The 140966-nt window shown below is 52.4% G+C and overlaps 15 protein-coding genes across 15 annotated transcripts; 7 read left to right on the forward strand and 8 right to left on the reverse strand.

The window, feature by feature from the left end:
• Positions 1-31685: 31685 nt before the first annotated feature.
• On the reverse strand, positions 31686-32644 carry MIND_01246900 (Carbohydrate esterase family 5 protein; the record flags this gene model as incomplete). The annotated part of the gene is made up of 3 exons (XM_037368955.1): positions 31686-32373; positions 32419-32503; positions 32557-32644. 3 exons carry the CDS (start codon positions 32642-32644, stop codon positions 31686-31688), a joined length of 861 nt encoding a protein of 286 aa, XP_037214923.1.
• A 19304-nt stretch (positions 32645-51948) lies between these two features.
• On the forward strand, positions 51949-52852 carry MIND_01247000 (uncharacterized protein; the record flags this gene model as incomplete). The annotated part of the gene is made up of 3 exons (XM_037368956.1): positions 51949-52070; positions 52120-52769; positions 52818-52852. The coding sequence occupies 3 exons, from the start codon at positions 51949-51951 to the stop codon at positions 52850-52852; spliced, it is 807 nt and encodes a 268-aa protein (XP_037214924.1).
• A 311-nt stretch (positions 52853-53163) lies between these two features.
• MIND_01247100 (uncharacterized protein) lies at positions 53164-55149 on the reverse strand (the record flags this gene model as incomplete). The annotated part of the gene is made up of 8 exons (XM_037368957.1): positions 54889-55149; positions 54564-54842; positions 54493-54519; positions 54302-54439; positions 54127-54246; positions 53882-54079; positions 53500-53829; positions 53164-53445 (listed from the first exon to the last, which is right to left on the reverse strand). The coding sequence occupies exons 1-8, from the start codon at positions 55036-55038 to the stop codon at positions 53164-53166; spliced, it is 1524 nt and encodes a 507-aa protein (XP_037214925.1). The 5' UTR covers positions 55039-55149.
• A 5151-nt stretch (positions 55150-60300) lies between these two features.
• On the forward strand, positions 60301-61645 carry MIND_01247200 (Clavaminate synthase-like protein; the record flags this gene model as incomplete). Its single annotated transcript, XM_037368958.1, has 7 exons — positions 60301-60539; positions 60599-60866; positions 60907-61028; positions 61076-61214; positions 61261-61318; positions 61361-61467; positions 61517-61645. The coding sequence occupies 7 exons, from the start codon at positions 60301-60303 to the stop codon at positions 61643-61645; spliced, it is 1062 nt and encodes a 353-aa protein (XP_037214926.1).
• Positions 61646-69026: 7381 nt separating this feature from the next.
• MIND_01247300 (Thymine dioxygenase) lies at positions 69027-70290 on the forward strand (the record flags this gene model as incomplete). Its single annotated transcript, XM_037368959.1, has 7 exons — positions 69027-69194; positions 69244-69510; positions 69553-69684; positions 69806-69859; positions 69906-69963; positions 70006-70112; positions 70162-70290. The coding sequence occupies 7 exons, from the start codon at positions 69027-69029 to the stop codon at positions 70288-70290; spliced, it is 915 nt and encodes a 304-aa protein (XP_037214927.1).
• A 4677-nt stretch (positions 70291-74967) lies between these two features.
• On the forward strand, positions 74968-78924 carry MIND_01247400 (Clavaminate synthase-like protein; the record flags this gene model as incomplete). The annotated part of the gene is made up of 19 exons (XM_037368960.1): positions 74968-74993; positions 75039-75207; positions 75267-75306; positions 75353-75682; positions 75731-76020; positions 76072-76105; positions 76154-76174; positions 76228-76329; positions 76561-76690; positions 76733-76749; positions 76793-76908; positions 76964-77167; positions 77220-77828; positions 77878-78144; positions 78185-78306; positions 78354-78492; positions 78539-78596; positions 78640-78746; positions 78796-78924. 19 exons carry the CDS (start codon positions 74968-74970, stop codon positions 78922-78924), a joined length of 2910 nt encoding a protein of 969 aa, XP_037214928.1.
• Positions 78925-79339: 415 nt separating this feature from the next.
• MIND_01247500 (uncharacterized protein) lies at positions 79340-79825 on the reverse strand (the record flags this gene model as incomplete). The annotated part of the gene is made up of 1 exon (XM_037368961.1): positions 79340-79825. The coding sequence occupies one exon, from the start codon at positions 79823-79825 to the stop codon at positions 79340-79342; it is 486 nt and encodes a 161-aa protein (XP_037214929.1).
• Positions 79826-83782: 3957 nt separating this feature from the next.
• On the forward strand, positions 83783-87349 carry MIND_01247600 (Clavaminate synthase-like protein; the record flags this gene model as incomplete). Its single annotated transcript, XM_037368962.1, has 16 exons — positions 83783-83807; positions 83854-84183; positions 84232-84521; positions 84573-84606; positions 84655-84675; positions 84729-84830; positions 85062-85191; positions 85234-85250; positions 85294-85409; positions 85722-86330; positions 86380-86646; positions 86687-86808; positions 86903-86993; positions 87040-87097; positions 87140-87246; positions 87296-87349. The coding sequence occupies 16 exons, from the start codon at positions 83783-83785 to the stop codon at positions 87347-87349; spliced, it is 2373 nt and encodes a 790-aa protein (XP_037214930.1).
• Positions 87350-89170: 1821 nt separating this feature from the next.
• Positions 89171-90522, reverse strand: MIND_01247700 (uncharacterized protein; the record flags this gene model as incomplete). Its single annotated transcript, XM_037368963.1, has 8 exons — positions 89171-89331; positions 89383-89753; positions 89800-89934; positions 89981-90045; positions 90093-90158; positions 90202-90305; positions 90351-90436; positions 90482-90522. 8 exons carry the CDS (start codon positions 90520-90522, stop codon positions 89171-89173), a joined length of 1029 nt encoding a protein of 342 aa, XP_037214931.1.
• Positions 90523-91344: 822 nt separating this feature from the next.
• MIND_01247800 (uncharacterized protein) lies at positions 91345-94076 on the reverse strand (the record flags this gene model as incomplete). Its single annotated transcript, XM_037368964.1, has 5 exons — positions 91345-91434; positions 91776-92580; positions 92644-92667; positions 92725-93842; positions 93900-94076. The coding sequence occupies 5 exons, from the start codon at positions 94074-94076 to the stop codon at positions 91345-91347; spliced, it is 2214 nt and encodes a 737-aa protein (XP_037214932.1).
• A 1937-nt stretch (positions 94077-96013) lies between these two features.
• MIND_01247900 (uncharacterized protein) lies at positions 96014-96882 on the forward strand (the record flags this gene model as incomplete). Its single annotated transcript, XM_037368965.1, has 4 exons — positions 96014-96080; positions 96133-96285; positions 96345-96502; positions 96551-96882. The coding sequence occupies exons 1-4, from the start codon at positions 96058-96060 to the stop codon at positions 96880-96882; spliced, it is 666 nt and encodes a 221-aa protein (XP_037214933.1). The 5' UTR covers positions 96014-96057.
• A 331-nt stretch (positions 96883-97213) lies between these two features.
• MIND_01248000 (uncharacterized protein) lies at positions 97214-98895 on the reverse strand (the record flags this gene model as incomplete). The annotated part of the gene is made up of 2 exons (XM_037368966.1): positions 97214-98566; positions 98626-98895. The coding sequence occupies 2 exons, from the start codon at positions 98893-98895 to the stop codon at positions 97214-97216; spliced, it is 1623 nt and encodes a 540-aa protein (XP_037214934.1).
• Positions 98896-99700: 805 nt separating this feature from the next.
• On the reverse strand, positions 99701-100621 carry MIND_01248100 (uncharacterized protein; the record flags this gene model as incomplete). Its single annotated transcript, XM_037368967.1, has 3 exons — positions 99701-99735; positions 99789-100450; positions 100500-100621. The coding sequence occupies 3 exons, from the start codon at positions 100619-100621 to the stop codon at positions 99701-99703; spliced, it is 819 nt and encodes a 272-aa protein (XP_037214935.1).
• Positions 100622-100996: 375 nt separating this feature from the next.
• On the forward strand, positions 100997-101557 carry MIND_01248200 (uncharacterized protein; the record flags this gene model as incomplete). The annotated part of the gene is made up of 2 exons (XM_037368968.1): positions 100997-101221; positions 101279-101557. The coding sequence occupies 2 exons, from the start codon at positions 100997-100999 to the stop codon at positions 101555-101557; spliced, it is 504 nt and encodes a 167-aa protein (XP_037214936.1).
• A 35917-nt stretch (positions 101558-137474) lies between these two features.
• Positions 137475-139542, reverse strand: MIND_01248300 (SH3-domain-containing protein; the record flags this gene model as incomplete). The annotated part of the gene is made up of 5 exons (XM_037368969.1): positions 137475-137653; positions 137713-138547; positions 138599-139124; positions 139185-139259; positions 139307-139542. The coding sequence occupies 5 exons, from the start codon at positions 139540-139542 to the stop codon at positions 137475-137477; spliced, it is 1851 nt and encodes a 616-aa protein (XP_037214937.1).
• Positions 139543-140966: the final 1424 nt, after the last annotated feature.

A 140966-nucleotide genomic window follows, 5' to 3' on the forward strand; every position in this document is an offset into this window, starting at 1 on the left:
CGGCATCACCACGCTCAATCTCGTGAACAGCTACGCCGAAGACTATAGACAGCCGCCACACGCAGCTATCAACGCCGCCGCGGGGAGGTGCCACACCCTGCGCCTTCTGATGCCCCTCCGTATCGATGCGAAACCAGGCGGCATCGTAGACGTCCTCGAGACCGTCGCGGCGGCGCATCCCGGCCTCCGCCGCCTGTGGTTCTTCGTCATCGACATAGAGGTCGACGCCTCCACCAGACCGCTGTCTGTACTCGTCCGCGATCACATGGTGCGCGTGCCACCCGCGCTCGAGTTCCTCCGCGTGGGCGTCAACGCCGCGGATAGCGGCGCGCAGCTTCTGGATGAGCTCAAGTTGCCCGAAACCTGCCGCAGAATCGTCCGCATGCTGGCGGGAACGCAGGACACGGCTCGCTCGCTGCACTGACCAGCGCGCCTGCGGCCCGGGCAGGGGCTGCACCACACGACGTCCGCCTCCCGCTAAGAGCCTGAGACGCGCCGGTCCCCTCCCGCAAACGGCTCGGCGACAAGCCGGGCCCGGGCTGCCACCAAACCAACGCCGAATCCTGCCGAATCTGTCTACCATCGCTAACTACTACTTCTTGCCGAGACCCCCCGAAGAACTCTCATCGCCAAGACCGCCCTCGCAGCCGTTCGAATCGCGCTTGTGAAGCACAGCGCAACGCTGCGATGATCAACGAGACACGCACCAAGCATCCGGCTAAGGACAAGACATGAGAGAAAGACCTGAAAGTGACGGTTAGCACACGGCTAGAGAGAGACGGCAGGGGAGAGAGAAGCGCTAGCGCAGAATGGTATGATTACTAGTACCTTCGCCTTGCTCTGACAACAAGTCAGCGCCGCGCAGCTCGTCACGAGCAGAACACGCACCTTTACCATTTGCCGACCTGGCAGCGTGTCAACAACGATGACAAGGTATGGCTGCGCGAATGCAATCCGAGTCCCTGACTCTTGCTCTACGACTGGGATTGAATTCAAAGTCAGCAAGGCAATCAAGCGGAGACATACGGAACGACGCTTTGCGTGACCGAGGAGTGGATAGACGTTGGTGGGGCTGCAAGACGGTGAGCCTTGTAATGGACCATAGCAAAAACATAACAAAAGAAACAGCCTCGCCGTTCAACGGAAGTTCGCGAGCGTTCGAAGGCGGACGACAGGTCGGAGCATACCTCCAGCATAAACAATGACGGGGACCAACGAAGGAGGGGAAGGCGACGCTAAGCAGACGAGCGCCGTCGAATCACAGCCGGTGAGCAACAACAAGTAAATGCAGCGGCGCAGACTCACAATTGGCAACGGCGGACACATCTAGAAAGAATGGTAAGCACATCATGTCGTCAATGTCCGAGGCTAACCACGCACCTCCAGCGTTGCCGAACAACGGTAAGCAAACGAGCAAAGACAACGAAGGTGATGACTCACCTTTGGTTAACAAGCACCATGTTCTCGAACAGAGCGGGCGGAGGCGGGCAACGGAGGAGCGGAAGGCGATGCTGAGCGGAGGACGACGGACTCTGTTGGGAACGACAGCCGGTGAGCAACAATACATCCAGCAGCGCAGGCTAACCATTGGCATCGGCGGACAGGTCTACCAAGAACAGTAAGCACGCGCCGTCGTCAATGTCTGACCACGCACCTCCCTTCAGCCTCGATGTCGACGACACCACTCTGGTCCTCTAGCAACATGGTAAGCAGACGACTAAAAACAACGATGGTGACGACTCACCATCGGCAACAACCTGCAGCCTCTTGAAAAGAGCGGGCGGAGGCAGGCAGTGGCCTCCACTACCGTGCGAGCACGGAGACATCTGCTTCTCGGCCGCAGCGGGCAGCGACAGCGAGGGCAGCATGTCGGAGTCAGGAAGAAGGAGCGTGGGACAACATTAGGCGCTCGGGTGCGAAGAGCCGAGCACGTGCCAAAAGTCAACCACCACGCAAAACCCTTCTCCCCGCTGCTCCCCCGCTGGCCAATCCCGATCCCGCTGCGCTGAGCGACAAGAGTAAAAACAACGATGGTGACGACTCACCATCGGCAACAACCTGCAGCCTCTTGAAAAGAGCGGGCGGAGGCAGGCAGTGGCCTCCACTACCGTGCGAGCACGGAGACATCTGCTTCTCGGCCGCAGCGGGCAGCGACAGCGAGGGCAGCATGTCGGAGTCAGGAAGAAGCAGCGTGGGACAACATTAGGCGCTCGGGTGCGAAGAGCCGAGCACGTGCCAAAAGTCAACCACCACCGCTTTCCCCGCTGCTTCCCCGCTCGCAAATCGCGATACTGCCATGCGCCGAGCGACAAATGCTGCTGGAAAACGGTCAGCAACGTGGCCCAGGGATGCTGGACTCGTACCCTCCACCGCCAAAAAACACTGACAATGCATGAGGGCGGCCAGGGCGGTTAGCGTACCTCGACAACGGTCTCGAACAGAGCCGGCAGAGGCGGGCAGAGACACCGACGACCGCCCGCCGGGGACGGAGACACTCGACGCTGGCCCACAGCGGGAAGCGGGAGCAAGAGAAGTATGTGGGAGTCAGGAAGAGGGAGCGTGGGAGGACATCCGGCGCTCGGGTGCGAAGATCCGAGCACGTGCCAAAAGTCAACCACCACGCAAAACCCTTCTCCCCGCTGCTCCCCCGCTGGCCAATCCCGATCCCGCTGCGCTGAGCGACAAACGACACTGGAACGAGGTCAGTAATGTGGCCCGAGGTACTAGTAGGCAAGACAAGTACCTCTGCTGCCAAAACCACTGAAAATCCAGGGGAGTGCGGCCGGGCGGTGAGCGTGGAGATCGAGAAGGGCAACGGGACTGGCGAACGATGAGACGCAGGACACTATGAAGAGGTAAGTGAGCAACAAGGCAAAGGGAACGATGACTTCGGGGACAAGGGCAATGACGCGCGCCAAGTCAACGAATCGAGGCACCGGGGCGAAAGTGGATGGGGGGAGGGAAAGAGAGACGGGCGCGAGGTTGACAGGCCATGCGGGTTCTTATAGGCGTGGAGCTCGCTTAAGGTTGGTTGACATACCGCCCGAGCTGGACCGCCGCTGACATGTCGGAGCTTCTTCAAAATGGAGCGATGTCGGTTTCCAAGGGGCAACCGGAGCTATTTAAGTATCAAACTCAAACTACCTCTGAGGGGTAAAATGGCTAACAACGCTTTAACAGAAGAGTGCAAACTGATGAAAGAGCCTGCAGGGAATTGAAATTTGTGCGGGGTAAAGTGCATGAGACCGAAATAGCTGGCGCAACTACTTACGAGAGGCTCCAGGTGTCATGCGGATGCAGTGCGGGGAGTCCCTTCACAACGTGGCCTTTACAAAGCGGAAATCAATCTGGACACCAGAAATGATTTGAGAAGATCGGACGACTCCGGGCCCGTAGAGCCAATCAGAGCGGCCTGCAGGGTAGAATTGGGCTATTAATATGTTTCTTGTCATTCATCGGGCTTGATGTCGATTACATCTTCCTTGGGCACAAGAAACAGCATAGACTACCTTCGGTTGAATTCAACAGAATCGCATACAGCGATAAGCCTCGGGACATCCGGGCGCGGTTGAGCATAGGCTCCGGAATCGCCCGTCTCAATTGACCGTATCGACGCGTGTGGAAGTGAAAGAATCCGAGTTGTGCCGGAGGAATTGCCCAATCAGGCATTCAGTGTTATTGGTGATGGCGCCAAAAAAAGTGTGAGTCCCCAGCAGCTACTCAGGACAAGACATATTTCACCAGGGAGGCGCGAGAAACGCGTCATTCTGGCGTCTGTTTTGGCGGAAATTGGGCACAAAAAGAAATTTCAAAGGGATGAAAGAAGAAAAAGACTGAACGGCACGCTGTCGAAAACGACAGGGGGGGGAGCGCAGCTGTACCAAGATTGCACAGAAGTTGTCTGCCCTCGGGGATTCATCAGGGTAAGCCCGGGCGGCCTGTCACCGGCGTCTTGATCTTCTTCGTGCGCTGCTTCTCTTCCGTGATCACGAAGCGGAGACCCTGATCCCGAAATGAAACCCTGAATGCTTCGCCGTTCGGCGTTCGTTCTTCCCCGATGGTTACAAAGTTTATGGGCAACTTGGACATATTCCAAAAATAGTCTGCCGGCAATAGCGCAACATGGTTACCCCGAGCGAAAACTGCGCTCAACTCCAACACTGTCCTAACACCTTCCCTCCCTTGTCTCTGCACCTTGCTCGGACTTCATGAGCACCAAACCCTTCTCCCGACGCATCGCATGATGCGCCATCCCGATGACGTGCGGCGGCTGCCATCAGTATGATGTATCGTAATCACTTTCCGCACCAGTACCACCCCGGGCAGCCGATTCATTCGCTCGAGAATGACCTTAGCGGCGTGGCGCCGTTCCTCGGCCGCTCCTTCACTGAGCGGCCGCTGACTGACGCTGACCGATGCTAACGGCCACCCTGGCAACAATCACCCTCGGGCCATCATTTCTCCGAAGGCTTCTTCACCGCCTTGACGGCATCTTCGTTCGCCGCGCCGAGAATTCCCCGACCCTTGATGTGATACCGTGAAGGGATCAAATCATAAACAAGGTCACTTCTCTCCTTGTCTTCGCTCCACCACCATCCCCCCATGCTGCTCGTCGCATCCGCCGTCCGCCAAGGTATGCCGCACCCTGACTGTCGTTCTTCTCGTTACTCACTGCCTGCTCCAGCTCAATCTTGACCGCGGGCTCTTCACTTGAAGTTGCCTGGGCACGCAAGCCTCGAGACGAATCTGTCGCTGCACAGTCGTGTCGCATGCGTCGTCTTCTAAGGTATGACACGCCTCCCATCGTTCATCTCGTTACTCATTACCAGCTCCAGCTCAATACCGACCACAGGCTCTTGTTACTCGGGCGCGCTCGCAACCCTGCCGCCGCTGCTCAGGGCACTCGTGTCAACACTCGGCATAGCATCACATTTCACTACCGTCGACCGACTTTCGACCAGACTATGTTTTTCAAGTCGGGGCCGCCGTCGAACCCTCTCCCTTGCTGCTATCAATGGAGGTTGCCATCGCGGCGTGTATCGAGTTGCGCCTCACATTTGAAGGTATGTCATGTCATATTGCTGTCGTGTCGTCGTGCTAATTTTGCACAGACATGTGGCGGCGCCGCAGCTCTGCATATCCAAGGCATCCGCCTAATGGCTAGCGGCGAACCTCTGCTTGTCTGTCAAATCTCTAAGGGTACGTTGCCGCTTCGCATTTGTTCCTGTATTCACTTTAACTCAGCTTTTATCTCGTTGTTATCCATCGGAAAAGGGGGAATCTCTGCTCGGACAATGGACCTGTGCTGGTAAGTCGTCGCTTCTCGTTGATGCCATGACATTGATGTGCGGTATAGACCTGTCCCCTCTCCGGCAACACTACCCCGGAACCTCCGCTCCGATGCCCGAACATCTATCGGTAAGTAGTCGCTATTGCCGCAGTATGATCTGGTGTTGATGCCAGCTTTAGAATTGTGACGCCCTTGCTTGACAAGTCAGAGGGGGAACCTCTGCTCGTCCATCAAATGTCTACCGGTACGTTGTCGTCGTTCATATCTTGTCCGATATTCATCTCAAACTTAGCTTCAATCTCGCTGTTATTGACCCTCAACACGGGGAACCTCTGCTCCTACGACGGACATCTGCTGGTAAGTCGTTGCCTCCTTGTTGATGTATCATATTAATGTGCGGCATAGATATGTTCTGTCTCCGGCAACACCATCCCGGAACCTCTGCTCCGGTGATCACGTGATCGGTAAGTAGTTGCCGTTGTCGCCGTATGATAATGTGGTGTTGATGTGTGCTTTAGATCCATGGTCGTTGGATGCCGGCCGCAACCCCGCACCGTCGTCAGAGGGGGAACCTCTGCTCGTAGCATTGTGTGCCTTGCATTGATGTTTGAACTCAGATGCGGGGTTGTTGCAGGCTACCTTTGTTTGCTCGAAAGGGTGGACCTCTGCTCGGATATGCTATGTGGACTTGTATGTGGCTGCCATTGGTATATGCTTGAGTACTGACCTAATCCTCAGTGTTGCCGCCGTCGTTGATCCGCGTTGCCTGAGGGGGAACCTCTGATCCGGTGCGCAGTTGTTGAGGGTAAGCTGCCGCCTTTATGGGGATGTTGTTTGATGCTGATGTTATCCTCAGATCTCTATTTGACTTCGAACAGAGGGGGAACCTCTGCTGGCCGAACCGGCCGTTGTGATCGGCAATGGGCGGCATGTGGCAATGTGATGTGATCATCAAATTTTGATGGTATTTTTGGGTGCGTTTTGGCGCCATTTATTCTGTATTCAAGGCTCAAATTTTCGCAGGTCTGGGCCGCCGGAGGCATGTGAAACGGCCTGACTATCAACTCTGCGTTGACAGCTGTTGCTGTCTCTCCCCTTCCGCCGTTGCTGTCAAACCCCCCAGATTTCACCGCTACCTTCCTCTTCGGGCCTGCCGATGGCCGGATCAATGATATCATCACATTTTGATGGTATTTCTGCGGTACGTTTTGGCACTCACTTTTCCCCATTCAGAGCTCAGATTTTTACAGGTCCGGGCCGCCGGAGGCCAGTGTCACCGCCTGGCTGTCAACGACCTCGGCACAGTGGTTCCACCACTGTTGCCAGCGCCAAATCAGGTGTTGCTCGTCGCCCCGCCTTCTCCTTCGCCCTCGCCACCATCCCATGCCCGCTCCGCCGCTTTCGAAGCATTGTCCGCTTGGCCCCGCGCCCCTTATCCTCCCCCCTGCAATCACATGCCGAGCCGTCTTCAAGTTCTGATTGAGGCTCCGCAATGGCCGCACTTACTGCCCGCGTCGATCCTGTGTGTTCGGCCCGTTACCCACATCAACTTTCCCACGCTATTGTCCAACTCGGCCACCAGGCTGCCCTGCTCCGTTGTCCGCGCTCCTCACACCGTGACCCCATGCCGAGCTGTTGTCCGATTTTGGCTCCGTCAGGGCCTACTCCCCGCCTGCCGGGCTCGCTGCATCTCTCTCACCCCGACTCCGATGTCTTGGCGATTCTTGCTCTCCGGGCGCGCCGCCTTTTGATCCTCGGCGGCCCTTCTGATTTTCCTCGCTTACCCTCTGCTCGGCATTGCGGCCTCATTTTGACGCCATTCACGCTCCCCGCGCTGATTTTGATGGTATTTCCGAGGTGCATTTTACCGCCTCTTTACGCGATTCCAGACTCATTTTTGTGCCGGTCCGGGCCGCCAGAGGCCAACGTACGGCCCTGCCTAGCAACGCTTCCGGGACAGTGTTGCCCACTGTTGCGCTGTGTTGGGAGGGAGATGCTGGAGACATGGTGATGGCTGGCTGGACTTGCTGCTGGGGACGTGTTTTGGGCCGCGGCGCGCGTGTTAGAGGGCGACGGACACGTTTTGCGTGCTGGCTGGACTTGTGCAAACAGACGCGTCGCGACGCATGTTAATTAGCGTGTCTGGAAGTACTTAGTGAAATACACGTCTTTATGCCTCCCCGGAAAGCCCGAGATAGCCCGACCTTATGCCCGAGAAGCCCACGAGACACGTCCAAAACAGTGCCCAAAGTCCAAAATTTCGCCCCAGCAAGATTATCCCGTGACTTTTGAGAGGTCCGTGCGCTGAAAAAAAAGGTATATTAGAGGGGGCTCTCGCTCGCGCGACTTGGCGAGCGAGCGCGACTTAGCGTTGGAGCGAGGCGTGCAAGGGGGGGTATCGTTTGACATGGGAAATATATTTGACCGCGTGCCATATGAGATAAACAGCTGCCGTGATCCCCCTTGCCTCTTGCACCATCGACACTCTTCGGTCACGGTCCCCGACTGCCATGCATCCGCCGGACGCCATGGCCGTCGAACTCTGGCAACACAGCATCTCTTTCCTCGACCGCGCGGACCTGCGCAGTCTTGCCCTCGTATGCCATGCGTTCCGCAACCTCACCCTTCCCGCCTTGTTCCGCGATCTGCTGGCCATCCTTCGTTGGGATCCCGCTGATCTCGAGTGCGATCCCCCGCTTGTAGCTTCCGCCTTTCTTGATCGCGTCATCCACATAACGGAGCACCCCACTCTTGCGCCGTTAGTGCGTACATTTGTCTTAGAACGGCCGCCTTCTCCCCCTTGAACAGGTCTCGTTCACGGCAAACTCAGTGGCTCTTCTGGACATGTGGTCCTCTGATTCGACGCTGCGCCTCATCGACCCTGCAACGATCGAGCAGCTTAGCCTCCGGGCACCATTTACGCTCGCGCCGCTGTTGCGCGGCTTATGTCAAAGCCCGATGCCGGTATTGCGCTACCTGTACCTCGAGCTGTCGAGCGAGATGTACATGGAACTAGTCGTCGATGTGCTTGCGCAATGCATATCTCTCACCGAGCTCGCGCTGTACTGCCCCGAACGCCGTGACCTCCACCCATTGGCCCCGTTGGAGCCTGCCGGAGCTGAGATGACACGATTGATCCAACTCCTTCGGCTCCCCCCGACGGCCCTCCCGAGCCTGCACACCCTCACCACGCCCCCTGGCCTCGTCCCGCTTTTCCTTGACGGCAGGCCCGGCATCACCACACTCAATCTCGTGAACAGCTACGCCGAAGACTATAGACAGCCACCACACGAAGCTATCAACGCGGCCGCGGGGAGGTGCCACACCCTGCGCCTTCTGATGCCCCTCCGTATCGATGCGAAACCAGGCGGCATCGTAGACGTCCTCGAGACCGTCGCGGCGGCGCATCCCGGCCTCCGCCGCCTGTGGTTCTTCGTCATCGACATAGAGGTCGACGCCTCCACCAGACCGCTGTCTGTACTCGTCCGCGATCACATGGTGCGCGTGCCACCCGCGCTCGAGTTCCTCCGCGTGGGCGTCAACGCCGCGGATAGCGGCGCGCAGCTTCTGGATGAGCTCAAGTTGCCCGAAACCTGCCGCAGAATCGTCCGCATGCTGGCGGGAACGCAGGACACGGCTCGCTCGCTGCACTGACCAGCGCGCCTGCGGCCCGGGCAGGTTAAGAGCCTGAGACGCGCCGGTCCCCTCCCGCAAACGGCTCGGCGACAAGCCGGGCCCGGGGCTGCCACCAAACCAACGCCAAGTCCTGCCGAATCTGTCTACCATCGCTAACTACTACTTCTTGCCGAGACCCCCCGAAGAACTCTCATCGCCAAGACCGCCCTCGCAGCCGTTCGAATCGCGCTTGTGAAGCACAGCGCAACGCTGCGATGATCAACGAGACACGCACCAAGCATCCGGCTAAGGACAAGACATGAGAGAAAGACCTGAAAGTGACGGTTAGCACACGGCTAGAGAGAGAGACGGCAGGGGAGAGAGAAGCGCTAGCGCAGAATGGTATGATTACTAGTACCTTCGCAACAAGTCAGCGCCGCGCAGCTCGTCACGAGCAGAACACGCACCTTTACCATTTGCCGACCTGGCAGCGTGTCAACAACGATGACAAGGTATGGCTGCGCGAATGCAATCCGAGTCCCTGACTCTTGCTCTAGGACTGGGATTGAATTCAAAGTCAGCAAGGCAATCAAGCGGAGACATACGGAACGACGCTTTGCGTGAGCGAGGAGTGGATAGACGTTGGTGGGGCTGCAAGACGGTAAGCCTTGTAATGGACCATAGCAAAAACATAACAAAAGAAACAGCCTCGCCGTTCAACGGAAGTTCGCGAGCGTTCGAAGGCGGACGACAGGTCGGAGCATACCTCCAGCATAAACAATGACGGGGACCAACGAAGGAGGGGAAGGCGACGCTAAGCAGACGAGCGCCGTCGAATCACAGCCGGTGAGCAACAACAAGTAAATGCAGCGGCGCAGACTCACAATTGGCAACGGCGGACACATCTAGAAAGAATGGTAAGCACATCATGTCGTCAATGTCCGAGGCTAACCACGCACCTCCAGCGTTGCCGAACAACGGTAAGCAAACGAGCAAAGACAACGAAGGTGATGACTCACCTTTGGTTAACAAGCACCATGTTCTCGAACAGAGCGGGCGGAGGCGGGCAACGGAGGAGCGGAAGGCGATGCTGAGCGGAGGACGACGGACTCTGTTGGGAACGACAGCCGGTGAGCAACAATACATCCAGCAGCGCAGACTAACCATTGGCATCGGCGGACAGGTCTACCAAGAACAGTAAGCACGCGCCGTCGTCAATGTCTGACCACGCACCTTCAGCCTCGATGTCGACGACACCACTCTGGTCCTCTAGCAACATGGTAAGCAGACGAGTAAAAACAACGATGGTGACGACTCACCATCGGCAACAACCTGCAGCCTCTTGAAAAGAGCGGGCGGAGGCAGGCAGTGGCCTCCACTACCGTGCGAGCACGGAGACATCTGCTTCTCGGCCGCAGCGGGCAGCGACAGCGAGGGCAGCATGTCGGAGTCAGGAAGAAGGAGCGTGGGACAACATTAGGCGCTCGGGTGCGAAGAGCCGAGCACGTGCCAAAAGTCAACCACCACCGCTTTCCCCGCTGCTTCCCCGCTCGCAAATCGCGATACTGCCATGCGCCGAGCGACAAATGCTGCTGGAAAACGGTCAGCAACGTGGCCCAGGGATGCTGGACTCGTACCCTCCACCGCCAAAAAACACTGACAATGCATGAGGGCGGCCAGGGCGGTTAGCGTACCTCGACAACGGTCTCGAACAGAGCCGGCAGAGGCGGGCAGAGACACCGACGACCGCCCGCCGGGGACGGAGACACTCGACGCTGGGCCACAGCGGGAAGCGGGAGCAAGAGAAGCATGTGGGAGTCAGGAAGAGGGAGCGTGGGAGGACATCCGGCGCTCGGGTGCGAAGATCCGAGCACGTGCCAAAAGTCAACCACCACGCAAAACCCTTCTCCCCGCTGCTCCCCCGCTGGCCAATCCCGATCCCGCTGCGCTGAGCGACAAACGACACTGGAACGAGGTCAGTAACGTGGCCCGAGGTAGGCAAGACAAGTACCTCTGCTGCCAAAACCACTGAAAATCCAGGGGAGTGCGGCCGGGCGGTGAGCGTGGAGATCGAGAAGGGCAACGGGACTGGCGAACGATGAGACGCAGGACACTATGAAGAGGTAAGTGAGCAACAAGGCAAAGGGAACGATGACTTCGGGGACAAGGGCAAAGTCAACGAATTGAGGCACCGGGGCGAAAGTGGATTAGGGCTCCAACCTTTTTGTTTCCGTTTGTGGGTTGAGACAAATCAAACAGAAATGGTTCAACAAACGTTTTAAAATGTTTTAAATAGTTTTAATACAGTTTAAAAATCATCAATATATTTTTGTCTTCCTTATATGTAGAAAATGACAGAAATATGATATAATTATTATATTATTATGGCTGAAGGATGATAAATTACTCTACGATAGTATTTCTGTGGTCTAGAGACATGAAATTCCTTATGGTAGACAATCATCAGTACTAATTCAGACATGCTGACTAATGCCATTGATATCTCTATTCCAGAGATGTTCCCATGTTCAGGTGAATCATTACTGAAACTAAGAATAGTTACTTGAATTCAGAGAGCAGAGAAATTTCTGATGACTAAGTCATTAACTTGGGTGATAGTATGAATGTCTAATGTATGGATTCCATACAACTACCAAATAAGACAATTCAAGAGCCTGAGGGAACACAGGATATCTATACATATACATTGGATATTTTCTAATCATATTATTATGATTATTATTGTTATTGAGTAACCTTTTAAACCTTTTGTTTTCTTTTATTTACCATTTGCTCAACCCCACAAATAAAACGGAAATAAAAAGGGTTAAAACCGTTTATAAAGTTTGTCAAACAGAAAGTGTTGGAGCCTTAAAGTGGATGGGGGGAGGGAAAGAGAGACGGGCGCGAGGTTGACAGGCCATGCGGGTTCTTATAGGCGTGGAGCTCGCTTAAGGTTGGTTGACATACCGCCCGAGCTGGACCGCCGCTGACATGTCGGAGCTTCTTCAAAATGGAGCGATGTCGGTTCCAAGGGGCAACCGGAGCTATTTAAGTATCCAACTCAAACTACCTCTGAGGGGTAAAATGGCTAACAACGCTTTAACAGAAGAGTGCAAACTGATGAAAGAGCCTGCAGGGAATTGAAATTTGTGCGGGGTAAAGTGCATGAGACCGAAATAGCTGGCGCAACTACTTACGAGAGGCTCCAGGTGTCATGCGGATGCAGTGCGGGGAGTCCCTTCACAACGTGGCCTTTACAAAGCGGAAATCAATCTGGACACCAGAAATGATTTGAGAAGATCGGACGACTCCGGGCCCGTAGAGCCAATCAGAGCGGCCTGCAGGGTAGAATTGGGCTATTAATATGTTTCTTGTCATTCATCGGGCTTGATGTCGATTACATCTTCCTTGGGCACAAGAAACAGCATAGACTACCTTCGGTTGAATTCAACAGAATCGCATACAGCGATAAGCCTCGGGACATCCGGGCGCGGTTGAGCATAGGCTCCGGTTTCGCCCGTCTCAATTGACCGTATCGACGCGTGTGGAAGTGAAAGAATCCGAAGTTGTGCCGGAGGAATTGCCCAATCAGGCATCCAGTGTTATTGGTGATGGCGCCAAAAAAGTGTGAGTCCCCAGCAGCTACTCAGGACAAGACATATTTTAACAGTGAGGCGGGAGAAACGCGTCCTTCTGGTGTCTGTTTTGGCGGAAATTGGGCACAAAAAGAAATTTCAAAGGGATGAAAGAAGAAAAAGACTGAACCGCACGCTGTCGAAAACGACAGGGAGGGAGCGCAGCTGTACCCAGATCGCACAGAAGTTGTCTGCCCACGGGGATTCATCAGGGTAAGCCCGGGCGGCCTGTCACCGGCGTCTTGATCTTCTTCGTGCGCTGCTTCTCTTCCGTGACGGAGACCCTGATCCCGAAATGAAACCCTGAATGCTTCGCCGTTCGGCGTTCGTTCTTCCCCGATGGTTACAAAGTTTATGGGCAACTTGGACATATTCCAAAAATAGTCTGCCGGCAATAGCGCAACATGGTTACCCCGAGCGAAAACTGCGCTCAACTCCAACACTGTCCTAACACCTTCCCTCCCTTGTCTCTGCACCTTGCTCGGACTTCATGAGCACCAAACCCTTCTCCCGACGCATCGCATGATGCGCCATCCCGATGACGTGCGGCGGCTGCCATCAGTATGATGTATCGTAATCACTTTCCGCGCCGGTACCACCCCGGGCAGCCGATTCATTCGCTCGAGAATGACCTTAGCCGCGTGGCGCCGTTCCTCGGCCGCTCCTTCACTGAGCGGCCGCTGACTGACGCTGACCGATGCTAACGGCCACCCTGGCAACAATCACCCTCGGGCCATCATTTCTCCGAAGGCTTCTTCACCGCCTTGACGGCATCTTCGTTCGCCGCGCCGAGAATTCCCCGACCCTTGATGGCTGGCTATCACTGGTCTTCAACGGTGATCGTAACTTGTCGAGCGGTCTGGCGGCCGACAAAAGACGGTCTGCGCTCTGCGAGAGCGCAACATGGACGCTGGCAGGTGGCGTTCTTGGTCCTTGGGACGGGAAATCAGACATGGGGCAGCACGATGCACCTGCAGTTCACGCCTCTGGCGGTCGCAAGGACGCGAGTGTTTGCTGCCAAAGGCCAGAGAGCCGACCGATCCGAGGGGGGAGGCCGTGCGCAAAGCGCCTGTCTCTGTCCACCTCGAAAATTTTGCTCGCTGCCAGAAGTGCACGTTTCAGCCGGTCAGGTATTGCTGTGTGCCTGATACGCGTGGCTTGGAGCCTGTGGAATGTTGCCCCTGCGGTACTACAGTAGGGCGACACCATGTATGTACTAGCCGTGGAGGCGCTAAATGCATGTGACTCTGGCCAATGTGAAGCATCGTTGTCATCGTTGCCCACTTGTGGACTCTTGAACCTATGAGCTCGGTAAAACGGGGACCGACTTCGCAAAGGCGCAGTCCTCTCTCCCGCAGGCAGCCAAGTTTCAGAGTGGCCTGACGACGTGGTGGGGGCTATAAAGGCGGTGATGGAGTAGACGGGTGCAGCACCTGTATCTCTTTGCCGTCCCAATGGAGCCTGTGGATGAGGTTCTAGACTACTCAGGAGGCGAGGAAGAGGTACTTCACATACCCTCCAGAGCCAAACTGACTGGTGGTAGACGGCCAATGTCTTGTCATCTCACACTCCCCATCCAGAGGCAGCTACCCAGGGTATTGGAGGGCCGGCACCCGATCAGCTACTTCCCCCGATTTCCACCTCTCGTTCCCTCGTGCGTCAGACTGACGCGACATGGGACAAGACTCCGGTGGAGGCAGAGGGCGACAATGCAGACACCCCCGTCCCCCTCGAAGGCCGCGCAAGCAGGCGGCGCCAAAGGCCTTATCCGCAACCCAGTCCTCCTCGTCCTTCTCTTCGACCTCTGTTGCACCAACAACCAAGGAGAAGTTTGCGCTGGCAGGCCTTGAACAGCACAAGACGGGGGACCCTGTCCCTGAAACGCGCCGCAAACTCCTCTGCAACGAGGAACGTCTGATTTCTCGGATGCTGGAGATGGAGTTGATGCTGTCAGAGAGCGAGAAGCGCGTAGGCCAGGCAGAGAATATGGTGCAGGCTAACTACGACAAGCTGCTACGGCGCCTTGCAGAGGTTCAGACGGCAAGTCAACAGGGCAGCTCCGCCACAATGGCTACCGAACTGGCTGGAGTCAAGGCCACAGTGGGTGCAGTCAACTCACAGATGTCAACGATGCGCGAGCATGTTCGCAAACTTACGCTGACTGTCAACGAGCAAATAGAGGCACCTTCAGAACTTGCAAGACTCTCCAAGGAGGTCCGCATCCTGCAGGCGGAGCGTATGACCGCGCAGCTGCTCGACGAGATGGGTGTGTGAACCGTCGCATCCCCGGACGCTCGCCCTGACATAATGTTAGCCCCCCTGCCAGATATCCGGGCGTCTTCTGCTGCCCGTAACTCACGGGCCGACGACGGAGGCGCTGCTGGGATGGATAGTTCTCCAGAATTGGAAGACACTCAGTTGGCTAATCGTGCGTAAACAGCGAAATTGGAGCTGCTCCTTATACACCTTCAGCCTTCCTGCTACCTGCTTTGCCAGACCAGGCCCCGCAGCAGGCACACGGTCCCCCGGACAAGGCCCAAACTTCGAACCCATTCGCATCTGCGGTTCCGTCCTCGATGCCGAGAGCAGGTGAAAAACGGCGGCGGGAACCTTCCCCCTCCAAAAAAGGCCAGTCAGACGGAGATGGTTTCAACACAGTGTCGGATGTCTATCTGTTCGATCTTCCGAAGCTGTCACCGACCCAGGGCGCGACCTATTATGCCAACCTTGCTCTGGATGAATGTGGGTTGGAGCGCAGGCTGCTCTTCAACGCTGTTCATATGCGCAACCTGCCGGGGGTGGTCATCAGTATGCGCTTTGAAGGGGAGGCAGCAGCGCGCAGGTTCTACAACATCATGACAAGTGATGCAAAACCCCCGCGCATGGTGCATCTGCATGTCGCGACTCCAAAGAGCTTCTCAAAGCGTCGCGTTACAGGGAAGGCTCTGCATGCATCGGGGTAGTACTTCCTGTTCCCGGTCTTGTCTACAAGCTCATGATAGCTACAAAAGATGTAGTATTATGTCGTGGAATATTCATGGGCTGAAGCTTCGTGAACCGACAGTAGTTAGGATGATCAAAGCGCATGATATTGTCTTCTTCCAAGAGACCTTTCTGCGAATTGGAGAGGAGGAATCACTGCCTATACCTGAAGGTTATGATATGGTTGCTATGTCTCGTCGGGACTTGCCAGGAATGCGTTTGGCCTGGGGAGGCGTCCTTGCTGTGATTCGGAGAGGTATCCCTTTTCAGGTCCTTGGAGCTCTGTGCGGCCCCGATCTTGTGGTTCTGGATATGGCGGACTTCTTTTTCATAGGTGCCTACATCCCGCCCGCTTCATCGCGATGGCAAGAGTGGACAGATGTGGACCCGGAGGAACGCTTTCGTGAGGCACTGACATACTGTTCGGCTTTCGCAGATAAACCGGTTCTGGCAGTAGGGGACTTTAATGCGCGGATTGGTAACACAGTTCCACACAATTCTCCTCTGGGGCGCTTCTCCTCGGACAACAAACCTCCCGATGCTCGGGGTAGAAGAGTCAACAGATGGTGTGGGGAGCTTTCCCTGGTTATTCTGAATGGGACCGTCAAAGAGACTAGTACACCGGGGGCCTTCACATCTTTCCAGGCGCTTGGATGCACGGTGATTGACTACGTGATATGCTCCCAATCGCTGTTGGAAAGAATTGACGATGGGTCCCTCCGCATAACGCGGAACCCAGATCTGTCGGATCACGCCTCACTGGAACTCGTGGTAGAGACGCACCCCTTCACGCCCGTGCAGCGTTCGCCTCCTCCCCCGCCTATCATATTCGCAGAGGCAACTGCTCTCGACTTGCTGGCTGAAGCTGTGTACTCTTCGCATATCAATGACGAAGAGGCCAGTCATCGTCTGTATGGGGAGGTGTATGACCACGACCCCCGCCCGATTTCGGTGTACATTGCATGTGCCTCTCGGGGCGGCACTACACCAGCCCGTAAGGTTGCGGGCGCGGCTTTCTGGGGTGATGGGTGCTCTAGGAATGCTGCAGGGCCTGTGGAGGGCAGGCAGACAGACATTCGAGCTCTGCACTGTGCACTACTGCGAGTGGTTGCCTATGGCCCCCGCAACCGACCGCTAATTGTGTACACCACGTCTCAGAGGCTGATACGATGTTATTGCTACAAGGCACCGAGGGAGGCGCTTACAGAATGGCAGGACACAAACTCGGATGTGGTCCAGTCGGTGGCAGAGTGGGTGAAGATGCGTTCGGCGTCGGTAGAGATGCGCTGGTTAGCGGAACCTACTGCGGTGGGCATGCTGAGGTCCGCAGCGGCACACGCGAGGACAGCTCTGACCACTGTACCTTCATGCGCCGGAAACGCTTGATGTCTCAGCGGCACCTAGCTGGCCTGACTTGGGAAAGCTTGCAGTTGAAGCGCGTCAAGTGGCGGTGGATACACCGAAGCTCTTTACTGCGCTGTCCGAGGAGTCGGATCGTAGTGAATCAAATCAGACAGCTCTCACCAGTGGAAATATCTGGGACTGCGACGAGATCCAGCAAGCGTCCCCGGGGGAGCGCGAGTTGATGCTCAAGAACCTCCTGCGCTTGCGTGGGTGCTCGAGCGTTCGGGACTTCTGGGACCTTGTGCGTTCCTGGACTGATCCGCGCCCTAAGAGGCCCTTGGTGACACCAGCTGCACTGCATCAGTCATTCGCGGCACGCTTGAACCAGCCTGTAGTGCTGCCGCCTCACTTTGACGAAGATGCACATGCGACAAAATTGTTGTTCTCCAAAACTATCCCCGCGCGAACAACGGATTTGACGCCGGGTTCGCCCTTCTCCCGGCCCGTATCAGTGGCGGATATCAAGTATGCGAAGGGCCAGTTGCGAAAGCGGAGCCCCCGAAGTGCAACGGGGGTTGACGGCATCTCTTACAGAGACCTGCGAGGCATGCAGGATGAGATGCTTGCTGAGCTGTTCAACAAGTGTCTGGAAGACTGTGACGCACCACAGGCCTGGCTCGTTACACTGCTAGTTGGCATCCTGAAGCAAGGGAAGTCGCCCGTAGACCCTGAGAGCTACCGGGTGGTCAGCCTTCAGAGCTGCCCCCTAAAGACTTTGACGCTGATTTTTGCGCAACGCCTGACGGAATGGTGTGAGGCCGCCGGGGTGCTGCCAGACTCACAGAATGGCTTCCGCCGCGGCCGCCGAACGGAGGACAACGCATTTATCTTCCGGACAGCAGTGGAACAGGCCCGAGCCGATGGAACGGCAGTATATGCTTTCTTCGGGGATATGAAGAACGCCTTCCCGTACACAGACATGGATCGGCTGTGGGTTGACCTCTATGATGCGGGTGTTGGCGGGCCATGGTTCGACTTTATGCGGATGTTGTACTCCCGTATGGAGTACGCAACAAAAGGTGCCGGAAACGCCCTCTTTAGCTCACTGGTGGGCCTGATGACCGGAGACTCGGCTTCGCCGCCACTGTGGAACTTGTTCTTCGCAGATTTCCTTCTGCCTCCACGCGACACGGACCCTATGATGCAGGGACGGGTGGTAAACAAGGCCGAGCTGGCAGACGACAATGCTACCTGGTCATTTGCCGCCGCTGCTGAGCTACAGGAGAATATGGATGTGTGGTTCGACTGGGCTGGCAGCAAGCGCGCCTTCGCGAGCGCGGACAAGTCGAAATGCATGATTCTCGGTCCTCTCCCGCGCGAACTGCCTCGATTCCACCTCGGCGACCAACCAGTCGAGATTGTCCGCCAGTTCAAATTCCAGGGAACATGGCTGGACTCAACACAGCGTAATATATTCGCCGAAAACTACACAAGATATGCCTCCAAAGCGCGAAAGGCGGGCAATATGCTCTTTGCGCTTAAGCACCATATCGGGTCAATGCCGGTAAAAATAGGGCTACAACTCTACATGGCGCGCGTAGACCCATACTTGACAAGGGCCGCGGATATCTCAGTCGATGTGGATGATCTAGTGACCGAGCTCGAGGATGTCCAAAAAGAGTTCCTGCGCCGCCTGCTAGGTGTAGGCCCACGGTGCATGACAGCAGCGCTATACACGGAAACGGGAGTCTTACCGATTCGTACTCGCAGGTTACTTCTGGCTTTGGGAAGGGCTGAGTATCTCGCAGAGATGGATGATGACCGTACAGCTAAGTTGGCCCTCCGCGAGAGTCTCGACCTGTGGATGCACCGTAGGCCTTCGTGGGCCGGCGATCTGGCCAATGCCCTCTACGCTCTCCCTCGCCCGATACAGATTGATCCGGCGGACCTGCTGGATGCAGCCCGTATTGCGGAGATCAAGAAGGAGGTAATCCGAGTCGGGGATGAACACCTACAGTCACAAATCGACAACTACGTCAAATGCTTCCTGCTGCGGGACCGGCTGGAGCTGGCGGACTCAGGAGTATTGAAACCAGTGACGCGCCGCTGCCGCCACTACCTGACTCGGGTCACGGTGCCAGCTCACCGGAAAGCACTCACCCGCCTGCTGCTCACAAATCACTGCCTCAGTGTCGAAGTTCTGCGCTATAGGACGAGAACCAGGGAGCCTGTCCCTCGTGACCGCCGTCTGTGCAGGTTCTGTGTGTCTGGAGTCGAGGATGAGGCACATGTCCTGCTGGAATGCGTGGATGACGAGAGGTTGCGCTTGATGCGGGAGGTCTTTTTGCGAGAGGTTTATGCGTTGGATTGCACGCTGGAGCCGTCGAGGCGGCGTCTCGATGACGTGCCGTTCTTTGCGGCGTACTGTTGGCATCACGCGCAGGGATTGAGCGCTTCGCAATGTATGTCCACGACGTGCTGCAGAGGGTAGACATGGCCCCAAGATATATACACAATGAGTGGTAGGTTACTCCATGTTGTCTAATCTTTCAAGTGCCCGGATACATATCGCGACATTGCGAGGCGGAGATCCTCACTAGGTATCCGTACACAACAATGGTTGCATGTATTTCGCTCGTAGCATACTGGTGGGGGCGCTGGTGTGTAGGTACGAGACCGCACTCTCCTCAGAGGGGTTTGTGGGAATATATTCTTCTTCTTCTTCTTGATGTGATACCGTGAAGGGATCAAATCATAAACAAGGTCACGCACTTCTCTCCTTGTCTTCGCTCCACCACCATCCCCCCATGCTGCTCGTCGCATCCGCCGTCCGCCAAGGTATGCCGCACCCTGACTGTCGTTCTTCTCGTTACTCACTGCCTGCTCCAGCTCAATCTTGACCGCGGGCTCTTCACTTGAAGTTGCCTGGGCACGCAAGCCTCGAGACGAATCTGTCGCTGCACAGTCGTGTCGCATGTGTCGTCTTCTAAGGTATGACACGCCTCCCATCGTTCATCTCGTTACTCATTACCAGCTCCAGCTCAATACCGACCACAGGCTCTTGTTACTCGGGCGCGCTCGCAACCCTGCCGCCGCTGCTCAGGGCACTCGTGTCAACACTCGGCATAGCATCACATTTCACTACCGTCGACCGACTTTCGACCAGACTATGTTTTTCAAGTCGGGGCCGCCGTCGAACCCTCTCCCTTGCTGCTATCAATGGAGGTTGCCATCGCGGCGTGTATCGAGTTGCGCCTCACATTTGAAGGTATGTCATGTCATATTGCTGTCGTGTTGTCGTGCTAATTTTGCACAGACATGTGGCGGCGCCGCAGCTCTGCATATCCAAGGCATCCGCCTAATGGCTAGCGGCGAACCTCTGCTTGTCTGTCAAATCTCTAAGGGTACGTTGCCGCGCTTCGCATTTGTTCCTGTATTCACTTTAACTCAGCTTTTATCTCGTTGTTATCCATCGGAAAAGGGGGAATCTCTGCTCGGACAATGGACCTGTGCTGGTAAGTCGGGAACTAGTCGTCGATGTGCTTGCGCAATGCATATCTCTCACCGAGCTCGCGCTGTACTGCCCCGAACGCCGTGACCTCCACCCATTGGCCCCGTTGGAGCCTGCCGGAGCTGAGATGACACGATTGATCCAACTCCTTCGGCTCCCCCCGACGGCCCTCCCGAGCCTGCACACCCTCACCACGCCCCCCGGCCTCGTCCCGCTTTTCCTTGACGGCAGGCCCGGCATCACCACGCTCAATCTCGTGAACAGCTACACCGAAGACTATAGACAGCCGCCACACGCAGCTATCAACGCCGCCGCGGGGAGGTGCCACGCCCTGCGCCTTCTGATGCCCCTCCGTATCGACGCGAATCCAGACGGCATCGTAGACGTCCTCGAGACCGTCGCGGCGGCGCATCCCGGCCTCCGCCGCCTGTGGTTCTTCGTCATCGACATAGAGGTCAACGCCTCCACCAGACCGCTGTCTGTACTCGTCCGCGATCACATGGTGCGTGTGCCACCCGCGCTCGAGTTCCTCCGCGTGGGCGTCAACGCCGCGGATAGCGGCGCGCAGCTTCTGGATGAGCTCAAGTTGCCCGAAACCTGCCGCGAAATCGTCCATATGCTGGCGGGGACGCAGGACACGGGCATGCTCAGGGAGGTGGTGTTTGCCGGGGGACTCCAAGGACGAGTGGCGCGTAGTATTCACAAAGCGGCGTGATGGTGTCTGGGTGAATGTAGTTGATTAACCACATAATTACAAAAATTTGTGTTGGTGTCTGTTTTTGACATTTTTGTTTAGATGAAATATATCATTTCTTTCAGAAGGAAATGTTAGTGCTGTTCACAACTATATTACTTATGCTAGATTATATTCAGAGTATGACTGATTAAATATGATTAAGTAAATGGTAAATCAATGAAAACAAATAGCACAAATGGTTATTCCCTAATAACAATAGCAGACAAGTTGATAACTAACTATGTTATTACTAGGTACATGTCTGGCTACCAAATACATACTAGTATAGGATATACATTTAATATGAATATTGATAGTTGTTGTATTTGTAGGCTTTCTCTTGCCTGGAATCCATTATACGATCTGGCATCAAATAAGTCAAAGGCAATGAATTTTGACCTACATGCCCATCTAGAACAGTATTACAAGGGAGAAAATGACATATTTCACTTAAATAAACCTTATAGTCAATTCTTGTAGTTCCAAGTGTCCCAATCAGCAAGATTTTCAAAATTTCCGCAGGTCATGCAAAATTCAGCCCATGGCCAAATTGAACATTTTGGCCAAACAACCCCCCTGAATTGATCAAAATGCAATGGTGTAGTCCCAGACAGCTCATCTGCTGCTGTGCCACATGTTGGCGGCAAAAATCATAAGAGTTTCTATATTTGGCTGAATAATATACAATCACCCAAGTATACTAGGATAAGCATAGGACATAGCTCAGATCTGCTGTGGACCCTAGTGCTCTGCCGGGCCGGGCTTGGATGAGGGCTTGGGCTTAGACTGGCCCTACCACTGGCATACTAATAATTTGGTTATTGATTAGCAGAGACTGATGAAGTATTACAAATGAATAGTACATACTATATATATATAAGTCACAAAGCAGACAGGGAAGTCAGATAAAGGCCGCCCCCGCCAGTAGTACTTACTGTTCACTAGGGCTAGGGTGCTGTAAGTTGATCTGGTTTACAAACCAGTTAGAAACATATTTTTAAAAACAGTATTAGTTTTCAATTTTTGGGGGTGGGGTGTGTTTATAAACAGCCAGGTGTGACATGATATCACATCAGTTACACACTCAACACTACCAAATATAGTGATTTCCTGCTGAGGCCCAGGGCCCAAAAGTTATGGAACTTATGGTGCCTACTGACAGACATGGGCGTCAAGGACTTCAGAAAAAAAGGGAGTGCTTGACATCTTCCATTGCTCCATGCTGCTACGAACAGCCACAAGCAGAGCAGGGCAGACATAGGATAAGAGTGCTGTCACAATGAGTCACTGAATTGAAAGAGGACAGTAAGGGAGGTATCACTACTACTGTATGCTCTATCACACATACTGAAGAAAGGTGTTCCCTTACAATTATCATAAGTAAAACAGGGCGGCATGCCCAAGGCCTGCATAACTCCTTCCAAGTATCAATATTCAACATGCAGCAAAAATTCACGACATTGTTGTTGCACAAGACAAGCTTGCTTGGCCTACTGCCTAGAAAACAGAACCGTAATTCAGAATTCTGTCCACACCCCATATCATGCAACCAACAGAAAAAGATAAGTCAGGTCTTCTCAAGTGCTCAACACTGCCTCGAATGGCAAGGCCCGACTAATCACTTCGATCTGTCTCCTATAGGGTGCTGTGAGTAATTCCCAATCCTTTATATTTATGTGAATAATTTCTGGGAGTTTCCAGACCCTCTTTATCAGCATGTTAATTTTAAATCAACATTACCATCAAATTCTTTTTTTTTTTTTTTTTTTGATAGACACCTATAGATAAAATATTTTTTGGCAGTGCAGCTTCAAGTTTTTATATGCTGGGAGTGTTCCAAGCCTTCACAGTGTGGATATAATGCTTGCTGAACTCTCTAGTGATAGTATTATACCCATAATATTGTAGCATAGGAGTCATCCCTTCATATCAGAATGTGCAGCCTAACTTGAATGGGCTGTTCATTCTAAGATGAAAGGATAAGTGGAATTGGTAGGTGCTGATGACAAAAACCTGAGCCTTCCAGACTCTTAAGATGCATTTGAAGCATTTTATGTAAAGAAGTATGAAGACTACCATACACATTACAAGAAAAACACTTGTCTTTTTCCTGATGGGCGGCATGTGGAGTTTGGTAGATTGCAACAAAAAGGTTGTTCTTTGCGCATACATGCTGTACGGGGAATCAAACCCAACCCATGTTACCATTACCACACAATGCTTGCACTTTCTGAAGATAGTGCATGCCAAGATGCTGTACACAAAGAAAAGTGCTACCCTTTATTTGTTGGGAAAAATGGGAGTAGAACAGTAATCTTGTCAGAAAAAAAGGAATCAACCTTGTCATACAAAAAAGCCAAAGTGAGGGTTCCCCTGCTAGTGTAGATAGTATAAGAATGGATCTGGGTGGTTATATAATATCTAGACTATGATGTCAGGCTGTTTTTAACATTGAGGCTCCTTCAAGGATGTTATGGATGGATGTTAAAGTAGGGCTTCTACTGACAATGTCATTAGTAAAAATTGAGTAAAAATGGAGATAGGATAATTCTGAATGTCTGTCAGGCCATTTAAGAGTAGTCTGTGGCCTAGGCGGATTAAACACCTAGGGGGCATGCAAAGAAAGTTATATGCCAACCTCAAAAAAATTTGGTAATTGCAATGTACGGGATGACCATTGACCAGAGGCTGCTTTGAACAGTCTGCTGGCAATATACTTTCTGCAGGATTTACGGGCCGCATTTAAGGCACGAGTAGCATAGATATATACAGAGTGGAGGGTGAAGTCTGGGAATACAAAAGTTGAAAAAAGCATTTTTGTTTATAACACATACTGGAGCTCAATTACACACCTATGGCTAGATCTACAGTTGTGGACAATCAAAGCTGACAACTTGTATTACTCAAAATTGGTAGGTGGGAATGAAAAACTAAGTGTGCAGCTGGAAAGAGGGAATTTTTTCCTTCCAGAAACTACCTAAACTTTTTCAAAATTATAACTTTTTAGTACTGGATACCTGTCAAATCTTCGACACCCCTAAAATCTCACGCTATCATGATGTATGGGGTATCAAAAGAAAGGGTCCTCAAGCCCTTTGAATCTGAATCTGAACTCAGATTTCCCATAGCAGTAATAAGTGGTTCACAATTTAAGTTTTAAACAGTTGTCAGCTTTGATTGTCCACAAATGTAAGTACCATTGAGCCTTTTGCGCTCAGGTTCCCCGCTCAAAGCGCAGGGCTGTCAGGGGAACCCCCCGCTTCGGCCTCCTTCGGACCCTCCAAACGCATCCGAGGCGCATCCGACCGGCACCCCCTCGGACGCTCCGACCCACCCCGACCATCGTCCACGGCCTCCTTCGCCCGCACAATCACCGATCCGTCAAGACCCTCCAAACGATCACCTTGGGACAGAGCCTGCGACGCCGCTCAGGCCTTCTGCGCTCTACATCGGCAGTTACGGACGACCAGTATATAGTTGGCGCCCTAGCAGGCGGACCCTTAGAGTTTCTTCTCTTTGGATCCTCCCCTGCTAGGTCGGTCCCTCCGTGTATTTCCCGTAGCTTTTATTCACGCTTTGGATCCTCCCCTGCTAGGCTTTCGTCGGAGTCTCCAGGGTTGCCCTTACAGCAGAAGAAACTCTCTACGGGATTAACCGGTCAAGATTGCCAGGTTGTCAGGAACAGGGCCGGCCCGGGCCCACGTGACGGTCTCCTGCCAGTCTGACAAGTGTGGGAAAGATGGTTCAACCCCCATAGCTGGGTGGTCGGCAACCAGGCAGCGTAGATGGTGCCACTGCTGCAATAGAGAGCAGGGTAGGGACAGCTCGGGGCGACTCGAGACGCCCCGCTGTCACGTTGTGTGACAGCGATGTCACAGGATACGAGTAGTCGTCTAGAGTGTCCTACCCCTGCTGAAGGGAACGAGTCCATAGCCAAAGAGTGCTGCCTAGTAGAGTCGGTGCCCAAGACATAGGGCAAGGCATAGGCGGGGCCAGTTGAACAAGCCGTTCGGGCGGGGCGTGACGTAACGCGGTCACGCCCGACGGTTCGGGGGTCGGGGGAGTCGCCCCGCAGCAGGGGCTGCGGGCCCGAGACCCCTGGAGCGCTTGAGAAGGGTTGCCAGTCCAAGGGGCGACATATCTCCTTTCCTGGAGAAACGAGTCGCTGTGGCTCCTAGACACCGCGTGACTGCGCGGTGTGACGCGTGACATGCGGGCCCGATCGGGCCCGCACCCCCCATCGCCCCGTACCAGGGGAACCCAGAGCTTGAGGCCAGAGAGCAAGAAGAAGTGGCTAGGACAAGGGTGAACATAAGAGACAAGAGCCTGGGCTGTCCAGCCCAACCAAGGGCTCAGGTCAATGAGGCAAGCTAGCCTGGAGTGTTGGAAGTCGTCTAGACGCCCCTTTCCCGGGGTATGGTCGCAGCAACCCCGCTCTAGGGGACCAGGCCGGAGTAGGGTTCAAAGGAAGAGACTTCAATGCTAAACCTAAGGTACAGGAGTAATACTCTAGTCTTTATATACTGTGGGCGCTAGGGGCCGATCGGGCCCGCTGAGGGTCGATCAGAAGGGAGCAGGGGATGTCTCTGGTCGTCCCTGGTCGCTCCGCTAGGAGCCCAGGGACCATTCCTCTGGAAAGGAGCCATGCCAAAGTCGACACTAAGGAGTGTTTGGCAATGCAACAGTAAGGAGCTCCCTCCTGGACCCTGTGGTTGTCTAGGGCCGATTGGGCCCGCTGTCAAGGGCGTCCGGCGGCGCATCATGATCCCTGATGGCGGGTCATGATGGCTTGATGGCTGACTAAAGCGCGATCCGTGATTATGTCCCTTCTCTGGGATATTAGTGTTGTTGCTCATTGCTTTGAGCTTGTGAATTATGAGGGCTTGTCAAGCCCTAGGGCTCTAAGGGTGGTGAGGGCCCGATGGGCCGTATAGGGCCCGTTGGCCCGACCCGAACCCTGACACAGGTTTAGCGCTGATTCAGGCTCGGAGTACGAGTCCGTACCCCCCTCGTCACCGCCCCTGCCACTTGACCCCTCCTCCTCTGCTCTTGTCGTCTTTACGCCCGCTATGTCTACCGGAGCTGCTCCGGACGCTGACGCGTGCATGGACGCACTTGAGGCGAAACTAGACAACCTCACCAATATCCTCACCCACCTTGCTTCCCAGGCTTCTGCTGCCGCACCACCTTCGGCAGCTCCCGAACCGCCTTCGGCATCTCCAAATGCCCCCGACGCGGATGCGTTATTTGGTGACATTACTGTCGCCTCAAAGCTGGTCTTACGGCCAAACCCCCCGTTTGCGTTTAACTGAGATCGCAAACGTGGCCGCGCCTTCCTATACGCGGTCAAGACTTACGCCCGGCTTGCCCCGGAGGCCTTCGTGGTCAACGGAGAGCCGAGCGAAGAAAAGGCCGTCCGCTACGCCATGTCCTATATGGCGGAGGGACCTGCTCAGCAGTGGGCAGAGCGTCATGGAAGCAAAACCCCGTTCCCCTTCCCTCGGTGGAACCTATTCCTCTCCGAGTTTCGCCTTGGGTTCGTTGAGGAGAACGAGCAAGACCTCGCGCTCGCCAAGTTGGAAAGCGCGGGTTATCACATGGGAACGCGGGACGTCTACGGATACACTGACGACTTCGAGGACCTAATGGACCTCGCCGGATTCAAAGACGCATTGGTTAAGGTGACCAAGTACCGCCATGGACTTGACCCCCTGATCAACAATGGCATCACGTCCTCGAACGACCCCCCAGACCTCCGTGACTATCTGGGCTGGCGCACTCGGGCTTTCCGCCAATACAAAGCCTTGGTGCGGGCGAAGCTCATCAAAGGGACCACCCCGCGGACGCCTTCGGGGGCTCCGCGTGGCGCATTCCCTATCGCCCGTTCGGCAACTCCATTCCCCATCCGCCCGGTGGCCGCACCTGCGCCACCCGCGGCCCGCGCCCCCGTCTCGGTACCTCCGGCTCCCGTCCCTATGGAGTTGGATCGTACTAGGGCTTGGGGCGCCCCTCGTCGAGCCTGCTTCAGATGTGGCGACCCCAACCACTTGGCTCGGGATTGTCCGCTCCCCGCCGATGTTCGCCATGTGGACATCCTTGACAAGGTAATCCAGCAACTTGGCGACGAGATGCTGGGAGAGCTGCTTGCGCGGCTGTCCGATACCGCGGCCTTAGCGGAGGCGCATTCGGAGGCTCCGGCAGAGGATTTTGTCCCCCGCGACGAGTGACTGGTGTGCCCTCGTTCGCGTCCATAAATCGTTTCACTTGTTTGTATGATGAATCAACTCCCTTGCCCTACAACGAGCCCGAAACGAAAGACGCGCCCCCTGCCCCCTCCGAAGCCCCCGTTCGGATCCGCCGACTTGCCTGGGAGAAAAAGCTACCTGGCAGCTATACCATCTCTGCCGCTCCTGGGGTTACCTCGCTCCACCTTCCTCTCGAACTTGAGTCCACTGCAAATGCGCTCAAGCTCTCCCTCTCGGGTCTGGTCGACTGCGGAGCCACTTCGGACTTTATCGACACAGAATATGTCAACCGAAACAACGTGCCAGTCCGAAATCTCTCAGTACCCATACCGGTCTACAATGTCGACGGTACTCCCAATCATGCTGGGTCTATTCGCCAAATCGCGGACCTCGTTCTACGGTACAACGGACACTCCGAACGCGTTCAGCTGGCTGTAACCCACCTTGGGAAACAGGATTTGATACTCGGATACTCCTGGTTCAAGAAACACAACCCCGAGATCAACTGGGAAACGAAAGAGGTGAAAATGAGTTGATGCCCCCGAAGCTGCTCCACTTGCCGCGACGAGGAACGGACCGAGCGCGCTGAGGTTCGGCGCCTCCGACTCCTCAAATCGCGCTTGCTCTCGGGCGCCTTCCCCACCGTTTGCGCTATCGATATTGCCGGTCCAGACGAGGCTGACGACGAACTCAGAGCGACTGCGGACCCTCCGAGTCCCTCGCCAGACCTCGACGACGACGAGCATCTTGAAGATGGCGACCGCATCTTCTACACCTCCTTTCGCCCAATCGAGGAGATTCGCGCTGGGAGCACCGTGTCCCAACGCCTTGCAGAGACCTTCGCCCGTAACTTCGGCCCCCCCGCCTTCGGAAATTCCGGACTGGGCCAAGGAGTTCCAAGACGTCTTTGACAAGGAGTCCTTCGACACGTTACCAGAGCGGAGGGCTTGGGACCACGCTATCGAACTCGTTCCCGACGCAAAGCCCGCTAATTGCAAGGTGTATCCGATCTCCCCCCTTGAACAGCGGGAACTTGACGAGTTCATCGAGGAGGGACTTGCCACCGGCCGTATCCGCCCTTCGAAATCTCCGATGGCCTCCCCCGTCTTCTTTGTTAAGAAAAAGGACGGAGGACTTCGGTTTGTCCAGGACTACCGCGCTCTCAACGCAATGACGATTAAAAACCGGTACCCCCTCCCGTTGATTAATGACCTTATCAACAGGCTCAAGGGTGCCCGTTATTTCACTAAACTTGATGTTCGTTGGGGCTTCAATAACGTCCGGATTAAAGAAGGAGACGAGTGGAAGGCGGCCTTTCGGACTAACCGAGGGTTGTTCGAACCTTTGGTGATGTATTTTGGCCTGACAAACTCCCCTGCGACTTTCCAGACGATGATGAATGATATTTTCCAGGATCTCATTCTTTCAGGAGACGTTATGATCTACCTTGACGATATCCTTATCGCACATTCGGACCTCCGTAAGCACCGCGAGATCGTCCGCGAAGTCCTTCGGAGACTCCGAATGCACAACCCGTACCTTCGCAAGGAGAAGTGCGACTTCGAGAAATCGTTGATCGAGTACCTGGGGGTTATCATCTCTCACAACCACGTCGAAATGGATCCCGTTAAGGTCGCCGGAGTCTCCGCATGGCCTCCGCCCGAAAACAAGAAGGACGTCCAGCAGTTTCTGGGGTTTGCTAATTTCTACCGCAGGTTCATTCGGGATTTCTTGGCCCTTGCGCAGCCTCTCTTTGCGCTCACCAAGAAAGACCAGAAATGGACCTGGGGAGACGCCGAAGCCGCCGCCTTTCAAGCTATCAAAGACGCGGTCGTCTCAGAGCCCGTCTTAGCGATCCCAGACGACTCTCGGCCTTTCCGACTGGAAGCAGACAGCTCAGATTATGCGACGGGGCGGTTTTTTCACAACAATCCGCCCCAGACGGGAAGTGGCACCGTGTAGCGTTCTATTCCAAAAGCTTAAATGATGTCCAGCGCAACTACGAGATTCACGACAAGGAGATGCTCACGATCATCCGCGCACTCGAGGAGTATCGGCATTTCCTCGAGGGCGCCGCGCATCCGGTCGAGATCTGGACTGACCATAAGAATTTGGAGTATTTCCGAAAGGCACAGCACCTTAACCGTCGGCAAGCCCGATGGTCGTTGTACCTTTCTAGGTTTGACTTCACGCTGCACCACGTCCCAGGTTGCCAGATGGGCCGCCACGACGCTCTCTCCCGCCGGCCTGACCACGGCATCTCTGAAGACAACTCGGACGTCACCCTCTTGCGCCCTGAGCTATTCCACGTTCGTGCGCTTGAGGCCGTCACTGTCTCTGGGCCTGGGTCCGAACTTGTCCGCGACATCAAGGAAGCGCTATCCGGTGAGCCTGACCTAGAGGAGCCCGTCGCGCTTGCGGCCCGGCAACTCTTGAAGGTCCGAGGTCAAGTTCGGGGCCCTTGCTCATCACGTTCGGACGAGTGGGCCGTCTCGGGCGATCTCTTGTACTTCCGCGGCAAGGTTGTAGTCCCCAAAGACAAGAACATAAGTAGGCGCATCATCGAGCTCTGCCACAACACGCGAGTCGCCGGACACGCCGGTCGGTTCAAAACCCTAGAGCTGGTTTCGCGCAACTACTGGTGGCCACAGATGTCCCACCATATCGGACGCTACGTCGCGGCCTGCGACTTGTGCTGCCGCACGAAGGCCCTCCGAAGGCTCCCGCACGGAGAGCTACACCCGACCGAAGTCCCCCCCGCACCGTTACGGTGGACTTCATCGTCCAGCTCCCCGAGGCTCACGGGTACGACGCGGTCATGGTAGTCGTCGATGCTCTTGGCAAACGCGCTCACTTCACTGAGTGCCATACGACAATAGACGCGGTCGGAGCCGCCCGGTTGTACTATCGGAATGTCTGGAGGCACCACGGAACCCCCGAGAAGTACATTTCGGACCGTGGTTCGCAGTTCACTCTACGGCTTACCACCCGCAAACCGACGGACAAACCGAACGCGTTAACCAAGAGCTCGAGCAGTACATCCGGATCTTCACCAACTACCAACAAGACGACTGGGACGAGCTTATCCCTGCCGCTGAGTTCGCCTATAACAACCACGTTCACTCCTCCACTCAACAGGTACCCTTTATGACGGACACTGGTCGGCTCCCTCGAATGGGTTTCGAGCCAGGCGCCCGCTCAGAGTTGGAGTCGGTGAACGAGTTTCGCGACCGGATAGCTAACGGCGTCTCCGAGGCAAAGGCCGCGCTCGTTAAAGCCAAAGACGAGTATAAACGGTACTACGATCGGAAACGTTCGGACACTCCGAATATTCAAGTTGGTGATAAGGTTTGGTTGGACGCTTCTGACATTAGAATGACTCGGCCCTCCGAGAAGTTCTCCCACAAGCGCCTCGGACCGTTCAAGGTGCTTGCAGAGGTTAGCAAAGGTGCCTACAAGCTCGACCTCCCCCCGCGTTACTCCAAGCTCCACCCCGTCTTCCCCGTTGTTAAGCTCGAGCCCGCTCAGGACGACCCCTTCGATGGACGACCCGGCTACGACGAACCGCCCCCCGAACTAAAGGACGGAGTCCCCGAATGGGAAGTCGAGGAAATCTTGGATGCCAGGATAAGGTATAAGCGTCTTAACTATTTCGTCAGGTGGAAAGGCTACGATGCTTCACACGACTCGTGGGTTCGGTTCGACCGTGTCTTTGCGCCAGACAAGATTGCGGACTTCTATCGGAGGTACCCGGGTAAACCACGGCACATCGCCTCAGCGACCTTCGACTCCTTGCCCTTTCGAAATATGCGTCGGGACGCTGCATTCAAAGGGGGGGTGATGTCAGGGGAACCCCGCTTCGGCCTCCTTCGGACCCTCCGAACGCATCCGAGGCGCATCCGACCGGCGCCCCCTCGGACGCTCCGACCCACCCCAACCATCGTCCACGGCCTCCTTCGCCCGCACAATCACCGATCCGTCAAGACCCTCCCAACGATCACCTTGGGACAGAGCTTGCGACGCCGCTCAGGCCTTCTGCGCTCTACGTCGGCAGTTACGGACGACCAGTATATAGTTGGCGCCCTAGCAGGCGGACCCTTAGAGTTTCTTCTCTTTGGATCCTCCCTGCTAGGTCGGTCCCTCCGTGTATTTCCGTAGCTTCTATTCACGCTTTGGATCCTCCCCTGCTAGGCTTTCGTCGGAGTCTCCAGGGTTGCCCTTACAAGGGCGGGCTTTGAAGTTTAAAAATGAAAATTTAAACCGCGCTAGGCGGGGGCCTACACTAACTAGTACAAGAAAGGATTAATGTACATTATGAACTTTTCTACGCCTTGATGACGCTCGCGACGAAGAGGGCCGCCTTGTCGGTGAGGCCCTTGTTGCCGTACATGAAGTGCTGCGGGGTGAGGAGCGCGCGCTGCGGGGCGGTGGCGATGGTCTTGGCGAAGGCGGCAGCGGCGGTGACGAGCTGGCCGGGGAAGGCCGCGACGAGCTTCGCCGCGGCGGCGCTCTCTTGCGCGCCGACGGCGAGGCCGGGGAGCGCGGTGAACGGCGCGACGACCTCGCCGGGCGTGCGCGGCAGCTTCAGGTCGCCGAGGCCCGCGCAGAGCGGATCAGGCACGCTCCCGACGAAGCACTGCGAGTTGACCTTGACGCCCTTCGGCACGGGCGGGAGCTCCTTCGCGAACAGCCCCGATGGGTCGCCGAAGGTCACGAGGCCTTTAACTTGGGCGAGCGTCTCCTTGGCGAGGCCCGCGACGCCGCGGTGGGCGACGAGCGCGCCTTGCGACCAGCCGGAGACGATCAGCTGCGTGTCGGGGCAGGCCTGGTTGTAGAAGTCGAGCGTCTCCGCGAGGGACTTGCCGCCCGCGGGCGAGCCCGCCTCGCCGAGGTACCCGAGGAGGGTGGCCTTGTAGTCGGTCGCGCTGACGCCCTGGAAGGCGATCGTCTTGCCGGGCAGCGACTTGGCGAGCGCGGCCTTGAACTGCGGGCCGACCCACACGCCGATGTTGCTGGAAGGCCGGTTAGCAGAGGACATGGTGATGAAATGAACGCACCCGGAGTCGAAGGTCCCGCGCGCGAAGATGACGCCGACGTCGGCGCACTCGCCTTTTCCGTTAAACAGGTCCTCCATGTCATTAGCTAAACGTAACTGAGTCAGCGTATCGTGTGAAGAGGACACAACGCCCACGCACCGACGTCGCTGACGCCTGCCCGGCGCATGATGGGGCTCGCCATCGTCACGGCGAGGAACGCAGAAAAGGTCGTCAAGAATCCTTTCATGGCGTGTTGAATAGAAAGTGGTAGGCGAAGGCGAAGAAAAAAAGTGGGCGCGGGGCGAAAAGAAGAAGAAGAATGGGCCCCTCGCCGTGCACCGCCGTTTATATTGCGTTTGGCCGTGTGCGGATCACCGGGGGGATCGACGCTGAGAAGATCAACGCTGCATGCAAGTGCAACGGTCAGCGGCAGCCGGTCTCTGCTCCGCTACACACACACCGAGAAGTCGCCACGAGCAAGCGCTGCCCTCCAGACCTATACCGCCCGCGTACATGCCAGGCCGGGCGACGGGGAGTCGGGACGGCGCGCGCTGGCTTGGCCCTGCCTTAACCACGGGTCCCGCCATCAAATTGCCGCCGGCGCTGACCCCTACAGCCCCTGCGATCGCGATTCGTCGCCGACGACGGGAAGCGCTGCCTCCTTCTAATCGTCTAATCAGCTGCCCCAGGCTGCCCCTGTTTGTTTGGGCGGAACTCTGGTTTCTAATTCATTCCAGGCCAAGGTCGATCGTCGACCCACCTGGGGCCCACACTTGGTGGACGCTTGGAGACGCTTGGCCACACTCGACGACACCGTAGTGGCCGAGCATCCGTGCAGCCGCAACGCATTCCTCATCAGCGCGCTCCCGCGCGCCGGCCTCCTCCTAATCATGTGGCTCCCGTGTCCTCGATTACCTCCAAAAGACTACACATCCACGAGTGGCGGGCAGACGTGCCCCTTCAACGGAAAAGCAGAAGAAGCGAGGAGGGCGTCCGTGTCACGGGCGTCAAGGAAACGCCGGCGCCCATCAGCGCTCACATAGAAGCAGCGGCTGTGATCAATGATCATGCGCATGAAGCCCAGCCACGGCAGCCGCGGCATAAAGACACTTACGCATGGTGCGCTCCCTGTGCCAAGCGTGGCGCTCTCGAATGCAGTCATACTTACTATGATGTGCATCACAATTGAAAATGGGACATACAATTGAAAATCCGCGATAAAATAGCCAATTCTCAACGGATAGCCATTTAAAGTAGTGCATCAGAAAGCGTTGATTAGCCCCAGTCCAACAGTACTAAAATTTTGAGAACTTTCTGAGGAGCATGGCTAAAAGCCTCCCATCTCGTTGATCACCTCAGCTGTCTACCGTGGAAATGGCATAATCTGACCGTCGGTCTCACAGAGTGGCTTCACTCAAGTAAACAACGCAAGATTCAAAAGGAATCTCAGTGAAATCTGCTGTACAAGGCGAGACGGCAAAAGAAAAGAGGCCTACGTTACCCCCCTCCTCCTCAAACCATTCTGGGCAGAATTCTTTCCCGGAGAACACAAACCCTGGGTTGATGGCAGTTCCATCTGCTGCGACACACTCAATGATGGTCACCAGCTCCAGATTACTGCTGCTAAAGCGGTACAAAGTGTGAACATTTTTATTCTTGGCAAGGCTGAAGGAAGTACTTGCGACTGCTAGCCTTCTTCCCTCCGCCCTGCTGGACACCCTTCTCATCCATATTGTACACATTTTCGACCGGAATCTCGTTGTCATGAATGATCTTCTCGAGTATCTCTATGGGCGGTATACTGTATCAAAAGTTTTTCACAACTTTCAACTTTTTTTTTTCAGACTTTTTAGAGACAACTCCAGGCAAGGTGTTTCCAGCTAAAACAACTGCCAGAGGGATTAATACAACTTGTGATTTATAACAACATCTTTCATTTTCTCAACTACAATCTCAACTTTTTTATATAGCAACTTCTTTCCAGAGCAACTACAACTTTGAATTTGTTAGTTGCAGGTTTTCAATATGCAGAACAACTTCAAAACTATGCTGTTGCTACACGAAGAGTGATTGTTACTCTGAGTATGACTGCAACTACTAGACAGTGGTGGTGATTGGAACAGGAGGTTCATCTGACACATTCAGAAAGAGCTGGCAGAAATTTGTCATATTTTAGGCATTCTCACCTGACATCATCAATCTAACAAAACAAATTACTAGCTAACTGAAACAGACAAACGGAGAAAATTAACTGTGCCTAGGCTCTGTGCTTGTTTCTGAATAGTCTGAGATTTTATTAACTCCCAGGAGATTCCAATTAATGATGGGAATAAATTTAATGAACTCCCATATTACATAAATGAATTAATTAAATCCTCTACTAGAAATTCCTAGCTTCTGTTAATATCAGAGTCAAGTTTTAAAGAAAGTTGCACCAGGCTTGTTGAAAGTTGCAGTATAAGAGATTGCAAGTTGCACATGCTTTTCTAAAGTTGTAAGTTGCATGTCCAAAGTTGCAATAAGAAGTTCAAAGTTGCAAGTTGTTCCTGTTAAGTTGCTGCAGGGAGTAAGAGTTGTCAGCCATGAAGTTGTGCATGAAAAGTTGCAAGTTGTGCACAAAAACAACCAGTTGTATCATTGAGTTTTGAATAAAATCAAAGTTGTACCCAAATGCTCACTGTTTTGGGTAGAAGTTGTACTAAAACTTTTGATACAGTATACGGCCCATATATCTCGAAGTAGCGGCCAACAACAGGACGATTGAAAGCTTGAGCGCGTTTGGGGTCGAGTGCGGCAACCTTGCCCAGTGTGATGTCAGGATTGCGATCCAAAAAGTCTCGAAGCCAGGTCTTGCTCGGCACCCGACCAGTCATGCCCTTGACAATTGAGCGCACACAAGACTTGTCGACTGGATGGCCCGTTGCAGCCAGGAAGATCCGCCAGTCAAAAAGCGCAGCTTCTTGCTCATCGGAGAGAAGCCGTTTTTCAGCGTGTGATTTGGTGCGAGAACGTGTGAAGCCTTGAAAACGATTGTGTAGTGTTGTGTACTTCACACCAAGCTCTGCTGCAACCTGTGAGACATTTGGTCGGAGCATTTGTCGCAGCCGAGCAACACCAGCCGCCAGTTTGCGTTCCGTTTCGTCAGCAGTCATGGACCCTGTCTCCGAGAAAGAATTGAGTCTGAGGCCTGAGGTTGCTGTTCGCTCGCGTGGGTCTTGGCACTCTGACGGCCGGCAAGTCGGGTGAGTGCTAAGCGAGCGGACTTTGAAGTTGTCACGCTCAAAGTCGGCACCGACACATCGCGCCTTGTACAGCAGATTTCACTGAGATTCCTTTTGAATCTTGCGTTGTTTACTTGAGTGAAGCCACTCTGTGATGCTGATGGGAAACTGACGGTCAGAAGCATCACGATTATGCTATTTCCACGGTAGACAGCTGAGGTGATCAACGAGATGGGAGGCTTTTAGCCATGCTCCCATTTTCAATTGTGATGCACATCATAGTATCCCTGCAGCAATCATTGATCAGAACAAGCACTCGTTTCAGGAATGGAAAAGGAATATACAAATGCAGAGGCCGGGCCCCGCCCGCCATGCCTTTTTCCATCTTCTGGTGTATCCGCTGCGCCGCGTCGCTGGGATGACCGGAGATGTCATGCAAACTCCGGGTGGACTGTCGGTGGAGAAGATGATGCAGTGATGTCCAATCAAACGCCGCCGAGTGCTCTATAGAGTTCACAGATGATGATGTTTTAATGTGCCAATTTGACATATGCAAGTTGTACTTGTCGAATCCTAAAGTCACTATATCCGGCGATGAAGACTTGTCGATGATTAGATAAGATTGTGCGACCGATAAAAGCACCAAAAGCAAGCGAACATTCCGAGCATATATTTGGATGGTCCTGCCCGATCGGAAGGGGGAGCAGAGACTGGAACGATCAGTGCGGCATGCACACTCCTCTGAGTATCTCGAGCTCGAGAAGCGAAAGACTTCATTCGGGCAAATCGGGCCACGCGTTTCCGGGCCGCTATCCAACTCGGGAGTTGGTCCTGCTGCAATTAGCGTGCCAGCGCGAACAAGTAATTTGCGGCCACGCGCACCTGCTTCGCGGCCGAAATCGCGCACGCGGGAAGCCGGGGTGCTGTTCGGCCGGGCGTCGAAGCACCGGCGGAAGCCTAAACCAGCAGAAAGCCAAAAGCGAGCCGCGTCTTCTCTTCTCTCCTTCGTACCCTCACCATCTCTGGGATGGCTCTCCGCCTCGTCGCCGTCGTCGCCTGTGTCGCCAGTGCGCTGGCTGCGCCCGGCCCGCCAATTGTGTCGAAATGCGTGCAGGGCTGCCTGGACAACGCCGCGAAGAACTCGGTCTGTCATGTCCCGTACGTATCCGGCTCAAACACCCTCTCCAGACCCCGATGACGCCCCCGCAGCACAAACCTCCAGTGCGCGTGCACGGACGAGACGTTCCAGACCATCGCGGCGGAGTGCATCACGAATACGTGCCCGCCAGAGGATCTGATGGCCGCGTTCCAGCTGCAGCAAGAGGAGTGCGCCGCCCGTGCGTTTCGTTTTCTCGTACACAATGGTGAGCTGAAGAAGAAGACGGACAGTGTCGGCCCCACACTCGAGCCCGACCGCCACGACCACTCTCAAAACGACGTCGACGGCCACCCACCCGCATACGTCGACTACGGCGACTACGGGTAAGCCGGGGAGCAGCGTCAAGCCCGCGTCACCAACTCAAACGGGCCACGGCCCGACGTCCACTGGCACGAAAATCAGCATTGTTCCGCCGACGGTAAGCCTAACACTCACCTGTGGTGCAGACCCTCATGGCCTTGTAGAGCACGACTGAAGTCTCCCCTCCGCTCTCCGTCACAGCAGACACCTCTGCCCTCGCGTCCTTGTCCACGGCCATCTCGGACTTCGCGTCCTCCGCCGCCAGCGCCACGTCCGGCGTCGCCAGCACCAGCACCGCGGCCGTGCAGAAGAACGGCGCCGTCGCGGAGCGCATGGGCGGCGCGGGCCTGGCCCTCGTCGGCGCTGCGCTCGTCTTCCTCGTGTAACACGTGTCCCGCATCCAAGTGGGGGGCGGAGAAGGAAAAAGTCGGATTCTTGTCTAAAACTTCTTGTATTCCGTCGTTAGCTCCGCGTCGCGTCGTCCGAGTCGGAGCAAACCTCGTTTCTGCGTTGTTTACCTGCTGTGTGTGCGGCCTCTTCCACGTCGACGCTCCATTCGAGATGGCCGTCGAGAGAAAAGATCTGCGGGTCACGGTCACTGTCGTCAGCCGTGATGGGTCTCGGCAGATTTAGCGGACGTGCCGACGCAGTTAGAATTTCAGCCAGAGGCATCAGTCATGGTACTCAGAGAAAGAACACGAACGTGGTCTTGATTCAGAGTGGAGCATCGGAGAAGTAGGCTGCAAGCTGGAAAAGTGATGCGAATCACAGCGACGCGCACGGACCACCCTCTAGACACGTGCTTATCACAATCATGCGCAAGATGGGCATCCGCTGGCATCCGCTGGCAACGTATGACAATTTCAACTGTCAGCTGTGCCGTCGGGGACTTGTTTGGGCCGTGAATCTTACATCACAACAGTATAATTCAATGCTCCTGCCAAATAGAGACAAACCATCTCACGCCACATATACAATATAAGAGTCATGACAGTAGCCGACAGCCTTGCTTCTTCCTTCTTCCCCCACTCACACATCATTGCCCTGTGCCCCCTACCTATGTCTACTGCACTACAACACAATATCAGTGAGATGGCAGAGTCAGACTCCAGTGGGACAGATCCTATAATCCAGAATCCTGCCAGTAGTGCAGGGAACTTCTTCTCTGGGGCCAGCAACTTTAGTATCACAGATAGTAGCTTCACCACCCATATTTATCAGGAACATAGCCAGATCGAGACAACAGCTATTGCCGGAGGTGAGTCTCATTGGCCCATTAGTATATCTAGCTATACTTGTTATGCTAATCTGTTGTGTTGCCAGCCAACTTCCGTCAAATTCCCCTAGGAGATTTATACCTACAGCAGGAATTAGTTTTTACATCAAGCTTCCAGAAAAGAAAAGTTTATAAAGCACGGCTTAGTAGAGAGACTATGACAGTATCAGTTTATCAAGGAAACATACCAGCTAAACAGGTAGTGTACCCTCAACTATAAAGCTGAAATAATATGAGCATACTTTCATAGGACTGGGAACAGGAGGTGAAATATATACAGAGGATCAGGTAACTTGCAAATAAGAAAATAACAAGAGGAGCCAATTTATTGTCTAGACATCCACATGTGCAACAACTTTATGGAATCATCAGTACTGATCTGCTCTACATGGCTATCTACCATGGAGGTCAGTACAAAGCAATCCATCATGGACAATGCATTTGATTCTTCTAGAACTTGTGACAGCTGAGTCACATCAACTGGATCATTATCTGAGCCCACAAGACAGACTCAAGACATATCTTCATGCTGTGAGCTGTAAAGTTCTATGCTTTCACTCAATACTTAATATAGATTTGGAATAGAGATGTGCTTTCCCTGTGAGCATCAATACTTTCTCCCCTCATTTTCCTAAGAGACATTAGTCAGCTCTGCAGGCTATTGGACATCATCAGACAAAGTGGATGGTATGTCACTTCTCACAATTCCTGTCATTCTTATTCAAAAAAGTTCAGCCTATAATAATTCAGTATAATATAGCAACAAAGCAGTTGTCTCTTGGGATCAATCCACTGGCAGATGGTATCTACTCCCAAGCATATGATTCAGAAAGCATAGAGTTATGCCTCATGCATCTTGGGCCCCACTGGATAAATGCCCCACCAGTGGAAGATTTATCAACTTTATTCAGGGCAGTGACACCAAAGGTGCCCCTAAATGTCGTCTCTCTTCATCATTCCATGATACAGGTGGAAAACAATATAGGGGTTTATGTCAAAGGAAATAGGGTTGTCAAGTGGACACCCACTGTCCATAGTAAAAAAAATGGTTTGCCCAAGTATAAAGTTATGGCAATCTGTCCCATGCCCAAGTGGCTCAAGAAGTGTCAATGGAGAGGGAATGATAAGGACTTGCTCTATCCTCTTTCTAATGGATGGTCATTGTATGGTGCTATTATATTGTTCTATACTTTTCATACTTAGCAAGCTTTTAGTCTCCCTATTGGACCTGATACATTGTCTGGATATCACTATCTCGACGCACTTCCTAACTCAGACCTAAGTGCCGATATATGGAAGAGTCAAGCCACCTATTTGCTGTCTTTGCTAAATGCTGCTCCTGATGAGTTAGAACTCTATAGTAAGATAAAAATCAGATTCAGAATCAAACTCAAATACTTCAACTAGCATTTGTAACCCCTCATCAAGTCACAGTGAACTTTACAATTCAGTCTTCTTGTAAATGTCCCAAGGGATTCCTTCTGCTGTGTCATGCAAATTATGCAGTATTTTGTACTGAACAATTCAAGGATATTGCATTCTGGTCTCTGGATGCTGAAGGGAACCAGAGACTAAGTTTTGATGAAGCACTTGAACTTGGATTCCCCCCTCTAGATATCAGGGATTATTGTTCAACTCTTGGTGTGGGAAAATCTTCATTCAATGAACTATGGACAATACAAACATCAAAAGGATATGATCCAACCACCCCAGATCTTGCAAGAAGCTTGAACTATCCTGTGTATGAGATAGTAGAAGAAAAAAGAGAATGTATGCAAGTTGAACTATTATATAATTCATACTGAAAGGTTATAGCATTCTGGGCAGAAACAGGAGGAGAAGAAGGTTTTGCACTGGACCAAATCTTTGTGCAAGACTGTGACAGTCCTCCTAATATCACAATTATCAATGCACCAGTGGGGCAAATTATTATCAAATATCAGGAGGCTGAGATCAAAGAGCTTGCTACCAATTTTTGGTATCATTTATATCCCACTCTGATTTTGTGCCTGATCCTAGTGCTGGTTATTATGGATCTTGTTTGAAAACAGTTATAGATATTGAGGAAGCTTTGAGTTCAAATACTTCCTAGGGATACCACAATCCATTCCTTTTGAAAAGCAGATACAAACCTAGAAACTTCTCAGACAAATATTGATAATTATGCCTGTTTTGCCCACATATCACTATGTATTGTTAGTGGTAGCATACCAGGTTGCCATTGACAAGGCTCAGTATAATCAGAATATCCATGGTGATAAATAATTGCCTGAGAGCTGAATAAAGGTGAGCTTTCTATATAAAATTCCAACAAAGTTTGGTAGATAAGGGTGAATGAAAGTGAATAATATTATGCATACCAAGTCCTTAGAGTCATGCTCCATGATATTGTGAGGATTATTGATAGGGGCTGAAGGATTCTGTTGTTGGTCTAAAGTTTGACAAATATCTACGTACTATCTCTTTCTCTTTATATATAATTTAATGATTACTTAGAGGGGGGGGTTTCAAACCAATGCACCACTTGTAACACCACCACTGTCACATTAGTTGGATAAGTGCAAGTGCAAGTGTAAGTGCAAGTGCAAGTGCAAAGTGCAAGTGCTAGGAGAGTAGAACCATATTCTCCTCACTCCTATAAGATCATCTGAATCTGTTAGCCATTTCCTGGTGGCTTGAACCCCAAAGACAAACTGCACAAAATTTCAATTTAAATAGTTAGGTCCTTGTGATCTTCTTGATTTGAGACCCCGGTTAAAGTGTCTGTTGCCTATTTTGGGCATTGTCTATATATTACTCTTGTTTTAGGCCTTATATTAGTCCTAGTTATCATAGACCTTGTGTATAGGTCAAGGTTCATGTACCAATGTTTTTCATGCTATGTACCTTTGTCACTGGATTCAATTCTGTGCTATAGGACTGCTATAGTGGGCAGCTCTCCTCACTGCACCATTTCCAGAATTTTTCCCCATGAAAGGTAAGGTAAAAAAATTGGGATTTTTGAATAAAATTTTTTCCATATCAAAATTTAAACTTTTTTTTTGGCAAGTTTTGCCTGAAAAATATGACGAAAAAAACTTCAAGTTTGTTTAGCTAGTTATTGTGAAAAAAAAGGACAAAAATTTCGAGTTTTTTTTTCTGCAGCTAGTTTGTGCCAAGAAAGAATTAGGATTCAAGATTTTTGTGAGGGGAATGTTTCTACCTGTTTATCCGAAAACCTACGGTAGATTATCAGTGGCAACCCAGCCTTTTCATTCTTGGCTAAGTGGTGAATAATTGGTGGAGATGAGGGTGAATATCTCCAAAGTCTAAGGCAATCTTTACACTACACTAAGTCCAATAGGCCATCCAGACCAAGTTCTCAAGTCTCACTCTGTGACAAGTGTGACATGTTGTCCTGGAAAGGGAATTGGTTTTAGTGCCCTTGTCCTGTTCTACAATGAAATTTGTCATTTGTAAGGACAATCATCAAAGCATGTCATAAATTGTCTCAAAATTAAAGTTGTATATCTTGACTATTTGAATAACTTTCATCACATGATCTATAGTGGCAGTGAGGAAGAAAAGGCTGGGCTTGGAGGGAAATGAGGGGAAGAAATCTGGCTCCCATGATCTTGAGATAGATTACTTGTCCTCATACCTGAATAACCCTTTGAAGTGCTCCCAAACAGAACATTGAATGCCAAACACGATCTGCAAAGTGTTCTACCACTTTGTCGGTGAAGGGTAGGACTCTGGAATGGGGGATGGTGTTGACAACACAGAACCAGCACAACAGGTAGGACAAGTTTGACAGCTCATCAACGCCACCTTTAATCTACGTTTTGATAACTTGGCAGACCTCCTCTGAGATGACAGGAAGAATCTGAAGATAGTACCCAGACGACTGGAGCACACCTTGGAGGCGGAAATTGACGCTGTTTGCATTGGACGTAATCTACACCACCGCTCAACCCACAAATAGAAGCCCATACTAGGTTTCCACACCGCCATATGGCTAGAGTAGCAGTATAAGTAGAGGCACCTTTCCCTTAGATTTCCCTGCTTGCAGCACCATTGACAACATTCATACCTATCTACCTCCCTAGAGGTGATGAAAGATGCTGTTGATGCTGCCTATAGTGGAAGGTGGAACTTGCTGCCTTGAGAACACCTACGACGACGGACCAGATAAGATAGCAGTTGGCCAGCATTCCAGCCACAGGCTTCGGGGATAACTCTCAAAGACACCCCATGTTCGGGGGACTTAGTATTGCCAATGTGGAATATCAAGGTTGAGGATGAGACCACTGATGCATCGAGCATGACTATGAGAGAGCCTGTCGTTACCAATTTGAGCTCATCCGACAATTGCAACCAGAGATAAAGGTCGAGCAGCATTCTGAGAAACAGAATTATTAGCCAGGAATTGGGGCCTTACAAGTAGGACCATCTATTCTGAGAAACAGAATCATTAGCCAGGGTTTAGGGCCTTACAAGTAGGACCATCTATGTGCCAACGAGAACAAGACCTTCTATTGCCAATGTCTCGCGAACTTGAAGGTCTAGACATTGAGCTAGGCACAACACAAGAGTCCAGTGGGCCTAGGCCTTGACAAACTGGAATACAGTGAGGAAAATGAAGTGATAGTGTTTAGGGCTTGGGCAAGCTCAATGGCTTGAAATAGGTCGGATCTGACTAGAGATGAGCTAGGAGAACTGAAGACAATTAAGCCTGCAGGATAATGCACTAGGTCATAAGACGACAATGTTTAGCTTTAAACGTGTTCTGAGCAAGACACAACAAAGGGATATAACATATTAGAGAGCCTAGATGCGTTGCTAAAGCAAAACACGGTGCTGGGACATGTTAGAGAAAAGTTGAAACGGCTGCGGAGGCTTCTGCAGCTAAAGATTAGATAAGGTGAGAAACACTCAGGTATAAATTCCCGCTGTAGACTACACTAGAGTTCAGAATACAGCAAGATTCCCTTTCGATAGGCAGTCTTAAGAATAAGACACTTTGAAACAGAGCTTCCCTATTTTATAGAATCGACTAACCTATGTCTAACTGCTGTGACTATAGAACCTGTTACCTTTCTCCACTTCAATCTTCAATGTTCTTACTTGAATATTTGCTACTATCAAGGCTTTTTCACGAACCTCCACGCCTGCCTACTTGTTAACACATCACTTAAGTGTTAATAGGTATAGGTATCACGCTTAAACACCATCTATTTTCAAGGCTAGTTTATTTGGCAGGTAAGTTGTCACACACTTCTTAGCGGATTCCGACTTCCATTGCCACCATCCTGCTGTCTAGATGAGCTAACACCTTTTGTGGTGTCTGATGAGGGTGAATTCCAGCACCTTAACCTCGCACTCCCTAGAGTAGAAAGTATAACTTACTGCCTTGAGAACGCCTACAACAATGACAACTTGATTGTTGATGAGATAAGATGAGTCAGTGACTGAGACACAGGTTCCTGACAGCTTTTCCTAGATGGCTGTCGAGGATTGTCTAGTACTTACTAAAGAAGCTGTGTGAGACATCTGGAGCTCAGTCTAAAGTTGTTAGTAAATGCCGTTTTGGCCGGTAATGATGGAGACTGACCTATGTTGCAAGCAAGGTTGCAGAAGGATATTAAATTCTTGTGCAGGTAAAGCAAGTTTCTAATGCGGTCTTGGCACCTTAATCAGTAATGCACGAAAATGTTAGAGAACACTGTAAATGAGTCATTATTAGAATAAACTAAAATAGTAAGTATGATACAATACATGTAGTAACAGAAGCTGAAAGTGGCAGCAGCTTGTAGACTGCTACTACTCCAGCTATGTAACAGTGTAGAGACCTAGCATGGGCTTCTATTTGTAGGTTGAGTGGTGGTGTAGATTGTGTCCCGCTGTAAATAACATCAGTATCCGCCTTAGTGCAGTGCAGCATCACCATCAAGAACTTTCTAATAAGTGCCACGGTTATGTGAGTACCTGCACTTAACGAGGTAGCAACATGATTTTGATCGTTTTTGAGAATTACTTGGATTCCACAGATCGTTGATACAATAATTGCTTTTGCTATCTTAAAAAACAGTTGATGAGAATCACAACCTTTAAAAACAACTTACTATCGGATCTAGTAAGTTTAAATTTCTACAGACGGAGACCAAGACATAATGCATACCAAATAACTGCCTTAAACCTGTCGGAATGCATTTGGTTGATCATTTCTCCAGAAAATTGATGTTGACTTCCAAGAAAAAGAGAACGAGTCCCATCACTACCCAGAGGAAGCAAGCCGTACCATCTCTGGTGAGATAATACAGCAAGAACTTTACACAGTAGTGGGCATTTGGCAGAGCCCAGTGTGGGTTCTTATATGACTCAAGCCCAGTTGGAAGAACAACCAAGGAGAGAGAGTATACAGCTATATATTACAAGAATTGATAAGCCTGTGTAGCACAAGGAAATATAACCATGTTATTGTTTTAGGAGCATGATACTGTCAGGGCCTACAATTTTTGTAAGACAGACAGACACAGCAGGCAGCCAGGTAAGAAGAAGAAGGACATGGAGGCCAGCACTGGTAATTTTTAGTGCCAGTAATAATTAATATCAACCTTGTGCAATTGTAAATATAGAAGAGTGGTTGTAAAGGTGCCTACTATCCCTTTCAAGATTCTGTATAGCCCCGACATTTGCAAGTCTAGAAGTGCTTTAATAACAAATAAGGAGGTTGCGAGCGTATTATAATGTGAGAAGATAAAGCTACTGTCTTTGCAGAGTTGCCTGAGCTGGGAAGTTAACAAGTTTTTGCTAAATGGCTAGCATGCTGCAGATAGTAGTAATGTCTTTGATGGGATGTCATGGACATGCCGCCATCTAGCTGCAAGCCTTAAAAGAGTCTGCATTAAGAAAAGGAGCAGTCTTGCAGCTTATTGTGGTACAGAGTCAAGATTGCCATAATTACATGTTATTGGGCCAATCACTGCTTCTCTTCTCTCTTCTTCACCATAACGACGAGCATGCAACATACTTGTCTGTCAGGCTGTGGCTCTACCAGCGATGCTGTTTGTGTTAGCATTACTACATTCAGATAGCGAAGCCCACGCAACTCCAGGGCAAGACTCCTTGCTACAAATCTCCGGGCCTGACTCTGAGGTCCATTCACTATTGTCATCCCTCTGCACCTCTTCTTATGTTTTCTCCTACTTCTCTATTATAAAGCTTCTCACGAGTGGCTGGACCTAAGGATGGTTCAACAGGTACCTGAGATCTCCATCCGCAGGTGTAGCCATCCGCAGATGGAGGTACCTTTTTTCCCACGGATAGCAGGGAGTGGAGGTCTTGAATTTAGTTCTTAAAGGTACCTGTAAATTTATTAAAATATCCTTAGAACTGGCCTATAATATATCATTCAGCCTCACACTACAGACATTGATGCATTTTCCGCCCCAGAAAATGAAAATCTTTAGAAGATCTTCAGAAAATTTCAAATTTTCTGTGCATTTTCTGGGGTGGAAAATGCATTAATGTCCGTAGTGTCAGATAATAGAGGTATAGCTGAATTGCCTGAAAAGAGCCTGCAGGTGAGTGGAGGTACCTTACCTTTGCCAGTTGTAAGGTGCTTTACCCTAGATAGCAGGCATGTTGCTTTTAATTCCCTGCCCCTATATGTTTGGCCAACTTGTCCCTTCAGCACTCCCAGTGCCTATTACATGTAAAAATGATATTCATTGAACAATATATCCCAAACCATGCCTTCACAACCCAGAATTACCCACAACATAAGGAAACAGATGCTGATAAGTAGGTAAATGTTGTCGTGTGCCGACTTGTGCTATATTTGTGAGGCAGAGCAGGGTGAGACTTCTTGCATATTGAGGTCCCCCACTTGACATGTAGCAGTTGAGCATTCATTCAGACAATAGATAGGTAAATGAGTTGAAGTGTTGATATCGCTCCGTTAAAGCTCATAGGATAAACAGCAAGTTTTTAAAGTTGAGGTGATGTATAAGCACTAGATTTGCTGGTCAGTTGCAAGTTTTGAGGGTAAGAACATACTAGAGCAGATATAGTAAGCATATTGAGTATTGGTATGTAGACACTGGCAACAGAAATATACTGATAATCTACACTACCAGGTCATAGTTCTTCGCTCTTGACTACTCAGACTGTCCTTACTCCCGAAGGTAACTAATGAAAGAACTTATCAGGTGTCAACTGCACAGGTAGTGGTAGTATTGTAGTCCATGGTAGAGACGTGCAGAGAGGTATGATAGGGTTAGAACTTGTATATTGGCTTCTGGCACTTAGTTGTGAATAGATTCTTGCGTCCTGGTAGCATAAAATCTATAAGCAAGCATGGGTTGAAAACACGATCTATCACATCACAGTCACCTCAGACTAGCTCATCCTCGGCCAGAATCGCCGGAACTGTCAAACCTTTGATTTTTATTAGCGGGGGCTTTGATTTTTATTAGCAGGGGCTTATCAAAAAGAGATAGGCTTAATATTTTCAAACCCGCCTAACTGAGCCTTTAATATTTCGAGATTTTTGGCTTTAAAAACGACCGGTAATATAGTTAATGAGGGCTGTGTACTGGGTTTTAGGAGAATACATTCTAATTGGGACAAGAATGATGTAACTCAATATAGTCATTAAAAGTACTGATGGCAATTAAAAATGTTTCCACATTAATCACATTTCATAAATAGCATCAGTGCCATCAAATGAATCACTAAAATAAGCTTAATAAAGTTTAAAAGGCTTCAAGATTCTCTATATTATATAATCTAACTAGCAATTTGTCAAATGTCCCTGCAATGCGTCTTTCCTGCCTTGCAGGCAAATTTGAAAAATGTACCTCCTGCAGGGGCAGGGGACATTTGTAAAAATATCACCACTATGACTCCCTGCGCCCATTGCTGACGTATCAGCGCTGAACTAAACGTGCGGGCCTCTCTCCTCTCCTCCCACCTATGCTTGCACCTTGAATAAGCAATCAGTATCAACTTTCCAAAATGGCAAGTCATGTGCTTACTCGCCAACTAATAGAAAGCAACATCTCTCGCAGATCGCGGCAGCTAGTCGTCTGTAGAGTGTATCTCCACATGCTGCATACTTCATCCATCCTACTCAATTCTTTCTTCCTATCACCTGTTAATCTCAATTATCTTTTTTAATTAGAATAGACCACCTATGCAGATAACTATTATAATTAGAAGAGATGATATAAAAAAGCCCTACTTATGCTGCAATAAAGCGGGCTATAAAACTGCAATACCTCTAAGACCCCAGACTTTAAGTCATTTCTTATATTATTACCAAAGGTCAGTGTGACATTTTGTAACTGGTATGATACTAAGGTATAGTAAATTATTCCAGCCCAATCAGATCAAGCAGTGGATTTAACTTGTTTCCAGGCTGATCCTGTAGCCACTGGTTCACCTCACGCGCAATCTCCTAGTCTTTGCACCTAGGATCCATGCTCTTCGTAGCACTAAACCGTTGCAATGCTTTCTCAATCCAGTATTGGGCCAGCTTATCCTTCATTCTAGTGTTTTTTATGACACTTCAACAGTGCTTGTTTTCCCCTCGATTGCAAGTTTCAGTTGCTTCTGTAACTCTGCCCGTATTTGTGCCGTGTCTCGTGTGATACCAGGCTCTCTAGCTGTTTTATGATGAAATTTTCCTTTTTTTTGGGAAATTTGTTATGGTTGTGACACTCTGTCTAACAGTTGGACATAAGTACCAGTTCAGGTCTTTGTTGGTGAAAATGTACTTTAAGGGACAATATGTCACATAGTAGGACTTTGGGGAGTTAATTTAGATGGCCTGTGTTATATTACTCGCTTTTATTTACCCCTTATGTTCTGAAGCTTTCTAGAACCAGGTGAAAGCTGTTTACACTATGGAGAAGGAGAAGGCCACAGAGAAAGTGATAAAACAGGCTAATAAAGCCAAACGAGCTGCTGTGGCAGAGGACGTGTCAGGTAATGCATTCAAGCAGACCCAAACAAGGAAGCTGCTAATAAGTGTGGAGTGGGGACAGAAAATGAGCTCTCTAACCAAACTAACTAACAAAAACAATTAAAATCCACGTATGCAATTTGTTGAGTAAGAAAAGTCTCAAAAGCCAAAAAATAACTTGAACGTGAACATAGATTTCAAGATTGGTAGATATTCCGGAGAGAATCAATGTTGAGGCAATATTACAGAGACATTTCCTCAAGTTGGAGGAGGTAACAGCATAAAAGAAGGATGGGCCATCAATGTGTAAGTTGTTGCGGACAAAAAATAATTAAGTGGGGGAGGGAGAAAGAGTGCCATGTCGTTGTCAGGGGAACCCCTCTTTTGCATAGTCCTTCGCCGCCTCACGGCCTGGGAAAAGAAATTGCCCAAGCAGTACACCGTTGCTGCCTCCCCCGGAGTGAACTCCCTCCACCTCCCATTGGAGTTAGAGTCCACTACCAGCGCGCTCAAGCTCTCACTCTCCGGTCTGGTTGACTGTGGCCGTCGTCCTTCTGCGGCCCGAACTCTTCCATGTCCGCGCACTGGAAGGCGTTTCCATTTCCGGCCCCGGTTCCGGACTCCTTCGCGACATTTGTGATGCCCTATCTGGTGAGCCTGACCTCGAGGAGCCCGTTGCACTAGCGGCCCGGCAACTCCTTAAGGTCCAAGGTCAAGCTCGAGGCCCCCGCTCCTCATGTTCCGATGGGTGGGCCGTCTCCGGCGGTCTTCTCCACTTTCGTGGGAAGATCGTCGTACCGAAGGACAAGGACCTGCGGAGACGCATCATTGAGCTCTGCCACGACACTCGAGTCGCCGGACACGCTGGTCACTTCAAGACCTTGGAGTTGGTCTCCCAGAACTACTGGTGGCCTTAAATGTCTTGCCATATTGGCCGGTACGTCGTGACTTGTGACCTGTGCTGTCGCACCAAGGCACTTCGGAGAGCTGCACACAACAGAAACGCCCCCAGAGCATTGGCATACCGTCTCTTCACCCGAGAACTTTGGCGTCTAATCGGCATCAAGCCTGCCACGTCCACTGCGTACTGTACTATTTCAATCAATTAGTCCTGTCACAGTCACATTGAATTTTTTGGCCCAAAATTTTCTGCCTGTCACAGGTCACAGTCAATTTCTTTGGTCCCAAACCGTCCCAAAATGGTAATTTCCGAAAATTTCCGCGCCTACGGTGCGCAGAACTTCCATATAAGGCAGGAGGTCACACCAAATTCAGCCCTTGGCTGAATTGCACATTTCTGCCACATGTGTCACAGGTCACAGGTCACAGGCCTGCAGAATTGAATGAAATAGTACAGTATCACCCGCAGACGGACGGCCAGACGGAGGCGCGTCAATCAAGAGTTGGAACAGTACCTGCAGATCTTTACCAACTATCAGCAGGACGACTGGGACGAGCTGATTCCGGCTGCGGAGTTCGCCTACAACAACCACGTTCACTCCTCCACCCAACAAGTCCCCTTCATGACGGACACAGGACGACTCCCGTGCATGGGCTTTGAACCCGGAGTCTGTTCCGCCATGGAGTCAGTGAACGAGTTCCGTGACCGGATTGCCACCGGTGTCGCCGAAGCGAAGGCCGCGCTCGCTAAGGCCAAAGAGGAGTACAAGCACTACTACGACCGGAGATGCACTCCATCTGCAGAGTTTAAGGTTGGCGACCGTGTTTGGCTAGATGCCTCTGACATCAGGACGACTTGCCCCTCGGAGAAGTCCTCCCACCGCCGTCTGGGACCATTCAAGATAGTCGCGGAGATCAGCAAAGGTGCCTAGAAGCTCGACCTCCCTCCGCGCTACTCGAAGCTCCACCCGGTCTTCCCCCATCGTCAAGCTTGAGCTCGCTCAAGACGACCCCTTCGACAGACACCCCGGCTACGACCAGCCCCCTCTGGATCTCGAGGACGGAGTCCTGGAGTGGAAAGTAGAGGAAATCTTGGATGCGTGGATCAGGTATAAACAACTGAACTACTTGTGAAGGGGCGAAAACTCCTTGTCAAAGCACAAAAATATTTATAACTATTTGATCACCCTGTTGTGCATGGCCTACTAAGTGCGTAGTACCTTCATACCCAGGGCTCTGGGGGATATGTGGGAGTGTGGTGGATGAGGTAGTGGCAATGACAAATGCCATAGTGACTAAGCGGCCGGACGAGCGCGATGGCAAGGGTGACTTTGGGTTATAAATGGAGGGGAGCGAAATAGGGTGATGTGAGTTGAAGCTGTTTCGAAACAGTTTCAAAACCGGTGTAAGTTTTGAAATCAGTCGAGGGTCAACCTGGTTTCGAAACGGGCACGTGTCTCTCAGGACGGCCGCGTGATCCCGGATCTCCCCACCACGCCATCGGCAATCAAATTTATGGGCTTGCTGGCCAACTGGGGCGACCAGCCCTCGCAACTTCCATGGAGTTCTCCGTGCCAAACTTGGTTGGTCAAGGTTCAGACCGACTTGCACCATCGCCGGCTACCATCACCGGGCGGTCCAGCCCCGGTAACCGCCTGGTTTCGAAACGGGGGGTGTTTCGAAACCGTTTCCCAGGGAATTACTCACAGCACCCTAGAGCGAAAAACTACTATAACTATGTGATACATGCTTTATATATATATGTGATAGAAGAAATGACTCCAAGGGTGAGTCAGGCCGAGCTCCAGGGCCGCACTCGATGACGAGCGGAGATGCATTGCCATTGAGCGCGTGTACGCGTTTGATGTGCGTGATCCCAAGGCGCGCTGATTATGGTGTATGGAATGGGGACTAAATCCTGCAATCTATTTTGTCGCAAATTCAGCATTTTTGTAACATTTTTCCTTGTATTTTTAGTAGCGCGACATATTTTGTTATACAAATGTAGAGAAGTCGCAAATTGACCTTGTAACATATTTATTTAGACCCACTGCTGCTGCCTCAAATGTCTTGGTCTGGCAGTGATCATACATGCCTCGGAGAGTTGGAGATGGGAATGTGCTGGGTTCCAGAGAAAGACTGAGGGAATCAGGCAGTGATGGGTGAGCTTCCAGGTCCATGTCTCAGAATGCCATCATTAGTGATACAGTGGACAAAGGGACTAACACTTTGTCTTGGATCAGGTAACACTCTCGGAGATGGACTGGCTCAAGGTCAATTGATGGACCGATCCAAACCAGTGACGCACTGCTGGTGTGCGTGCAGAAAAGTCACAACATCTTACAGAAAAGTCGTGTGGTGGCAGGGAAAGTCGCGCTGTGTCCATGGCAGAAAAAAAATGTGTTGCTAACTTGACTCTGTATGGTGTGTAAAAAATGTATTGCAGTAATGAATATATATCAAAAAAAAGTCGCAGATAGCTAAATTTGCGCAGAAATCTGTCGCAAGAATAATTCCCGGATTCTGACATCATACGGTGATGTCATCTTGCTGACGCGATGTGATTCCGCACTCAGCCGCGTTGGCTGCCCAACACAAGTGGGGAAGGAGCAGAGGACAAGCAAGTGTGGGAAGACAAGCAAGCAAACCTGACGTGTGACATAACGTGACATGTGTCGTAGCGTGTGACATAACTTCCTTTCGGGGTTGTTCCTGACCACCACCTGCGATCTGAGCATCCGCGCCGATGCCATCCTCCTCTCCCGCTCTTCCGCCCGAACTGGAGCTGGTCATATTCCGCACAGCCGCCAAAGCCTCCCTGCACACCTTGTACACTCTCCTCTTCGTCGCGCGGCGCACCCGACTTTGGTGAGTCATACGATGAATTTTCGCTATAAGTACGCTAAATGCGCGCGAGGCTGGAGCCTCTCCTTTACGCTACGCTACGCTTCGGCCCCGAGTACAAATCGCCTGATCTGACCACCATGGATACTTCTCGACAGGCCTTTCTCGCTGACACTGTGCGCCACGTCATCGTTTCCGGTTACATCAACATCCCACCCGTGGAACCCTTGCGTATTTGCTCTAACATTACACATCTCGCCTTGGGCTTTTCCACTCAAGATCCTGTCGTCCGCGAGGCGCTTCTACTGCTCCGCCACCTCCGCTGTCTGGCATTCGACCCACGCGTCTGCCAACTGATGCCGAGTGACGCCGCCCTGCCCGTCTTTGCCGGAATCACGCGCCTAGAGTTGTTCTACGTGGTACCTGGCGCCACCGATTTCTGCGCCGCTCTCCCGCGGCTGACGCACCTCGCGCTAAACACACTGGACGAGGGGGTGATCATAAAAATCCTTGCCGCGTGCCCGCAATTGTTGCTCCTTGTGATTCTGCAGGATGAGGAGAACCCGATGGGCGTCCTGCCCCGCGCCCCCGAGGCACTCACACACGACCAGCGACTGGTCATTACCGCATACGTCGACTGGGACGAAGGCGCCCTCAACCGCTGGAACTACTGGGCCGTTGCCGAAGAATTCCTAGCGCAAAAGCGGAGCGGGGCTATTCCACGTGCGTACTAATTATTTTTCCACTCGCGCAGTGGCTGATCGACAACAGAAACCCAATTCGTCGCGGATCGAGATGAGACGTAAATGATGATCCCTATCGACCATATGTGTGTTGGGAATGGCATCGCCGGCCGGCGCTTATTCAGCCCGGCCGCTCCGGACCTTCCCCGAGCTTCTGTCCGTTTCCACTTACTATTATTCTTCATCCCTGTAGAACTATCTAGAACAAGCAGCTACAATATATAAAGACATGTAATAGCTACAACAATTCATACTCTTCTTTCATCCTCCTGCTCCTCTGCGCCCTTTCTTCCATCTCCATCCTCAACAATGTGCATATACACCGCGCTACAAATCGAATCGAATCCAAGCCCGTTAAATAATCATAAACCTCCTCAACCCTTCACCCTCCTGCGGGTCCTGCCGCCAACAATCCCACCATCTACCCCAGCCTCACTCGCACACCGTTTCACGCCACACACTGCTGCCTGTGTCCGCAGCGTCTCATAGAGCCCCGCATCAAACCCAATACACTGCAGTCCAAAGCATTCGACGCCTGGCAACTCATCTTCGCCTTCTGGCAGCGCCTTCCGTAGGATCTCCCGTAGCTGACGCCGAGACATATCGCCGGGGATCTCGACATCCACATTCATCGCGCGCAGGAAATGATACATCGACTATAGAGGCTATCGTCAGTCGCCTGATCACAGAGTGCACCCAAGCCAGCTTACCACATCAGGCGGGACCGCCGACCCTGGTTCGTGCACTGACCGGAGACTATGCACCTTGTACACGCCCGCGTAGTACACTGCATCGTCCCGTGCGTCTTCAATGACAATATCCGACTCCTTCCCGGGCCGCAGCGCCACAAACAGCTCCACCTCCTCGCCAACGCGCCGCGCCATCTCGCCGCTCGGCAGCCACTCCGGCGCCCTGCCGAGCCCCGAGTAGCAGAGAAAAACCTGGGGCGCAAAGGCCAGCGCATGCGTCTTCTGGGTATCATCACACCAGACCGTGCGGCCCGCCAGAAGCAGGAAAGCGCGCGTGGATCCCGAGTTGCCCTGTCGTCTGCATTAGATTCCAACGATGATGTGTTTGGACGGCGCAGCTTACCTCTTGCTTCGCGACGCGGTACCAGTCACGAACGCGTGGTAATACCGACTGCAGCTCGCGGAAGGCGGGACGCGTGGGCGGTGGCGAGGGGAGGGATGCCATGAACTCGAGGTAGAGGCGTCTCTCGGGGTCCACCGCAGGGGAGACAGTTTGCCCTGGCATCGTTGCTTCGCGTGGATCCACACTCCCTTTAGACGCCTACAAAACCTTGAGAATGGGGCGGACGTCTGAGCGATATGACGCACCAACTCGGACAACTTCATCTGCAGACTTGCATTCGCGCCACTCAACTCTTCATTCGCCCTCTTCAATTCGTCGTGCATCTCCTGCAGCTCTTTCGTCGCTGTCAACAGTTCTTCGTATCGCTGGACAAACCCGCCGTTAATCGACCCGCGATCTGAGCAAAAACGGAGCGCGCACCTCCTTCATCTCCTTGCGGTCCTCCAACAGATCATGCACACGCTCATGCAAGTTTTCGATCATGGCTTCCTGCCGCTCGAAGCGCTCCGCAGCCCGGTCGACCCGCGGGACTACGCTGACCATGGCGACGTCCGAGTCCTATCCTCTGTTTCAGAAAGAGGCGAACAAAACTAGGGCGGGGCGGGACGTACCAATACCGCAGTTTGCGCCGGCACGTTCTGGAGTGTGAGTGAGCCAACGTTGTGGGAAGTTTGAAACATACGCGAGCTGGCACTACTGGGAGTGTGTTCGAGGCGTCCGCAAGCTCATGCGGTAGAGGCGTCGGCCAGGGCCACCCGTCTGGTACCTGCATCGCCTCAGTGGATGATTCTTGACCAGAAGAAGATATTTTGAAGCAAAACTTCACCTCATCAACTCCCTCCTCGCGCATTCTCATCTCGCGGCGCTGCACAGCGCCCCGAAGCGCATCTACGAGGCGCTCGCCGGTCGTCGTCTTGCTCTTCTCGGCCTCGCTATGGCTCGCCTTGCGTCTGTCGGCATGCTGTCGCCGATTGGAGTTGGGGGATGCGAAAGGAAGGGGGACACACCTCGCCGAGCCATCTGTTCGCGGCGAGGCCGTCACGGTCGTGCGGAAGGGAGAGCGCGCGGGCGAGAGAAATGAGCGGCGGTGCGGCTTCAAGTTGCATGGCGTCGCGCGAAGACACGTAGTGTGCAAAACTTGAAGGTCGGGTTGCCATCGGGAAGAACTTCCGAAGTACTCGACCCAGAAAATATTGCAGCGGGGGAAGATACCGGGGGAAAGCACGCGCCTCGCCGTGTGTCGTTGGGTTGTCGAGCAAGGGAGTAGCTGCCCACGAGATGGAGGAGCGAAGGAGAGAGGAAACGGGTGGCTGTGATTGCTGGCGAGGATCACGATCGCGGCGAGGGTAAGGGACTCGGAGTGTCGCACCAGTACGTCATCTTCCCGCCACCGCGCACTCGTCGCAAGTCATTGGTACTTTGGGTGTCGCGGCTCGCTAATATGGCTCTTCACTGTTCAGGAAAACGACATCTCGTGAGCTGGAGCGGTTGTAGGACGAGGGTTGCGTACCAGACATGCATATGGGGCGGCATTGCAAAGACATCGTCACTGCGCTATAGCACCAAGCGCCAGGACCAGATTCCGAATGAGAGGGCAGGAAGCAAGTAATGGGGTTGGCCCGTGATTGACGTGGTGCGCACGGACCATGCCGTGACTCACGTGCCACGTCAAATGCTTCTTTCTTCTCGACCACGACGTGCATCCCGACATACTTTGGTCCTGAGTCGACACAACCCGTAGAAGCGGAAACGATGGTCTCTGGTCAAATGACTTTTCAATGAACAAAAGATGCGCAACAAACTTTGAAACCCCCTTTGGGCTCACCCTCCTTTTGTCGTTTTCAAGCCCACGTTCAAGCCTTTGTGGAGACAAGATACTAAAAGACGTACACCACCGACATCCACTCCCATCCTGCTCCCACCACTCACTAGTCTGGCACTATCCTTAACATCCTTACTCAGCCCACTTCGATGTCCTTCTTTGCATCCACCCTAAATCTCCCCTCCTTCCCTTCCACCGACACTCTCTACCGCTCTCCTTCTGCTGAGCCATTGCTCGCAGTCGCCAGCCCCCCGTCTCCACGGCGCCCCCGCCCCGCCCGCTCCGGGCCTGCCTCTTTTGTGCGCTCGTCATACACAAAAGTCGCGCGAATCGTCCGCAAAATAACTCCAGCCGCCCACACCCGGCGATTCGCCGTGCCAAAGTCGAAGGTCAAGTCCCTGTCGCGCTCGCTCTCCACTTCGCCCAAGCGCCACGCCCGTAACCGCAAGCGCCTCGCGATCGCACCACCGCCGCCCAATGCTCGTGACACTATCGAGCCCGGCCGCCCCGGCGACGAGAATGCCGCATGGCTCGACCTGACCCCGTCCGGGTCAGCATTTCGCGTGCCACCGCCGACACCCACCCAGGGCGTCGACCTCGCGCTCGCTTCGGAGAATGTCACTCCGGAGTTTACCGTGATTTTGCCTCCCAAAAGTTGATTCAAAAAGGACTAATTTTTGTGCAAAAAATATTTTTACAGAAAACAAATAGTTTCCGCAAAGGGAAAATTTGATACAAACTGGTTAAAGTGGTTTCCCTTTGCAGAAACCATTTGTTTCCTGTAAAAATGATTTTTTTGCAAAAAGTAGTACTTTTTGTATCAACTTTTAGGAGGAAAAATCACACTAAACTCCGGAGTGTGTCCTCTCCGCGGTCGAAAATAGCCCCACCCGCAGTGTCCAGATCCGAAAACGTTGGGCGAAAATCGTTCAGATTCTCGGTCCGGAGGCGGAATGTGCTGTGGAGGCGTCTATGTCTAAGTAATAAGGTCAACAAGTCCATTGTATATAGGGAATGGCACAGGTATACCCACGGGTATCCGAGGGCCTACCCGCACCCGTACCCGCACAGCCACAGTACTCATACCCGCGGGTACGGGTATGGGTTTACCCATGGTTTGGGCAGGCAGGGAGGAAGAGACAGCTTGGTTATTGTCCGGAAGGTGGGATAAAAAGGCTGCGCAAGAGCACAGTCGAACACAGAGCATCTTGGACACCACAAGGGAGCAAAGCCAGCTGAGTCATCAAGCAACGGGTAAGTTTGCCGCTGACCCGTACCCGTACCCGCGCGGGTATGGCCTACCCGTGCCATTGCCTAGCCCAGCTTGAAGACCTGTTCATCATATGTCATAAATCATTACCAGCCAATGGCCATCAGCACTTCGACCCAGACAGGACTTGTCAATCATAGTAATATAAGATCTCTTATGCAGCAGTGGCTCCCTTCTGTGGTCTTTTCTATTGTTTGCCCAATTGTGGATATTATCCTGCCTGTGGCACAGTTGAGAGCTAGCACAGCCCCAACCACAGTATTTGGAAGTGAGATGGGTCAGATTGACACCAACTGTGCTTTTCGCCTGCTGCACTTCCCAAACTCAAGACAGTATACTGCCCTTATGGCCTTGTCCAACAAATTCTTCCGGGGCATCCCAGCATTGAAAGTCTCACCTTCTCTCCAGGCACTCTAGACTATATAGATGTATCTCCTATCAGTGCTATTCACCATGCTGGGGTGAATAATAGTAGCTTGGCAATACTTAAGTTGCAGGATCGACTGTCACTGGACATTGTTGATTAGGTTTTGATTGCAATAACAGCTTCCCATCCATCACTTTAGATGCTCTCTATAAAGATCCAAGATACATCTGGTCTAACGCAGTCCACCGCGGAGTTTACTTACCAGCTATAAATTCACTCTGAATATACAAGAACTAAAGAAATCAAATGTCACACTGGTTTTTTCTACTGTGTATCTAACTTAAGTATTTATGGTAGTGTTACAAACAACACAAATTCAGAGGATGCCAGTTGGCCAGTGAAGGCAAGCAAGAAGCACCGTGAAAAGATATTGTAAAGATGATGTAATTTAAAGACTAGGGTACAAGACAAAATCTATTCTACTTATATACACTACTATCATATGTTTACCATGCTGAATACGGGAGGCAATGACATCATACTTGAGCTATGCCTTTATGTGCTGTCTACCTCATGTCCAACTCCATGCTGTAAATCAACATTAGCATTGACATCTGATGATCCAATCACCATCTTATTGTCCATCTTATCTCCTCCTTGTCTTATCTTATCAACCAGGGCCAGAATAAAAGATTTAAAAGGCAAAGAAAAAGGTTTCTTGAACCCAGGGTTTGACAGGTAGGTGGTTATGTATTTGGCAGTGATATGTTTCATGAAAACAGAAAAAAGAAGCTAAAATGAAAATGTAATTTTTCTTATCATTTTCTCAGGTCGCATGAAAAATCAAAAAGAAAATGCTGGATGGATCAATACCACAGTGAGTAGGGATTGGCACTGTACCATATATGGTCACAAGCTTTGTCACGCCTGTCATGTGACTCACCACTCAGTCAGTAGCTATATACAATAGTCACCTCTTAGTTTTCATTTCCCTTGTCTCTTCCTGTTCCTTTCTGTTTCTCTCTTGACTTGTCTCTTAATTAGAGCTGCTAGCTCCTAGGCTATCAGTCTATATAAGCCTCTGTATTAGTTCCTGTTGATCTAGCTCTGTTGCTTGCTTCTCTGTTCCTTCTCTCTGGTCCCTCTCAGTTTCTTTGCTTAAGTCTTTTAAGTGTTGAGAGTTTGCATAGGTCTTGTTAGTAGTGCAGAATATATTTTAGATATATCGGCCAGGATATGAAGATGATATCCTTTTGGGCTGAACAATATGATATGCTGTAGTCTAGGGTGCTGTGAGTGAGTGTGGTTTTGAAACAGTTTCAAAACCGGTTTTGAAACACATGTGAGTTTGTCAGGGGAACCTCCCTTTCGGCCCTCAGAGACGTCTCCAATTCCGGTCCGGTTCCGCCCTCCATCTTGCCCCCACAATCACCAATCTGTCAAAGCCCCCCCCCCCCAACAGTCACCCTGGGACCTTGCCTGCGATGCCGCCCAGGCCTTCTGTGCCCAATAGCAGCAGCTGCGGACAAGCAGTATATAGTAAAGCTCCGCACGAGTGTCAACACCCGCGGATGTTTGCACAGGTACCTGCAGGAAAACATCCGCAGGTTTGACATCCGCGGATACAGGTATCCGTTTCCCACGGATGCCAAGAGTACAGGTATGACTCTGGAAGATCTTAATTTTCATTATCTTCTATATATTCCAGTCACTACAGTCTTCTTATGCCCTGTAGTGTCCATATCAGTATATTACTTGATACTATATTCTATATAAGCTCTTAATATTGTCAATATACCTCAGTATCCTAATATTTTATTCAAAATACCCGTGGATAACCCGTGCAGGTACCCGTATCCGTGAGTACAGGTACCTGTTTTCCCACGGATGCTGCAAATGCAGGTATTGGTTTTGAAGCCTAAATTACCCGCAGGTAGAGTACAGGTATTTATCCGTGACACTCGTGAGAAGCCTTAGTATATAGTCAGCTCCCTAGCAGGCGGACCCTTAGAGTTTCTTCTCTTTGGATCCTCCCCTGCTAGGTCAGCTTCGTTTGTATTTGCTTACTAATGTTCACACTTTGGATCCTCCCCTGCTCGACCTTGATCTCAGGCCTCCAGGGTTGCCCTTACAGAGTTTTGAAAGCCGCGGCTAGCTGACCCGGTTTCAAAACCAACACATGATGCCCTGTCAGGGCTTGATGCCCTCCCAATATCACCTGCACTTCAAGTTACTGGCGGAAGGCCGGGCAGATGGGTTTTCACAGTAGTGGGGCTCCACTGCTGCTCCAGTAGGGCTTAGCCTATAGTGTGCCTTGGGATTATGATAGCCGGCGCTGTTCTGAGCTGCCGAATGTCCGCGGACCAGCCGGCCAGAAACTGTTTCAAAATGGGGGGTGTTTCGAAACTGGTGTGAGTAATGTTTTGTGCATTACAGCACCCTACTATAATCCATATCACGATATATTTTACCCCTCAAAATATGCCAAGACAGTGATAGTTGGTAATGTAATCAGTCACAACAGTGATCAGACAGTGTATTTATAGCACTTTAGAGGCTAATATATGACTCGTGAGTTTCAGAGGGGTTATATAACCACTGGCAGGCATCAAACTTACCTAATATTGTGGTCCAAAACCTTCCATACCATCTTTGATCTAATATTGAGGCTACGAAAAGTCCTTTTCTCTGTCAAAAAGGAGGACCATTTATATATTTACCCAGTTATTACATATGTGCACTTAGAGGATTGCAACGCCCCGTTCATTTGCAGTCTCATTGTGACAATGTGAAGGGCCGAAAAATCGCTTATCGATCAAGGGAGCCGCGATCTGCTGCCGCGCAGCCACGTGGCCGGCACCACGCCCCTTGCCTCCGCGCATGCCCATGAGCGCGCGTCGAGATGCTGCTGGGCTTCCCGACCGGGAGCGGACGTTAAGCTGCCCGCGGCGAAGGCGGGAATGGGTGCGGACGGCAAGGATGCGCCACGCGGCCTCCCACAGGTCGTCTTTCTTTCTGGACGACACCACCACCGACTGAAGATGAAGATTCCCGTCGTCGACTTTGCACCGTTTCTCGACAAGGCTGACGACGCTGCTGCACGCCAGGCCGTCGCCGACAAGCTGCTTGCGGCGCTGCACGAGACTGGATTTGTGTATGTCGTGAACCACGGGGTGGAGCAGGCTGCGGTGGAGACGGCGTTTGCAATGGTGTGTCTCCCTCCCAATGGTTTGACTAGAGCTGACCACTGTTGTTTAGGCCAGACAGTGGTTCTCCCTCCCTTTTTGGCACGAAGCTGCTCGCGCTGCGCCCCGCCATGCAGCCCTACCCGCGCGGCTTTCTCTGTGTCGGGCGGCGGGACCGCGCGACGCCTGCGGAGTTGGCGCTGCCGGACCCCACCGACATGAAGGAGAGCTTTGTGCTGGGGAGCAAAGACAATGCGGGTATGCCCAACATATGGCTGGACGAGAAGCCGGACGGCCTGGTGGAAACCGGCTTCCGCGCGAGCTGTTTGGGGCTGTATGAGGTGTGTCCTCCGCTCTCTCCTCACTCGCTGAACTCGTCAGCAATGCCACGCACTCGAAAGCGCCGTCTTCCGTGGACTCGCCCTCGCACTGGGCCTTCCCGACGACCACTTCGCCGTCGGCACCAGTAGCGAAAATGATCTGCGCCTCGTGCGGTACCACCCGTGCGCTATTGTCCGTCCCGCTAGTCGTCACATTGACAAAATGACAGTGTCCCTGCATCGGCCATCGCCGCCGGCCTGATCACGCGCGCTGCAGCGCATACGACCCCGGGCGCATTGCAGCTGACCTTCCAGCGGGATGTCGAGGGCCTCGAGGTGGAGGACCCCGAGAAGCCCGGCGTGTTCCACGTACGTTTTCCCTCCGCTCTCCCGCGTGACTGAGCGTGCATGGCAGCCGATCCTCCCGGTGCCTGGCGCGGTGCTGCTTAACGCGGGCGACATGCTGCAGCGAGGTAAGCTTCTGATTCTTTTTGAAAACTAAGGCTCACTCGCAGGCTCACGTGGCGCGGTCCGCAGCGCCGTACACCGCGTCGGCGCGCCGGCTGGTACAGTTGAGGTCAACGGTGCGCCGTGGAAGCCGCAGCGTCTGGAGATCGTCTATGTGCGTGAACGGTGCCCCGATTGAAGGTCGCTGATGATGTCCTGTGTAGAACTGCGTGCCTGCGGAGGACGCGCGGCCTCAGCACATCATGCGATCTCGTAATTCCTGCCCGGCTTCATATGTTTCTATTTCCCATGTCAAACCATACTGGTGCCCGCACGGCTTGCTCCAACGCTAAGTCGCGCTCGCTCGCCAAGTCGCGCGAGCGAGAGCCCCCTCTAATATACCTCTTTTCTCGGCGCACGGACCTATTCAAAGTCACGGGATAAACTTGGTGGGGCGAAAATTTGGACTTTGGGGACGGTTTTGGACGTGTCTGGTGGGCTTCTCGGGCATGGATGCGGGGGGCATGAGGTTGGGCTGGCTCGGGCATTCCGGGCAGACACGAAAGAATGCAAAGTCCATACATTTCTATTTTTACCAGACACGCTAATTAACACGCGTCGCGACGCGTCTTTTGGGCACAAGTCCACCAAGTCCAGCCAGCTCGCAAAAACGCGTCCAGCGCCCTCTAGCACGCGCGCCGCAACGCAAAACACCTCCGCAGCCCAGCCATCGCCATCTAACACGCGTTGCGACGCGTCATAAAGCCGTCTCTAGCGTCTCCCGCCCAACACGGCGCAACAGTGGGCAACACTGTGCCGGCAGCGTTGCCAGTCGGGGCGGTATGTTGGCCTCCGGCGGCCCGGACCTGCAAAAAAATGAGCCTTGAATCGCGTAAAAGCGGCGCAAAATGCACCTCAGAAATACCATCAAAGTTAAGGGCACAAGAGGTGCCGGTCAACACAAGATAAGGCCGCGATGGTCGTGGGTAGCGACGGCCGGGATGGGCGGTAAGGCAGGGAGCATGAAGGTTGGGTGGATGATGTGGAGCCGCAAAGACAGTCCGCGCAGCAAGAGCGGAGAAGGTCGCGGGGATGGCCGAGGAGGAGAATAACGCGGAGGGTGGAGTATGTCGTGGAGACATCGGCATCGCAAGGCAGGGTCAACGCGGGCAGCGAGCAAGGGCTTGGCGGAGTCTGAACTGGAAGACCGCTCGGCATGGGTCGGCGGCGACTCAGCGCGGGCAGAGGACAAGGCTGGAGGTGACCGCAACGGCAAGCAAGGGGTCGGAGGAGTGAGCGAGGTAAGGCCGAAGTCTGAAACCGCAACGTTGGCAATGCGCTGCGGGCAGGAAGGCAAGGCGAGCGGGGAAGATGGTAAATGCTGCCGGTGCGAGCCGGAAGCGAGGCCATGGCAAAGCCTCAATCGGCAAACGGCTCGGCAGGGGTCGCGGGAGGAGGATAAAGGGGGGCGGGGGCGAAGCAAAGGGTTTCGAGGAAAGCCGTGGCAGAGCGGGTGTGCATTGGCGTTGAGGGACAAGGTAAAGGCGCCGCGATCGCGGGCGAAGCACCGGTGATGTCGGGTGACACGATGCCGACAATAGGTGAGCCCGACGATGAGCAACGACTGATTTGGCACTGGCAACAGTGGTGGAACCACTGTGCCCGCAACGGTTGATAGTCAGGCCGTGACACGGGCCTCCGGCGGCCTGGACCTGGGAAAAATTGAGCTTTGAATTGCAAAAAGTGAGTGCCAAAACGTACCCCGGAAATACCATCAAAATATGATGATATCATTGATCCGTCCATCGGCAGGCCCGAAAAGGAAGGTGACCGTGAAATCTGGGGCGTTTGACAGCGACGGCGGAAGGGGAGAGACAGCAACAGCTGTCAACGCAGAGTTGAGAGCCAAGGCGTTTCACATGCCTCCGGCGGCCCGGACCTGCGAAAATTTGAGCCTTGAATACAGAAAAAATGGCGCCAAAACGCACCCCGAAAATACCATCAAAATCTGATGATCGCATCAAATCATGATATGCCGCTCATTGCCGATGGCAGCAGCCGGTTCGGCCAGCAGAGGTCCCCCAGAGATCTGAGGATAAAATCAGCTTCAAACAACATCCCCACAACGGTGACAGCTTACCGCGCGCCGGATCAGACGTTCCCCATCAGGTAACGAGGATCAACAACAGCAACAACGCTGAGTATCATGTCAGAGGACTTCAAAAATCAATGCAAGGCACACGGATAAGCAAACAAGATGACATACCACTGCTACGAGCAGAGGTTCCCCCTCTGATGACAGCGCGGGGTATCACATCGATGGCAACGACCATGGATCTTAAGCCGACATCAACACAAGATCATACGGCAACAGCGGCAACAACGTACCGATAGAGCTTGATCACCGGAGCAGAGGGTCGGGGATGGTGGTGCAGCACATATCCGTTTTGCGGTCAATAATAACAAGATCGAAGCTAAGTTTGAGATGAATATCAGACAAAATATGAACGACAACAACGCACCGGTAGACATTTGACGGACGAGCAGAGGTTCCCCCTCTGAATTGTCAAGTGCAGCCACTTTGATGACAACGACGATGAATCTGAGGCTGACATCAACACCAAATCATGCGGCGACAGTGACGACTACGTACCGATAGAGTTCCGGGGTGGTGTAGCTAGAGACGGAACATATCTATGCCGCGCATTAATATCATAGCATCAAGCAGCACCGATGACTTACCAGCACATGTCCGTCATACGAGCAGAGGTTCCCCCTCCCTTTTTGCGCTGGATAACGACAAGATAGAAGCTGAACTTGGGTCAATAGGGGGACCAAATGTGAAGCGGCAATGTACGAGTAGAGATTTGACGGACAAGCAGAAGTTCCCCCTCTGCGATGAATGATGTCCCTGAATCTAAGCTCGAGAGTCAGAGCTTTGTCATACCATATATGGAGAGAACCGACCATGAGCTGTTGGGCGGTGGATGCCTTGGATATGCAGACCCTACAGTCGCGGGACACCGATGCCTTTGACACTGGCAGCACAGCGACAGACAGTGGCTATGTTAACATTAGCAACATAACGCAAGTGCAAGATGACCAGACATACCGACAACCCTTGCACTTCTCTTGACCGAATACACAGCGTGAACGGCGGCATCCATCAATAATGGCTCGAGGCTTGCCCCCAGACAACAGACCAAAGGGGGCGCGCCCAGGCGACTTCACGCTGACTCGGATACACAGCGCGAATGGCTGGAGGGCAGCCCTGAAAGGACAGAGTCTGGTCAAAAGTTAGTGAATGGTCCGGACAGACGAGTCTGGACTGACACGGAGTGTTGACATGAGTGCCCTGAGCAGCAGCGGCAGAGTCGTTGTTGGAGGCGAGCCCGCCGAAACAAGCAAAGAGCCCACCCCACCGTCGAGATTGACCTGAAGCCGGCAATGAGCAACGAGAAGAACGACGGGGAGGCGTATCATACCTTGGCGGACGGCGGGTGCGACGAGCAGCAAGAAGGGGTGGTGGTGGAGCGAAGACAAGGAGAGAAGTGCGTGACCTTGTTTATGATTTGATCCCTTCAGGGTATCACATCAAGGGTCGGGGAATTCTCGGCGCGGCGAATGAAGATGCCGTCAAGGCGGTGAAGAAGCGGCGAACGGCCTGCGGAGAAATGATGGCCCGAGGGTGATTGTTGCCAGGGTGGCCGTCAGCATCGGTCAGCGTCAGTCAGCGGCGCTCAGTGAAGGAGCGGCGCCATCGTTCCCTAATGAATGAATCCGCTGCCCGGGGTGATACCGGCTCGGAAAGTGGTTACGACACAGCATACTGATGCCGGCCGCGCGCACGCCATCGTGATGGCGCGTCATGCGACGCGTCAGGGGCAGGGTTTGGTGCCCGTGCAGTCAGAGGGGAAGTGCAGAATCAAGAGGGGGAAGGTGTTAGGACAGGTGTTGAAGTTGCGGGCAGTTATTATTGGTAACCATATGCAGGTTGCGCCATTGCCGGCAGACTATTTTTGGAATATATCCAAGTTGACCGAAAACTTTGTAACCCTCGGGGAAGGACGAACGCCGAACGGCGAAGTATTCAGGGTTTCATTTCATGATCAGGGTCTCCGCTTCGTGATCACGCAAGAGAAGCAGCCCACAAAGAATATCAAGACACCGGTGACAGGCCGCCCGGGCTTACCCTGATGAATCCCCGAGGGCAGACAACCTCTGTAGAATCTTGGTACAGCTGCGCTCCCTCTCTGTTGTTTTCGACACCGCGCGGTTCAGTCTTTTTCTTCTTTCATCCCTTGGAAATTTTTTTTTTGTACCCAATTTCCGCCAAAACAGATGCCAGAATGACGCGTTTCTCGCGCCTCACTGGTGAAATATGTCTTGTCCTGAGTAGCTGCTCGGGACTCACACTTTTTTGGCGCCATCACCAATAACACTGGATGCCTGATTGGGCAATTCTTCCGGCACGACTCGGACTCTGTCACTTCCACACGCGTCGATACGGTCAATTCAGACGGGCGAAGGCGGATCCTATGCTCAACCGCGCCCAGATGTCCCGAGGCTTATCGCTGCATGTGATCCTGTTGAATTTAACCGAAGGTAGTCTATGCTGTTTCTTGTGCCCAGCGAAGATGGAATAGACATCAAGCCCGATGAATGATAGGAAACATATTAATAGTTCGATTTTACCCTGAAGACAACTCTGATTGGCTCCGCGGGCCTAGAATCATCCGATCTCCTCAAATCATTTCTGGTGTCCACACTGATTTCCGCTTTGTAAAGCGCACGTTGCGAAGCGACTCTCCGCACTGCGTCAGCATAACACATGGCATCTGTCGTAAGTCGTTGCGCCAGCGATTTCGGTCTCGCGCACTTCAACTTGCACACATTTCAATTCACTGCAAGCTCTTTCATCAGTTTGCACTCTAAAGCGTTGTTAGCCATTTTACCATTTTACCCTCAGAGGTAGTTCGAGTTTGATACTTAAAATAGCTCCGGTTGCGGCTTGGAAACCGACACCGCTCCATTTCTAAGAAGTTCCGACATGTCAGCGGCGGTCCAGCTCGGGCGGTATGTCAACCAACCTTAAGCGAGCTCCACGCCTATAAGAACTAGCACGGGCTGTCAACGTCGCGCCCGTCTCTCTTTCCCTCCCCCCATCCGACACTTTCGCCCCGGAGCCTCAATTCGTTGACTTCGCGCGCGTCATTGCCCTTGCCCCCGAAGTTATCGTTCCCTTTCCTGATTTGCTCACTGACCTCTTCACAGTGTCCAGCTTTGCCTCGGTCCATCGTTTGCCAGTCTCGTTGTCCCTCACGATCTCCACGCTGACCACCCTTTCTAGGCCGCACTCCGGGGGATGTTTGGTGTTGTTGGCGGCGGAGGTGTGTGTCACTGCCTTCCGAGGCCATGTTGCTGACCTCTTTCCAGCGTCGTTTGTCGCTCAGCGCAGCGAGATCGCGATTGGCGAGCGGAGGAGCAGCGGGGAGAAGGGTTTTGTGTGGTGGTTGACTTTTGGCACGTGCTCGGGTCTTCGCACCCGAGCGCCGAATGTCCTCCCACGCTCCCTCTTCCTGACTCCCACAGCCCTCTTTCGCTCGCGCTTCCCGCTGTGGCCCAGCGTTGGATGTCTCCGGCCCCGGCGGACGGCCATGGATGCGGCTGCCCGCCTCCGCCCGCTCTGTTCGAGACCATCGTCGAGGCACGCTAACCGCCCTTCTAGGCCGCACCCCCGCATTTTCAGTGTTTTTGGAGGCGGAGGTACGTGGCCTGCCTACGTCGGCCATGTTTCTGACCTTTTTCCAACAGCGTTCGTCGCTCGGCGCTTGGCGGTATCGCGATTTGCGAGCGGGGAAGCAACGGGGAAAGCGGTGGTGGTTGACTTTTGGCACGTGCTCGGGTCTTCGTACCCGAGCGCCGGATGTTCTCCCACGCTCCCTGACTCCGACGTGCCGCCCTCGCTGTCGCTGCCCGTCGGGACCCAGCAGCCCGGGGATATCTCTGTACATACCCTGCCGGTCGCTGCCCGCCTTGTGACGAGCTCCTCCTTTCGATACCGTGGTCCAGCCTGGTGCTGCAGTGGTGCATGTTGGCCAAAGGTGAGTCGTCACCATCGTTGTTTTACTCATGTGCTTACCGTTGTTGCTAAGACTCAGAGTGGTGTCGTCGACATCGAGGCTGAAGGTGCGTGGTCAGACATTGACAATGGCGCGTGCCTACTGTTCTTTGTAGACCTGTCCGCCGTTGTCAATGGTGAGTCTGCGCCGCTGGATGTATTGTTGCTCACCAGCTGTCGTTCCCAACAGAGTCCGTCGTCGTCCGCTCAGTATCGCCTTCCGCTCCTCCGTTGCCCGCCTCCGCCCGCTCTGTTCGAGACCATCGTCGAGGCTGGTGCTTGTTGACCAAAGGTGAGTCATCACCCGCGTTGTTTTTGCTCGTTTGCTTACCATGGTTCGGAGTGGTGCCGTCGATGTCAATGCTGAAGGCGCGTGGGTAGCCTTTGACATTCATCATTGTCTTTGCTGGAGGTATGTTCCAACCTATCTTCCCTTTCGCCTCCGAACGCTCGCGAACGTCGAGGCTGTTTCTCTGGTCATTTTTTCTCAATGTCTAGGTTTTCAAGGCTTACCAGCTTGCAGCCCCGGCAACGTCCATCCACTCCTCGCCAACACAACGCGTCGTTCGGTGTGTCCCCGTTTCATCGCCTTACTTGCGTGCTGACTTTGAATTGGACCCCGTTCTAGGGGAAAAGTCAGGGATTGCATTCGCGTGGGCAGCCATACCTTGTCAACGTTGTTGACACGCTGCCAGGTCGCCAAATGGCAGAGGTGCGTGTTCTCGGCGAGCCGCGCGTCGCTGACTTGTCGTCAGCGCAATGTCAGGTCGCGGAAGGTAACGGTAACACTCTGCGCCTCTCTCTCTCCTGCAGCGTGCTAATCGTCATTTTCAAGTCTTCCTATCGTGTCTTGTCTTCAGACAGGTGCTTGGTGTGTGTTTCGCTGATCATCGCGGCGTTGCCCTGACTGTCTTGTCCTTCCCAAGCGGCTGCGCGATTCGAACGGCTGCGAGGGCGGGAGGCCGTTGGGGGGTCTCGGAGCCAATCGGCAAGCGGCTGGAGGAAGTAGTTAGCGACGGTAGACAGATTCGGCAGGACCTGCCGTTGGTTTGGCGGCCCCGGCCGGCGGCTTGTGGACGTGGCGTTGGCGGGAGGCGAGCGGCGCGTCTCTTGGCGGGAGGCGGACGTGGCGTGGGCCGGATCGGGCCGCGGGCGCGGTCGGTGCAGCGGGCGAGCGGGGTAGGACTTGAGAGCACCACGTGCTTTCGGCGCGAAAGGCCGGGTGTTGCTTGCTCCTCTCAACCCCACGCTGGACTTCCCCGCGCGCTCGCTGTCATCAGCGCCGTGTGTTGTGTCCGCGGCGCTTATCTGGATCCCACGCGGGCTGCTGTTGGCGAAACGGTACGGGCAGGCGCGTTGCGAGCTGGGCCGGGGTCGTGAGCGGGAGAAGGAAGGAAGGTGGGTGATAAGCGAGCGCATGCCACGTCACAGGCCGGCGCCACGGCCCCCTTGCCTCCGCGCATGCCCATGAGCGCGCGTCGAGATGCTGCTGGGCTTCCCGACCGGGAGCGGACGTTAAGCCTCCCGCGGCGAAGTCGGGAATGGGTGCGGATGCGCCACGCGGCCTCCCACAGGTCGTCTTTCTTTCTGGACGACACCACCACCGCCTGAAGATGAAGATCCCCGTCGTCGACTTTGCACCGTTTCTGGACAAGGCGAACGACGCTGCTGGGCGCCAGGCCGTCGCCGACAAGCTGCTTGCGGCGCTGCACGAGACGGGGTTCGTGTATGTCGTGAACCACGGGGTGGAGCAGGCTGCGGTGGAGACGGCGTTTGCGATGGTGTGTCTCCCTCCCCATCGTTCGACTAGAGCCGACGCTGTACTGTCAGGCCAGACAGTGGTTCTCCCTCCCTTTTGGCACGAAGCTGCTCGCGCTGCGCCCCGCCATGCAGCCCTACCCGCGCGGCTTTCTCTGTGTCGGGCGGCGGGACCGCGCGACGCCTGCGGAGTTGGCGCTGCCGGACCCCACCGACATGAAGGAGAGCTTTGTGCTGGGGAGCAAAGACAATGCGGGTATGCCCAACATATGGCTGGACGAGAAGCCGGACGGCCTGGTGGAAACCGGCTTCCGCGCGAGCTGTTTGGGGCTGTATGAGGTGTGTCCTTCTCCCTTTCTCCTCACTCGCTGAACTCGTCAGCAATGCCACGCACTCGAAAGCGCCGTCTTCCGTGGACTCGCCCTCGCACTGGGCCTTCCCGACGACCACTTCGCCGTCGGCACCAGTAGCGAAAATGATCTGCGCCTCGTGCGGTACCACCCGTGCGCTATTGTCCGTCCCGCTAGTCGTCACATTGACAAAATGACAGTGTCCCTGAATCGGCCATCGCCGCCGGCCTGATCACGCGGCTGCAGCGCATACGACCCCGGGCGCATTGCAGCTGACCTTCCAGCGGGATGTCGAGGGCCTCGAGGTGGAGGACCCCGAGAAGCCCGGCGTGTTCCACGTACGTTTTCCCTCCGCTCTCCCGCGTGACTGAGCGTGCATGGCAGCCGATCCTCCCGGTGCCTGGCGCGGTGCTGCTCAACGCGGGCGACATGCTGCAGCGAGGTAAGCTTCTGATTCTTTTTGAAAACTAAGGCTCACTCGCAGGCTCACGTGGCGCGGTCCGCAGCGCCGTACACCGCGTCGGCGCGCCGGCTGGTACAGTTGAGGTCAACGGTGCGCCGTGGAAGCCGGAGCGTCTGGAGATCGTCTATGTGCGTGAACGGTGCCCCGATTGAAGGTCGCTGATGATGTCCTGTGTAGAACTGCGTGCCTGCGGAGGACGCGCGGCCTCAGCACATCATGCGATCTCGTAATTCCTGCCCGGCTTCATATGTTTCTATTTCCCATGTCAAACCATACTGGTGCCCGCACGGCTTGCTCCAACGCTAAGTCGCGCTCGCTCGCCAAGTCGCGCGAGCGAGAGCCCCCTCTAATATACCTCTTTTCTGGGCGCACGGACCTATTCAAAGTCACGGGATAAACTTGGTGGGGCGAAAATTTGGACTTTGGGGACGGTTTTGGACGTGTCTGGTGGGCTTCTCGGGCATGGATGCGGGGGGCATGAGGTTGGGCTGGCTCGGGCATTCCGGGCAGACACGAAAGAATGCAAAGTCCATACATTTCTATTTTTACCAGACACGCTAATTAACACGCGTCGCGACGCGTCTTTTGGGCACAAGTCCACCAAGTCCAGCCAGCTCGCAAAAACGCGTCCAGCGCCCTCTAACACGCGCGCCGCAACGCAAAACACCTCCGCAGCCCAGCCATCGCCATCTAACACGCGTTGCGACGCGTCATAAAGCCGTCTCTAGCGTCTCCCGCCCAACACGGCGCAACAGTGGGCAACACTGTGCCGGCAGCGTTGCCAGTCGGGCCGGTATGTTGGCCTCCGGCGGCCCGGACCTGCAAAAAAATGAGCCTTGAATCGCGTAAAAGCGGCGCAAAATGCACCTCAGAAATACCATCAAAGTTAAGGGCACAAGAGGTGCCGGTCAACACAAGATAAGGCCGCGATGGTCGTGGGTAGCGACGGCCGGGATGGGCGGTAAGGCAGGGAGCATGAAGGTTGGGTGGATGATGTGGAGCCGCAAAGACAGTCCGCGCAGCAAGAGCGGAGAAGGTCGCGGGGAGGGCCGAGGAGGAGAATAACGCGGAGGGTGGAGTATGTCATGGAGACATCGGCATCGCAAGGCAGGGTCGCGTGGTCAACGCGGGCAGCGAGCAAGGGCTTGGCGGAGTCTGAACTGGAAGACCGCTCGGCATGGGTCGGCGGCGACTCAGCGCGGGCAGAGGACAAGGCTGGAGGTGACCGCAACGGCAAGCAAGGGGTCGGAGGAGTGAGCGAGGTAAGGCCGAAGTCTGAAACCGCAACGTTGGCAATGCGCTGCGGGCAGGAAGGCAAGGCGAGCGGGGAAGATGGTAAATGCTGCCGGTGCGAGCCGGAAGCGAGGCCATGGCAAAGCCTCAATCGGCAAACGGCTCGGCAGGGGTCGCGGGAGGAGGATAAGCGGGGGGCGGGGGCGAAGCAAAGGGTTTCGAGGAAAGCCGTGGCAGAGCGGGTGTGCATTGGCGTTGAGGGACAAGGTAAAGGCGCCGCGATCGCGGGCGAAGCACCGGTGATGTCGGGTGACACGATGCCGACAATAGGTGAGCCCGACGATGAGCAACGACTGATTTGGCACTGGCAACAGTGGTGGAACCACTGTGCCCGCAACGGTTGATAGTCAGGCCGTGACACGGGCCTCCGGCGGCCTGGACCTGGGAAAAATTGAGCTTTGAATTGCAAAAAGTGAGTGCCAAAACGTACCCCGGAAATACCATCAAAATATGATGATATCATTGATCCGTCCATCGGCAGGCCCGAAAAGGAAGGTGACCGTGAAATCTGGGGCGTTTGACAGCGACGGCGGAAGGGGAGAGACAGCAACAGCTGTCAACGCAGAGTTGAGAGCCAAGGCGTTTCACATGCCTCCGGCGGCCCGGACCTGCGAAAATTTGAGCCTTGAATACAGAAAAAATGGCGCCAAAACGCACCCCGAAAATACCATCAAAATCTGATGATCGCATCAAATCATGATATGCCGCTCATTGCCGATGGCAGCAGCCGGTTCGGCCAGGAGGTCCCCCAGAGATCTGAGGATAAAATCAGCTTCAAACAACATCCCCACAACGGTGACAGCTTACCGCGCTCAGGTAACGAGGATCAACAACAGCAACAACGCTGAGTATCATGTCAGAGGACTTCAAAAATCAATGCAAGGCACACGGATAAGCAAACAAGATGACATACCACTGCTACGAGCAGAGGTTCCCCCTCTGATGACAGCGCGGGGTATCACATCGATGGCAACGACCATGGATCTTAAGCCGACATCAACACAAGATCATACGGCAACAGCGGCAACAACGTACCGATAGAGCTTGATCACCGGAGCAGAGGGTCGGGGATGGTGGTGCAGCACATATCCGTTTTGCGGTCAATAATAACAAGATCGAAGCTAAGTTTGAGATGAATATCAGACAAAATATGAACGACAACAACGTACCGGTAGACATTTGACGGACGAGCAGAGGTTCCCCCTCTGAATTGTCAAGTGCAGCCACTTTGATGACAACGACGATGAATCTGAGGCTGACATCAACACCAAATCATGCGGCGACAGTGACGACTACGTACCGATAGAGTTCCGGGGTGGTGTAGCTAGAGACGGAACATATCTATGCCGCGCATTAATATCATAGCATCAAGCAGCACCGATGACTTACCAGCACATGTCCGTCATACGAGCAGAGGTTCCCCCTCCCTTTTTGCGCTGGATAACGACAAGATAGAAGCTGAACTTGGGTCAATAGGGGGACCAAATGTGAAGCGCGGCAATGTACGAGTAGAGATTTGACGGACAAGCAGAAGTTCCCCCTCTGCGATGAATGATGTCCCTGAATCTAAGCTCGAGAGTCAGAGCTTTGTCATACCATATATGGAGAGAACCGACCATGAGCTGTTCGGCGGTGGATGCCTTGGATATGCAGACCCTACAGTCGCGGGACACCGATGCCTTTGACACTGGCAGCACAGCGACAGACAGTGGCTATGTTAACATTAGCAACATAACGCAAGTGCAAGATGACCAGACATACCGACAACCCTTGCACTTCTCTTGACCGAATACACAGCGTGAACGGCGGCATCCATCAATAATGGCTCGAGGCTTGCCCCCAGACAACAGACCAAAGGGAGCGCGCCCAGGCGACTTCACGCTGACTCGGATACACAGCGCGAATGGCTGGAGGGCAGCCCTGAAAGGACAGAGTCTGGTCAAAAGTTAGTGAATGGTCCGGACAGACGAGTCTGGACTGACACGGAGTCTTGACATGAGTGCCCTGAGCAGCAGCGGCAGAGTCGTTGTTGGAGGCGAGCCCGCCGAAACAAGCAAAGAGCCCACCCCACCGTCGAGATTGACCTGAAGCCGGCAATGAGCAACGAGAAGAACGACGGGGAGGCGTATCATACCTTGGCGGACGGCGGGTGCGACGAGCAGCAAGAAGGGGGTGGTGGTGGAGCGAAGACAAGGAGAGAAGTGCGTGACCTTGTTTATGATTTGATCCCTTCAGGGTATCACATCAAGGGTCGGGGAATTCTCGGCGCGGCGAATGAAGATGCCGTCAAGGCGGTGAAGAAGCGGCGAACGGCCTGCGGAGAAATGATGGCCCGAGGGTGATTGTTGCCAGGGTGGCCGTCAGCATCGGTCAGCGTCAGTCAGCGGCGCTCAGTGAAGGAGCGGCGCCATCGTTCCCTAATGAATGAATCCGCTGCCCGGGGTGATACCGGCTCGGAAAGTGGTTACGACACAGCATACTGATGCCGGCCGCGCGCACGCCATCGTGATGGCGCGTCATGCGACGCGTCAGGGGCAGGGTTTGGTGCCCGTGCAGTCAGAGGGGAAGTGCAGAATAAGGTGTTAGGACAGGTGTTGAAGTTGCGGGCAGTTATTATTGGTAACCATATGCAGGTTGCGCCATTGCCGGCAGACTATTTTTGGAATATATCCAAGTTGACCGAAAACTTTGTAACCCTCGGGGAAGGACGAACGCCGAACGGCGAAGTATTCAGGGTTTCATTTCATGATCAGGGTCTCCGCTTCGTGATCACGCAAGAGAAGCAGCCCACAAAGAATATCAAGACACCGGTGACAGGCCGCCCGGGCTTACCCTGATGAATCCCCGAGGGCAGACAACCTCTGTAGAATCTTGGTACAGCTGCGCTCCCTCTCTGTTGTTTTCGACACCGCGCGGTTCAGTCTTTTTCTTCTTTCATCCCTTGGAAATTTTTTTTTTGTACCCAATTTCCGCCAAAACAGATGCCAGAATGACGCGTTTCTCGCGCCTCACTGGTGAAATATGTCTTGTCCTGAGTAGCTGCTGGGGACTCACACTTTTTTGGCGCCATCACCAATAACACTGGATGCCTGATTGGGCAATTCTTCCGGCACGACTCGGACTCTGTCACTTCCACACGCGTCGATACGGTCAATTCAGACGGGCGAAGGCGGATCCTATGCTCAACCGCGCCCAGATGTCCCGAGGCTTATCGCTGCATGTGATCCTGTTGAATTTAACCGAAGGTAGTCTATGCTGTTTCTTGTGCCCAGCGAAGATGGAATAGACATCAAGCCCGATGAATGATAGGAAACATATTAATAGTTCGATTTTACCCTGAAGACAACTCTGATTGGCTCCGCGGGCCTAGAATCATCCGATCTCCTCAAATCATTTCTGGTGTCCACACTGATTTCCGCTTTGTAAAGCGCACGTTGCGAAGCGACTCTCCGCACTGCGTCAGCATAACACATGGCATCTGTCGTAAGTCGTTGCGCCAGCGATTTCGGTCTCGCGCACTTCAACTTGCACACATTTCAATTCACTGCAAGCTCTTTCATCAGTTTGCACTCTAAAGCGTTGTTAGCCATTTTACCATTTTACCCTCAGAGGTAGTTCGAGTTTGATACTTAAAATAGCTCCGGTTGCGGCTTGGAAACCGACACCGCTCCATTTCTAAGAAGTTCCGACATGTCAGCGGCGGTCCAGCTCGGGCGGTATGTCAACCAACCTTAAGCGAGCTCCACGCCTATAAGAACTAGCACGGGCTGTCAACGTCGCGCCCGTCTCTCTTTCCCTCCCCCATCCGACACTTTCGCCCCGGAGCCTCAATTCGTTGACTTCGCGCGCGTCATTGCCCTTGCCCCCGAAGTTATCGTTCCCTTTCCTGATTTGCTCACTGACCTCTTCACAGTGTCCAGCTTTGCCTCGGTCCATCGTTTGCCAGTCTCGTTGTCCCTCACGATCTCCACGCTGACCACCCTTTCTAGGCCGCACTCCGGGGGATGTTTGGTGTTGTTGGCGGCGGAGGTGTGTGTCACTGCCTTCCGAGGCCATGTTGCTGACCTCTTTCCAGCGTCGTTTGTCGCTCAGCGCAGCGAGATCGCGATTGGCGAGCGGAGGAGCAGCGGGGAGAAGGGTTTTGTGTGGTGGTTGACTTTTGGCACGTGCTCGGGTCTTCGCACCCGAGCGCCGAATGTCCTCCCACGCTCCCTCTTCCTGACTCCCACAGCCCTCTTTCGCTCGCGCTTCCCGCTGTGGCCCAGCGTTGAATGTCTCCGGCCCCGGCGGACGGCCATGGATGCGGCTGCCCGCCTCCGCCCGCTCTGTTCGAGACCATCGTCGAGGCACGCTAACCGCCCTTCTAGGCCGCACCCCCGCATTTTCAGTGTTTTTGGAGGCGGAGGTACGTGGCCTGCCTACGTCGGCCATGTTTCTGACCTTTTTCCAACAGCGTTCGTCGCTCGGCGCTTGGCGGTATCGCGATTTGCGAGCGGGGAAGCAACGGGGAAAGCGGTGGTGGTTGACTTTTGGCACGTGCTCGGGTCTTCGTACCCGAGCGCCGGATGTTCTCCCACGCTCCCTGACTCCGACGTGCCGCCCTCGCTGTCGCTGCCCGTCGGGACCCAGCAGCCCGGGGATATCTCTGTACATACCCTGCCGGTCGCTGCCCGCCTTGTGACGAGCTCCTCCTTTCGATACCGTGGTCCAGCCTGGTGCTGCAGTGGTGCATGTTGGCCAAAGGTGAGTCGTCACCATCGTTGTTTTACTCATGTGCTTACCGTTGTTGCTAAGACTCAGAGTGGTGTCGTCGACATCGAGGCTGAAGGTGCGTGGTCAGACATTGACAATGGCGCGTGCCTACTGTTCTTTGTAGACCTGTCCGCCGTTGTCAATGGTGAGTCTGCGCCGCTGGATGTATTGTTGCTCACCAGCTGTCGTTCCCAACAGAGTCCGTCGTCGTCCGCTCAGTATCGCCTTCCGCTCCTCCGTTGCCCGCCTCCGCCCGCTCTGTTCGAGACCATCGTCGAGGCTGGTGCTTGTTGACCAAAGGTGAGTCATCACCCGCGTTGTTTTTGCTCGTTTGCTTACCATGGTTCGGAGTGGTGCCGTCGATGTCAATGCTGAAGGCGCGTGGGTAGCCTTTGACATTCATCATTGTCTTTGCTGGAGGTATGTTCCAACCTATCTTCCCTTTCGCCTCCGAACGCTCGCGAACGTCGAGGCTGTTTCTCTGGTCATTTTTTCTCAATGTCTAGGTTTTCAAGGCTTACCAGCTTGCAGCCCCGGCAACGTCCATCCACTCCTCGCCAACACAACGCGTCGTTCGGTGTGTCCCCGTTTCATCGCCTTACTTGCGTGCTGACTTTGAATTGGACCCCGTTCTAGGGGAAAAGTCAGGGATTGCATTCGCGTGGGCAGCCATACCTTGTCAACGTTGTTGACACGCTGCCAGGTCGCCAAATGGCAGAGGTGCGTGTTCTCGGCGAGCCGCGCGTCGCTGACTTGTCGTCAGCGCAATGTCAGGTCGCGGAAGGTAACGGTAACACTCTGCGCCTCTCTCTCTCCTGCAGCGTGCTAATCGTCATTTTCAAGTCTTCCTATCGTGTCTTGTCTTCAGACAGGTGCTTGGTGTGTGTTTCGCTGATCATCGCGGCGTTGCCCTGACTGTCTTGTCCTTCCCAAGCGGCTGCGCGATTCGAACGGCTGCGAGGGCGGGAGGCCGTTGGGGGTCTCGGAGCCAATCGGCAAGCGGCTGGAGGAAGTAGTTAGCGACGGTAGACAGATTCGGCAGGACCTGCCGTTGGTTTGGCGGCCCCGGCCGGCGGCTTGTGGACGTGGCGTTGGCGGGAGGCGAGCGGCGCGTCTCTTGGCGGGAGGCGGACGTGGCGTGGGCCGGATCGGGCCGCGGGCGCGGTCGGTGCAGCGGGCGAGCGGGGTAGGACTTGAGAGCACCACGTGCTTTCGGCGCGAAAGGCCGGGTGTTGCTTGCTCCTCTCAACCCCGCGCCGGACTTCCCCGCGCGCTCGCTGTCATCAGCGCCGTGTGTTGTGTCCGCGGCGCTTATCTGGATCCCACGCGGGCTGCTGTTGGCGAAACGGTACGGGCAGGCGCGTTGCGAGCTGGGCCGGGGTCGTGAGCGGGAGAAGGAAGGAAGGTGGGTGATAAGCGAGCGCGACACGTGCGCATGCCACGTCACAGGCCGGCGCCACGGCCCCCTTGCCTCCGCGCATGCCCATGAGCGCGCGTCGAGATGCTGCTGGGCTTCCCGACCGGGAGCGGACGTTAAGCCTCCCGCGGCGAAGTCGGGAATGGGTGCGGATGCGCCATGCGGCCTCCCACAGGTCGTCTTTCTTTCTGGACGACACCACCACCGCCTGAAGATGAAGATCCCCGTCGTCGACTTTGCACCGTTTCTGGACAAGGCGAACGACGCTGCTGGGCGCCAGGCCGTCGCCGACAAGCTGCTTGCGGCGCTGCACGAGACTGGATTTGTGTATGTCGTGAACCACGGGGTGGAGCAGGCTGCGGTGGAGACGGCGTTTGCAATGGTGTGTCTCCCTCCCAATGGTTTGACTAGAGCTGACCACTATTGTTTAGGCCAGACAGTGGTTCTCCCTCCCTTTTGGCACGAAGCTGCTCGCGCTGCGCCCCGCCATGCAGCCCTACCCGCGCGGCTTTCTCTGTGTCGGGCGGCGGGACCGCGCGACGCCTGCGGAGTTGGCGCTGCCGGACCCCACCGACATGAAGGAGAGCTTTGTGCTGGGGAGCAAAGACAATGCGGGTATGCCCAACATATGGCTGGACGAGAAGCCGGACGGCCTGGTGGAAACCGGCTTCCGCGCGAGCTGTTTGGGGCTGTATGAGGTGTGTCCTCCGCTCTCTCCTCACTCGCTGAACTCGTCAGCAATGCCACGCACTCGAAAGCGCCGTCTTCCGTGGACTCGCCCTCGCACTGGGCCTTCCCGACGACCACTTCGCCGTCGGCACCAGTAGCGAAAATGATCTGCGCCTCGTGCGGTACCACCCGTGCGCTATTGTCCGTCCCGCTAGTCGTCACATTGACAAAATGACAGTGTCCCTGAATCGGCCATCGCCGCCGGCCTGATCACGCGCGCTGCAGCGCATACGACCCCGGGCGCATTGCAGCTGACCTTCCAGCGGGATGTCGAGGGCCTCGAGGTGGAGGACCCCGAGAAGCCCGGCGTGTTCCACGTACGTTTTCCCTCCGCTCTCCCGCGTGACTGAGCGTGCATGGCAGCCGATCCTCCCGGTGCCTGGCGCGGTGCTGCTCAACGCGGGCGACATGCTGCAGCGAGGTGAGCTTCTGACTCTTTTTGCAAAACTAAGGCTTACCCGCAGGCTCACGTGGCGCGGTCCGCAGCGCCGTACACCGCGTCGGCGCGCCGGCTGGTACAGTTGAGGTCAACGGTGCGCCGTGGAAGCCGGAGCGTCTGGAGATCGTCTATGTGCGTGAACGGTGCCCCGATTGAAGGTCGCTGATGATGTCCTGTGTAGAACTGCGTGCCTGCGGAGGACGCGCGGCCTCAGCACATCATGCGATCTCGTAATTCCTGCCCGGCTTCATATGTTTCTATTTCCCATGTCAAACCATACTGGTGCCCGCACGGCTTGCTCCAACGCTAAGTCGCGCTCGCTCGCCAAGTCGCGCGAGCGAGAGCCCCCTCTAATATACCTCTTTTCTGGGCGCACGGACCTATTCAAAGTCACGGGATAAACTTGGTGGGGCGAAAATTTGGACTTTGGGGACGGTTTTGGACGTGTCTGGTGGGCTTCTCGGGCATGGATGCGGGGGGCATGAGGTTGGGCTGGCTCGGGCATTCCGGGCAGACACGAAAGAATGCAAAGTCCATACATTTCTATTTTTACCAGACACGCTAATTAACACGCGTCGCGACGCGTCTTTTGGGCCCCAAGTCCACCAAGTCCAGCCAGCTCGCAAAAACGCGTCCAGCGCCCTCTAACGGCCCGGACCTGCAAAAAAATGAGCCTTGAATCGCGTAAAAGCGGCGCAAAATGCACCTCAGAAATACCATCAAAGTTAAGGGCACAAGAGGTGCCGGTCAACACAAGATAAGGCCGCGATGGTCGTGGGTAGCGACGGCCGGGATGGGCGGTAAGGCAGGGAGCATGAAGGTTGGGTGGATGATGTGGAGCCGCAAAGACAGTCCGCGCAGCAAGAGCGGAGAAGGTCGCGGGGATGGCCGAGGAGGAGAATAACGCGGAGGGTGGAGTATGTCGTGGAGACATCGGCATCGCAAGGCAGGGTCGCGTGGTCAACGCGGGCAGCGAGCAAGGGCTTGGCGGAGTCTGAACTGGAAGACCGCTCGGCATGGGTCGGCGGCGACTCAGCGCGGGCAGAGGACAAGGCTGGAGGTGACCGCAACGGCAAGCAAGGGGTCGGAGGAGTGAGCGAGGTAAGGCCGAAGTCTGAAACCGCAACGTTGGCAATGCGGTGCGGGCAGGAAGGCAAGGCGAGCGGGGGAAGATGGTAAATGCTGCCGGTGCGAGCCGGAAGCGAGGCCATGGCAAAGCCTCAATCGGCAAACGGCTCGGCAGGGGTCGCGGGAGGAGGATAAGCGGGGGCGGGGGCGAAGCAAAGGGTTTTGAGGAAAGCCGTGGCAGAGCGGGTGTGCATTGGCGTTGAGGGACAAGGTAAAGGCGCCGCGATCGCGGGCGAAGCACCGGTGATGTCGGGTGACACGATGCCGACAATAGGTGAGCCCGACGATGAGCAACGACTGATTTGGCACTGGCAACAGTGGTGGAACCACTGTGCCCGCAACGGTTGATAGTCAGGCCGTGACACGGGCCTCCGGCGGCCTGGACCTGGGAAAAATTGAGCTTTGAATTGCAAAAAGTGAGTGCCAAAACGTACCCCGGAAATACCATCAAAATATGATGATATCATTGATCCGTCCATCGGCAGGCCCGAAAAGGAAGGTGACCGTGAAATCTGGGGCGTTTGACAGCGACGGCGGAAGGGGAGAGACAGCAACAGCTGTCAACGCAGAGTTGAGAGCCAAGGCGTTTCACATGCCTCCGGCGGCCCGGACCTGCGAAAATTTGAGCCTTGAATACAGAAAAAATGGCGCCAAAACGCACCCCGAAAATACCATCAAAATCTGATGATCGCATCAAATCATGATATGCCGCTCATTGCCGATGGCAGCAGCCGGTTCGGCCAGCAGAGGTCCCCCAGAGATCTGAGGATAAAATCAGCTTCAAACAACATCCCCACAACGGTGACAGCTTACCGCGCGCCGGATCAGACGTTCCCCATCAGGTAACGAGGATCAACAACAGCAACAACGCTGAGTATCATGTCAGAGGACTTCAAAAATCAATGCAAGGCACACGGATAAGCAAACAAGATGACATACCACTGCTACGAGCAGAGGTTCCCCCTCTGATGACAGCGCGGGGTATCACATCGATGGCAACGACCATGGATCTTAAGCCGACATCAACACAAGATCATACGGCAACAGCGGCAACAACGTACCGATAGAGCTTGATCACCGGAGCAGAGGGTCGGGGATGGTGGTGCAGCACATATCCGTTTTGCGGTCAATAATAACAAGATCGAAGCTAAGTTTGAGATGAATATCAGACAAAATATGAACGACAACAACGTACCGGTAGACATTTGACGGACGAGCAGAGGTTCCCCCTCTGAATTGTCAAGTGCAGCCACTTTGATGACAACGACGATGAATCTGAGGCTGACATCAACACCAAATCATGCGGCGACAGTGACGACTACGTACCGATAGAGTTCCGGGGTGGTGTAGCTAGAGACGGAACATATCTATGCCGCGCATTAATATCATAGCATCAAGCAGCACCGATGACTTACCAGCACATGTCCGTCATACGAGCAGAGGTTCCCCCTCCCTTTTTGCGCTGGATAACGACAAGATAGAAGCTGAACTTGGGTCAATAGGGGGACCAAATGTGAAGCGCGGCAATGTACGAGTAGAGATTTGACGGACAAGCAGAAGTTCCCCCTCTGCGATGAATGATGTCCCTGAATCTAAGCTCGAGAGTCAGAGCTTTGTCATACCATATATGGAGAGAACCGACCATGAGCTGTTCGGCGGTGGATGCCTTGGATATGCAGACCCTACAGTCGCGGGACACCGATGCCTTTGACACTGGCAGCACAGCGACAGACAGTGGCTATGTTAACATTAGCAACATAACGCAAGTGCAAGATGACCAGACATACCGACAACCCTTGCACTTCTCTTGACCGAATACACAGCGTGAACGGCGGCATCCATCAATAATGGCTCGAGGCTTGCCCCCAGACAACAGACCAAAGGGAGCGCGCCCAGGCGACTTCACGCTGACTCGGATACACAGCGCGAATGGCTGGAGGGCAGCCCTGAAAGGACAGAGTCTGGTCAAAAGTTAGTGAATGGTCCGGACAGACGAGTCTGGACTGACACGGAGTGTTGACATGAGTGCCCTGAGCAGCAGCGGCAGAGTCGTTGTTGGAGGCGAGCCCGCCGAAACAAGCAAAGAGCCCACCCCACCGTCGAGATTGACCTGAAGCCGGCAATGAGCAACGAGAAGAACGACGGGGAGGCGATCATACCTTGGCGGACGGCGGGTGCGACGAGCAGCAAGAAGGGGGTGGTGGTGGAGCGAAGACAAGGAGAGAAGTGCGTGACCTTGTTTATGATTTGATCCCTTCAGGGTATCACATCAAGGGTCGGGGAATTCTCGGCGCGGCGAATGAAGATGCCGTCAAGGCGGTGAAGAAGCGGCGAACGGCCTGCGGAGAAATGATGGCCCGAGGGTGATTGTTGCCAGGGTGGCCGTCAGCATCGGTCAGCGTCAGTCAGCGGCGCTCAGTGAAGGAGCGGCGCCATCGTTCCCTAATGAATGAATCCGCTGCCCGGGGTGATACCGGCTCGGAAAGTGGTTACGACACAGCATACTGATGCCGGCCGCGCGCACGCCATCGTGATGGCGCGTCATGCGACGCGTCAGGGGCAGGGTTTGGTGCCCGTGCAGTCAGAGGGGAAGTGCAGAATCAAGAGGGGGAAGGTGTTAGGACAGGTGTTGAAGTTGCGGGCAGTTATTATTGGTAACCATATGCAGGTTGCGCCATTGCCGGCAGACTATTTTTGGAATATATCCAAGTTGACCGAAAACTTTGTAACCCTCGGGGAAGGACGAACGCCGAACGGCGAAGTATTCAGGGTTTCATTTCATGATCAGGGTCTCCGCTTCGTGATCACGCAAGAGAAGCAGCCCACAAAGAATATCAAGACACCGGTGACAGGCCGCCCGGGCTTACCCTGATGAATCCCCGAGGGCAGACAACCTCTGTAGAATCTTGGTACAGCTGCGCTCCCTCTCTGTTGTTTTCGACACCGCGCGGTTCAGTCTTTTTCTTCTTTCATCCCTTGGAAATTTTTTTTGTGTACCCAATTTCCGCCAAAACAGATGCCAGAATGACGCGTTTCTCGCGCCTCACTGGTGAAATATGTCTTGTCCTGAGTAGCTGCTGGGGACTCACACTTTTTTGGCGCCATCACCAATAACACTGGATGCCTGATTGGGCAATTCTTCCGGCACGACTCGGACTCTGTCACTTCCACACGCGTCGATACGGTCAATTCAGACGGGCGAAGGCGGATCCTATGCTCAACCGCGCCCAGATGTCCCGAGGCTTATCGCTGCATGTGATCCTGTTGAATTTAACCGAAGGTAGTCTATGCTGTTTCTTGTGCCCAGCGAAGATGGAATAGACATCAAGCCCGATGAATGATAGGAAACATATTAATAGTTCGATTTTACCCTGAAGACAACTCTGATTGGCTCCGCGGGCCTAGAATCATCCGATCTCCTCAAATCATTTCTGGTGTCCACACTGATTTCCGCTTTGTAAAGCGCACGTTGCGAAGCGACTCTCCGCACTGCGTCAGCATAACACATGGCATCTGTCGTAAGTCGTTGCGCCAGCGATTTCGGTCTCGCGCACTTCAACTTGCACACATTTCAATTCACTGCAAGCTCTTTCATCAGTTTGCACTCTAAAGCGTTGTTAGCCATTTTACCATTTTACCCTCAGAGGTAGTTCGAGTTTGATACTTAAAATAGCTCCGGTTGCGGCTTGGAAACCGACACCGCTCCATTTCTAAGAAGTTCCGACATGTCAGCGGCGGTCCAGCTCGGGCGGTATGTCAACCAACCTTAAGCGAGCTCCACGCCTATAAGAACTAGCACGGGCTGTCAACGTCGCACCCGTCTCTCTTTCCCTCCCCCCATCCGACACTTTCGCCCCGGAGCCTCAATTCGTTGACTTCGCGCGCGTCATTGCCCTTGCCCCCGAAGTTATCGTTCCCTTTCCTGATTTGCTCACTGACCTCTTCACAGTGTCCAGCTTTGCCTCGGTCCATCGTTTGCCAGTCTCGTTGTCCCTCACGATCTCCACGCTGACCACCCTTTCTAGGCCGCACCCTGGGGGATGTTTGGTGTTGTTGGCGGCGGAGGTGTGTGTCACTGCCTTCCGAGGCCATGTTGCTGACCTCTTTCCAGCGTCGTTTGTCGCTCAGCGCAGCGAGATCGCGATTGGCGAGCGGAGGAGCAGCGGGGAGAAGGGTTTTGTGTGGTGGTTGACTTTTGGCACGTGCTCGGGTCTTCGCACCCGAGCGCCGAATGTCCTCCCACGCTCCCTCTTCCTGACTCCCACAGCCCTCTTTCGCTCGCGCTTCCCGCTGTGGCCCAGCGTTGAATGTCTCCGGCCCCGGCGGACGGCCATGGATGCGGCTGCCCGCCTCCGCCCGCTCTGTTCGAGACCATCGTCGAGGCACGCTAACCGCCCTTCTAGGCCGCACCCCCGCATTTTCAGTGTTTTTGGAGGCGGAGGTACGTGGCCTGCCTACGTCGGCCATGTTTCTGACCTTTTTCCAACAGCGTTCGTCGCTCGGCGCTTGGCGGTATCGCGATTTGCGAGCGGGGAAGCAACGGGGAAAGCGGTGGTGGTTGACTTTTGGCACGTGCTCGGGTCTTCGTACCCGAGCGCCGGATGTTCTCCCACGCTCCCTGACTCCGACGTGCCGCCCTCGCTGTCGCTGCCCGTCGGGACCCAGCAGCCCGGGGATATCTCTGTACATACCCTGCCGGTCGCTGCCCGCCTTGTGACGAGCTCCTCCTTTCGATACCGTGGTCCAGCCTGGTGCTGCAGTGGTGCATGTTGGCCAAAGGTGAGTCGTCACCATCGTTGTTTTACTCATGTGCTTACCGTTGTTGCTAAGACTCAGAGTGGTGTCGTCGACATCGAGGCTGAAGGTGCGTGGTCAGACATTGACAATGGCGCGTGCCTACTGTTCTTTGTAGACCTGTCCGCCGTTGTCAATGGTGAGTCTGCGCCGCTGGATGTATTGTTGCTCACCAGCTGTCGTTCCCAACAGAGTCCGTCGTCGTCCGCTCAGTATCGCCTTCCGCTCCTCCGTTGCCCGCCTCCGCCCGCTCTGTTCGAGACCATCGTCGAGGCTGGTGCTTGTTGACCAAAGGTGAGTCATCACCCGCGTTGTTTTTGCTCGTTTGCTTACCATGGTTCGGAGTGGTGCCGTCGATGTCAATGCTGAAGGCGCGTGGGTAGCCTTTGACATTCATCATTGTCTTTGCTGGAGGTATGTTCCAACCTATCTTCCCTTTCGCCTCCGAACGCTCGCGAACGTCGAGGCTGTTTCTCTGGTCATTTTTTCTCAATGTCTAGGTTTTCAAGGCTTACCAGCTTGCAGCCCCGGCAACGTCCATCCACTCCTCGCCAACACAACGCGTCGTTCGGTGTGTCCCCGTTTCATCGCCTTACTTGCGTGCTGACTTTGAATTGGACCCCGTTCTAGGGGAAAAGTCAGGGATTGCATTCGCGTGGGCAGCCATACCTTGTCAACGTTGTTGACACGCTGCCAGGTCGCCAAATGGCAGAGGTGCGTGTTCTCGGCGAGCCGCGCGTCGCTGACTTGTCGTCAGCGCAATGTCAGGTCGCGGAAGGTAACGGTAACACTCTGCGCCTCTCTCTCTCCTGCAGCGTGCTAATCGTCATTTTCAAGTCTTCCTATCGTGTCTTGTCTTCAGACAGGTGCTTGGTGTGTGTTTCGCTGATCATCGCGGCGTTGCCCTGACTGTCTTGTCCTTCCCAAGCGGCTGCGCGATTCGAACGGCTGCGAGGGCGGGAGGCCGTTGGGGGGTCTCGGAGCCAATCGGCAAGCGGCTGGAGGAAGTAGTTAGCGACGGTAGACAGATTCGGCAGGACCTGCCGTTGGTTTGGCGGCCCCGGCCGGCGGCTTGTGGACGTGGCGTTGGCGGGAGGCGAGCGGCGCGTCTCTTGGCGGGAGGCGGACGTGGCGTGGGCCGGATCGGGCCGCGGGCGCGGTCGGTGCAGCGGGCGAGCGGGGTAGGACTTGAGAGCACCACGTGCTTTCGGCGCGAAAGGCCGGGTGTTGCTTGCTCCTCTCAACCCCGCGCCGGACTTCCCCGCGCGCTCGCTGTCATCAGCGCCGTGTGTTGTGTCCGCGGCGCTTATCTGGATCCCACGCGGGCTGCTGTTGGCGAAACGGTACGGGCAGGCGCGTTGCGAGCTGGGCCGGGGTCGTGAGCGGGAGAAGGAAGGAAGGTGGGTGATAAGCGAGCGCGACACGTGCGCATGCCACGTCACAGGCCGGCGCCACGGCCCCCTTGCCTCCGCGCATGCCCATGAGCGCGCGTCGAGATGCTGCTGGGCTTCCCGACCGGGAGCGGACGTTAAGCCTCCCGCGGCGAAGTCGGGAATGGGTGCGGATGCGCCATGCGGCCTCCCACAGGTCGTCTTTCTTTCTGGACGACACCACCACCGCCTGAAGATGAAGATCCCCGTCGTCGACTTTGCACCGTTTCTGGACAAGGCGAACGACGCTGCTGGGCGCCAGGCCGTCGCCGACAAGCTGCTTGCGGCGCTGCACGAGACTGGATTTGTGTATGTCGTGAACCACGGGGTGGAGCAGGCTGCGGTGGAGACGGCGTTTGCAATGGTGTGTCTCCCTCCCAATGGTTTGACTAGAGCTGACCACTATTGTTTAGGCCAGACAGTGGTTCTCCCTCCCTTTTGGCACGAAGCTGCTCGCGCTGCGCCCCGCCATGCAGCCCTACCCGCGCGGCTTTCTCTGTGTCGGGCGGCGGGACCGCGCGACGCCTGCGGAGTTGGCGCTGCCGGACCCCACCGACATGAAGGAGAGCTTTGTGCTGGGGAGCAAAGACAATGCGGGTATGCCCAACATATGGCTGGACGAGAAGCCGGACGGCCTGGTGGAAACCGGCTTCCGCGCGAGCTGTTTGGGGCTGTATGAGGTGTGTCCTCCGCTCTCTCCTCACTCGCTGAACTCGTCAGCAATGCCACGCACTCGAAAGCGCCGTCTTCCGTGGACTCGCCCTCGCACTGGGCCTTCCCGACGACCACTTCGCCGTCGGCACCAGTAGCGAAAATGATCTGCGCCTCGTGCGGTACCACCCGTGCGCTATTGTCCGTCCCGCTAGTCGTCACATTGACAAAATGACAGTGTCCCTGAATCGGCCATCGCCGCCGGCCTGATCACGCGCGCTGCAGGCATACGACCCCGGGCGCATTGCAGCTGACCTTCCAGCGGGATGTCGAGGGCCTCGAGGTGGAGGACCCCGAGAAGCCCGGCGTGTTCCACGTACGTTTTCCCTCCGCTCTCCCGCGTGACTGAGCGTGCATGGCAGCCGATCCTCCCGGTGCCTGGCGCGGTGCTGCTCAACGCGGGCGACATGCTGCAGCGAGGTAAGCTTCTGATTCTTTTTGAAAACTAAGGCTCACTCGCAGGCTCACGTGGCGCGGTCCGCAGCGCCGTACACCGCGTCGGCGCGCCGGCTGGTACAGTTGAGGTCAACGGTGCGCCGTGGAAGCCGGAGCGTCTGGAGATCGTCTATGTGCGTGAACGGTGCCCCGATTGAAGGTCGCTGATGATGTCCTGTGTAGAACTGCGTGCCCGCGGACGCCGCCGGCGTGGACTGCCGCCGTCCGGACGCGTGAGTGCCACCGGGACGGTGGTGTTCGTCCCAGCACATCTATGCCTGGGGCGGCCTCCTCACGTATATGAAGAAGAGAGGTGCTTGTTTGTGGCGGTCGTTCGATGCGATAAGTTGGGCGTTGACAGTTATTCCTGGGAGTTTTTTCTCAATCTCTAATAATCTTGTTGCATGCCCCCAACCTGGATGCACACTGTACGCTGAGTGGTCTGGCCGCGCTGGCGGCCGACGGCATGTACAAACAAGAGCGTGGTGGGCAGTGCCCTAGCCAGCCCATCTGCTGCTGTTCCCGGGCCACGCGGCTGCATCGTCTATTCTAGGCGGTCGTTCGATGTGACATTGGCAAGGGGGGATCTTATCAGGCACATGGGGTCAGGGGGAGGGGGGGTCAGGGGGAGGGGGTCCCCGGGGGGTAAAAAAAACTTTTTGTATATGAAAGATTTCAGCCTTATATGGGTGTAAAGACACTGAAAATATAGTGTATACACTCTAATGTCTATAGTTCATAACCCCCATACTTATATCTATATACTTTCAGGCCCATGAGCTTGGATAGCATACCCAGTTACAGGCACATTATCAGGTATGTGATGGGAGGTGAACATATTTTACAGTGATATGGCCTGCTATATGTGTTTGAGAGTTCCAGGTACATACTGTATCAATTTATTCAATTCGGCGGTCACGCGTCACACCGGGACCTCCGGCGCCGAAATATTTCGGCGTGTCACAACTTATTATTCAGATGCCGAATGTCAGACGGCCATTAGAGCATCAAAATTTCTCCGGCGGCCCTCCGGGCCGCTAAATATGCCGAATTTTTTCGGCAGTCACACAGATTACCAGGCAGCGCCGAAATTTTCATTTCGGCGCCGATGTCACACAGTTTTTCGCCGCCGAATTGAATACATTATTACAGTAGATACCTACACACATACATATACAAATACATAAATTCTTTTGGAAAAAAAAAGTTTCACAAGATTAAATTGTTTATGCCACTTTTTGATCGCATCAGTGGTCACATGATACTGATCGTGGGAACATATTACCCTATATGGCAGGAGGGGGGTCCCCAGAGAGTCGGAAAAAAACTTTCCGACCCTATATTCGTGATTCGAATGTTGAACCCCCCTTGGACATTGGGCTGCTCATTGACGTCACCTCTTCACCCTTTTTCTCCAGATTGATGAGATTTTGTCTGCTTGGCCGAGTCACATAAGTATTCGCTGTTTCGGCATGCCCGACTGCCCCTGTCGTGGCAAGCCCTACTTGTATGCTTATGGGAAAGGCAAGTGTCAACTTCACTGTCAGGGGCTGTCGTTCGATGCAACGGCGGGTGCTGTTTATGTCGTCTTCACGGTCTCCTTGTTTCCCCTTGCTAGGCAGCCTGTGGTTTTGCTAGTCGGTGCAGTAACCGATGCGGCGTCACATTCAGTTGGCCCGCGGGCAAACAGATGCGCCATCGTGCCCACCCTTGCATGCCAGGCGTGCCTGCATGTCTGCGCACCTGTCAGAGCATGATGTAATGTATTTACAGCACTGCGCTGCGCTGCATATGACAGGATAATGGACAGTGTCGTAGCCAGCCCATTCGCGGACCTTCCTCCGCACGCCATACTTATCATGTCTGTGTCATACCATCATTGGCGGTCATTCGATGCGACATTGGGCACTTCGGAGTTGTCCGCCTGAGTGTATATTTTTTTCTGTGGAACGCTAGTTATTCAGGGGTCTGAGGGTAGTGTACGCTCGACAGTCCATGTTTTACAGTTTGGTTAGTATACTTTATTATGCCGAATGCTCAGTGATTAGCCGTGCCCTCTTAGATATCGGAATCCTTCGAGTTCCTCACCCCGCAGACCCGGGTGCTCACGTCGTCCCCCTCCGTGAGCTCGTCGACGTCGGTCACGGGGCTTGTGGGCGCCGGGAAGCGCTTCATGTCAACGTCCGCATCCTTGGTGATCTGGACAATTTGGTGGACGTCTGTGGGCGCGTCAGTGCCTCCCAGAATGCGTGTGTAACCAAAAGACCGACGTATACCGCCAAACGTCTCCAACACCGTCGCGCGCCGCTCGCGGCCGGACGAAACCGGAGCAGACTGCGACACGTCCGCGCCGCCGGCCTCCGGGCGCGGGGAGACGAGGTTGTAGAGCAGCGTGCAGCCGTAGACGCGGCCGAGGAAGAAGCCGAACGCGAGCGAGACCGCCGTGTGGGGCCACACCGCGAACCCGATGAGCGCGAAGATGGTCACGAGCGCGGTCACGCAGCCCGTCTGGATCGCGGACACGATCAGCCGCCGCACGATGTGCTGCGTCTGCTTGTACGGCGACTTGTACCGCCGCAGCTGCATAACCAGCGCGAGCGCAATGGCCACGTCCGCGATAGCACCGGTGATGAACCATACTCTGAGCAAAGATGAGTAAACCAAAGCGTGCGAAAGCCGCAGCGCACAGTGTGAGAGGCATAGCTCGCCCGCGGTTTGCTGCTATTGGCTGCATGAATGTCAACACGGCGATGGCAAACGAAGCGCCGAGCGACGCCGTGGCTTCCAGTAATATCAGCACGCAAACGAAGTAGTTCTTCGAGCTGAGAGTGACGTCAGCATGGATACGACAGGGACGCTGAAACGCACAGGATGAAATAGCGCCAGATAAGATAGATCTGCTCGAGGAACGCGCTCACGCCCGTCGTGATGCACTGGGGGTCGTCAGCCGATACGCGGATGCAGAGGGGGGGAGGCGCACGTAGAGCGCGATGGACCAAGGGGTTTGCGCGAGATAGGGGAGATCGCCCCAATGAACCACCAGCAGCTACATCCCCTTAGCGCCGACCGATGTTTGGAGATATACGCACCAGATAGACCGTCGCGGCGGCGAAAACGGTGCCCAGCGTATCTACCGTGACCTGCAGGCCCACAAGCCAGCGCACAAGCGGGGTCGTTGCCCCCGGAGCACACACTGCGGATGTCAGAGGTTGAGAGAGAGGACGAAATCGGCACGCACGCCGCCTGCCCGTGTAGTACTGCCACGCCAACACCAGCTCGAGCATGTACAGCATGAAATTGACCCACGTCCCGCAAAGGGCGGGTCTGTGCTTGTCAGATGAGCGGATGGGAGGGGCAACGGTAACGCACGCGAGGTAGGTCTGTTTTGACGGCGTGAGCATGTCGTGCATCCGGAGCGGCAGCCAGGACGACGGCGCCGCCCGCGCTACTTAAAGCCTGCGAGGACCAGGGCCCGAAGGGACATGACATATGCCTGCGCTAGGACACTTCCCTAGCTCTGGCTTACACCAGTAAGGGCTCGGCTGGTGGAGAGAGACGAGCAAGCCGTCAAGGCCCAGAGATGACCCGGTGTCTCTTCACACGACGAGGCGAGTGTATAATTTGAGGTGCTGTTAGTGCCAACTTGTTACGACTGGGCTCTGTAATACGCACCGTGGCCCCTCCCACTCGGACGTAGGGTGCCCCTGATAGGGTCGCATCCTGCTTCATTGCGAGTGGGCCGACGGCGCCAGCGTTCTTTGCGCGAGAGTGGGTGACGCGATGGAAAATTTCAAGGAGTACACGTCACGTTCCCACGCGACAGTCTTGGCAGGGTCGATGATGCGCATCAAATCGCACAATGACATGGCTTTGCTTATTCAGACAGGATTTGCGATCCGTGGGGTGGAGAAGCCACATGGCCGGTTAGGGGATTACTGTACTAGATGACCACGTTGCTAAACTAGACCGTCGTGTATAGGGGCTTGACTTGAATCACAAATCATCATAAGGTAGCTCGCAACCACGTTCGGTGAACCCCACTCTGACATGATCGTCACGCGTCCAAATCAGGAGACACCCCTACCCAATCTGGATCTCAAGACTGGCTCGAACAAATCCTCTGAGTTTTTGCACATACAAACCTGACCATTGTCCTGCTCCGAATATATATAAAAAATTGAGATATCATACATGTTTGTGTGAAAACACGGCAATTGTCATAACGCAACTGGTTACAAGGGCACTTCTGAGTTGACAAGCTGGTCCATGATGTCTGAAGGGAAAGTTCGATGCCCATGGTATTTCTTCGCTGCCCAAGCGATCTGAGGGCCTGTCAGATTCATATGGAAGTATCCATCGGCAAAACGATGTGTGCGATTGACGAAGCTGTCGGAAACAGTCGGATGTCAATGGTCAGCACTTGAAAGCAGATCTATCGAACTTGATTCACATACCGGCGCATTGACAGCAAGGGCACATCATCCAGAGCAGCAACTGCATTCCGCTCAAGATCTTCTGCTCGTGAAGACTCGGGGTTTAGCCGATATAACCTCTTTGCATAGCCCCATACCAGCTCAATTGGATTGAGCTCGCAATGGAACTTGGGGAGAAATAAAATCTCTACACCAGCAGCTTCACACTCTTCCTCGAGAATTGATTTTACGTTGACAAAGTCCGGCTGGTTAAAGAGTGCTCGTCGGCAACAGTATGCACCGGTGTCTGATTTGTCGTTGCACTTGTTGAGTGTGTCACCACATTGCGCACGGAGATTGGCCAATTCAGGCAGCCCACGTTCCTCGAGAAGACGCTGCATGCCCTTAAACTTCCCTGCCATTGGCCCAGTACGGTGATACAAGTCCTGTGGAGTTCCATCGGCAAATTTGGCACCTTGGTACTCGATCTTAGTTTTCATTGGCTTGCGATCATGGTCGTAGACGATTTTCCCGTTCTCCACCAAGTTGATCTCGGCAAGGAAATTGGCTTGTGGATTGCGTTGTGTCTGACCAGATGGTCCCTTTGGCATACCAATTGCTGTCAACGCACCCTCGGGTCGTTTGCGGTGTGTGGTTGCATTGTCATAGATGAAGACATGCTTATACTCCGGCCACAGCTCTTGGACCAGTTTAACGGCAGATTTGGCCTGTTCACGTACCTCAATGTTCGTGAAATAGCCGTCCTTGTTGACACCAATATGAATGCATCGTCTTGCTGATTCGCCAGTCCATGGATTTCGAAGCCAGCCAAAATCAGCGGAAAAGAAATCAGCCACCATAAAAGATTGTCCTTCACCCTTTCGATACGGCTTTGCATTCTCATCTTTATGATACCATGTCTTTCGACGGCGGTCGTGTGCGTAGAACACGCTTTCATCATGATACCATATGATTGTGCGTTGGCCTGGTGGTGTCGGAAGAACAGACAAGCCATCATTATCGTAAACCCAGACCCCAGCTTGTAAAGCGAAGTATCTTGGCAAGTACACATTTGTTCGATAGTCCACGACATCTTGTCATTCATGCCCGTCAACATACTGACCGGTTTTTGGATGTGAGAACCTAGAAATTTGCAGGTAAGTATCGGAAAAGTCAAATTCAAATTGGAAACATAAGTACCGATAACCCAGTGCTTGGAGATATCGAGTTGCTGTTGCAAGTGAGATATCAGTCTCAATGCCATGTCGCGCCTTGACGTCGGCACTACAGAGATAATCATGTAATTTCTGGGCGGTGATATTCTTGCCTTGGAGCTGTAAGAAGTTCAGCAAGTCGGCTGTAAGATCTTCGTCTGAGAGAATGCTGTCCGTCCACTTCCCATACGGGTTCAGCTCAAGCAATTCCCCATCGATGATGTATTGCCGCGCCAAGATGGCTAAGATACGTGCACAATACTTGCCCTTTCCCATTGAGATAGCTGCCGTGAGCATTGAGTCCCCCCAACACATGAATGACAGTGAATTCTCGTCGGTGTACAAGCAGAGAAGCGCTCGGATTCCCACCAAACGCGTATGTGAAAAGGGATCCAGATGACAGTCTTTGTAGCCTACACCTGCCTTCCCGAAGAGCTGGTTTCCGCGTGGGGCACCTCGCAAAACCGCCTGCACTTTCTTCAATGCTGCGCGTGCATCTTCAAGCTTGGGTGGTCGACGACAAATCCCATCACTATCAGCATTTAAGACCCCCGCCGGAGCGGCGGGTCTTGGGTAATCAACCTGGGTTGTGTGTCCACTCCGCATTTCCGCCTCATATTCTGCCAGCTCAAATTCGTCCAGAGCATCACAGTCATCTGCACTTGGGCGATCAGCATCAGAGAGTCCATCGCACGATGTGGGAGCGTGAGATGCCATGGGAGAGATTTCGCTGTCGACTAGTGTCTGCCGGTGATCATAATGAGAGTTCCACTGAGGGAATGTCGATATGGACATGCAGTCATCGTCTTCTGGCACCTCTTCAACGGAGGGAGGCTTCCAATTGTGTGTAAACACCTTGGGTGCTTCCATTGTAACGTTTCTGGTGTGGGGCAGACAGAGTGTCCGAAAAGGATCAGCAGGATCGACACGACCAATATGTGCACTGTCAGCCATCCAAGTGAATGAGAATGTCATTGGTGGTGCACTTGGCGTGTTCGGAATGGCATTTGTGAGTTCAAAAACATTGGTGTAAGCACGGAGTGGGTCGTGGTTTGTGTCGTGGGTTGATGCTGGTGCCTTTGACCAATCACTAAGCACACTTCTCTATGCACAAAGGCATATTAAGTTTTGATCTAGTCTGAGTGGGTGCTGCATACGCACTGTGTCTTGAGACTCTCTTGCCGTGTTCTCGTCATGCCTTGCTTTCTTTCTTGGGGAGAGTGACTGCCTAATCTTGCTGGGAGTACGGAGAACAGCATCAATTGTGCGCTTGGCCACTTGTGACAAATTGAGCTTGAATTGAGCTCGACGCTGAGTCTTCTGCTTGCTTGGTGCCATTGTGCAGTTTCAAGCATTCCGAAATCTGACAGGCAATCAAAAGTGATGGTAAGATCAAACCTGCAGAAAACCCAGTTATATTAGATGCTTTTTTTATTTTTTCATTACAATAGGTATACTATGATGTACAGACAACATCTGGACAATTTACAGAGGATTTGTTCGAGCCAGTCTTGAGATCCAGATTGGGTAGGGGTGTCTCCTGATTTGGACGCGTGACGATCATGTCAGAGTGGGGTTCACCGAACGTGGTTGCGAGCTACCTTAGAAATAGGAACTGAATCACATACTGGATAAATTACCATTTGGGGAAGGGATTTTGGAAGATTTGCTGTGACATACGAAAAAATTTCGCATAAATTGACAGGTGTGACATGTGACATGTGAATTGAGTAAAATACTACAGTAAACAACTTCGTGGGTATACAGCAAGCGCCAATGTACATGTCGTGGCTCTGAAATTTGGAAATATTTTACCTGAAATGATTTGTTATTCTCAGATTCACAATAACTGAATAACAGAATAAGTCAATCCCGCGGAGCAATCCCAGGGCTTTGACCAAGCTGTCCTTGAGGTCTTCTGCGTCACGAGGGCAGCGCACGACGGCTGAGACCGGCAAATTGCCCAATTAATGGCGAAAAATACGGTATAGGTAGTATACAATTGAGCTGTTGACCTTATGACTTGGACATCGACGCCTCCGCAGCACCTTGCGCCTCCGGACCGAGTATCTGCACGATTTTCGCGCGCTGTTTTCGGATCTGGACACTGCGCGTGGGGCTATTTTCGACCGCAGAAAGAATGTCCTCCGACGGAGCATGGTCGCAGCCATCGGCGGGTGTCGGCGGCGGCACGAAGAACGCTGACCCGGAGGGGCTCAGGTCGAGCCACGCAGCATTCTCGTCGCCGCGCTCGATAGGGTCACGAGCAGCGGGATGGGGCGACACGATTGCGAGGCGCTTGTGGTTACGCGTATGGCGCCTGGGCGACGCGGAGAGCGAGCGCGACAGCGAAAGGGACTTGGTCTTCGATTTTGGCGCGGGGAGACGCCGAGTGTGGGCGGCGGGCGTGATTTTGCGGACGATTCGCGCGACTTTGGTGTAGGATGAGCGCACGAAGGAGGCAGGCCCGGGGCGGGAGGGTCGGGGGCGCCGTGGAGAGGGGGGGCTAGCGACTGCGAGCAGTGGCTCAGCGGAAGGAGAGCGGTAGAGAGTGTCGCTGGATGGGAAGGAGGGGAGATTTGGTGTAGATGCAAAGAAGGACATCGCAATGAGCTGGGTGGGGATGTTAAGGATAGTGCCGGACTACTGAGTGGGAGGAGCAGGATGAGAGCGGACGTCGGTGGTGCACGTCTTTTTGTATCTTGTATAGACAAAGGTCGAATTTTGGCGTGAAGACGACAAAGGAAGTTCAGCACAAAGAGCCTTCTACTCGTATTGCGCATCCTTTGTCCATTGAAAGGTCATTTGACTGGACTATTGTTGCCGCTTCTACAGGCCGTGTCGACTCGGGACCGAAGCGTGCGGCACAGGCAGTCGTCGTCAAAGGGCGATGCCGCCGGCCCGCGATGGCCCGGCAACCCTCGCAAGCCAGAGTCGGCGCGCGATTTGGAACCCGATTGGATGTGTCAGCCCGTGAATATAAATTAGCCATAAGCTCGTGGAATTGGTCGACGTGGGCAGGGCGGCTGCGGCTGCGTCAGTGGTCGTGCGCTTTTCACGCGACAGACGAAACTTGAAATCCCCACCCGACATCTGGCAAAACATGAAGCCCTGTTGAGGGGGTGTGGTTGATTCGAATGCGCGGAGACCCAACCGCCTCTAGGCCCCGTCGTCGCTCCACGGGCAGAGCTCGTCGTGGTGGTGGTGGTCGTGTCGTAAGTTGGCGCTGATCATGTGCCACGTCACCGTGACCTGTGACCTGTGACGCCGAGCCGGATCTTCGTCTCGACCGACGAACACCACGCGATATCGGACCTCCATGGCGAGCGCGTCGAGGACAAGGTACGTCGCGTTTCGCCGCTGGTCTTGCTATTCTGACTGAGACTACAGCTAGGCGCCCGCGCCGCGCAGGTCGTCGATGGGGAGAACTGGTGGGACAGGGGACAGGCAGAGGCCTGCCCTTGACAATCAGGCAAAGCGGCGTGTGCGTGGATATGGCATGGCGCAAATGGAGGCCTCCATTACCGTGTCTGTTTGCTCCAGCAGGGTGAGTATGCCTCCACGCTTGCCCGACACCACTCCCTACTAACGCTCACTTCGGCCAAGCACAGACGCTACGCTCAAAGCGCCTGCTCCTGCGACTTCAGTCGTCAGCAAATTGAACAACTCTCCCGTCTGGTTAGCCTCCGAGTTGGTGGTCACCGATTGGCCGGATACGGAGCGTGGCGGGTTGCAAAGTGGGACTGGGACCCGTGAGGGAACTGGTGCGTTCCTCGTTATGCTTCGCGTCGGTCTCCTTATACGCGCTTCAGCTCGCTTGCACAGCAGCCGTTTCCCTCCCCCCCTCCACCACACATACCCCCGCCTTCAAATTCGTTATGGCCGTCCTGTACCTCGTCTCCCGCAAGGGCGCGTATATCGTCGGCAGACACGGTTGTTACCTGGCAACAGCGCGCCTTTGAGTTGGAGTGGGGCTCTGCGCGGGCAGGTCGATGCTCTTCCTGTTGTGCGCGACTGTGGCGACCACAGCTTGTGGGAACGCTTCTTCGGCATGTGGGTGAGTTTTGTCGAGGCAGTTGTGGGTCGGCAAGACGGGGGGCATATTTGGCGCGTTTGCGCGGAGAGGGAGCCACGGTCTCCATAGGTGCGGCGGCCCGGGGCAGGTCTTCATCCTTTGACTTTGGCACCGACACGTTTATAGATGATCGCAATTGTCTATTCAAGGCAAAACTGCGTTCTCATACTTTGCCAATCACAAACGCGGCTTCGTTCTCTCCCTTATATCCTCGTTTTTCGGCGACATAACACAAATCCCGCCGACATCATGATGCCCGGCAGGCTTTGCTTCGCACCCGGCCTCAACAGCAACAGGGCGCGCGACAGTACGCGTCAGCACTCTGCTGTCAGGACTACCATCCGGCTCTTTCACCATATGTAACTGTATCCCAATACTTCCTTGCCCAACTCTATTCTTATTACTGCTCTGATATCCGAATTTGCCTCCTTTCCACCAAGCTCAAGACCGCATTCCAGCGCTCAGCGAAATGGTCTGCCTCATCAAAAGCGATGTTGAAGAGCAGGCCGTCGTTGTCGAGATACTCACGGTCATCCATCCACTGGTGTTTGATATGCCTCACCACCGGAAACAGCATGGCGAGCAAGTGCGCCATCGGGGCCGGGTCAGTGTGGGCAATACCTGTGTACCCCACACCCAACGTCGTGAGCACGCTCTTTGACGGGACGACGGGCCCCGCCGGCGGCCCGGCACTGTCGTCCATCGTCAATTCCAGATGCTGCAGGCATGTGTGGCGTGCGGCAACAGATAAAAGTCGGAGCGTCAACTGACTCCCGGCCGTCAAGTTCGGCTGGGTGAGGCAGAGCTGCTGGAGGCACGGGAGCTGCTGAAGGAGCCCAGTCACGGCCGCGTCATCCAGGGCGCCGAACCCGCCTGGCGCAATCAACGTCACGTTGGTTAGACCGGGGAAGTTGCCTAGGTGGGAGAGTGCCGTCGGGTCGATTTGCCACGGGCAGTCCCACTCCCATCGCGACAGCAGCTCATAGTTGGAGTTTCTGATGGCGAAGCTGCGCAGTGAGCTGCGCGCTGTTTCAAGTGCATCGAGCGCGGAAAAGAGATGTGAGACAAGCGTGGTGGTGGCAACAGGGAGTTCAGGTTCGAATGAGAGAAGCTCCAGTGCAGATGTATGTATGGCGCGCAGGAATCGAGGGGCGTCGGTTAGGTTGGTCTCAGACCAGACACAGCGCCTCAGTGCCGGGAATGCTGTGTCGGAGGGAGGTGTGTCAGTGCCGCCCGTAACGCGCAGTTCTACCAGATTTGCAAGTGACTCGGGATTGCGGAATACATGGCGATGAAGTGACGGTGCAATGTCTAACTTTTCAAGGGGGTCTATGGTGCACAAGAACGTCGCCAGCGACTCCACAGGAAAGAGGTCTGCATCTCTCTTTGTGTGGAGAGTCAAGTGTTGAAGAGGCAATTTGCGGGCGGCTATAAGAGGGAGGATAGAGAGTGTGCCCTTGTCAATTCCACACAGAGACAGGGATCTGAGTTTAGGCGACAGCAGGACGCGAAGAAGTAGTACGACCTCCGGTGTATCTCCAGTGTTAACTCTGTCCCATGAGAATGGGATGGTCCACCGAAGCTGTTCAAGTGCAGGAAACATGCAATCCCAGGGCAACCATGTTGCAAACAACATCAAGATGCTCGTTTCCAGCCGCTTGGTGTCGGTGGGCTCATGGTAGAACTTCCTGATGAGTTGGAAGTACCGCGCCGGGCGGTCCAAGTCAGATAAGATGAAGGGACGCAGCTGACGCTACAGGTGATTATCATGAATCAGTGGCTGGCCATGAACTTGATGTGTATCGAACGCACCACTTCGCGCACGCCTTTGTCTGTTTTGGTGAGCGTCACCAGGTCAGGTGGAAAGCAGCGAAGCAGATTGATCAGTATCCTGTCCCTTTGCTTCAAGAAGCGCTCGTCTGCCCAGAGCTGCTCCAACGCAAAGTGTGAGAAAAGACGCGAAGTCCGCGCTAGCCGCGCGAGATCGGCACGGGTGGTTGTGGCCGCGGCACGGGTTGTGTCGCTGGTGACATGCTGCACCACCTGGAGCACAATTTCGGGGATGCGGAGGCAGGGGTTCATGTAGCTGGGCGTGTGGTGGTGGTGCGGAGCAACCTGTGCAAGAAATGTCACGCCGATAATCGATAATCGATTGATTGATTGATTTCATTCCGGTACTCGCCCGCACACTCCTACCGTGACACCCGGCCTCAATAGCCCGTGTCAGAAATCAGCGCTTATTAACCAGGCCGCACGCTCCCGATCGAGTGCCAACAGACGAATAGCTTGACCACTACCCGAGGGTACAAAGGGAAGAAAGGGAGATAAAAGCGTGGCTACCAGCCACGCGGACGCCGCTACTTAAGCGCTCCTCCGGCACAGCCCTAACCCGAGCTCCGGCCGGCCGCAATCACATGCGGGACCGCGCATCACCGCGCGTCCGGCACTCCCGATACCGTTAACAGCCCGCAAGCTCTTCAAAGAGAAGATGCCGCCGCACTCCGACTCGGACCATGGCCAACGGGCACAGGGTGAGAGGCCGCCGAGAGCAGCTCCCAACATGGTCAAGATGAAAAACGCATAGTGCGTGCGCGCCTTGTCACTCACGCGCGGATCCCGCGTTTCCTTGCTTCCTTGTCGACGGCGACGAAAGACCTGCAAGTAATGAACGACGAGCTGAAACGGGCGAACGAAGAGCTTGTGTCACAGTGTGTGCGAACGGCGCAAGTTTGCTGGCCCTGGCAGGGGGGGACGGCGGGGGTTGTTGGTGGGACCAGGACGCGGAGGAGGGTGAAGGGTTGAGAAGTTCTATGGTTATTTAATAGGTTTGGATTCGATTTGTGGCACGATGTTTTACAGGCGTAGACGCGTGGTCGATGGGGATAATTTACGTCTCATCTCGATCCGCGACGAATTGAGTCTCTATTTGAGCTTCGATCAGCCACTGCGCGAGGGCAAAGATCCTAAGTACGCACTCGGAATAGCCCCACTTCGCTTTTGCGCAAGGAATTCTTCGGCAACGGCCCAGTAGTTCCAGCTGTCGAGGACGCCTTCGTCCCAGTCGACGTATGCAGTGATAACCAGCCGCTGGTCGTGTGTGAGTGCCGCGGGGGCGGCGCTGAGCAGAACGCCCATCGGGTTCTCCTCGTCCTGTAGAATCACAAGGAGCTCCAATCGGGGACACGCGGCGAGCATTTGCGTGATCGCCGCCTCGTTCAGCGTGTTCAGCGCGAGGTGTGTCAGCCGCGGGAGAGCGGCGCAGAACTCGGCGGTGTCAGGTAGCATCTTGAACAGCTCGAGGTGGGTGAGTCCGGCGAAGACGGGCAGGGCGGCGTCACTCGCTGTCAGCTGGCAGACGCGCGGGTCAAACGCCAGACAGCGGAGGTGCCGGAGCAGTAGGAGCGCCGCGCCCACAACGGGATGGTAGGTGGAGAAGCCTAAGGCAAGATGCGTCATCTGCGAACAGATACGCAGGGGGGCTACGAAGGGTGGGATGTCCGCGTCGATGTGGCCGGAAATGACGACGTGGCGCACAGTGTGGGCGAGAAAGGCATGCCGTGATGGATCCATGGCGGTCAGATTAGGCGATTTGTACTCGCGGCTGAAGCGCAGCGTTTGGTAGAGCAGAGGCTCCAACCTGGCGTGCATTTGGCGTACTTGTATCGAAAATCGATCGCACGACTCACCAAAGTCGGGTGCGCCGCGCGACGAGGAGGAGGGTGTACAATGTGTGCAAGGAGGCTTTGGCTGCTGTCTGGAATATGACCAGCTCCAGTTCGGGCGGAAGAGCAGGGGAGGAGGACGGCATGGATGCGGAAGCGCAGGTGGTTGTCAGGAACAACCCCGAAAGGAAGTTACGTCACCCGTCACACCTGCTTGCTTGTCTTCTCACGCTTGCTTGTCTTCTTCTCTTTCCCCCATCTTTTGCGCGCTCGCGAGGAGGTGCTGCAACAACTCTAGGCAAGCTCTCACTTCGTGTCATCCGGCCGACTGGCCAGTATAAGAAACAGCGGTGTCTTCGCCTCTCAAATTCGATGACGTGGCACCTCGGCCAGACAAGCGACACATTGGGCATAGTAGCCCGGCATACAGAATGGAGCGGAGAGTGGATGGCTGACTTCGGGGGGTCTAGCTCACCGCATCCGGTCGGCCTCTGACCTGTTCAAGTTCTCTGGCAGCACGAATGGCACAAAACGGCGACTTGACGAGCCGGCGACATTGCGCTGGCAGCCAGCCGAGTGTAGTGTACCTGGTTGTGCCTGAAGTACACCCCTTTAAAAAGCTCACAAGTCGTCGGATCTATTCCCCAACCGCGCCAGGACCATCCACAGCTGAGACTATAATGGTTCAGAGACATTTCTTCAAGGAAGCGCTCCCCTTCCGCAGTCAAAATGGGCCTGCGCTCACGGTGCGTCCTCGCGCACACCCTCCCCCCACCTCTGTTCATGCCCCATGCCTGCCCTAGCTTCTCGGCTCCATCTCCGCCACCCATCTCCATGCGGCCTTCGTCGGCGACTTCCCCGACGGCCGCGTCGACTTCGGGACGCTCGAGGGCAGCCTGGAGCACGAAAACCCAGTGATGCTCAACTTCACCGTCCACGGGTATTCCGGCATCGTCACGTGTGTACTCCGCGACGACGCAAGCTGTCTCTGGATCACGTTCAAGGACGGGACAAGCGAGTGGACGGAGCCACTGTTCTGCATTCCGTATGTCCGGCATATCTCTCCTGTGGAACACAGTTAACCAAGAGATCCTCCTGCGTGCAGAGAGCAGATCAAATCAAAGCTATAACCTAACGCAATTGTGATTTTGGCCGATTATTGGCAACAATACCAATTTTGCTCAGCTATCAGCCTATTTATAATAGCTCTTGGTGTAAAGAGGGGATTATGCGTTCTTTTTATACACAGAACGCCGCGGCAACTGAGGTCGATGAAATGATGAAGCCAAGCGTGTGAGAGAGCGATGGCTACCATACATCCTTGAGACCAGCACCAATGAGGCCAACATACACGCTCCCGGGACCCAAGGGGGGCGCAAGGTGGAAATTACATACATAGGGCTGAAAGTTTTTTTTTGCGCCCACTGGACCCCCCCCCCCTCCCCCTCCTGCCTTATATAGTAATGATCTCCCACGAAAACGTGACTGATGCGATCAAAACCGCATCAAAATGATCGATAGAGGTCTTGAAAATGGAAAATGTGATTAAATTAAATTGTAACTAGGCTATTATAATGTTCCTATGCCTTTAAATGAACTTTCATATAAAGTTGTATTGCTTCTTGCATCATGATGATATGTTGATGCTATCAAAGACTGTGACAAGTTTAGTCACTTCACCAAAAAAACTGGGTTTCACTGCATTCAAAGGTATAAAATGGCATTTAACATGGAAGATCTACATATGAAAGGCCTCCTAAGGCCTCCTAAGTACCTCTTGAAGCATCCCTACACCAAACACAAAAGTTTTTTTTCTAGGCTCTGGACCCCCCCCCCCCCCTGCCCCATAGCCGTGATAGGCATCTTGCGCCCCCCTTGCCGGGACCGTGCCAGTGACCTGGGACGGCACTGTCGGCACATAAGCCTCATGTGCCGTCCCGCTTGATTCGAGCTGAATCTTCCAATTATGTAGCGTTAATGGAAACGAGACCACCGTGTTTTGCCTTTCGAGGTGCTCGAGAAGTCCGGGTCGTCCGGGTCCCGGGACGGACCGGACGGTTCGTCCCGACAGAGTGGCGACCTTTGCTAGCCTGAGGTCACCGTGACTGAGGCGACAGCCTGAAGTCCATCTTCGCCATGGAGCTGCGACGTGGGCGACGTGTCAGAGCCAAATTCGGGCGTATGCGCATCATCGTCGTGGAGCACAAGGTGGAGTGATATGCATCCGTCACAGCGTTACACCAAGCCGAAAGCCGATCATCGGCTCACACGCTAGCTCAGCACCTTCACGACGACGCAATGCAGCGCGCCCATCCAGCGCGGTACTTGACGGATGTTGAAGCGGTAATGAGCTGTCAATGTGACAACTGGTGAATAATGCCAGGAGGGCTCTATAAATTTATTTTGAAGCACAATAATCATGCCATATATATAGAACTTCCAGAAGAATTGTTCTAGACTTTAGATCTATTCCAGAATGGACCAGCCGGACGGTCTACACAGTTCTGGACCAATTCTAGACATAGACCCGGTCTAGAAACCAAACCGAATAAGTGGTAACATGTCTGTATTTGGCAACTCTGAACCAGGTAGAATATTAGAACATTCCAGAAATCAGAACTAGAACATTCTAGAGGCGGATCAGCGGATCAGGTCACAGTGTCACACATTACATAATTATTTCTAGAGTAGTATATAAGGAGGCCTGTAAATTCCATAAGAATAGAACAAGGGATCAAATCCCCATCAGACCTATTGATTGTGACAACTACCATAGTCACATCAGCTGGGTTTGTTGAAGTTTAGATATCATTCCAAGTGCAAGTGCTAAGTGCAAAGTGCAAAGTGCAAGTTCAAGTTAAGTGCAAAGTGCAAGTTCAAGTTCTAAGTGCAAAGTGCAAGTGCAAGTGCTAGGAGAGTAGAGCCATATTGCTCCTCTCAAATCTAAACTCCTCAACAATCAACTGCTATTTCTGTTCACCACAAGTGAAAACACCAATACAAGTTGACACAACATCTTAAAAACTACTGATATCAATAAGAACATCTGAATCTGTTAGCCGTTTCCTGCGGCTCGAACCCCGAACACAAACCGCACAAAATTAGGATTTGAATAGTTAAGTTGAAGGTCCTAGTGATCTCCTTGATTGCTCATTTTCTACGTGTATTATCTGGAGCCCACCGCGAGGGGTTCATTCAGATATCTACAAACGAATCAGTATCATTGTTGTCAAAACTTGTTGTTTTCACATACTTCTGGGTTTTCACTCAGAAGTAAATAGTCACCACGGCTTGGCCAAATTTAGGCGAGCCATCAACACCTCGAACAACCAGGCAGTCCAAGAATACTGACCTAGTTGAACCCCTTTCCATCACTCCTCACCGCAAACGTCCGAGAAACAGGAAGAAAGGTAAAAGTAAAGCCTCAACACCTGCTGACACTGCCAGAGAACAAACCAGAGTTCAGACAGAAGAAAGAGCTTCTGCTTGGGCTGACGTTGTATCTGTACTTTCTTCCAGAACTACTTCTGAAAGACGGCCTCCTGAAACACCACAAACTCAAGCTCGTGACACAGAACTGTTTGGTGGAGACACTGAGCCAGAACCAGATCTAGATTTCTTAGCAGATACTAAGAGTGAATCATCCCAAGGTTCACCTAAGTTTCCAAAAGTTCAAAGATCCTATTCTGCACCAGAGCTTCCAAAATTTCAAGGACTTGAGTCTATTCCTTTCCCAGATCTAGCAGTTCCAGTTACACCCTCACTGAAAAACCAACCTAAGTCTGAATCACAATCTCCAGACATTTTGGTAACAGTACCCTTACCATATTTTACAACTACTACACCACCACCACCACCACCACCACCACCACCCCTCCACCAATCCCACCAAGAACAGCTTTACCCAGAGTAAGATTAAGAGGAGCAAGAATGTCTGTTGCTACCTTTAAAGTTCCACAACCTTGGGACCAAAGTGCCCCAAAGTTCACAACTGAAGATCCAGATGATTTGCAAGAATATATTGATCAGATCAACCGGATCATCATCAAAGGAAATATTCCTGTAAATGAGCAGAAAGAATTATTGACAAGCTATCTGCCGCTCAAGAAACGTGATATTTGGAAGAGTCTCCCATCTTATCAAGATACTGCCCAGGACTATGATGCATTTGTCAAAGAAGTCAAATCATGCTACCCTGAGCTGGAAGAGGTCAGACTTGGAAAATTATCAGAACTTGAGAAACTTTGTGCCAAAAATCAAGGAATTTCAGTTGCTGAGGAAGGCAAACTGAGAAGATTTGGACTTGAGTTTCTGAAGCTGGCAGATAAATTAATGACTGCTCCAGCAATATTGCTAAATAAAGAAGCATGCCAATGTTATTTAAACACACTGGAAGCAACTTTTGCTTTGAATTTACGCATGTCTATCTCTACTAGAAACTTGCTCAAGGGAGAATTTCAAGCAACTCCAACTGGTACTGCTGCTGGTACTGCTCAGCAAGTTGACCCTAGAAAGGAGGATCCCATTAAGCTACAAGAACTTGTTAAGTTGGCAGAAAAACTTGCTGCAAATGGACAAATGGATATAAATTTAGGAGCGTTAAATACCCAGACAGGGTATAATCATAACCTCCGCTCAACATCTACATTTGCCTTTGCTAAAGTTACTGAGCAGACTGACAAAAGAATTGAAGCTATTGAACAAGAGCTTGCAAGTTCAAGAGATTCAGCTGATATTCTGAAGAAACAGATGCAAACAAATCATGAAGAAGTCCTGAAAAGGATGGAAGAAACTATGAAGTCATTTCAGAGAGATACACCACCTCATATGCATTCACCTTCTGAGAATATGAATAGACCTAATAGATCATCTGCACAAAGATCATCAGGAAATGATGGTGCATGCTATTACTGTGGTGACACTGACCATTTCTCAAGAGACTGCACCATGAAGAGTGTGCATATCCAGAAGGGATGGTTGAAAGTAGAGAATGGTAAACAACGTTTAGGTGATGGAAGTATGTTGCCCCTAGGAAAAGAATATCTAGGTCATAGAGTAGAAAAATACTGGGCCAGAAAACTTGGCCGTAACAGTAGTTTTCTTCAAACAGAAGAGGATATATTTGATCCAGAACAAATGTCAGAAACTGATATTCTCAGAGATGAGATACGTACTATGCAGGTCAAATTCAATCAATATGAGAAATCTATGAACAAGGTTTCAACACCTGGTCAAGTATCTAATCAGGTGGTTCAACCCACCTATATGCAGTCCAACAATCCTGAAGATATGGCTCGTGCATTTATGTCTATAATGATGAATGGGATGAATCAAATTCAAGAACAATTTGCTGTCACAAGAACTGGCAGAAATTCATCTCCTGAAGTGAGTCAGGATTTTTGAAAAACTCAAGGATGGAGGCAAACAAGTCACATAAACCTCCGGAGAGAAGATTGAAATCCGACTTGTCAGAAAATTGGAGAGACAAATCAAGTAAGAAGTCAGAATTTATACCTGAAGCTGGGTCTTCCAAGCATGTTGAAGAACATGTTCCATTAACTTCAAAGAAGAGAGGTGTAAGAATATCAGAGACTGTAGATGAAATTCCAACAACAGATCATGAGTTACCATTCAAGTTAGTAAAACCCTTGAATACTGTGGTCCGAACTCCAGCAGTATCAAAAGAGGAGTTTCCATTCAAACAATTGGAGTTTGGATCAAGTGAGAAATCATACAAGATCCGTGCACCAATACAACGTGATGGACTAACTGATGAACTTATTGATCAAATTCATAATACAGAAGTGTCCATAAAATTGGGAGATTTACTTGGAATTTCTCAGGAACTCAGAGAGGGTGAAAGGTTGAAACTCACCAAGGTTAGGCAAAAGATTGATTCCTTGGATCAAAAGCCTATTCAGGAAGTAAAAGAGATTTCACTACCTGTCTGTAAATTAGAAAACTCTGCATTGACATATGACGCACTCAACATGGATGAATTACCATCCGTTCATGGTGTATTTATAACAAGTTCCATTGTTTCTGGCATTCCTGTTGGATCTATAATTGCCAAAGATCCATATTTGGAATATTTGGATAACTTGAAAAAGGATGAAAAACCAAGACAAGTTTATGTTGCTAGGGAGTCAGCTCCTCTACGTGTGACATTCCCATTAGTAAACAATAGAGAGAGAGTAGAAGGACTACTTGACTCTGGTTCACAAATAGTTTCAATGTCTTTAGAAATTGCAGAAAGATTGAAACTGTTATGGGATCCAAATATCCAAATATATATGGAGAGTGCAAATGGAGATATGGAACTATCAGTTGGAATGGCTAGAAATGTTCCATTTAAATGGGGAGAAATGACTGTATACTTGCAGGTTCATGTTATTAAGGACCCAGCATACAAAATACTCCTTGGAAGGCCATTTGATACACTGACTAAAAGCCAAGTGAACAACTCAGAAGATGGACAAACATTGACACTTACTGACCCAAATACTGGAAGAACTTGGTCTGTGCAAACCTATGACAGAGTTAAAGATGCAAAAACAGAGAAGTCAAAGTCACAGAGCCTAACAGTTGAGTCAGTAACAGATGACAATGATCCATTACCATACAAAGAGACTGCTGAGTCAAATGAGGGTTTTCACTAATCTTCAATGAATTCTTGAATAATCAAGAAGGAGAAGAGTTAGCAATTGAAGTTGAATATGAACCAGAAAATGGAGGCAGAATTACAAAAATATTTAGACCAAGAAAAAGTCAGTTTACTGCAACTGAGATTAGAGAGGCATACATTAGTGCATCCATGCAATGTCAATCATTGAAAGAAGACAAGACTGCTACAGTACTGTTCAATGAATTCCATTCAGGATCACATTCCTCCAAGCCAGAAAAAGGGAAAAGTCTTGAAGTATTTACTTGGAGTGCTGTCAAAGGTGATATACAGCAGGATAAAACAGCTCATGTATTTGATGAAAAGTTGAGATGTGCCTGTTGTCAATCTATAGACATTATCACATCTGAAGAACAAAATGCATATGCTGATAAAGAAAATATTTCAGCTGAATCTGTGTTTGCAGGAAAGAAATATAAACCTGTAGGACTCAAAGTCAGACCAGTTTACACTGAGCTGCCAGATAAATACCGAATAAAAAGGCAGATCATTGGGGATCCACTTGAGAATATGCCAAAGTTAAATCCCAATCCTCCAGAATTCCAACCCACTGGAAGGTATACACAGGAGAGAAAAGAAATAGTAGAAAAACTGCATGGAGATAAGTTCCTGCAATCTGAGGAATATAAAGTACTCCATCACCTTATGAGTAATCAAGAAGGTGGATTTGCATGGAATGATGAAGAAAGGGGAAATTTCAGACATGACTTCTTTCCTCCAGTAGAATTTCCAGTAATAGAACATGAAACATGGGTTGAGAAGAGTATTCCTATACCAAGAGGACAGCTAGAAGAATTCATGAAAGTCATCAAAAAGAAAATTGATGCTGGAGTATATGAACCTTCAAATGCAGCCTACAGAAGCAAGTTCTTTGGAGTTATTAAGAAAGATGGTAAAAGTATTCGTCTAGTTCATGCTCTGGAACCACTGAATGCAGTGACTATTGCACATTCTGGTATCCCACCAGCAACAGAAGAACTAGCAAATCATTTTGCTGGAAGAGCATGTGGAGGATGTCTTGATTTATATTCAGGCTATGACCATAGAGACATTGCAGAGGGGTCAAGGGACTTTACCACATTTCAAACACCATTTGGTGCACTAAGACTTGTGAAGTTGCCACAAGGATGGACCAACTCAGTTCCAATATTTCATGATGATGTTACATTTATTCTTCAAGACGAAATTCCTCATGTGACAATTCCATATATTGATGATATTCCTGTGAGAGGACCAGGAACAAGATATCAATTGACAGATGGGACATATGAAACTCACCCAGATAATCCTGGAATTAGAAAATTTGTCTGGGAACATTTTGAAAATATCAATAGAATTATTCAGAGAATCAAATATTGTGGAGGAACTCTATCAGGAACAAAGTCAATAATCTGTGCAGAAGAGTTTCATGTTGTTGGTCACCTGTGTTCATTTGAGGGAAGAAAACCAGACACAGACAGAGTAGGAGTCATATTGAGATGGGGCCCACTTAGAGATGTTTCAGATGTCAGAAAATTTCTGGGGACAATTGGAGTCATGAGAATGTTCATTAAAGATTATGGCATTCTAGCAAGGCCAATTCAGAAATTAACCAGAAATGATGAAACATTTGAATGGGGATCAGAGCAAAAGGAGGCAATGGAAAGATTGAAACAAGCAATAGCTGTAGCACCATGCTTGAAACCTTTGAATTATAGCTGGGACTCAGATATTGTGTTAGCAGTAGATACTTCTTGGATGGCAATTGGTATTCAGATATACCAACTTGACCCAGTTGATCCTAAGAAGAGGTACTATGCAAAATTTGCATCCATTACTCTCAACAGAAGAGAAGCAAGGTTCTCTCAACCAAAAAGGGAACTATATGGTTTAAAAAGGGCATTAGAGGCCATGCAGTACTGGCTTCTGGGTTGTAGAAGATTAGTAGTGGAAACTGATGCACTTTATATAAAGGGCATGTTGAACAACCCGGGAATGGGACCTAATGCCACTATTAACCGCTGGATTGAACAGATTCTCATGTTTCACTTCAAATTGAAACATGTCAGAGGATCCAACTTTCCTCCAGATGGACTCTCGAGGAGAGAACCACAACCTGGAGATGAAGAGTGGTTCCCAGATGATGATGAGTTTGAGGATAACAAACCACCTGAAGATCATCCTGACTGGGATTATTTCTCTAAACAACCACTGGAGTTTGAAAGTTTCAAAGAAGACATTGATGAACGGGGAGGATATGTTCAAACACTGAAGGGAGCTGCTACAGATATATATGAGTTCAAATCTGAATGTGATATGGCTAGAGAGCAGGAAAATATCAGAGTTCAGTATGTTCAGTCAATCTATAAGGCAGAAAGGTTAGAAATGCCTGCATATGTATACTCAACAGCAGAAAGTAAATTGTTACCTGATTTACAGCTGCGGAATGATCAAGCAAAACAAGAACTCTATGATGAAACTCATAGGAGTGAAGGAGCAAAAGCCCAAGATCATAAAATTGACTTAGTGAGAAAATGGTTAGAAGACCCATTGCAGAGACCTATGACCATTGGGGAAAAAGAAAATCTGAAATATAAAAGATTCATAAAATTTAGTAAAAGATTTTTCAAGAGTTCAAATGGAAAAATATACCTGAGGGGAGACAACTCTATGCACAAGTTAGTGGTAGAAAAACAACATAGAATGTATATGATGCGTGCATCACATGACTCACTAGGACATAAGGGAGTATTTGCCACAAAATCGTTAATCGAATTACGATTCTGGTGGCCAGATATGGAAAGTGATGTGAAATGGTATATCAAGACATGCCATGAATGTCAAGTTCGAAAACAGGCATTAATCCGCAGTCCACCAGTCATTACTGCAACTCCAAGTCTGTTCCAGAAAATCCATACTGATGTTATGCATATGAGTGAGAAGTCTAATGGATGCTCATATATAGTAGATGCAAGATGTGCTTTATCAAGATATCTTGAAGGCCGGGCATTACGTAAACAGAATGCGGAAACAATTGGTCGATTTCTGTTAGAAGAGATAATTTGTCGCTGGGGATGTCCAGCGTGGTTGATATCAGATAACGGAACACCATTTATAGCAGCTATAGAGTGGCTCAAATCCAAATATGGAATTGTTGGAATTCGTATATCTGCATATAACTCTCAAGCAAATGGTGTGGTTGAAAGAGGCCATTGGGATATTAGACAGGCAATAAGCAAAGCTACTGGAGGTGACTTGAAGAAATGGTTTTGGTTTCTGCCTCAAGTCCTGTGGGCAGATAGAATAACAATCAGAAGGGGACTAGGGTGCTCACCTTATTTTGCTATATGTGGAGCACATCCAGTTGTACCATTAGACTTAGAAGAAGCAACTTGGTTGGTTGAATATCCAGATAAAATGCTGACAACTGAGGAATTAGTTGGCTATAGAGCACAAGCATTGGCAAAACACACCTACCATGTGCAGGAAATGAGAAAGAAAGTTGCTAAGTGGAAACAGCAAGATGTTGAAAATTATGCTGAAAAGTATAAACATGTCATAAAAGACTATGTGTTTGAACCAGGAGATCTTGTGTTGGTCAGAGATATGATAGCAGAAAGTTCACTAAATAGCCGTAATAAAAATAGATGGAATGGACCAATGGTGGTCATTGCCAGAAGTAAAGGAGGATCATATATCATATCAGAACTCAATGGTGCACTATTCCATGGAAAAGTAGCCAGGTTCAGAGTCATTCCATATGCTCAAAGACAAAGATTGTCACTTGGAAAAAGAGTACAGGAATTGATTGATGTGTCTCAAGAAAGACTTCAACAGTTCATTGAAGAAGATGAGGATCATACTGAGGTAGAGGAATATCAAGGCAAAGACCTGCAATTCCCAAATACCAGCCTTCATCCCACTAGTGGTAATGAACATTATGAGTCTGAACCTGAGTCTGAAACCAAGTCTGAGACTGAGTCTGAGTCAGATCTGGAGCCAGGGTTATAGTTTAGATAACTCAAGATAGCAGAGTAAAAATATTTCGGGCTTCATCAAAATCAATTGATCAGATCAATCAAGCAATCGAAAACTGATCTAGATCGACCATTTGATCAAATGGACTACTAAAGTCCAGAATACAGTTGAAGTCATGACATTATAGTAGGGAATACAAAAAGTACAGAAATTGTGCTATTTAACTCCCAGACTTCAACCAACTATTTAAATGAGCCCAAAACACAAGAGAAATCGTAAAGAGGTCGTAAAAATCTGGACAAGAAATGGCAAGCATGGATGATAGTACAGAAGGAACATTTCTTTGATTCAGCAGCAACACCCTCTAACATGGTGAAGGTCAGTGCAGAATTCACAAGCCTTTGGGCGCCTGAAAGAAAGGGAAATTAATCGGAAATTAATTTATTATTAATAAAAAGACATACGGTGTTGGGGGTCTCTTCAGAGTGTTTGCGCGCTCTAGCGATCTCACGATGTGCAACTGCGAGTTCACTTTCGGCTGCCTGGAGCCTGGCCCGAGCATGGTCTCGCTGGGCATGGAGCTTCTTTCGAGGGGTGCGCTCGGTAAGAGGGTCGATAAGTTGCTCCTGGAGTCGGCGGTCCAAGATGGCAATGAGGTCCTGTTGTTCCTCGATGTCATGGCGAATTTGACTGGGGGAACGGGGCGCTATTATAAATTATATATCAAGAATCAAGAATGGTTCAAAAAACTGCACACCTGCAATGGGGGGGGGGTAAGGCATTTGCAATGACGCGTTCGGGCGTGATGGGGCTGGACGCGCGGATCGACGCAAGGGCAGCGCGGGCGGCGTCAGAGAGAAGAGCATCGATGTCAATGGTGTTGGGAGAGGCTCCAACTCCAGCAGTGGCAGAGGCTGGACGAATTTAGGACCATAAAATTGTGAAGAAATAGAGACGGACCAGAGGACTGGGCTGCAGGCTGAGCTGACCGATCAGCTCTGAGATATCAGCAAGATTAGTCTTGCTTACCACATTATCTGAAGAGAATTTCAGAATAAGTCAGGAAATTTTAAAGCAGGATACATACCAGCAGGAGCAGACTCATCAGAAGATGGCTCGCAGCTTTCCAAGCCGGGAAGGGAGTCAGAGCGAGGGGTAGAAGCCTGCAATAGATTAATCCAAAGCCAAATTCGATGAACCATAGCCGAAAGAATAGACACGAATATGGTCAAAAAGAATGCAATTTGAGCTATAAAAACATACCCTGTCAGCGCCGTTATCGACGTCCATTGCGACGCCCTCACCATAGTTCGATGCCGAATCAGGAATAGAGTTCGAATTAGAAGATGGAGGAGGCGGGGGAGGAGGCGAAGCGCCAGCACAGACAGTAACCGCGGGGGCGTCCTCATCATCAGAACTGATGACTATGGGCTCGCTCAGCACGCGAGCAACGCGAGAGCGCCCGGGGCCTTTGGCAATCTAACAAAAAGTGCTTAGATATGATGAAATTCAGAACGGAGCACATGACATACATGCAGAGAACGGCCCGCTGGATTGGGCTCGCGATCGCGACGTTTGGGATGCTGGAATGCGCGATTATAGGCCGCAGCGATCCCATCGGGCCCACGGCGCCGTGTAGCGGCCAACGACCTGATGTTGCGCAGCTCGGCACGGCGCATAGTGACCTCTGTGTCGAGTCGTCGAAGAGCCACGCGAACAGGATCGGGGGAGCCATGGGTGACAAAGTCCGCCGAAAGAACCACCAGTTTCTGCAGATTGCGAGACATGGCTGCATTTGCTGCAATATGATGAGCATAATCGAAAAGCTGGCTCTGTTCGCGGCCATCAGTTAAGACCAGGAGGAAAAATGAAACAGACAACAGACCATTTTCCACAATTCACTCCGATAATGGGCATCGCGAGCGACATTGTCCACGAAAACGGGACCAGACAGATTGAACTTGGCAGAAGCCACCAAGCGCTTGTGAAGAGCAGGAGGCATAGGGCGGGTGTCGGGGTCCCAAATCTCCTGAGAAGGAAGAGACAGGGCAGATTTCTTGAATGGAGACATCAGAGTAGGGAGAGCGATGAGTAAGCGAAGGGCGAAGGGCCGATGAGAGAGCTGCAGAAACAGCCTGCCTTTTATACAGCTGGGGCTGCATACCAAATGATTCAATCATTTGTGACAATAATAAACTGAGGACAGTTTAATTTTCTTAAATAGGGAAGGAAGACGAACTGTGGGAAAGTATAATCTGACAAATCTCTTCGCAACATCCATCAAACCAGAAAAGGAATTTTTTTTCAAACTTCCAAAGCCAATAAGCATTGATTATTCAACGCTATGCACCGGATTCACGGAAGGATAGGCGGGATTTGACGCCTCCCATGACTATACAGGCGGGAGAACTCCAAGGTGCGCCGACGACTCACTACGGATGCGCGGGAAAGGCGCACCTGATCAACGAACGACGGCCTCATGGCGCGCTAGAAGCGCATTTGTCCCGTGTGTGTCCAGGGGAAATGGACCGTGGAAACGAAATATATTGCAAGAATAAGGTACCAACATCGGCGCCCTATCGCACTGGAAGGACGATGAGCAGGCCCGTAGTTCGACGGTGCAACGGACAAAGCACAGGATAACACTGCACAGCGGCTGTTATCTGGCGCTTGTGTAGCGAGTCGTTGCCCGAGTAATCCAGAGAAAAAGAAACCTAAATACCGTCGTAAAACGACTGGTATTCAGAAGCTATACGAATGGGGAACAAGAAGTAGATGAGAATAGCAATACTCACCCGAATTTCTGTCCTACAGCTCTCAGCGCTGCTAATCGGCCGAAATTCTCTATTCCCCACCTCCAAACGACACCATCGCACCAACCCATAGTCTAGAACGACTCTACCCGCTATAATCTTCGAGAAATTTCGCCACTGAGGACCAGGAAATCCAGAAATCGAAAGATTTGAGTGATGACGCGTCGCCGAAGCACACTCAGCGAGTCAGCGAGAAGCGCCGGATAAACGGCCCCAGAAGTCGCCAAGAGAGTCCAGAGGGCCACCAGAGTCGTCTAGAGCGAGCTCACGAGGCTCGTAGACCAGGAACGGGGGGGCTGCAGCGACCAGAGATGGTGGTCAAGAGCAAGAAGTACAGTCCGTGACAGCGCGGTGATCGGGCATGTCAGGACGCACCGGACCGAAGAGGACCGAAGATCGACGATCGCCGTCCGCGAATTCACCGAGATCCGTGGCTAGATTAGATAGATCAGCCGATAATATGATAACGAGGAGATAAGAGTGCCTCAGGGGAACAATAGCACCGATAAGGGTACTGAAATTGTGATAAGGCCAGAAAAAGAAGACTGAACAGTTGCGCACCACAAATGCTGTCAAAGGACACAAAAATAACGCAAAGCATGGCTGATAAGTCGGACTTAAGTCAGAAAAGGACGATAAAATTCAAGAAAACTCTAGATAAAATTCAGAAAAATTCAGGAAAATTCTACAAGCTTGGTATACACAGAAAATATATAAGTCCAAGGAAATTCAGACTCTAGTATAGACATATGGTTGTGAAAAATTATGGCTCTACAGAGAAGAAGAACACACATAGTGAATCATCACTATAGGGAACTGGAACTCAAATGTTCTTGCATGGCATAAAACAAACCCAGTGAAAAATGTAGCTGGAAGTGATGAAAAATGTAGTCAGAATATTGTTGCTTCAGATGACCGAGGACGGTCAATATTTATGAAAAGGGGAGATAATGAGCTGTCAATGTGACAACTGGTGAATAATGCCAGGAGGGCTCTATAAATTTATTTTGAAGCACAATAATCATGCCATATATATAGAACTTCCAGAAGAATTGTTCTAGACTTTAGATCTATTCCAGAATGGACCAGCCGGACGGTCTACACAGTTCTGGACCAATTCTAGACATAGACCCGGTCTAGAAACCAAACCGAATAAGTGGTAACATGTCTGTATTTGGCAACTCTGAACCAGGTAGAATATTAGAACATTCCAGAAATCAGAACTAGAACATTCTAGAGGCGGATCAGCGGATCAGGTCACAGTGTCACACATTACATAATTATTTCTAGAGTAGTATATAAGGAGGCCTGTAAATTCCATAAGAATAGAACAAGGGATCAAATCCCCATCAGACCTATTGATTGTGACAACTACCATAGTCACATCAGCTGGGTTTGTTGAAGTTTAGATATCATTCCAAGTGCAAGTGCTAAGTGCAAAGTGCAAAGTGCAAGTTCAAGTTAAGTGCAAAGTGCAAGTTCAAGTTCTAAGTGCAAAGTGCAAGTGCAAGTGCTAGGAGAGTAGAGCCATATTGCTCCTCTCAAATCTAAACTCCTCAACAATCAACTGCTATTTCTGTTCACCACAAGTGAAAACACCAATACAAGTTGACACAACATCTTAAAAACTACTGATATCAATAAGAACATCTGAATCTGTTAGCCGTTTCCTGCGGCTCGAACCCCGAACACAAACCGCACAAAATTAGGATTTGAATAGTTAAGTTGAAGGTCCTAGTGATCTCCTTGATTGCTCATTTTCTACGTGTATTAGCGGGCTGGCATGGGTATTTGGTGTGCGTATGCCCTCGTTTTCCTTCATAAGCCACACTGATTCACCGCAAGTTTTGCTGAATACAAGAGGACGTGCAGTCGGACTCAGATTCAAGTCATTTGACGGGCTCGGGCGACTTTGGTGCGTGTACCAGGTTCTATCCGCGGTCCTGACCGAATTGCTGCTAGTGTGTGTGCCCGTGAACGTGTCAAGACAACTGGGGCCTAGCAAGCCCTGTTAGCCACTTATTGCTGCTAGCGTATATCATATATCGTCGCCCTTCCCGTTCCGACCCTTGTTCATTGTTCGATTGTAGAGAGGATATGAAGCCTGGGCCTAGTGCCGGGGAACGCCCCGGGAAGCGGGTATCAAATCCAGGACGCAATGTATTTTGGCCTCCAAATCGGCTCTACTCCTGCCCCGCTCTCATCCACCACGACCATGGTCCGACTTCGACACACCATATCACTCCTCTCAGTCCTTTCTGCTATTCACGCGCCGCAAAACCCATTTTCGCCAGTCAATGAACAGTACTGGACGCCTCTCCACCCCATCCGGACCGTCGCTATCATTGGCACAGGACCCGCGGGCCTTCAGGCTGCCGCAGCCTTACAGGAACATGGACTCTCCGTTAGGCTCTTCGACCGAGCGCCGGCGCCAGGCGGAAACTGGTTCTTCTCAGAGGATTGACCGGCAAGGGAGAGCTATCTGTTCGTTACCTCCCTTTCATTCACGACGTTCGCATCATGATGCGTCAGCAGCAGTGAACCGACGCGGAGAATCAATACTCTGGCGGCAAGTTCGCTTCCGAGGGTAATTGTATATCGGGAAGCAGAGGAAGGCAAGACACTGGACGAGCGCTGGCGCGAGCATTGGGCGCCCAGGCCAGTATGGAAGGACATGCGCATCAACGGACCAACAGTGTGTCATCTATTTGTGTATTCCTTTGCCCAATGACCCAGAAAAGGGAATGACAAGGTTGCAAGACATTGAATACCCGCCAGGGACGGTGAGCATATTCACTAGCACTCAGAACTCTCATTTATCTGTCAGCCTTGGGAGGCGTCCGTCCACGATGTGCAGCGCCACGTATGCGCTTATGCCTCCCTCCATAGCCTAAATGTCATTGACTCCCCAAACACCACTTCCTACTGTACCCTCGTCTCGCAGCTTGCAAAAACGGGCAACAACTGGACGCTCTCGCTGCGCCACATGCAGCCATTCACGGGGGTGGAGGCAAGTCTCCGTGTAGACGTATGGCAGGAGGCATTTGACGCCGTCATTGTTGCCGTTGGAGCCCACTCCAACCCCCGTATTCCCAACATCCCCGGCATCAGCGAGTGGAGCAAGGTGCAGCGGGAGGATGGGTATTGGCCCCTGTGCCATGCAGCGGCGTTTCGGCACCCAGAGAGCTATGCGAATAAGGTGCCTGTCTATCTCTCCTTGATGCCTCACTGATTGATCCTCTAGACCGTCCTCATTGTAGGGTCATCAATATCCGCGACAAGCATTGCGCGTGAGATTGCCCCCTATGCTTCGCGCCTTGTTGTCAGTGCACGGGTGTGTCGTTCAGTTCCACTATATATAAGTTAATCTAGAGTTGCTCAAGCGAAATCCTACTCGGGAGGCATATGACCTCAACATTCTATTTGCTTGGCCTCAAAATGCGGGGATATACGGGAGCTACTGGAGTTCAAATCATTTAGTGGCAGAGAGCTCCCCAAGACCCTTGCCGGAGGCAAAGTCCGCGTTCGCCAGTGGGGTAGAACTGAAGGAGCGGATGATGAGGTCGTTCTGGAGGGCATCGACGAGGTCATCTTGGCGACGGGATACCAACGGGATACGTTGCTCCCGGAATTGTGAGTGCCAAGTGCGCATTTCTGTTGCAAGTTTGACGGCTCTACAGAGTGGATCCGGAAACACTGAGCAATCTCCACTGGACGGGTCACTACATTCCTGACCCAACACTTGCATATGCACATGGTCAGCAGTGTGCTCCGACCGAGATATGCTTATACCAAAATTACACATCAGTCATAAGGCCCTTTAGCTTTGGCCACTACCAAGCTCTTGCCTTTGCTAAGATCTGGAGCACCCCGCCTGCCGCACGGCTCCCTGGTCAGTCACAGATGTGGGCCGTCCAAGGCGAGCCACAATTTGGCAGACCGCAGGACATTCTTCTCCATGAGAGTATGCTACAATTATGTTACTATTATCAACCGTGACACGCTAATGTATTGCAGGCATCATGCGGACATTTGTCGCCTGGCTGAATGCGGAGTCTCTAGAGCTCGGTGGCCGGCTGGTCGATCCACTGCCTATACGGTTTGAGCCTTCTACCTGAGCTCATTTTGACCCCATCTATTGTAGGGAGCGGGAGGCATTCACATACTACATGTCCCGCCGCTGGCACATGGTAAGCCTCTGCACCTGAGATGTTAATTTGTGATTGGCAAGGGAAACAGAATTATATGGACCATGAAGATTACATTCATTTTGATGAACTGCCGCAACGAGATTGGCCAGTACCTGGTCTACGCTTCTGAGTGCTCTTACATAATTAATTGGCCAATGAAGCTGTCAGTAGGAAAGTGGGGGCGGGGAAAAGTTGAATGAATGGTATAACATGTGAAAAAGAAAAAATTGAATTTTATGGTTATAGGCAGTGTAACGTGTGACATATGGACTGATTAAAATCCTACAGTAAGTGATTTCAGAAGTTTATTGCCATTTGCAGAAGTGTCGGCACAAGTTCGATTGGGAGTGATTTCACTGATTTAGGATGGGTAAATAGTAACAATTGTTTCTCTATAACCACTGTACCAATGGAGACAATTTTAATACCTACATTCATGTTTTTTGAAGGCTTAATTTTGGGCACAAAAATTTGGGTGAAAATCATGCCTCTGTAAAAGTTGAAAGCTTCTTCCAAGGCTCCTAGCAGAACCATTTCCCTTTCCTCCATGTCAACTTTTAGTGAATCAGGCGACACCAACATTGAGATTGTGATGGCAGCAACACACAATAATCTTGGATCCCCTTCCGTGGCCTTCGGAGAGAAGAGTGGGAGGGAAGAGCTGAGCTTTGAGGATGAAGATTCTGAGGAAAACTCGAATGAGGAGGAGGAGGAATATTGTGAGCAAGCAAGCAACTAGACTCTTAGAATGGCCATAATCCATTTCAGAATTGGGACCTGTCTGCATGCTTATTCCCATTGACAAAAACACTGTCGATGAAGTTGATATACTACTCAAACGGACCTGGGATGACTGATTATTTCCCGGTGCCTACAAACTGAGCACAGAGAAGCCTAGTGACCCCCTGCATGCCCTCTCATCCAAAAACCACTTCACTCGCCTCATAAACACAGCCAAAGCTGAACTCCAAAACTTGTGCTTCTCTTCCAACAGCCAAAAAGCCCAAGAAGTTATTCAAGGTGTCAATTCTTGATCAATGGGAAGGAGTACAAGCAGAGATGGATGATGGGAGTAAGAACAAGGTGTGTGTGTGCTTTAGACAATGTGTTTAACTTGTCCACATTGTCTGCAGAGCAAGCCAACAAGCAAGGGCAAGACTTAAGCATCAAAGTCATCTTCCAACAATGAGAATATACCCAAAAAAACAAGAAACTGCAACAAGAATGCAGCAGAGCATATGATTGAGTTGCAGTCAGCATTACAGTGTGAAAGGCATGGTGGAATGTGTTGTTAGCGGTGAACATGGTGAGCACATAGGACTAATGGTGTATGCTCCTCCAACTCCTTGCTTCGGGCTGTTCTGTAAGGGCAACCCCAGAGGCCTGAGATCAAGGTCCTAGCAGGGGAGGATCCAAAGAGAAGAAACTCTAAGGGTCCACCTGCTAGGGAGCTGACTATATACTGCTTGTCCGTAGCTGCCGCTGTCAGGCACAGAAGGCTTGGGCGGCATCGCAGGCGAGGTCCCAGGGCGACCGTCGGGAGGGCGTTGACGGATCGGTGATTGTGCGGGCAAGGTGGAGGGCCGGACCGGAGTCGGAACCGGAATCGGACCGGAATCGGACGCGCCTCCGGGCCGAAAGGGAGGTTCCCCTGACATGTTCTATGTAACTGTCTATACAGGAGAACAAGAAGTATGATTCATATACCACTTCTCCCAACTGTCTCAATCTAAATATCAGGCAAGGGTCCTAGTCTGCTCCACCAACATGTTGTTCAAACGCAACAAATAATGAAGGCCTATTTTGAGTTTGAAGTCTGCCTGCTTCAATGTCATGGTGTGACCTCCTGCATTATATGGAAGTTCTGCATGCTATAGGCATGGAAATTTTTGGAAATTACTATTTTGGGATTGTTTGGGACCAAAGAAAATTACTGTGACCTGTGACAGGCAGACAATTTTGGTCCAAAAATCAGTGTGACTGTGACAGGATTGGACTGTGGCAGAATTAATTGATTGAAATACTGACCTTAGACTGGTCACGGTTACATTAGATCCTTTGGCGAGGGGCTGCCACCGGAGCTATTACCAAAAACAACCCTACGAGCTGCCCAATGACAGTGGCCAAATGGGGAAGTACAGCAGCCTCCTGCTGGCGTGGTCATGCCGTCTCCCTATCAGGACAACAAGCCCTATCTCCCTATCAGGACAACAAGCCCTATCTCCCCTCCTCTTCACCCCCCTCCTTGTGCTCTGCCGCCGAATCCGACCCATCTTTTGCCGCCCACTCGCAAGCAAAGTGCTGGGAGGCCCATCACACGGAAGAAGACGCGTTCAACACGCTCAAGCGGCAGCTAGACAGCTCACCTGTCTGTACCCCGCAAAAGCCGCACAAGCCAGCGCCAACCGCGTTGTCATCCCCTCCACCTTTGTCTCGCTCGACAGCCGTTGCTGGGCAAGCGCCTGCCAGGTTCTGTTTACCCGGTATCCCAATTTGGGTGCTGTCAATGGGCAGCTTTGACAGCTGACTAGGCCGGTTGCTCCGAGGGTCGCCCCCTGTCTTTTGGCCAAAATATTTTGGCAAGTCACAGGTCACGGCCAAATCTTTTGGTCCCAAAGTGTCCCAAGCGGGAAGATTTTCAAAATTTCTATGCCTGTGGAACTGAATTTCCTAATCGGGTAATAGGTTACACGAAATTCGGCCTGTGGCCAAATTGAACATTTCAGTCACAAGCCCACTGAATTGATGGAAATGGGTCAGTAGTATGTACAGTATATGCAGTGGTGAAGGGTTGAGGCCATTCTGACAACAGCATGTTGTAGATCTGCTGATACGGCTTTGCTCTTAGGCATTGCTGTTGAGGACAAGACACATCATGCTGGTCACATCACAAAGTGTGTGATCTCAGGACATGTCTTTTTGGCTGTTTCTATGGCCTATTTTACTTGAAATTCTTGGAATATATAGAGGCAGTGTAAATATATACATATCCTGTTTTGCTCAAGTCGATTGGACCAATATTTGCCCCCAAACAATTGACGCAGTATGAACGAGAACTTCTGATGTGATGCGCATTTCCACCCAAATTTTTGTGCTAGAAAATAGGCCTTGAAATACAATGAATTTGGGTACTAGAACCATCTATGTAATTATAAGTGTAGTGGTTATGGAGAAACAATTGACACTATTCACTCATCCCAAATCTCTTGAAATCGGCGAAATCACTCCTGATCGGACTTGTGCCAACATTTCTGCAAATGGCAATAAATAAATTTATCAGAAATAACTATCTAGAGTCATCTCACACTAGGATTTCAGCCAAAAAATGGTCCCCTAAGCAGAATATATATATGAGAACTAGTGGTCCAAAACAACAATATTTTTTTCTTGCTGCTTTGATTAATATGCAATAAAAGTTGCAAAAATTGTATCTGATTTACACGAAGTTAAGTTCTGTATTGGGGTATCAAATATAGCACATATTGTAACTGTCCCCTTCCTGACCATGTTTTGTAGACAAGAAGTGCACCTCATTTGAGCCCAGATGTTCATCAAAATAGTATCACATTATTATTACCCAATTTATCATATATAAGGTCATTTGTCACATATAATGGCAATTTGTCACTGATGTCAAACATATCAGGTACACTTCAGTGCTGTCCCTGATTTTTGATATATATGGTCTTATATATTGTGGCATATTTGGTGCATTTATTTGCTACAAATTATGGCCACAAAATTGTCAGCTGATATTGGCTTTGAGTTAAGTCCAATCTGATAACTTAATATATGCCGCAATTTCATACAAATCAAGTCTACTTTCCTGGAGTCTTATTTGTTATCTTTCCAAGTCATTAAAATATACATCTTTTTGATCTATTATTAAGCCAAAATACATCCTACTTTGGGGCCCATTTTTGGGAGGAAACCCCGGTGTGTCTATCATTCTAGTGTCATAAAAATATAATAATAATATAATGATAATCACTAATCTATATTAATATTCTCCTTAGTGCCAACCATAATTATATAATACAAAGCATTACTTACGCAGGTAACAGGTTCAACTACTGCTTGTCGTTCTACATAAGTGAAGTGAAGTACAGTACAAATGACATTATGGATAAATTGTATAGTTGTGTATATGTCAAACCCTGGGTTCAAAAACCCTTTTTCTTCGCCTTTTAAACCTTTTATTTTGGCCCTGGTTGATAAGATAAGACAAGGAGGAGATAAGATGGACGATAAGATGGTGATTGGATCATCAGATGTCGATGCTGATGTTGATTGACAGCGTGGAGTTGAACATGAGGCAAACAGCACGTAATGGCATGGCTAAAGTATGACGTCATTGCCTCTCATATTAGGCATGGTAAACACATGGTAGTAGTGTATATAAGTAGAGTAGATTTCGTCTTGTACCCCAGTCTTCGAATTCCATCATCTTTACGATATCCTTTCACAGTGCTTCTTGCTTGCCTTCACTGGCCAACTGGCATCCTCTGAATTGGTGTTGTTTGTGACATAATTCGAAGACTACCCTCTTACCCTCGTACCCTCCTACCTCTTACCACCTACCCAAACCACTCCCCTACCCTGTTACTATCGCCAAATTTCCCACACCCTTTTCCCACGCCCTCTCCCCTTCTGCTTTAGGTCGTCTGCTCTAGGTCCTTTTGCTCTAGGTTCTTTTCTTCTTGGCTAGGTACACTCGGAGACGACAATCCAAGGGACCCACTCGAGAGGACACGCGCTTCGTACTTGCAAGAGAGACGTCTGGCCCAACCCAGGTGCTTTCGTAGAGTCATAGCTGCTACAAGGAGCGCAGGGGCAATCTTCGGAGAACCCTAGTTCGTCCCAGCGGGGTGTGTCGTAGAAGGCCCCGGTGGATTCCTCTCACGCAACAGGTCTCTTGGACCCCCGACAACGGACTCTCCGGTCAATCCTCTGTGGGCTCTCCGCGCTTTGATCCCTGACCTCTCATCAGGGGCTCCTTCTGAGGAGTCTTCAAGAAATTCTACACCCCGCTCTCTCTCCCCTATCCCCTCTCCATTCAACCACTTTTACCTCGACTCTCTTCCTCCTTCTCCAATCTCCGCCCTGGCTACTCTTGCCATTGCTCCTACCCCCATAACCGTACCACAACCCACACCCGCATCCGCACCCCAACCACCAACCAATATGTCTCGCGTCGTACTTGCGAACCCCCCCTCCTCTCTTCTCTGGCGAGAAATCGCTTTGGCAAAATTTCTACGACTCTGTCACAACCTATATTGCGGCATACTCTGATGTGCTCGACACAGATCACAAACGAATTTGGTTTTTGGTCTCGTACCTTTGATCCGCAGATGCCTCTGCATGTACGGCAGCTGACTGGGTGCGCAACTGGAAAAAGCGAACCCTTAAGAGTGGTGTACTTGCGGCCACCTATACATTTGATGATCTCATCACGGAGCTGGAACTCTCGTTCAAGGACACGAACATCGCACAGGCGGCGCATCTGAAGTTGACGACTACTCGTCAAAATAAGATGTCGCTGACCGATTTCTTCCAGTCATTCGAACTGCTGGCAGAACAGGCAGGCTATAGTCCCAATGCCAAGCCTTGTGCATATGATGCGTTCCTGATCCAGCTTCTTGAGGAGTTAGTCAATACGGAGATTACTGGTCCAATCTATGTGGGAGGCACTGCCCTGCCCAAGACCTATCTGGAATGGAAAGAGCGTCTGATGCAGATCGACGCGAACTTGTCTCGGAACAGGCTGCGTTTGGGCCGCCGTGGACAGACGTTTGGTTTCATACCTCAATTCCAACGTACTCCGCCCGCCGCCCCACGTGCCCCAGTACCACAAGCAGCCGCGCCTGCTAAAGATCCCGATGCCATGGATGTCGACCGCGCTCGACAGAAGTGGAAACCCTTGCGCTGCTTCAACTGTGGTAAAATTGGTCACATTAGTCGCAACTGCCCGGACCCCCCTCAGAAGAAACTCAGCGTTAGGGCCTTGATGGCTCAAGTTGATGAGGGTGACAAGTTCGATGGCACGTTAGCGCAGTTGATCCAGAAGTTGCGCGAGGCGGGTTTTTAAAGCGCTCCTCTCCCCTGGCCAAGGAGAGGGGGGGGAACCGAAACTATTGATTCGAAATATGGACGTTATTCCCCTCTCAGTAAATTAAATGCGACTTGCGATATGCCTGCTATGGACTCTTTTTATGGTACCGACTCGGACTCATTACGAAAGGACATACATGAATTCCTTTACAACTCTCGTCGTATCCATGTGTTGTAAAATCAGAATCGTCTTCATAATTTAAAGGAACAAAAGCGTGCTGAGAAAGATGAGTGGTGGACTGAGTTCCAAAAGGCCTGCGGAGAAAAAACCGCATCAACAAAGACTGAGAGAGGAAGTGAGGAGGCGGAGGCTGATGTGACTGTACCTCCAGTCCCAGCGCACACTAGGGTTCGAGACTCTATCCGGATGCAAGAGGCTGCTGCGCGACAAGCTAGAGCCAAGCCAGATCGTCTTAGTCAGGAACTGAAAGACTTTCAACGGGAACGTAAACGCTATGAGATGTTGGTCCCAATAACTCTCATGGTTCCCGAGACTGGCAAGGTTCGCGCAATAAAGGCTTTGCTTGACAATGGTTGTACAACGACCTGCATTGACCGAGCATATGCCCAAGCAGAAGGATTTGAGTTGAAAGAGCTGGACTCTTATATTATTGCCCGCAATGCAGACGGCACCGAGAATACTCATGGCAAAATAACACACTATGTCGAACTACGCATGGGTGTTGGCGATCATTGGGAAATGCAACGCTTCCTTGTCACTGGACTGGGTAAAGCCCGTGTCTTCATTGGATACGACTGGCTTCTTAAACATAACCCGGAAATTGACTGGCGTTCCCAAAAGATCAAGTTTTCTCGCTGCCCTGTTGAATGCAATGCTTGTGATGAAGAGTTCCAAGCTGACCCTGATCTGGAAGAAGGAGAGTCGATCCTGCTCGTGGACTTTGGTCCAGCAGTTGATCTCCGACTGAAGGAGACCCAAGCACAGCGAATGGCAGAAGAAGCTGGTCGAAACAAAGAACGAATGACCGAGGAGAAGATTCCCAATCAGTATCGAGAGTTTGTCAAAGTGTTCGCTAAAGAATCATTTGACTCTCTACCTGAACATCGTCCGTGGGATCATGCAATCGAACTTAAGCCAGACTCTAAGGCTGTAGATTGCAAAATCTATCCTCTGTCTCGTGATGAACAAAGAGAGCTCGACAATTTCCTGGAAGAAAACCTAAAGAGCAGACGCATCCAACCATCAAAATCACCGATGGCGTCTGCCTTCTTCTTTGTCAAGAAAAAGGACGGCTCTCTTCGACCTGTGCAAGATTATCGGAAGTTAAACGAGATGACGATTAAAAACCCTTATCCTCTGCCCTTGATCTCTGAGCTTGTCAATAAGCTCCAAGGTGCCCAATACTTCACAAAGCTTGACATTCGCTGGGGTTATAATAATGTGCGCATCAAGGAGGGAGACGAGTGGAAGGCAGCTTTCCGAACCAACCGAGGACTGTTCGAACCCTTAGTCATGTTCTTTGGGCTTACCAATTCGCCGGCAACATTCCAAACAATGATGAATGACATCTTACGTGATCTGATCAATGAAGGACACGGATTCACTGGAGGAACATCGGAAGATTGTTCGCCAGGTGCTTGAGGTTCTCCAGTTGTCACATAGCCTGACGGAGACAGAGCGAAATTACGAAATCTATGACAAAGAAATGCTCGCCATCATGTTTGCGCTGGAAGAATATCGTGCCATCCTCATGGGTGCTAAGGAGACGTTCGAGATCTTCACTGATCATCAAAACCTCGAATATTTCAAGAAGCCCCAGAAGCTGAATCGCCGACAAGCCCGATGGGTCACCGAGTTGTCACAATATGACTTCACACTGTACCATCGGCCCGGAGCGCTTAATCGGAAGGCTGACCTGCTATCTTGACGGGCTGATCATGATCAAGGAAAGGACGATAACAAGGACGTCATTCTTCTAAAGCCAGAATTATTCAGGGCGACTCAAGTACACTTCGAGGGACCAGAAGATGATCTTCTTAGTCAGATCAAAACGACTAGAAGATTAGATACCAGCGTCAAATTGGCCCTTGAAAAGTCGCTGCCTGATTGGCGAAAAGATGGCAGGCGACCTGATCCTTTACCGAGATAAGATCTATGTGCCTCGAGATGATACTCTTCGTGAACGGATCATTCGCTTGCATCATGATACCCCGCTTGTTGGACATCCAGGAGAATATCGGACCCAGGAACTCATTGAACGTAAATATTGGTGGCCCAGAATGGGTAACCAAATCAAAGAGTATATCCGAACCTGTGATGCATGCCAACGGACTCGATGTAGACAACGAACTCATGGATTCCTGAAACCCCATAATGTCCCCAATGGACCATGGGAGACAGTGTCAATGGACTTGATCGGCCCACTACCAGAAAGTAATGGCTTTACAGCTATCCAAGTCTGGGTCGACTTGTTTACCAAACGGATCCATATCGAGCCCGTGAGCATCAAGATCAACAGCGAGGGAATCGCACGCTTGACACGCGATCGGATTGTGCGATATCATGGGGTTCCTCGGAAGATAATCTCAGACCGAGACCCCCGCTATGTATCCGACTTCATGCGTGAGCTTAATCGGCTGTTGGGAACAGAGATGAACCCAAGCACGGCATACCATCCTCAAACCGACGGTCAGACAGAGCGGATGAACAAAGAGATTGAACACTATCTCCGCATCTATGTCAACCACCACCAATCAGACTGGTCGGAATGGTTACCGTTGGCCGAGTTCGCCTACAACGACAAAGCTCATGCTTCGATCAAGGTCTCGCCATTCTTCCTAGATCATGGGTACCATCCCTGGAAAGGCGTCGAAGGACCATATGACTCTAAGGTCGAGGCAGCAGAAGAATTCGCGAAAAAGATGCAGCGCGTGCGTGAGGATGCAACGGTGGCAATTAAGAAGGCCCAAGAGCGGATGAAGAAGTACTATGACCAGAAACGTGTACCAGCACCTGAGTTCAAAGTCGGAGACAAGGTGTACGTTGAAGGGTCAAAAGTGCAACAGAATCGACCATCCGAGAAGCTCAATGATCGACGTGTGGGACCATTCAAAGTGGAGGCAAAGGTTGGACACCTGTGCAGCCCAGTAGCCACCGTGAATTGTCGGGTCCACCCCAGCGGGTTGGAGCAGACAATTCACGGCCGTTTTTCTCTCCACCATAGTAATGAATAATTAATGAAAAGCAGAATGAATAATTACGAGTTCCAAGGCTTTTTCTCTCTAAGTCCATCGGGTATGGATAATTATGAATAATTCTGGCACTATAGGACTCGGACAACAAGATGTGACACTGGTATGTGACATCTACAGGCTTGTTATACTCATCTATATTATACTATATATATATTGATAATCAAACACTAGTTTCAGCTTCCGGACATGCTGTTAGACACTGTTATATGAGGTCACAGGTGTGACATATCTCCCAAAAAGGAAATTTTCGCCGTTTGACTGTATGATCATCAGACAGTGTCACACATCGTCACAAAATCAAAGTTGTATGTTTTGACTATATAAACAACTTTCATTAAGTAAGCTATGGTAGCAGCTCAATAAGTATGTTAGCACTGACCCATCATTAGCTCATGTATAACTGATAGGCCTTTATATCCATACCTGCTTGAGCTAAAAGCATGAATCAAGTATTAGCAGGAAGGGTCTCAAAAGCACTATTGATTCATAAGGTATTTGGATTACTATCATTTGATATGATGGCAATATTGACTATTCAGTTATGAAAAATTGAATATTTAGTACTTTAAAAATGATGTAAGGTGACCAACTTGCAAGTTTGGCTACTCTAACATAAAGCTCTGGTATGTATGCTCCGAAGTCCTAGTGAATATGGCACCAAGAATGTAATGCATTCATTTATCAGTGGCCTTTGATCTCCATCACCTCTGAAAGATAAGCATATATCACCAGCTAGCCTTGGTGGATAAAGCTGGGAGAGAGTTCATTGGGAAGATATACTATCCTACTATCTTTTGAGCTTCATCAGCTATGTTTTTCTTTATCATTATCTTCATTTATTCACTCCCAAGAATACCTAAATACTAAGTGGAGCAGTATTTAGCTGATATCTTAGGACTACATGCATGGAATCTTATGATCCAAGTTGATATGGAACCATAGTATGGTCTACCACATCTCTATCCATTTGTAACCACACAGCAACTGTGAGGATCAGTCAATTCCCTGAGCCCTTGGGTGCTATATATTCTAGGATGGAGATAAGCTACAAGGGTGAGGACACCATTTTCTGGGAGGTGCATGAGACCCCTACCTGTAGATGTACTCAAATCAATGAGATTTGCAAAGGCCATACTATGGTGAACTCATCATTTTTGGGTTAGATAACACTGATAATGGTACTGTGAGAGATCCACATTAGCTATAAGGTTGATTCAAGTGCTGAACAGGTTCATTTGGGGGTCCATACAATCCTACATTCATGTCTCTTAGATCATACTTGAAATTAATTTCTGACCAGTTGTAATAGCGAAGACACTCTCTTTTGCTCTATGGGTACCTACCCTCTCTTCAGCTACCTTCTGTAACACTTGCCAGAACCACAACTAATTACAGTACAGAGTCTGATTAGACATCCAAATACCCCCATACATGCATCCAAATGTCCAGTGCTCAGTCTATAGACCCCACCATTCATGTAAACCAGTTCTGCACTCAACTCATCTCGGAATATTCACCCCAATTCAACCTCTAAGAGTATATAGAGATCCATCAGAGTATGTGGGTAGATGTATACACTTCATTTGCCAAGTTTTACATATTTGCTCTATAATCAACTTGCAGATTACATCTGTATTACCAATATAATGTGCAGTACTATTCATTATTATAATGGTGAATAACAAGATTCTGTAAGGGCAACCCCGGAGGCCTGAGATCAAGGTCCTAGCAGGGGAGGATCCAAAGAGTGAATAGAAGTAAGCAAATACAAGTGAGGCTGACCTAGCAGGGGAGGATCCAAAGAGAAGAAACTCTAAGGGTCCGCCTGCTAGGTAGCGGAACTATATACTGCGCTCTTGACGCGCCAAGGTTGATCGTTGCTCCGTGCAGTATGCCTGCGCCATGTCGCAGGCCAGGTCCCAGGGGATCGCCAGGCGCGGGCGGCGATGCGCCTGACGGAGGCGGTGATGCGATCACCGGAGTCGGAACCGGAGTCGGACCGGAATCGGAATCGTCTCCGAGGGGCCGAAAGGGAGGTTCCCCTGACATCACCCCCCCTTTGAATGCGGCGTCCCGACACATAGACCGGAACGGAATCGAGTCGAAGGTCGCGGAGGCGATGTGCCGTGGTTTGCCAGGGTACTTACGGTAGAACTCCGCGATTTTGTCCGGGGCGAAGACACGGTCGAAGCGGACCCACTGGTTGTGCGACGCGTCGTAGCCTTTCCATCTGACGAAGTAATTCAGCCGTTTATACCTCACCCTTGCGTCCAAGATTTCCTCTACTTCCCACTCCGGGACTCCGTCCTCGAGGTCCGGAGGGGCTGGTCGTAGCCGGGGGCGTCCGTCGAAGGGGTCGTCTTGGGCGAGCTCGAGCTTGACGACGGGGAAGACCGGGTGGAGCTTCGAGTAGCGGAGGGAGGTCGAGCTTGTAGGCACCTTTGCTGATCTCCGCGACTATCGTGAACGGACCGAGGCGGCGGTGGGAGAACTTCTCCGAGGGGCGAGTCGTCCTGATGTCAGAGGCATCCAGCCAAACACGGTCGCCAACCTTGAACTCCGGAGACGGAGTGCGTCTCCGGTCGTAGTAGCGCTTATACTCTTCCTTGGCCTTAGTGTGCGCGGCCTTGGCTCCGGCAACCCCAGTGGCAATTCGGTCGCGGAACTCGTTCACAGACTCCATAGCGGAACGGGCTCCGGGTTCAAAGCCCATCGCGGAAGCCGTCCCGTGTCCGTCATGAAGGGGACTTGCTGCGTGGATGAGTGGACGTGGTTGTTGTAAGCGAACTCCGCGGCCGGAATCAGCTCATCCCAGTCGTCCTGCTGATAGTTGGTGAAGATCCGCAGGTACTGCTCCAACTCCTGGTTGACGCGCTCTGTCTGACCGTCCGTCTGCGGATGATACGCGGTGGACGTGGCTGGCTTGATGCCGATTAGACGCCAGAGTTCTCGGGTGAAGTCCGCGATGAACTGTGAGCCACGGTCGGAGACGTACTTCTCCGGAGTCCCGTGATGGCGCCAGACATTCCGGTAGTAGAGGCGGGCTGCTCCTACTGCGTCGACCGTGGTATGGCACTCGGAGAAGTGGGCTCGCTTCCCAAGGGTGTCCACGACGACCATGATCGCATCGTACCCATGGGCCTTGGGGAGCTCGACAATGAAGTCGACGGAGACGGTATGCCAGCGCTCCGGGGGCGTTTCCGTCGGGTGTAGCTCTCCGTGGGGCAGTCTCCGGAGCGCCTTGGTGCGACAGCACAAGTCGCAGGTCGCGACGTACCGGCCGATATGGCGAGACATCTGAGGCCACCAGTAGTTCCGGGAGACCAACTCCAAGGTCTTGAAGCGACCGGCATGTCCGGCGACTCGAGTGTCATGGCAGAGCTCGATGATGCGCCTCCGGAGGTCCTTGTCCTTGGGCACGACAATCTTCCCACGAAAGTGGAGAAGACCACCGGAGACGGCCCACTCGTCGGAGCGTGAGGAGCGGGGGCCTCGAGCTTGACCTTGGACCTTTAGGAGTTGCCGGGCCGCTAGTGCGACGGGCTCCTCCAGGTCAGGCTCACCGGAGAGGGCATCGCGAATGTCGAAGAAGTTCGGAACCGGGACCGGAAACGGAAACACCCTCGAGTGCGCGGACGTGGAAGAGTTCGGGCCGCAGAAGGACGACGCCGGAGTTGTCGGAATCGATTCCGTGGTCGGGTCTCCGAGAGAGGGCGTCAGGTCGGCCCATGTCGCGACCGGGCTTGTGGTGCAGCGTGAAGTCGAACCGGGAGAGGTAGAGGGACCAGCGGGCCTGTCTCCGGTTGAGGTGCTGCGTCTTCCTGAAGTACTCCAAATTCTTATGGTCAGTCCAAATCTCGACGGGATGCGCGGCACCCTCGAGGAAGTGTCTATACTCCTCGAGTGCGCGGATGATCGCGAGCATCTCCTTGTCGTGGATTTCGTAGTTGCGCTGGACATCATTTAAGCTTTTGGAATAGAATGCTACAGGGTGCCACTTCCCGTCCGGGGCGGATTGTGAAAGAACCGCCCCGTCGCATAATCAGAGCTGTCCGCCTCGAGTCGGAAAGGCCGTGCGTCGTCCGGAATCGCCAGGACCGGTTCCGATGTGACCGCGTCCTTGATCGCTTGGAACGCGGAGGCCTCCCGCGTCGCCCCAAGTCCATTGCTGGTCCTTCTTGGTGAGCGCAAAGAGAGGACGCGAGGGCCGAGAAGTCGCGAATGAACCTGCGGTAGAAATTAGCGAACCCAAGGAACTGCTGAACATCCTTCTTGTTTTCCGGAGTCGGCCAGGCGGAGACGCCTGCGACCTTGACGGGGTCCATTTCGACGTGGTTGTGGGAGATGATGACTCCGAGGTATTCGATTGACGATTTTTCAAGTCGCACTTCTCCGCTCGGAGGTACAACTTATGCTCTCGGAGTCGGCGCAAGACCTCCTGGACGATCTGTCGGTGTTTCCGGAGGTCGGAATGGGCGATCAGGATGTCGTCCAGGTAGATCATGACGTCTCCGGAAAGGATGAGGTCCTGGAAAATGTCATTCATCATCGTTTGGAACGTCGCGGGAGAGTTTGTCAGGCCGAAGTACATCACCAAGGGCTCGAACAGGCCTCGGTTAGTCCGGAAAGCTGCCTTCCACTCATCACCTTCTTTGATCCGGACGTTGTTGAAGCCCCAACGAACGCCGAGTTTGGTGAAGTAACGAGCGCCTTTGAGCCGGTTGATGAGGTCGTTGATCAGCGGAAGGGGGTACCGGTTTTTGACGGTCATCGCGTTGAGGGCCCGATAGTCCTGGACAAAGCGGAGTCCGCCGTCCTTCTTCTTGACGAAGAAGACCGGAGACGCCATCGGAGACTTGGAGGGGCGAATCCGGCCCGTCGACAGCCCTTCCTCGATGAACGCGTCGAGCTCGCGTTGCTCAAGGGGCGAGATGGGGTACACCTTGCAGTTGGCCGGCTTAGCGTCGGGGACGAGTTCGATGGCGTGGTCCCAGGTTCTCCGTTCCGGGAGCGTGTCGAAAGACTCCTTGTTGAAGACGTCCTGGAACTCTTTAGCCCAGTCCGGGATCTCGGAGGGCGGGGGAGCGGAGTTCCTGGCGAAGGCTTCAGCCAGGCGCTGCGAGACAGTACTGCCAGCGCGTATCTCCTCCGAGGGACGGAAGGAGGTGTAGAAGATGTGGTCACCATCTTCAAGCTGACCATCATCATCGTCGTCGTCAGAGTCCGGCGTCAGATCAGGCAGGCCGGAGTCGTCACCGGAGACGGAATCCTCTCCGTCGTCAGACCCAGAAAGGTCCATGGCGCAGACCGAGGGGAACGGGCCGGAGCGGAGTCGCTTCTGGAGCAGCCGGAGTCGCCGTAGCTCAGTCCGTTCAACGCGTTCTTCCTCGCGGCAAGTGGAGCAGCCGCGGGGGCACCGTGTCATCTTGACCTCCTTGGTTTCCCAATCGATCTCTGGGTTATGCTTCCGCAGCCAAGAGTACCCCAGGATGAGGTCTTGTTTACCAAGATGGGTGACGGCGAGTTGAACGTGCTCGGAATGGCCTTTGTAGCGTAGGACCAAGTCCGCGATCTGGTTGATGGAGCCAGCATCATTCGGAGTGCCATCGACGTTGAAGACCGGAATCGGCTGCGCCAGGGTGCGGACCGGAATGCCATTCCGAGCGACGTAGTTCGTGTCGATGAAGTCGGAGGTGGCACCACAGTCAACAAGCCCAGAAAGGGAGAGCTTCAACGCACTGGTGGTGGACTCGAGCTCTAACGGGAGGTGGAGGGAGTTCACTCCAGGGGAGGCAGCGACAGTGTACTGCTTGGGCAATTTCTTTTCCCAGGCAGTGAGGCGGCGAAGGACGACAACCGGAGTCGCGGGCGGAGTCGGAGACGGAGTCGAAATGGGGGGCAGGGGAGGGTATGTCTTTCGTTTCAGGCTCGTTGTAGGGCAAAGGAATTGATTCGTCATACAAACAAGCGAAACGATTTATGGACGCGAACGAGGGCACACCAGTCACTCGTCGCGGGGACAAAATCCTCTCCGGCCATCGACTCCGCAGCCGTCTCCGGCAGCGCAGCTGTGTCCGAGTAACGGGCGATCAACTCCGCTAACATCTCGTCACCGAGTTGTTGGATCACCTCGTCGAGGATGTCCATTGAGCGGACGTCCGGGGGGGGGCAATCCCGGGCGAGATGGTTTGGGTCGCCGCACCTGAAGCAGGCGCGACGAGTGGCACCCCGAGCCCTAGTGCGATCCAACTCCATGGGGACGGGAGCCGGAGGCGCCGGAGCGGGGGCGCGGGCCGCGGGTGGTACGACCGGAGCCACCGGGCGGAAAGGGGCCGGAGCCGGGATGCGGTTGACCGGAAACGGAGTCCGAATCAAACCGCCAGGCGTCTTGGGGGCGGCTGACTTGATCAGCTTGGCCCGGACCAGGGCCTCGTATTGACGGAAGGCCCGGGTGCGCCAGCTAAGGTAGTCCCGGAGGTCCGGGGGTCGTTCGAGGACGTGATTCCGTTGTTGATCAAGGGGTCAAGTCCGTGGCGGAACTTGGTCACCTTGACCAACGCGTCTTGAATCCGGCGAGGTCCATCAGGTCCTCGAAGTCGTCGGTGTACTGGTAGACATCCTTTGTGCCCATGTGATAGGCGGAAGTCTCCAGTTTGGAGAGAGCATGATCTTGCTCGTTCTCCTCGACGAACCGGAGTCGAAACTCGGAAACGAACGAGCCCCAGGACGGAAACGGAAACGGGGCTTTGCTTCCGTGGCGCTCCGCCCATTGCTGAGCGGGTCCTTCTGCCATAAACGACATGGCATAGCGGACGGCCTTTTCCTCACTCGCCTCTCCGTTGACCACAAAGGCCTCAGGGGCAAGGCGGGCGTAGGTGCGGACCGCGTAAAGGAAGGAACGCGGCCGCGTTTCCGATCGCCGTTGAAGGTGAACGGAGGGTTTGGTCGCAAGACCAATTTTGAGGCGAGGTTGATGTCGCCAAAGAGGGCTTCGAATCGCCCTGAACCGGAGTCGGAGTCGGAATCGACGTCTCCGGGGGTGGTGTTGTTTGGGGTCCGCCAGCAGTATTAGCGGCGGCAGCGGCAGCGGAAGCCTGGGTGGTGAGAAGAGTAAGGGCCTCAGTTAGGCGGTCGATTTTCGCCTCGAGTGCATCCAGCCGAGTGTCAGCGTCAGGAGTAGCTCCGGAAGGCATGACAGGTGCGGGGACGACAGGAGTGACAGAGGAGGAGGGGACAAGTGGTAGGGGCGGTGACGAGGGCGGAACGGACTCGTATTCCGAGCCTGAGTCAGCGCCGAACCTAGCAATCTTGTCCGGTTGATCCCGTAGAGAGTTTCTTCTGCTGTAAGGGCAACCCCGGAGGCCTGAGATCAAGGTCCTAGCAGGGGAGGATCCAAAGAGTGAATAGAAGTAAGCAAATACAAGTGAGGCTGACCTAGCAGGGGAGGATCCAAAGAGAAGAAACTCTAAGGGTCCGCCTGCTAGGTAGCGGAACTATATACTGCGCTCTTGACGCGCCAAGGTTGATCGTTGCTCCGTGCAGTATGCCTGCGCCATGTCGCAGGCCAGGTCCCAGGGGGATCGCCAGGCGCGGGCGGCGATGCGCCTGACGGAGGCGGTGATGCGATCACCGGAGTCGGAACCGGAGTCGGACCGGAATCGGAATCGTCTCCGAGAGGCCGAAAGGGAGGTTCCCCTGACAGATTCTCCATTCATATAATATGGTGTGGGAAATTGAATCTCATAGGGGGACCCTTGGTTTGTTTCCTACCCTTATACCATTGGGGATCCCTCACTTCTAAGTGAGTTATTGGGATATTAGTGTGATAAGATATATGTCATATATAGAGGTAGATATGACACCTAAAATTATGGGGAGCTCCTATATCTATGATGGACATCCATTATAACATAGCACAACTTAGATTATGCTTATCCATGGATTTCCCAGTGAGATATCAAGTGATCATTGAGTTTGATCAAATTTGACACATGAAAACTAGAGAAAAACGGTGTAATATCATAGTCTCAAGATATAAGACCATGATCACATCAGATCATATGAACACTAGGTTATGATCTACCTACCAGTACAAGAATCATCTGACTTGATGCAGGATTGGTAGAGATACTGCAGCATCAATGTAGGTGATGAAACATCATCAGATGATATAGCTACACTAATGGCATTTGATTGTCCAGGATATTGATCTTATTACTTAGGCACCCTTGGTAGTGCTTCAATCACCTTTATAGGTTGTTTACTCAGTGATATATCACTGTAATAAGTGTAGATCAGCCAATCATTAGTTAATGCCAGCACAATTATTCAGCTGCAACTATAGGTCACTTAATGAAAGTTGTTTGTATAGTCAAAATACACAACTTTGATTTTGTGACGATCTGTGACATTCCCTGATGATTGTACAGTCAAACGGCGAAAATTTCCTTTTTGGGACATCTGTCACCCTATGTGACACCTGTAACAGCGTGACTCGGGCGCTGAGTCCAACCCAAGTCTCTAGAGGCTTGAATTATTCATTATTATTCATAACATTGTATACTTGGATGATAGCCTCTTCGTGACATCACATACCAGTGTCACATCTTATTATCCGAGTCTTACCATGTCAAAATTATTCATAATTCTTCATACCTCTATGGACTTGGAGTGAAAAAACCTTGAAAGTTGAAATTATTCATTTCACTTTTCAATAATTATTCATTACTATGGTGGAGAAAAAAACGGCCGTGAATTGTCTGCTCCAACCCGCCGGGGTGGACCCGACAATTGACGGTGGGTACTGGGCTGCACAGGTGAGGTTGGACCTTCGGCATACGAAGTCAAGATGCCAGGTTCTAGTCAGGCTCATCCAGTCTACAATGAGACAGAGCTGACACCCTACCACGAGCCACCACCCCACCGGCGAGAAGAAAGGCCGCCACCGGACATAGTGGATGATCACGAGGAGTGGGAGGTTGAGGAGATTATGAAGAAGCGGAAGCGTGGTCGTGGTTGGCAGTATCTGGTGAAGTGGAAGGGATACCCGCATAGCGAGGATACATGGGAGACGGCGCAAAGGCTTGAGAACTCTCAAGAATTGTTAGACGAGTTCAACCAGAAGAACCCAGTGGTCAAGACCCGTAGTGTGCCTGTCCTTGCCCAGGGTCATTGGGATTACCTGGTCAAACGTTATAAGCCAACGCAAGAGAAGCTCCCATATCCGTCCCGGAAACTCTTTAATTACCAGACTGGCCATTTTGTGGAGGCTGAAGGGGGGGTGGATGATGAATGCACTTTAATGCCCTCTGTCGACGAGGACATCGACCTTGAAGGGGGGGGGGTAATGTCAAACCCTGGGTTCAAAAACCCTTTTTCTTCGCCTTTTAAACCTTTTATTTTGGCCCTGGTTGATAAGATAAGACAAGGAGGAGATAAGATGGACGATAAGATGGTGATTGGATCATCAGATGTCGATGCTGATGTTGATTGACAGCGTGGAGTTGGATATGAGGCAAACAGCACGTAAAGGCATGGCTAAAGTATGACGTCATTGCCTCTCGTATTAGGCATGGTAAACACATGGTAGTAGTGTATATAAGTAGAGTAGATTTCGTCTTGTACCCCAGTCTTCGAATTCCATCATCTTTACGATATCCTTTCACGGTGCTTCTTGCTTGCCTTCACTGGCCAACTGGCATCCTCTGAATTGGTGTTGTTTGTGACAGTATATGAGCTATTGTTTTTAAGTTGCTTAATATGGACCCAGTAGTTAATCTTGTGGATTAGCTGTTGTTAAATCTGGAGCTTGGATGTAGCCGCCATAGCTTCATCAGACACAGCGGGGCATCCGACGTTAACTGTCGTGATCGCGCTTGAGCATACTTATCCCCAGTGCCAACAGTTGTTGGGGACAAAGCCCGCACAGCAACTTAGAATATCCCTCCTCCTCCCGGCTCCGACTCAAGATCAAGATCAACAATGCAAGTTCAAGATCAATACTTCAAGATTAACGTGACATTAAATACCTCTAAAACAGCTCCACACACCCGCTCGGGAACAGCCTCCTCCCCTCCTCCTTTCTTCTCTCGTCCAGGAGTGCACCGGCCCACCAGCCGTCCGCGGGCGTGGCCGTGACCGCGACGATGTCCCCCGGCTCGAGGTCAAGCTCGGTCGGGGTGGCGGCGGCATATGCGGTGTGCGCCTGGACTGCGAAATAATTTAGGACCGTTTACTAAGCAGGAATAGAGCTTGTGATGGACGCGTACCGTAGAATAGGATGGGCTCGCCGTCGGAGCGCGTTTCGGCGTCGGTATCATCCGCCGGAAGTGGAGTCAGCGGCGCCGAAACTGGGCCACCTATCGGCGGAGTCGGCGACGTCCCTAGCCCCGTCGTCGGTGCAGAAGCAGACCGAACCGGGGGCAGCGGCAGCGGCCCGGATATCCGTCTCGTTTGTGGCGGCAGCGGGGACCTCGTTTTTCTGGGCAGGCTGGGTGTGGGCGGCGGCAGCGGGCGTGGTGACGGCGGGACTGGGATGGATGATGCTGGCGCAGTGATGGTGGAGGGGAAAGAAGCGTCCGGACCTGGCGTGGCAAGTGCGACGTGTGGAAGCGGGCGGATGAGGATGGGCTGGAGGCCGCGTGGCGGGCTGGATGTCAAGGGGGGCGAGGCATCAGTACTGGTAGTCGTTGATGGCGAAAATGACGGTGTAGGTGTTGTGGGTCGGGAATGTAGACCGTCCCCAGTGAGCATGGCGGATAACGAGTCAGTTTGCGAAGCGAGCGGAGGGCTGGGTAAGGGTGGTGGCGTCAACGGCACGACCGGCTGAGCCGGGACAATCGTGTCACTCCTTGGCCTCTTCCTTCTTCCCTGCTGGCTCTGCGGAGAGGGATACGGGTGCTGGTAGCGCGTTATCGTCCGCGTATAATCCGCTGTCCGTGGAGGGAGCGGTTGTGGTGACACCGACCCATCGCGCAGATTGTGAAGGGGAATGTGGATAGGCAGATCGGGCAGTGTGTTCCCCGTGGCGCACTGCTGCACAAATGTGGCGACTTCCAGGACTGCGTTAAGCTGATCGAGCGTCGCACGTATTCGGGCCGACGACTGGCAACACCTCAGTCCCATGATTAAAGGAAGACGGTTACTCAGGCTCACCTCGGCGTCAACGGTACACACCCCCGAGATCGCCTCCGCATACTCCTCCAGCACTTCCCGCGTTGCCTCCACCCTTTCTTCTTCCATGTCCTGGCTCGCGTCGCAGAACTCCTTCCAATCATCTTCCCAGCTCGGACCCCACTCGCCCGCCTCCGCCATCGCCGCCGTCAAATTGGCCACCTCCCTTTCGGCCACGTGCACCGCCAGCTGTGCTCTGCGTAAATCTGCGTCCTGGTGTCCACTTGCTAGGGTGCGCGGCTGCTCCTTTTGCTGGAGTTGCGCCACCTTGAGCGCCTCGTCGGCGTACTTTTCCTTTGCCTGAGTCAGTTCGCGCTCCTTGACCTGTTTATCGGTAAAGCGCTGCTCAAGCGGGGTCAACCGGTCTTTCCGATGTGTTATCTGCCGGGTAAGGAGATCCGTTGTTGGCTGCCCCACGGCGGTGCGCAGCTGTGTGGCCAAGTGAAGGTGGTGTGTCCCTTGCTGGGCGGTTTCGAACAGCACTGTGTCCAAGGCGCTGCGCAGGTCGCTAGGCAGAATAACCACGGGTAAGTAGATTATCCCGCTTGCAACGGCCAGGCAGACGCACCCGATTTCGTCCCTGCCAACCCTCATCTGCGCGAGCTGCGTCAGCTTGCCAGCATATTCCTCTTCTATCGTTGCCCTGTTGTCGCGTCAGCTTGGAGGGAGGGGAGGGGATGGTAAACACACCGCTGCTGCCAAAACAGCCTCAGTTCCTCTGTCGTTCGTATCGCCCCTCTTAGCCGCCCGAAAAGCACACTGACCCCCGCGTCTGCTGCGCCCCAAAACGCATTACAAAAGTCCCGGCTCACGTCGCCTATGAACCGGTCATCTCCACCGCCATTAGAGTGTCTTCGCCCAGGCATTGGCGAGGGAGAGGGCGTGGGCGACGGCGCGGGGGAGGGCAGCGCGACCGCGACGGGCATGTATGGTCGATGATGAGAGTGAGAAGAGAGCGTGTATGGCGATGTCGTAAAGTATCGGATCAATCATGCGGCGATGACGCGGGAACGTGACGATCGTCGCCGCTGCTGCGTGGATGGCAAATTGGCAGACGGGTCACGGCGCTGATGCCCCCTCGCTGCCAGCGCATGAATACGTTGCAGGCCGTTGGCGCACGCGGTGGTTGCAGGGGCAGGTACTGAGCAGTGGTGAGGCGCATTATCGCCGCGACAAGCACGAACAAACTCGCCCTGGGAACCGATTTAGCCGCCATCCAACCGCCATCACATCCCCGGCGTCAATCAGTCAATTCATATGCCCGAAGCGACCAATATAACCGAAGGCGACAAGCGGCGCCGCGCAGCGCCGCGCTCCCCGAAGACCCGACGTGCCCGCCCATCGGCCCTGCCTGCCGCCCGAGTATTCGCCTTCGGGCGTCGAGATGTCGGGGGTGGAATATGCCCGAGCGCCACAGAGGACTATGGCATTTCGTCGATACCAGGACGAAAAACAAGGTGACGACGGCGTCGTATGGTTTTGATCAAGTCGTCAAATTCACGGTCATAACTCAAAATTGACCGCCTCGGAGTCCGGGAAGCACCCGGCGCGAACTCACGCCAAGAACAGGGCCGGCCCGGGATCCGGAATGGCCATCATGCAACTTGTCATGCTATTTTTGCACCTGCTCCGTATATATTGAGTGGGAGATCCTCCGAAGCTACCATCCTCCCCGTTCTCACACTATGGATCCTGCAGCTACCAGAACAGAGGGTTTGCACATGGCAGTATATGGTACTGAAACTTGTTATATGTTTTGATATACTTTCTATTGATGTTTGGAAAGGGGGTATTGGTGGCAATGGAGGATCTGCAGCAGGAACAGGTGGAAATGGTGGGAATGGGCAAGCACCACAAATTACCATCCACACCAACTCAACAATACTCCAGAGGTAAATTTTCTATTGATAGTTGTCCTGCTAAATTGGTTGTTAGTCAGCCCAGTAGTGAGTTTCATTATAAACTAGCTTTTATACCTCCCTTTGGAGCTAGGTCTGCACACCTGGAATGGCTGCCCTGCTGCATGCAATTTTTTTGTTGGCCGTGAGGAGGTTCTTCAGACACTAACAGAGTACTTTGGAACAACAAGTTTGCAAGATCAGAAAGTGGTCTTGCTACATGGTCTTGGTGGATCAGGGAAAACTGAGATTGCACTAAAATTTCTTGGCAACTCCAAGAACAGGTAGGACAAGAGACTATGGAAATATTGGTGTTGAAGCCCATGTTTAGGTTTACTAACCTCTTTAAGATTGATGCTAGCAGTGCAAATTCAATTGAAAGTGGCTATAGGGATATTGCCAGAGTCAAAGGGCTGGAAGCTTCCATGACAGCTTCACAGGCATGGCTTACA

This window comes from Mycena indigotica, assembly GCF_014461135.1.
Source record: "Mycena indigotica strain 171206Taipei chromosome Unknown Mind.scaff0012, whole genome shotgun sequence".
Classification (NCBI taxonomy): Eukaryota; Fungi; Basidiomycota; class Agaricomycetes; order Agaricales; family Mycenaceae; genus Mycena; species Mycena indigotica.